Source organism: Bos grunniens, chromosome 24 (assembly GCF_055505025.1).
Source record: "Bos grunniens cultivar Pamir isolate PY7600 chromosome 24, Bosgru_T2T1.0, whole genome shotgun sequence".
Classification (NCBI taxonomy): domain Eukaryota; kingdom Metazoa; phylum Chordata; class Mammalia; order Artiodactyla; family Bovidae; genus Bos; species Bos grunniens.
In genome coordinates this window covers 43,378,186-43,483,931 of record NC_141188.1, presented here as the reverse complement: position 1 = coordinate 43,483,931, position 105,746 = coordinate 43,378,186, and the positions used below count along the sequence as shown (strand labels likewise).

General features: G+C 46.3%; 1 protein-coding gene and 1 long non-coding RNA gene across 2 annotated transcripts; both read right to left on the bottom strand.

Annotated features, from left to right (window-relative positions):
• Nucleotides 1–2,284: 2,284 nt before the first annotated feature.
• On the bottom strand, nucleotides 2,285–83,949 carry RAB31 (RAB31, member RAS oncogene family). The gene is made up of 7 exons (XM_086373197.1): nucleotides 83,807–83,949; nucleotides 53,791–53,870; nucleotides 48,914–48,995; nucleotides 34,887–34,958; nucleotides 33,887–33,993; nucleotides 12,878–12,987; nucleotides 2,285–5,836 (listed from the first exon to the last, which is right to left on the bottom strand). Exons 1-7 carry the CDS (start codon nucleotides 83,843–83,845, stop codon nucleotides 5,739–5,741), a joined length of 588 nt encoding a protein of 195 aa, XP_086229323.1. The 5' UTR covers nucleotides 83,846–83,949; the 3' UTR covers nucleotides 2,285–5,738.
• Nucleotides 83,950–103,893: 19,944 nt separating this feature from the next.
• LOC147346145 (uncharacterized) lies at nucleotides 103,894–105,237 on the bottom strand. The gene is made up of 2 exons (XR_015153968.1): nucleotides 105,085–105,237; nucleotides 103,894–104,854 (listed from the first exon to the last, which is right to left on the bottom strand). It is a non-coding gene; the product is annotated as an uncharacterized LOC147346145 (long non-coding RNA).
• Nucleotides 105,238–105,746: the final 509 nt, after the last annotated feature.

Sequence of the window (105,746 nt, the reverse complement as noted above, 5' to 3'; positions counted from 1 at the left end):
TTGGAAAAGACCCTGATGCTTGGAAAGATTGAAGGAAGGAGGAGAAGGGGGCAACAGAGGATAAGATGGTTGGATGGCATCACTCATTCCATGGACATGACTTTGAGTAAACTCCAGGAGATAGCGAAGGACAGGGAAGCCTGGCGTGCTGCAATTGGGGTCGAAAAGAGTCGGACACAACTGAATGACTAAATAGCAACAACAGGTCTCCTCTCAACTACATCACCCTCTTCTGCAAAGTCCTACCTGCTAATCAGATGTCCAGTTTGGATATTGGGAAGGGAGATTATGACATGGAGGAGTTCTCTAACTGAGAAGAGGCAGTAGTGATGGTTCCCCATCCATGTGACAGAATCCTGGCCTCCCCTCTCCAGGCAGAAGCCTCAGCAAGGACCCAGGTTGGATGTGTTCAGAAGAGAGCTGGAAGCGAAGGAGCACCTGCCTCCCACACCACCTGGAAGCCTAGGAAATGCCACAGCCATGTGGACTCCATGTGCCCATGGCAGTAGGGGTGATGGGCAGATTGCTGGGCCAGGGAGGTCCTCTCATCCCAAGTGGGGCTGTGATGTTCTAAGACTTGAGCTTCTCTTCGAACCAGGAGAAGCTCAAGAAGAACAAAGAAGCCACAGTACAGGGGGATTTGCAGTGAGAGGCAAGGACCAGGGGCACAGGCTTGACCAGTGGGTGACAGCACGGGCCCTAACACCAGACAGCCTCCTCCATCCTTAACAGTTCCCAGTTCCAGGACCAGGCCAGACCAACCGCCTCACCTGGGAACCAGCAGGAGGCAGGGGGCTCAGGAACAGCAAGTCCATACAGCCCTGTGAACCCACAACCAGCCAGAGTTCGCACAGCCCTGTATACCCACATATTACGGAGAAAGGGCAGGAATCGGAAGACAGAGCTGTCACCAGAGTGAAACCATGTTCCTTAGGCTGAAATCCCCCAGGAGCGTGGTGTCCACAATTAATCAATATATTAATATGTAATTAATCATTAATAACACCACACTGCATATTTGAACATTGCTAAGAGAGTAGATCTTAAAAGTTCTCATCACAAGAAAAAGAAATTTTAACTATGTGTGGTGACAGATGTTAATTAGACTTACATGGTGATCATTTCACAAGATACACAAATATAGAATCATTATGTTGTACATTTGAAACTAATATGTGTTAATTATATCTCCATTTTAAAAGTTTTTTAAAAATCTTAATTGAAAAAGGAAAAAATAACAGAAGCTGACATTTGGCTCCTCCTTTCTTCCTAGTCTGGGCTTCCCTGGTGGCTCAGTGGTAAAGAATCCGCCCGCCAATGCAGGAAATGTGGGTTCAATCCCTGGTCCAGGAAGATCCCCAGGAGAGGAAATGACAGCCCACTCCAGTATTCTTGCCCTAGGAAGTCCCAGGGACAGAGGAGCCTGGTGGGCTACATCCAAGGAGTCACAAAAGAGTCAGACACAATTTAGTGACTAAATAACAACAGCTCTTCCTAGTCTATGGTTTTATGTGACTTACTAACTTCTTGGGCCTGTTTCCTCATTTGTAGTATGGATGCAATCATGGTATCTGCCTGATACAGGGATTGTGAAAACAGAAGGTCATGTGATATAAAACACCTGGTGCAGCAGCCAGGGCAAAGCAGGTCACTATACTTGAGTGTCTTGCTTATGAGCATCGGCTCTGTGCCAGGACTGAAAGAGGTGTTCTCTGTCGAGTGAAACCGTGCAGCCCACTCAGGAGACCCCTAGGGTGTCGGAGACTGTGTACACATGGCCCCGCTGGTTGCCCAGAGCCCCCACGGACAGTTCCTCATGAATATGGTGGATATCATACCTTGTGTGACACCTTGGGGGCAGGGGTTTTGGGAACTCAGAATCTTGCTTGGGTTTTCTGACAGCAATCTGGTGCATATATCACAGAGCCTACAGCAGAGCCAAGGATCAACCGATGAGCAAACAGCAGGATTTCTGCAATGGGACATGCAGACATTGTCCCTCTCCTTGGCGGGATGAATAACTACAAAGAACATCACATCCGCTCAGCTCTGATTTCACAGCCAGAGGAGTCTGTATCAAACTTCAGAAAAAGTCTCTTCTGAGGCTTTTGAGATTCCAGAATTGTGGGTAAGGGTGCATTTGAATTACACTCTGCATCTTATATATGAGGAAACTGAAGCTTAGAGACATTGGTCTTCCAACCCCTCCACCCACTGCCAGCAATTGACTTAAAAAATTACAATTATTCAACCCAACGTTATAGTAAGAAAAAGACAAACTTGATAAAACTTAAAATATTTATTAGTATGAATCAGTGTGCGTTAAACCAAAAAATAACAGATACAATTGGACAACGTGGAAGGCAGTGCTTTACTACAGAATACAAGGTGGACAGGTAGGTCCTAAGGTCTGCAGCGGCGTCTTCTATACGTGAGAACTGGGTCCAGCCCAGACAGAGGCCCCTTATGAAAACACGAGGGAGGGGGCAGTTTACACAGTCAAGTGCTGACACTGGATCTCTGGGTCTGGTTTTAGTAACGAAGGTTAAACCAGAACCTAACGGGGCTGAATGGGGCTCAGAGCCCTTTCTTTCGCTCGTTATTCAAGTTGTGATCAGCGTCACAGAGTAGAGAGATGCAGGGCCCTGAGGGGAGCCTATTGGGCCATCACAGGTCACGTTCCTCAACCTCAGGGGACACACCTCTGTCACCTGAGCTCCCCTGGGTCCTCCACGGGGTCCAGCCCTTTGCTTGGCTAAAGGCTGGCTTCAGCTCTCCAGATTTCTCTGGTCTGCAAGCAAGTGCCCTGACACACTGCTCCCCACTATAAAGACGGCAGCTCAATTACGAGCGTGCAGTGTTGGCACAATTCCACTGCCACCTGGGGGAATTCCCATGGGGAGACAATCCCCCTGAGAGCCCATGCCCGATTTCCACGATTGAGTCATGAGCCACACTCAGCCAGGGGAATGGATCACATGTCGCTGTAACAAATCTGAAGTTGTATTTACACACGTGAAGGAAAACAGAAGAGCACATTTGGGGGAACTGGGTGAAGGACGCTGCTGAACAACTTGGAACAACAGTAATGTCCAGGCCTTTACATCACATCACACGGTTATGGTTCAGAGATTAGAACAGTCAGAAAGTAATCTCAAGGCAAAATAAAGGAAGATAAGCAAGGCTCCTTGTGGACAAAGCTCGAGCCCCCATCTTCAGAAAAGACCCCAGGTTCCTGCAAATGTCTATGTGCCCGTCTTCTCTTTCCACAACTGCTCCATGGAGTGACTATAGGCAAGCGGCCGGCCAATGCCTTGAAAAGTTAAGGCTGCACAGAAAGGCAAACGAGCGGCTCCCAACCACGTGGGCTTCTGAAACTAAGCCATAGGCTCACGGGTGGGTAGCCTGCTCTGCGTGGTTAAGACCAGCTCCTTTATACAAGATGGGAGTGCTGAACAGCCAGCCCAAAGCTGCAAACTCCTCAGGGCCATGCACCTCCTTAGCTAGGGAACTTTGTCTAGAGACAAGCTCTGGTCCTTAGGGACTGCCAGGTGATGAAAAATTCCAAAATAAGCCTGCATGCCACCTGGAACGAGGTCACTTGAATGTGCAACCCACATTTTTTTAAACTTTGTTAAGAGGCAAGATAATGGCTCAGCCTTCAAGCAGAATCACGGAGCCCATAATGTTGACAAGGTGCACAAAATCCTTAAAGCCCTGCAAAGTGTACCAAGGTGTCCAAGTTCCAATTTGCCAACAGTTTTAGGGGAACCCATCTGGAGTTTAAGCTCTTGAACCAAAAATAAGTGTTTTCAGCTTCCATGTCCTAAGATTGTCAAATGATTCTGGCAAGCTGAGTAAAGTGGTAAGAGCACCAAATTGACAACATATTCTCAAGTTGAAAAACACCTACATCTGAGATTTCAAACTGTTTTCTTCACTGCAGCCCACGTGAAGAAGTGTGAATGGGGCCCTGATCTCTCAAGGACTCTCACTTTTTTTGACAGCAGACTCAGTATCCCCAACCATCAAGGGCTGGTGGGACCAGCATGGCAGGGCTCAAGAATGGCTCAAACCAAGTTACAGAAAGTTTGAGGTCTTTCATCGGCCCATGATCTCTTTCTTGATTTTTACACTGTAGGTCTTCAATGAGTGTTTGTTGAGCCTTGAAGGTACCAACTGGCCCTGTTACCACACTACCTGGTCAGCCACATCTCACCCCACAAAAGGCACCAATCTGAATCTCCTCCAAGGTTCACTTCCCATCCTGAGCCTTCCTAGAAAAACAACCGCTTCTCAACCCCAGGTTTTTATGAAAATTAGAAAGAAAACAGGATGTGAACTTTCAATAGGGACAGTTTTCTTCCCTTCCCCTCCACTGGATTCAGACATCTTTAATTCACTGGGATTCCCAGGTGGCTCAGTGGTAAAGGATCCACCTGCCAATGCAGGAGACATAAGAGACGCCGGTTCGATCCCTGGGTCAGGAAGATCCCCTGGAGGATGAAATGGCAACCCACTCCAGTATTCTTGCCTGAAGAATCCCAATGAAGGAGGAGCCTGGTGGGCTACCGTCCATGGGGTCACAAAGAGTCAGATACGACTGAGCACAAAACAATTCACTGAGCTGACAGGGAGTCTGAAAAGGGAAGGTTCATCGGAGCCTGTTCCCAGCTAACAGGCATTCCAGGGGTAGGCTTGTGTTCAACCTTAATACCCACCCCACCAAAGCTTGGCCCTTCCCTAAAAACCCTCTGATTTCGTAGTTTTGGGCGGGGCAGGGAGGAGGGGCAAGCAGGGGGGCAGGCGTCTAGAATCTTACTGTGCCAGTACTTCTGGCTGGCTTTCCTGTAATCAATTATTCATTGATATTGTTTAATATGAGAAGTTTGCCCTACAATTTACATTCAAACATCATCCAGGTAATTTGTTCCCGGGATATGGCACTATGTCACACTCTTTTAGTAAAATAACACTCTGTGAGAAACTTCCCTAAGAGAGTCGGGATTTATTACCCTGCAGGTCATGCAAACCAGGTGGTCTCTGGAATAACATTTATATCCTGCATTTGTCACTGCTTACACGGTAATGACTCCAAATGATTTCCAACACCAGGCCTCCAACTCCCAGCGCAACGTGAAATACTGTAGTCGGGTTCGGTTGGTTTATATGACCAAGGCTTAGAAAAATGTTCATGGAATAAAAGTCAGAGATGTAGACAACAGTTCCTAATACATCTTTCTCCACTTTCATAACAAGCTCGAGTTCTACCGTAGATGGTCCAATTACACCTCACTGAAAGGAAAATTAAGGGAACCTTTCGGCAAAGGTTGGTGGAGTAACTAAGGCAACAGCACTGAAGAAGTTCCTGACATTTGATTAGAAACACAGGAAATCAGAGTGGAACATCACTTTAGAACCTCACACACATAAGCCAGTAAGACTTTTGTACAAATTTAAGAATATTTTAAGGCTTTTAACAAAAAAACTCAACTATACTTAATACCTAAAATCCGTTCCCTCTGAGTGAATTCCACACACCAAAGGCCATTCTGTGGCAGGGTGGTGGGTTTTCCCAGAGTTTCCCAGAATCCTTTTCCAGGGACACTTCCTGCCCTGTTCTCTGCGGGGCTCTCCTCCCTCTAAGCCAGGGGCCAGACTACCGAGGAGGGAGGCCCTGAGGAAGTGCCCAGGGAGGGAGCTCCGGCCTCTTCAAGTACAGGGGACCCTGCCCCGGGTCAGCAGCACCGCCGGCCGACCTGCGAGGTTGGCTTCACCAGTTTGATGGATCCACTGTTTCCGTTTTCATGGGGGTCCAGGGGTGGAATCTGGCGACCTGCAAGGAAGGGAGGCCAAGGGTGAGTTCTTGTTCCCAGCTGACCCCCTGTGCAGATGGGGGCCTGCTCCCGCTCCCCGACGTCATGTGTATAACCTGCAGGCTGCAACCAGGTGGAGGGGCTACCTCTTCCAGTGTTCCCCCACCATGCCACCCCCCAGCCTGGGCTGTGTGACATCAAACATAGAAAGGAAAGGAAAGGTAAAACCAGCTTTCTGCATCCGCCTTCTCCACACAGGCATCAGCACACTGCTCGCTCCCAGCCTTCCCCCATCCGCCCACTAGAACGACTGCCTCTCAGTTTCAACAGCAACAGTGAGGCCTCAGCTTCTTAAAATAGACCTGGCTGGGGAACTGCGATGGTCCCAGCAACACTGCGTTTTAACACCAGGTTTCCATCCCTCATCCTGCCAACGCACACAGAGAGTTAACGGGAAAGCCTCTAGAGACATTCTTCACAGGAAACAGTATCTTAATGCCATAAACAAGCAGAGCAAAATGTTAGTCGCTCAGTCATGTCTGACTGCTTGTGACCCCATGGACTGTAGCCTACCAGGCTCCTCTGTCCATGGGATTCTCCAGGCAAGAATACTGGAGTGGGTTGCCATTCCCTTCTCCAGGGTATCTTCCTGACCTAGGGATCGAACTTGAGTCTCCTGCATTGGCAGGCGGATTCTTTACTGCTGAGCCACCAGGGAAGTACTGCAATACTCTTATGATTTCTTAAGTCATAAAACTGTGGTGCTGGAGAAGATTCTTGAAAGTCCCTTGGACAGCAAGGAGACCAAACCAGTCAACTCTAAAGGAAATCAACCCTGAACATTCATTGGAAGGACTGATGCTGAAGTTTCAATACTTTGGTCACTTGAGCTGACTCATTGAAAAAGACCGTAATGCTGGAAAAGATTGAATACTTTGGTCACTTGAGCTGACTCATTGAAAAAGACCATAATGCTGGAAAAGATTGAAAGCAGGAGGAGAAGGGGGTGGCAGCGGATGAGATGGTTGGACGGCATCACCAATTCAACGGACATGAGTCTGAGGAAACTCCAGAAGATAGCGAAGGAAGGGAAGCCTGGTGTGCTGCAGTCTATGGAGTTGGAAAGAGTCAGACTTGACTTAGTGACTGAACAACAACAGTGAGGCAGCCCCTTAAAAAGAGCAGGAAGCCACTAGCGCTGTGGAAACACACTGAGAACTCAGAACCTGTGGTCTGAGTTACCTGGAGCTTACTGAAAGCTTAAACATATTTACACAAAAGAAGAGTTCCAGAAAATGCCATAGCATTCGGTACCAAGGTGATCACCTTGGAACACTGTTGAATCAGTATTAATTACATGGGCACAGAATAGGGCAAACACACACACACACATCTGAAAAGGCTCTGGGCATCCAACCATGTCTGTGCTGTTACAAAATGTCCTCTGAGAGCATAGGCACAGTCTCCAAACAGGTCCTCCGGAGGATAAATCCCACAGCAGGGTGTTTATTTTAATAAGGTTTGTATTATGCAAGATTTTGCTCAGGAAAAGTTAAAAGACTTTTTTTTTTTTGAGTTCTATCTTTCTGAAAGTTGACAGCTCAGAGAAAAAGCAGGTTTTGTAAATGATTCCTTAAGAACAAAGTTATGGGAGAAAACTGATTCCAAGCCTGTAAACTGTATATTGTGGTGGCTCTGGACTGGGGCTGTGACGCTTTTATACACAACAAAAATAAAACAGCACACTCAGCGGCAGCTGTCCTGGGGATGGCCGCTTCCTGCACAGGCCTGGCATCGTCTTCCTGCCAAGCTGCTGTCTGGGTACTTCCCTCTCTCACCCTGGCCCCAGGATCTACCAGGCTCCACTTTGGTTGGATGGGTGGTAGAGGGGCTGGGACCTGCCTGTCACTTCCATTTCTCAATTCTGATTTTCTGAATTATCCAGAGAAGTAGACTGACTATGCTTACCAGCTTCCCTGGTGGCTCAGATGGTAAAGAATCTGCCTGCAAGAAAGAATCAGCAGACCTGGGTTCAATCCCTGGGTCAGGAAGATCCCCTGGAGAAGGGAATGGCAACCCACTCCAGTATATTCTTGCCTGGAGAATCCCATGGACAGAGGAGCCTGGTGGGCTACAGTCCATGGGGTCACAAACAGTCGGACACGATTGAATGACTAACACACTAACAAACTGATTGTGTCTACTAGGACTCGGCAGCATTTGCTGTTAATCACGATCTCCCAGTCTCTCTATTTGGGGCGGAGGGGTCCTCTCTGACCCACTGCAGAGCTCACAATCAGGTGGCCCCACCCCAGGAATACAGAATGGAGCTGGCACCACACTGGTGACACCTGAGGTCACCCTCTAAACTGTCCTTTTGCTGCTGTCAAGAAGACAACATTGGGACTTCGAGATAACCTGGAACATTAGCGTCTAGACCTAGGAAGGCGCTAACGCTCTGTGCAGGATGAGCACAGCGTAGGATTCAGGAAGTGGATTCAGCCAGGATGCTGGCAGGAAATCCTGGTTGGGGATAATGAGAGTGCCATGGAGAGAAGTAGAAAATAGGGAGGGAAGGAGGACTGCAGGAAGTTACCTGGCAGACGTGACAACTGGTCGGAGGCGGGAAGATGAGAGAGAGAGGAAGAAAACTGAAGTTCAAGTCCAGGAGCCGTGGGAACGGTGGTGCCCCAGCAAAGACGGAAGTAAGGGGCGAGATCACCATTGACCTTGAATCCAAAACACCAAATGTCTTCAACATGGAGGGGCTTACGTTCCTTTAAAATCATTAGGCTTCCTTGCTATTCAAAGGCACCATTTCCCTTTTAAAAAAATTAGTAGACTATATTTGGGGGGAGGGGCAGTTTTAGGTTTACAGAAAAAATCAGGCATGAAGTTCAAAGAGTTTACATATACTCCTCCTCCTCATCCCCAATGTCCTCTAACACCTGTCATGCGTGGGGACCATTTATTACAACTGAAGAGCCACTGCTGATCATTAAGTGAAGAAATAAGAAAACAACTCAAGGGACTTCCCTGGTGGTCCAGTGGTTAAGAATCCGCCAGCAAACACAGGGGGACACAGGTTCGAGCCCTGGTCCAGGAAGAGCCCACATGCTGCAGACCAACTAATCTCACAAGCCAAGACTTCAGTAGAAGCCCACATGCTGCAACTGCGGAAGCTAGTGCTCCACAGCAAGAGAAACCACCGCAATGAGAAGCTAGAGCACCGAAACGAAAAGTAGCCCCCGAATGCTGGAGTAGAGAAAAGCCCATATTAAGCAACAAAGACCCAGCACAGTCAAAATAGATAAATACTTAAAAAAAAAAAACAGCAAATCAATACAAAATGGGAAAATGTTGAACAGACACTTTATCAGAGGAGACACAAGGATTGTGAATAAGCACATGAACAGGCACTCAACACTGTCGGTCATTGGAAGATGGATGTCAAAACCACAAGGAGAGACCATCACAGTCCCATCTGAATGGTTGAAATTTAACAACTGATCGTCCCACCTGCTGGCAAGGAGCTGGAGCTACTGGAGCTCTGCGGGATTAGGGGTGGGAATGAAAAATGCTAACACCGCTTTGGGACACAGGCTGGGGGACCCATAGAATATGGACTATTGCCTATGAGAGGAGCCAGCCACACTCCTTCGAGGTGTTTATCTACACAGAAACTTGTGCGTGAAATCTCATCACAGTCTTGCCTGTAATCACTAAAACCTGAAAACCACCCAAATGTGTAGGTGAATGGATTAACAAATTTTTACTCATGCTATGGAATGCCATGGCAGACTCTTAAGTGTGCCTTGGACAGCAAGGAAATCAAACCAGTCCATCCTAAAGGAAATCAGTCCTGAATATTCATTGGAAGGACTGATGCTGAAGCTGAAGCTCCAATACTTTGGCCACCTGATGTGAAGAGCTGACTCATTGGAAAAGACCCTGATGTTGGGAAAGACTGAGGGCAGGAAAAGGGGTCAACAGAGGATGAGGTATTTGGATGGCATCACCAACTCAATGGACATGAGTCTGAGCAAACTCCTGGAGATAGTGGAGGGCAGAGGAGTCTGGTGTGCTGCAATTCATGGGGTCACAGGGAGTCAGACACAACTTAGCAACTGAACAACAAACTTGGATCAGGACAAATGACCTAATTGCTCGAATAAAGAAACTGCATGGAGGGAACCTACTGTGAAGGAGAGGCTTGAAAGGCACACCAGCTAATTTTATCACTATACATGGAGCTTATTTGCATCCTGACCCAAACATACTGTTAAATGCAAACAAATCATTTCTGATAATTATAAGCTACTAAAAATTTGAACATCACATGTTCAATGTCATTAATATGATAATAGCATTATGACGATGAATGCCACCATATAATTGCTTTGTAAAAAAAAAAGTTACATACTGAAAATATTTACAGATGAAATGATGTTCTGGATTGCCTTCAAAATAATACAGGTGTGGGGGGAGGGGCAGGCTGGGGGAAGTGTGGGGTAGGGATGAAGGCAGCTTGGTTTTGAGTATGGTCTGCCCTATATATCTGCAGGTTCTGTATTCTTGCATCCAACTTACCTCAGACTGAAAATATTCAAGAAAAAAATTCCAGAAAGTTCCAGAAAGCAAAACTTGACTTTGCCACACTGGCAACTATTTGAATAGCATTTACATTGTATTTACAACTGCATAGCATTGTTATGGTCTTAGGTATTATTTGCAATCTGGAGATGATTTAAAGTATATGGGAGGATGTGCTTAGCTTATACACAAACACAATGCCCTTTTATACAAAGGATTGAGCATCTTTGGATTTGGTGTCAGTGGTCCCGGAAGCAATCCTCCAAGGGGCACCAAGTGATGACCGTACCTGATGTTCATTACATTCTTCAGTTTACTGGTGTATATGTTTACAGTTTTCCATAACAAAGTCTTTAAGTCCCCTGCAATCTGACCACCATGAAACAACCACTGTTAACATCTTAACATGTGTGTTCCCTTTGACTCTTCGCCCAAAATAATATATTTACAATTACACAGTCTACGTGCTTAGTCTCTCAGTGATGTCTGACTCTTTTCAACCCCATGGACTGCAGCCCTCCAGGGTCCTCTGTCCGTGAAGATTCTCCAGGCAAGAATACTAGAGTGGGTTGCCATGCCCTCCTCCAGGGGATCTTCCCAACTCAGGGATTGCACCCAAGTCTCCCTCACTGCAGGCAGATTATTTACCGTTTGAGCTGCCAGGGAATGCAGTCTATGGTTCACATTTTATAAAATCAGGGTATTATACAAAGTGTTCTGTAATTTCTGTTTCACACACAACAATTTATCTTTTTATGTCAGTAAAGACAGATTTACATCCTTGTTTTTAATCACTAGTTTACACTGGTGTTCCAGGATTACTAAAAAATCGTTTCCCAAGTTTTGGGCAGTTAAGTCATTTCCTGTTTTTCACCAGAAGCTGCCATCTGCAATAAGAAGTGGGCAGACTGGAGGCTCAGAGCATGGGTTCTGGAGTCCTGCTCCCAGGACTGACCCCCTGTGACCGGGAGTAAGTTGCAAACCTCTCCACACCTCAATGTCCTCATGTAAAGCAGGGACGATAACAGAGACGACTTCATAAGATAAATGGGGCATTAATGAGCTAGTAAACATTGAAGCAATTATTTATTTCAGACGTAATTACCCAGTATAAGAAAAACGCCTGAAAAATCCCATGGACAGAGGAGCCTGGCGGGCTACAGTCCAAAGGGTCACAGAGTCAGACACGACTGAGTGACTAAGCACTACATAAGCAAAACATTTGTTTTTCCTAAATGAAGTAGACCACCAGGCTCTCAGGAATTCCTTATGCAAAGTCCCCATCACTTTGAGCCATAAAGACCTTATACAAAAAAAAAAAGAAAGGGACTTTCCTAGTAGCCCAGTGGTTAAGACTCTGTGGGGGGACTGTGGGGAGGTTAAGGGGGGCACTTTCAATTCCTAGTTGAGAAGCTAAAATCCCACATGCCACATGGAGGGGAAAAGAAAAAAGACCTCATATGCATGAAGAGATTTACACTGGTTGAGCCGTGCAAAGGAATACCTTTCGAATTAAGAGACTAATGCTCGGATTTAGGCTTGTCTTCTTCTGTGAAGTCTTTACGTCATTTTTTATTGAAAACATGACTTTGCATAAACCTAGGGAGGTCTCCTAGCTCTTGCAGAAATCCCAGGGTGAATTTCAGATACACAGAGCTGCACTGATGCTGGGAGAGAGCTCTGGAAAATACAGGGAGCTGCATGGGGACAGGGTGACAAATACACACGACTGTATATAACGTAGATAAACAACAAGGACCTACTGTATAGCCCAGGGAACTCTACTCAATATCTTGTAATAGCCTATAGGGAAAACAATCTGAAAAAGAATACATACATATATATAATACATATACAGACACACACACACGTGTATAACTGAATGACTCTGCTGTACACCTGAAACTAACATGACATTGTAAATCAACTATACTCTAATTAAAAAAAAAAAAGATCAGAAATGAGGAAAACCTTTCCACATCGACTCTTTATCCACAGGTCTTGTACGAGGGAGACACTGTTTCTTGTTGATGATCACCAGACACGAAAAATGACTACAAGCTTCTCTTGTCTCCTTTGCCCAGAGTCATTCAGCTTCATGGGTGACTTTGGTTTTCCATATCTTTCTCACTCTTTTTTTTTTCCTCCCCTCAACATACAGACATAAAATGCTGTAGAATATGTAATTGTGTAAGTAAAATAAATTTTATTTGGCAACGGAGTTACTTCATTCTGAGTCGTGAAACACAGACTGGAAGGGTGAAAGCACAGACTCTTGGAGACAGAGAACAGCGAGGGGTCGTGTGGGTCTGCAGGAACCTGGGCAAGGCTGCAGGGTTTAGTGTCTGTGGCACCAGATAAATTAACTCAGAGGAAATGCTCTGCTCCAGAGCTCCGTGGCTTTTATCCTCTGAGCCCCAGAAGCATAAAGATGCAAACTATCCTGAAAACACAAACCAGATACTTACTGATTCCTTGAAAGAGCTCTTCGATATTAATTGCATTCTTTGCACTTGTCTCAACCACGACAGCTCCGATGGACTCCGCATACTCCTTGGCATCCTTCAAAGGCACTTCCCTGGAAAAGAGGGCAGACCAGCAGAGGTGAATGCCCGTCTGTACAGAATAAATAACCCTGCAGAGCAAAGAAACAGCTCACATGCAAATAGCTTCCTCGTGGGCCTGCAGAATAACAACTCGGTCACCCAGTAAGTATTAGAAACGTGGGTGAAGCTTTTTCAAGCTTGAAACCCAGTCTGTGGCATCCATGGAGACAGGACATGCGTGTATAAGCTACTGTCCCTGGTCCCACCAAAGGAGAGAACTCCAGAACAGTAGGAAAGGCATTATAAGTGAGGCCAGCTTTCCGAGTTAGGATTGGTTCCAAATTTTTTTCCCATAATAATGACTCAATGTTTTTTAAAAATTGCACATGTGCACACACTCGCATATGTGCTTTTCTAACACTTTCTGTATATTGCCTTTTACAAATCAGAGAAAATACATGATGTGATCTGGAAGACTGGCAATGAACACATTTACAGTTTCAACGGCGTATTTGAACTTTCTCCTTTAAAAGGCTGTTACTCTAAAGGTTTAGGTCATGAACTCAATCCAGATGAATAATCTAAAAAAACATTTATTGATGTACTTTCTCAGGTGAAGATACTGCAGCGGACTGAAAGATTAAAAAAGACACAGTTCCTATTCTCCAGAAGTCTATTCATTGATTCAACCAATATTTAGAGAGAACAGTTGTATGCCAGCCCTTTCTTGTAGGCAGTCCCTGCCTTATGGAACATACACCGGAGAGCAAAGAAACACACACCTATGGACACACTAAGCCACACTATTATAATGTCTGCAACACGGAGATAACAAAGTAAGTGCTCAGGAGTAGAGGGTAGAGAGCCGAGCGTTTGATCCAAGGAACCAGGGCAGGTGCCATAGAAGCGGCCACTGAAGTGTGGCCACCAGGGGCAGCAAGAACACGGACCAGAGCCTGACAAAGGCCCCCCAGGTTGGGTGCGCCCTCACCCCTCCTGTGGTGTGGGACCCACTGCCATGTGGACACCTGAGCCATGTCGGCTGGACTCTAAACTTGCCTTATCATTCTTACCAAGGACACCCCAGGCAAAATGACCCTTTTGAATCTACCCTCTTCCTCATTTCTAACAGACAAGCCCCCAGGCCTCTCAGTTATTATAAAAAAAAAAAAAGTCTTTGGTCTTTTTGGTAGCGATGAATTTTACAGAGGAAATATCCCAGAAGAGGGCTTTTCTAGGTTCAGTTTGGCAAGTTACTCTACTTTTTTTTTTCTTTTTCTTCCTGGCCGTCTTTATCAAACCAAAGCTCATAGGATGGGGCTCCTCCCTGCCCTAAGGTGGAGCAGAGGAGACTGTTCACAGGTGTGGTTGTTGGGGGAGCCCTCTGGCCACCGTGGAAGCTGTGGAGAACCCTCCCCTCCAGGGAGGGAAGGTCAGTTCAGGCTTCCGTGTGTCCTTCTAGGGGGACCAAGAGGAACAGAATACTGTCTACCAGGATTATGGTGAGAACAAAGTCACTCATGACAAAATCCAAACCACCCACCCTGAGGGAGACGGGAAGCCTTCGAGAAGGGCAGATGCTGTCACAGCTGACAACGCTGGGCCCTGGAAAGTGGAGAGAGGATAAGTATGTCCACCGATTTCCCCCAGGTTTAGAACAGGTCTCGTTAAACAGATGACCTGCCAAGGCGATGCGGTACTCGGGGCGGAGGCAGGGCCAGCCCAGCAGATTCTGCTCACACTGCTCCCATCCAACCACCCAATAGGAACCCACACTCCTGAGGCTGTTCCTTCAGTCTTTACAGACAAAGAAATATCCCCAGAGTGCAGCCTGGTGCAGGCAGGGCTGGGGGCAGGGGCCAAGTGTAGCCTGTCCTGAAGAACAGGTTCCTGCCCTAGGAGCCTGGGGAGCCAGGGGCGTCCGTTTAGCATCAGAAATGAGCTGGACTGCGGGACACCCAATGGGTGTCAGAGAACTGTTGTTGGGACAAACAGTACAGCTACAATCTGAAAGGAGACCCTGGGAAGGTAAGCGTGTGCTGCCCCGGGCCTCTAGCAGACATGTGTGACCAGCGGGTGGCCCTGGGAAGCCCTTTGGCTGAGTCAGAGGTCAGGCACAGCCTGGGGAGGGGGCTGGAGGGCACCTCGGAGACGGGCCTTCTGTGATCACCCTCACAGAAGACCATGGCATCCATAACTTTCCTTCAGTTCTTTCAACAAATATTTACCAAGTGTCTGCCATAGGCTGGGTGCTTTGTTAGGCTTTCAATAGGTAAACTGAAGTGAGTCCACCCAAGCCAAGGCATAAGCACACAGCAGGTCAATTTTGATGGGAAAGAGTACTTTTAGACTTTCAAGATGAAGTTACATCCAGGAAGGCAGGACTTCCAGAAATGCTGTGCCTCAACCAGGTTCCTGTGGGTGCCTCTGACTGGTCCTCCAGCTCTTGCAGTCATCACCCCCAGGCCCACCAAGGGGATCAACACACAAATCCACCAAATGTTCCTGTGAACAGAATTCCTCCATGTCTTCTAACCTGTAAAACCCAGCACCTCAGCAGGAGTTAGAGGCTTCCTGCCTTAGACCTCCCTGTTCATGCCCAGGCGACAGCCATTCTGGGTGCTTCTGGAGCTCACGTCTGTCTCTGGGCCCCTGCTCTCATCCACCCCTCTGCATCCCCCTGACGACTGTCCACACGAGGGCTCCTAGAGAGTGCAGCGTAGCAACCCCTCCATGAGAGCCCAGAGCCCTGGTGAGACTTGTCACCTGAATGGGCTGTGGATTCTTGCGATCAGGACCATGGTTTGTTTTGGGGAGGCTTCCCTGGTGGATCAGATGATAAGAAATGGCCCTGCAATGCAGGAGACCCAGGTTCGATCCCAGGGTCAGGAAGATCCCCTGGAGAAGGGAATGGCAACACACTCCAGTATTCTTGCCTGGAGAATCCCATGGCTAGAGGAGCCTGGCAGACTACAGTCCATGGAGTCGCAAAGAATTGGACATGACTGAGCGACTGAGCACAGGAATCCCAGCAGGGCCAGGCACCTACCAGGCAATCAGTTAGCACCTGCTGAATGGCAGGGTGACTGTCTCCGCAAGTGGCCTTCAGCAGAGAGGAGAACTCAGGTAGAGGGTCCAAGCAGACTTCAGGGGAAGTATGGGGAGTGTGGACAGGGAGGGGGCGAAGATTCACCCAGCCAGGAGGGAGACTTAGGGCTGAAAAACACACGAGAGGGGGCATCTCCCCCAGCCCCAAGCTCCAACAGTCCTCAGAGGTCACATTGCAAGGAGGTCCACGCACCGCCATCCAGGCAGAGGCCACGGGTTCTGGGAGGCTCCCCACCGGGGAGGAGGGCGGGAACCCACATTCCTGTGGCTGCAGATTTCTCCACAGGCCAGGCTGCCCAACGAGGGTCCTTGTTTTGTTGTTGGCGGGTGTAACCCAGCAACGCAGCAGCTGACTCATTCCAGTCTCGGGCTATTTAATTCCCCCCGAGCCTCCTCCACGAATGGCAGGGGGAGAGGGGGGAAGGGACCCCAAGAAGGCACTCCGGGGGCCCCGCCCGTGAGGAGGGGAGTCCAGTCGGCAGGCCGGGGCAGACCAGCACTCTGCCCTCGGGCACCGTTCCTGACAGCAGGGAGCGGTGACCTCCATGGGCCTCCCATGCAGAAGTGCTCTGGCCTTGAACTCTTGTTCACAATGTGTGAACAGCACTCACATCAGAAAGGCAGCCCAGCCTGCTGCTCACGGGAGTGAGATTTTCTCCTTCAGTGGCCAGCCTCTTCACATCTCCCTCACTCAGGTCTCAGCCCCCTTTGCTGCCAGATGGCATGAACGCTTTTCCTCTTTAAATATAAGTTGATATCATAAAGTGCTCAAAACAGTACCTGGCACATAGATAAGATAGACCAAAGTTTCCAGAATAAATCTTTACAAAGACGGTACCACTTTCTTAGCAAACGTCCCAAAGATTGAGGAAATGAATCAAGTGGAGGAAACAGGCAAACGGAAGGCTCAAAGTACCTCCGAGCCCGAGGAGGTTTATCTGACTCATGCCCCTTGTTTAATTACCCAGAAAGGCTCCCAGGCAAGGCGTCACCACTCCACAGAAGAACAGGGAACACAGGCTACAGCATTAAATACATTTGTGGGTGTTGTTCAATCGCTCAGCCGTGTTCAACTCTTTTCGAACCCGTGGACGGCAGCATGCCAGGCCTTGCTGTCTATCACTAACTCCTGGAGCCTGCTCAAACTCATGTCCATTGAATCGGTGAGGCCATCCAACCATCTTACCCTTTTTGGTCCCCCTCTCCTGCTGCCCTCAATCTTTCCCAGCATCAGGGTCTTTTCCAGTGAGTCAGTTTTTCCCATCAGGTGGCCAAAATATTGGATACACTAACTTTCATAAATCACTCCAAGAGTAAAATTACATCATAAAGTTCTTTCCCCATGAGGAAAATCTGACATTAATTTAGAGTAACTTTTATTCAGAGATGGAACACTGAGGTATAAGCCACAGATACCTCTTGTTCTATGAAATTCTCATGCTTGTTCTCTGCAAACTTTGGTTTGGATTGTTTGGGTTTTTCTTATTTGTAAGTGCTCTTTGCATATTAAGGAACTTAGCCTTTTGTAATATATTTTCTGCATTTCTTTCAACTTACCATTTGTATTTAGATGTTATCTGTAGCATTTTTGCCATACAGAAGTTTTTATATAATCAGACTTACTGACCATTTTCTTCTATGTCTTCTGAGTTTTGTATCATTATTAAATAGTTCATTCCAAGGTTATTTTTAAAGATTCAACTGCTTTCTCTAACTTTTATGGTTTTGTTAAATTGCACTTAAATCCTTGATCCATTTTGAATTTATTTTCTCTCATTTTTCCTAATTATCACCAAACCATGTACTTAACTATCCCCTTTTTTGCACTTATTTAAATATCACCTTTATCATATACTAAATATCCCTACATATTTCACCCTATGTCTTAGATTCTGTGGTCTGTTCATTGATTTTCTGTCCATTTCTGTGACATGTTATATTGTTTTATTACTGAATCATTAAAATATATTTTAATATATGCTGAGATCAGTCCTTTCAATACTATTTTTGCCTGTTTATCTTTATAGGTGAATTTTAGGATCATTTTGTAAAACCCTCTCTAAAATGTTACTTTAAATTATTTGATGTAATTTTACCTGGAATCTCAGTGAATTCATGATTTAATTTAGAACAAACTGACATTTCTACAATACTACTCAGTTTTCCTATCCAAGGGAAAAGCACCTTTTTTATCCTACCTAGAACTGTAACATTTATCTATATAGGTCTAGCTCAATTCTTGCTAAATTTATTCCTAGGAATTAACAATATTTCAATTGATTATTTATTGTATATAAGTAAAGGATAGTTCTTCAGTAGATAATCTTAGTTTTCCTAATCCTGCTTGCAATGGAAGAAATGTACATGAAAATGAGGATCACATTATTCACACACCAGACTGGTCAAGATGAAATGATTACTATCTGCAGTGTTAGCGTGTGGAGAGAGAGGAAGGCTCAAACTCCGCAGGCAGGGTCACCATGTGATTCCAAAGAGTTCGTGGGTAAATGCAGAACAACCCAACCACATCTTCTAAGATGTTTTCAGGTGTCTTAGAGAAAGTGCACAAAAGTCTCCATTCTCCCAGAAGAGTAAACACGTATGTTAAAAAACAAAACACTTTGATGCTAAAAACAAAGAAGCGAAATGACAAACATCTGAGGTTCCTGCTCTTCCCTGTCTCATGACAATAGTCATGAAGCTTCTCTAGATGTCTTCAGAGGATGCCGCCAGGCATCTTGAAGGGCGTCAGGGTCAGGTGTGTTCTACAGACCTCCGATCCCATGATAATTCGGGGCTTATTAGAAATGAATACCCCTGTGTCCAGACCTACTGAACCAGAATGTTTAGTGGGCTCATCTCAGAAACAGGCATTGTAGCAACTTCTGAATATCTTCTTACACTTTTGATAGTTTGAGAACAACTCTTGTAGAAGGTAGACTGTAAGATACTGAGTTTGATATTTTTGCAGTCTATGCGATTCATAATCCCAAACTATGAAGTCCAGAGTTTGGATATCTCTATTAAGATGATGACTATATACTCAGGACATATTAAAATATACATTTATCAGACACCATTTTACAAGTGATAAAAGAACAATGGCCTCTTGAGCTATTACCAAAGAGCTAGTGGTTCTGGTGTGTGCTAGTGTGGACATTATATTTCTAAAATACCATACCAGCATTGAGCAAGCATTTGATATTCTGCCAACCACCTGGGATGAGACAGCTACCATTTCACTGAAAAATATCTGCCCTGTAAGTTTACTGTCTCCTCCAACCGTAGCCCCCTTCCAAGGTCAAGCTTATACCACTGACTCAGCTGGCCATGAGGACACAACACGGCACTATGAGTGGGAGAGGCTGTTGACTGTCTGCTGGCATTACTTTTTGCCAAAACCTCCCACGTGTTTAAGGCATTCTAGCCAAAAGCAATGGAAATCAAGCAACATCCCATCAAGACCCAGCAGAGGCAGGTTGCAGGCTGCTTGTAAAGGCTGTCATGTGCCCTGAAGTAGTCTCCGTCTCCCCAGCTCCCTCGAGCAGCCACTGAAATGAATAATCAAGGCTAAGTATGCTCCTGCCAGCTCATACTTTATCTAAATATCCAAGATATTTGTGTCACACCCAGAGAGGCAACCATTTTAGCAATAAGTGAAGCCGCAAAATCTCTTTTCAACATGCCAGTACTTTTAGATCCTCAGATTGGCTTATCTGTAAGGTGGAACTAAAACTTAAATGAACTTTTAAAAAAAAAAACAAGAATTACTACCTTTGCAATAAATATCTGATTGGACAATAACTCTTTTTAATGATACTAGGCACTTACAGTTAAAGCACTTGGCATGTGTACCCTGGGAAGGATTTCTGCTCCCAGGGGGCCAAGTCTGCTTGTTACTATGTGTCTGTAAATGCTATCCACCGGGCCACATTCCTGGTGTCAAGTTCAAACAAGCAGTGTCAGGTTCCTGCCACAGATTTAGATGGCCTGTTTTCTCATGGAAATGCCACAATTTGAATTGAATGAGGACTGAGCAGAAAACACAGGGTCTCAAGGGGGAGGCCTGGCCGTTTCCTCTGCCTCCTAGCCTCCTAACACGCCTTCTCCAGACAGAAACGTAGGTTAGTCCCAAGGGGCCAGAGAAACCACTGGAAAAGGTCGTTAGCTTGAAATTCTCTATCAAATCAGTTACCGTTTATTTTTCTCTCGGTAATTCAGAAATCACTGTTTCTCCTGGATCCTATTCTTACTTCTTAAGAGATGAACAAAACATGAACATCGGCTCTGGGACAGATGCTGTTGTTGTTCAGTTGCAAAGTCATGTCAAACTCTTCGCGACCCCATGGACTGTAGCACGCCAGGCTTCCCTGTCCTTTACTATCTCCCGGAGTTTGCTCAAACTCATGTCCATTACGTTGATGATGCCATCCAACCATCTCATCCTGTCGCCTCCTTCTCCTCCTGCCCTCAATCTTCCAGCATCAGGGTCTTTTTCAGTGAGTTCGTTCTTCCCATCAGGTGGCCAGAGTATTGGAGCTTCAGCTTCAGCATCAGTCCTTCTAATCAGTATTGAGGGTGGATTTCCTTTAGGATTAACTGGTATGATCTCCTTGCAATCCAAGGGACTCTAAAGTCTTCTCTAGCATCAGTTCAAAAGCATCAATTCTTCGGTGCTCAGCCTTCTTCATGGTACAACTCTCACATCCATACACAACTGCTGAAAAAACCATAGCTTTGACTAGACAGACCTTAGTTGGCAAAGTGATGTCTGGGACAGATACCAGGGTTTGAAGCTGGGCCCCACACCTTCTCAGCCACAGGACCCAGGTAAGTTCCTCAATCTGTGTCTCTGTTTCCTTATTGGTACGTTGGGAGAATGATGGTAACTCTTACAGGCAGGGCTGTGAAGATTAAGATAAACTACTCATAACAGTCTCTGGCACACAGTAAGCATTCAGTTCAGGTTGACAGTGATGACTCAGTCCACTATCTAAGTGAACAGTACTTAAGTAAATATTGTGCCATTTGAAAGTAACCACTGACATGGCTATAATTCTTCACAGAAGTTACATTTTGAACTCTGAAAGGTCTGGGCAATGTGCAAAGTGAAAGATGAAAGACTAGTATATTCTAAGAAAATCTCCAGGAGCAAAAGCTTGTCTCTGCTTAATTGTGTGTTAGTCGCTGACTTTTTAAAAAATCTCTCCTTCACCCCCTAAAGAAGGTTAGAAAGAGTACTGTGGTTTTGGATTAGAGTCAGAGGCATCAGTATAAACTTATGTTTATCTTAATATAGATACAAATGAATGATTATAGAAATAATTATAGATACATGTGAGTGTATACTCCAGTTAGCATCCATACACATATTTCCTAGCTCTGTTTACCTAGACTCAACAACATTCCAGTAGCAATGAGCACAGTCATCCCAGATCTTGGTTTCTAAATACCCTTTTCCAGTAGAAGCGACAAGAGCTGCTTGGAGAAATGGCTGAGTCTAGAGCTGTATCCTAAAACATACAAGATGAGTCTGGAACATCTCCTTGTGCCAAAAAGTAAGGAAGTGCTAAAGAACCAAAATGATGGGAATTTGTTAAAGGAACACAGAAGCAACAGAAAGGGCTCCCAGTGGCCAAAGTTGGAGCAATTTGAGCAACAAGTTAAGTAACACAATATTGCACTATAACTTAAACTATATATAAATATCTGTGAGTCCACACTGATACAGATAAATGACGAAATAAAAAAAATCAGGGAGGGGAGACGAATTTCACCTGCAGAAGAATTACAAATAATTTATATCGGGACTCCTCCCTCAAGGAGGTGGGGCACAGCCCCCGCCCTCAAGTGTGGGCTGTGCCCAGGGACCGCCTTCCAAACAGCAGGGGAGGGTAACTTTACAGCCACCACCTCGGCCAGGAGGTCAAGGTCCACCTCACCAGGGATGTTATCGTGCTGGTAACACAAACCCTTGCTTAACTGGTAATAAAGTCACGAAAAGAGCACTTTACTTCTGTGGTCTTCTTCCCCTAAACACATGCCCGCCCCCAGTCCAGTCACAAGAAACACAGCAGACAGATCCCAAAGGAGAGAGGTCCAAACTACCTGACCAGTACTAAAAACTGTCAAGGTCATCAAAAACAAAGTAAGTCTGAGAACCTGTCCCAGCCCAAAGATCCTAAAGAGACCTGGCAACTGGATGTGATACAGTGCTCTGGATGCGATCCCAGAATAAAAAAGGGATATAAGGGGGAAGGAGTGAAATCTCAGTAATGTATGGACTTTAGTTAATAATAAATTATCAATACCATCAATAAAGTTAATAAAAGTATCAGAAATGAAGAATCAATAACTAAGGAATATAGGTGTGAAAAGAAGAGAAGCGAAAAGTAAAGGAGAAAAGGAAAATTATACCCATTTGAATGCGGAGTTCCAAAGAATAGCAAGGAGAGATAAGAAAGCCTTCTTCAGTGATCCGTGCAAAGAAATAGAGGAAAACAATAGATGGGGAACAACAGAATGGGAAAGACTAATTGCTTCAAGAAAATTAGAGATACGAAGGGAACATTTGATGCAAAGATGGGCTCAATAAAGGACAGAAACGGTATGGACCTAACAGAAACAGAAGATATTAAGAAAAGCTGGCAAGAATACAAGGAAGAACTGTACAAAAAAGATCTTCATGACCCAGATAATCACGATGGCATGATCACTCATCTAGAGCCAGACATCCTAGAATGTGAAGTCAAGTGGGTCTTAGGAAGCATTACTACGAACAAAGCAAGTATAGGCGATGGAATTCCAGTTGAGCTATTTCAAATCCTAAAGGATGATGCTCGGCAAGTGCTGCACTCAATATGCCAGCAAATTTGGAAAACTCAGCTGTGGCCACAGGACTGGAAAAGGTCAGTTTTCATTCCAATCCCAAAGAAAGGCAATGCCAAAGAATGCTCAAACTACCGCACAATTGCACTCATCTCACACACTAGTAAAGTAATGCTCAAAATTCTCCAAGCTAGGCTTCAGCAATATGTGAATCGTGAATTTCCTGATGTTCAAGCTGGTTTTAGAAAAGGCAGAGGAACCAAAGATCAAATTGCCAACATCTGCTGGATCATGGAAAAAGCAAGAGAGTTCCAGAAAAACATCTATTTCTGCTTTATTGACTATACCAAAGCCTTTGACTGTGTGGATCACAATAAACTGTGGAAAATTCTGAAAGAGATGGGAATACCAGACCACCTGACCTGCCTCTTGAGAAACCTATATGCAGGTCAGGAAGCAACAGTTAGAACTGGACATGGAACAACAGACTGGTTCCAAATCAGGAAAGAAGTACGTCAAGGCTGTATAATGTCACTCTGCTTATTTAACTTATATGCAGAGTACATCATGAGAAATGCTGGACTGGAAGAAGCACAAGCTGGAATCAAGATTGCCAGGAGAAATATCAATAACCTCAGATATGCAGATGACACAACCTTTATGGCAGAAAGTGAAGAAGTACTAAAGAGCCTCTTGATGAAAGCGAAAGAGGAGAGTGAAAAAGTTGGCTTAAAGCCCAACATTCAGAAAACAAAGATCATGGCATCCAGTCCCATCACTTCATGGCAAATAGATGGGGAAATAGTGGAAACAGTAAAAAATAAACAGACTTTATTTTGGGGGGCTCTAAAATCACACTGCAGATGGTGACTGTAGCCATGAAATTAAAAGACCCTTGCTCCTTGGAAGGAAAGTTATGACCAACCTAGACAGCATATTGAAAAGCAGAGACATTATTTTGCCAACAAAGGTCCGTCTAGTCAAGCCTATGGTTTTTCTGGTAGTCAAGTATGGATGTGAGAATTAGACTATAAAGAAAGCTGAATGCTGAAGAATTGATGCTTTTGAACTGTGGTGTTGGAGAAGACTCTTGAGAGTCCCTTGGACTGCAAGGGGATCCAACCAGTCCATCCTAAAGGAGATCAGTCCTGAGTGTTCATTGGAAGGACTGATGTTGAAGCTGAAACTCCAATACTTTGGCCATCTGATGAGAGGAGCTGACTGATCTGAAAAGACTCTGATGCTGGGAAAGATTGAAGGCAGGAGCAGAAGGGGATGACAGAGGATGAGATGGCTGGATGGCATCACCAACTCAATGGACATGAGTTTGGGTAAACTCCGGGAGTTGGTGATGGACAGGGAGGCCTGGCATGCTGTGGTCCATGGGGTCACAGAGCCGGACATGACTGAGCGACTGAACTGAACTGATAGATTGCTCAGTTTGGACAAATGTACCACAGTAATCATTGTAAGGTGTTAAAAGTAGGGGAAATGGGGCTTCCCTGGTGGCACAGTGGATAAGAATCCACCTGCCAATGCAGGGGACACTGGTTTGAGCCCTGGTCTGGGAAGATCCCACATGCTATGGGGCAACTAAGCCCCTGTGCCACAACTACTGAGTCTGTGATACGCTACAAGAGAAGCCACTGCATTGAGAAGCCCTTGCACCGCGCCTAGAGAGTAACCCCTGCTCTCTACAACTAGAGAAAGTCTGCATGCAGCAAGGAGATCCAGTGCAGTCATAAATAAACAAATTTTTTTTTTTTACATAGGGAAAACTAGATGTGGGATATGTGAGAACTGCATACTAACTTTTCAACTTTTCTATGAATATAAGACTATTCTAAAATAAAGTTTATTTAGGCTTCCCTGCAAAGATGGGCTCGAAAAGGACAGAAATGGTATGGACCTAACAGAAACAGAAGATATTAAGAAAAGCTGGCAAGAATACACAGAAGAACTGTACAAAAAAGATCTTCATGACCCAGATAATCACGATGGTGTGATCACTGACCTAGAGCCAGACATCCTGGAATGTGAAGTCAAGTGGGCCTTAGAAAGCATCACTACGAACAAAGCTAGTGGAGGTGATGGAATTCCAGTTGAACTATTCCAAATCCTGAAAGGTGATGCTGTGAAAGTGCTGCACTCAATATGCCAGAAAATTTGGAAAACTCAGCTGTGGCCACAGGACTGGAAAAGGTCAGTTTTCATTCCAATCCCAAAGAAAGGCAATGCCAAAGAATGCTCAAACTACCGCACAATTGCACTCATCTCACATGCTAGTAAAGTAATGCTCAAAATTCTCCAAACCAGGCTTCAGCAATATGTGAACCGTGAACTTCCAGATGTTCAAGCTGGTTTTAGAAAAGGCAGAGGAACCAGAGATCAAATTGCCAACATCTGCTGGATCATGGAAAAAGCAAAAGAGTTCCAGAAAAACATCTATTTCTGCTTTATTGACTATGCCAAAGCCTTTGACTGTGTGGATCACAATAAACTGTGGAAAATTCTGAAAGAGATGGGAATACCAGACCACCTGATCTGCCTCTTGAGAAATTTGTATGCAGGTCAGGAAGCAACAGTTAGAACTGGACATGGAACAACAGACTGGTTCCAAATAGGAAAAGGAGTACGTCAAGGCTGTATAATGTCACTCTGCTTATTTAACTTATATGCAGAGTACATCATGAGAAACACTGGACTGGAAGAAACACAAGCTGGAATCAAGATTGCCGGGAGAAATAACAATAACCTCAGATATGCAGATGACACCACCCTTATGGCAGAAAGTGAAGAGGAACTCAAAAGCCTCTTGATGAAAGTGAAAGTGGAGAGTGAAAAAGTTGGCTTAAAGCTCAACATTCAGAAAACGAAGATCATGGCATCCGGTCCCATCACTTCATGGGAAATAGATAGGGAAACAGTAGAAACAGTGTCAGACTGTATTTTTCTGGGCTCCAAAATCACTGCAGATGGTGACTGCAACATGAAATTAAAAGACGCTTACTCCTTGGAAGGAAGGTTATGACCAACCTAGATAGCATATTCAAAAGCAGAGACATTACTTTGCCAACAAAGGTTCGTCTAGTCAAGGCTATGGTTTTTCCTGTGGTCATGTATGGATGTGAGAGTTGGACTGTGAAGAAAGCTGAGCACCAAAGAATTGACTCTTTTGAACTGTGGTGTTGGAGAAGACTCTTGAGAATCCCTTGGACTGCAAGGAGATCCAACCAGTCCATTCTGAAGGAGATCAGCCCTGGGATTTCCTTGGAAGGAATGATGCTGAAGCTGAAACTCCAGTACTTTGGCCACCTCATGCGAAGAGTTGACTCATTGGAAAAGACCCTGATGCTGGGAGGGATTGGGAGCAGGAGGAGAAGGGGATGACAGAGGCTGAGATGGCTGGATGGCATCACCAACTCGATGGACATGAGTCTGAGTGAACTCCGGGAGTTGGTGATGGACAGGGAGGCCTGGCGTGCTGCGATTCATGGGGTCGCAAAGAGTTGGACATGACTGAGCGACTGAACTGAACTGAACTGAGCTGGTGACTCAGATGGTAAAGAATCTGCCTGCAACGGGCAGACCAGGGTTTGATCCTTGGATCAGGAAGATCCCCTGAAGACAAGTTAATCGCAACCCACTCCAGTATTCTTGCCTGGAGAATTCCATGGATGGGGGAGCCTGGCGGGATACAGTCCAGAGGGTGGCAAAGAGTCAGACACAACTGAACACACACAGACTACTAAGTTTAAAATTAGCTATAAAAATAAACACTCCCCAATACACACATGGAGATTTGGGCCCCAACTCTCTCCTAATCTCCAATAGACCAGAACATACAAATCCACAGTCACACCATACACTCTCATGAAACCTTCTCTGCGGCCTACAAGTATCAGTTACAGAGATTCTGGGCCATATCAGAGGTCTAAGACCATTTATCAAGACTCATGATAAGGCTGTGATAATTAAATCAGAGGAGTATAGGTGTGACGGTGACTAAGCAGGCTGGTGAAACAGAACTGAGAGCCCTAAAAACAGACCTATGCACCAGGGCACGTGACATAGGACTGAGATGGAGAGACTGCAGATGGGAGAGAACGGACTTTACAACCAGCAGTGCAGAGACACATGGCCATCTACATAGGAGAACCGAGGCAGTGTATACAAAATCGAGGCCAAGTGACTTAAGGACAGACAGGAAAACAAAACTGCAAAGCTTTTCAAAGATAATCAACACAGGGAATATCTTCTTGATCTTAGGGGTGTGGAAAGATTTCTTAAATGACTCATCCTCCCTCTACCCTCCATGCCTAAAAAGGTATAAAGGAAAAAAATTGATTAATTCTCTTAGGCAGGAATTATAGACGTCTGATGATGTAAAAATATAAAGACAGTGAAAATATAAGACATAAATTTGAAGAAGATATTTCAGCATATACTATCAAAGATAGATAACAGATAGATAGATAGACAAATGTTGTTCAGCCACTTACTCGTGTCCAACTCTTTGCGACTCCATGGACTGTAGCCCCCCAGGCTCCTCTGTCCATGGGATTCTCCAGACAAGAAAACTGAAGTGGGTTGCCAGTCCTTTCTCCAGGGGATTTTCCCAACCCAGGAATGGAACCCATGTTTTCTGATTGGTGGGTGGATTCTTTACCACTGAGCCACCACATGCTATGAATAAGTAAGATTAAGGTAAACATCCCAATAGAAAAGAATGAGCAGGCTCTTCACACAAGGAGAAATCTCAATGGCCAATAAATAAAAATGTGCCGACTTGGCTGCTAACTGGGGAAAAGCAAACTGAAATTCTTATCATCTGTCTCTCCTCGCCCTGGCGTCTTACAGCACTAAGGGCAGAAAGCACTGGGTGTCTCCTGCACAGCCTGTGTCCCCTTTGGAGAACCCTGGTGTCACCTTGGTAAAACTGAGCTCATGACTCAGCAATTAGACTCTCACACACTCGAGCCTAGAGGAATGCTTACACTTGGCACGAAGAAATGTGCAAGAATACTCAAGAAGCACTGTTCGTAGTAACAACAAGCCAGAAATCACGCAAATACCCACCACTGCAGGATGGGGAGACAAGCTGTGTTACACTCAGTTCAAATAGAACCGTGTGCTGGAAACAGGCAAAGTACAGTTAACTTTCGTCAGGAATCTCCCAGGGTGAGAGACAAGACATCATCTAAGACACATAGGTTATTTCATTTGTGCAAAGTTCAAAAGCAGGCAAGCCTGAGCCTATTGTTTAGAAAGGCAAACATGGGTGGCAAAGTACGAAGGAAAAAAGCATGGCTATCGCAGAAGTCAGCAGCAGAGACCTGTGCGGGGAGGGAAGGGGATGTGATTGGAGAGGGAGGCGCACTCGCAGGTTCAGAGCTGTTTATTTTGTTCTTTAAAATTCATATGATTCTTTAAGATACACATAAATGTTTTATAGACTCTTCATTAAGTTGTTGCTGTTGTTCAGTCTCTAAGTCGTGTTGGATTCTGCAACCCCAGGGACTGCAGCACACCGGGCTTCCATGTCCTTCACTATCTCCTGGAGTTTATTCAAACTCATGTCCATTGAGTTGGTGATGCCATCCAACCGTCTTTATAGACTACTTTATAACTGAAATGGAAAGCAATCCCAGATCATTGTCTGGGGAGGACAATCATCAATTCCTTCCTCCTGCTTGGATGAGAGATGCAGGCTCAGCCCCCACATAGCACAGAAAATCATGCACCTCAGGGCTCAGAGCACACACTGTAACAGGGCAGACTCTACACCTCCTTATCTCACAGGAGGAAAATGCTGGGTGTGTTGATTTCATTCACTCATTTCAGTTCAGTTCAGTCGCTCAGTCGTGTCCGACTCCTTGTGACCCCGTGAATTGCAGCACACCAGGCCTCCCTGTCCATCACCAACTCCCGGAGTTCACCCAAACCCATGTGCATCGAGTCGGTGATGCCATCCAGCCATCTCATCCTCTGTCATCCCCTTCTCGTCCTGCCTTCAATCTTTCCCAGCAGCAGGGTCTTTTCCAATGAGTCAGCTCTTTGCATCAGGTGACCAAAGTATTGGAGTTTCAGCTTCAACATCAGTCCTTCCAGTGAACACCCAGGACTGATCTCCTTTAGGATGAACTGGTTGGATCTCCTTGCAGTCCAAGGGACTCTCAAGAGTCTTCTCCAGCACCACAGTTCAAAAGCATCAATTCTTCGGCGCTCAGCTTTCTTTATAGTCCAACTCTTACATCCATACATGACCACAGGAAAAACCATAGCCTTGACTAGACAGACCTTTACTTACTTATTTGTTTATACTGCACCTCGAGGCTTGTGGGATCTTAGTTCCTCGACCAGGGATTGAACCTGGGGCAGTGAAAATTCAGTCTTAACTAATGGACTGCCAGGGAATTCCCTGGGTGGGTTTTAAAACTTCCAGCATATTTCCACATCTTGTACAGGAGTGGTTTTTGACATTCACTGGCTTTTGTGCTTTTTGGTATTTGGAATAAATTGGATTTTTATCACCCAACATCTAAAGTTCAATTATTTGGTCTGTATAATTTTAAAGAAACACTTAGACCAATTTTGGCCCACTGTGAAGACTGGAATGAGCTTTAAAGTCAAATGTAAGAAGTGAAAGCAATTTGTGTATTCTTAGTCAAAAATATGTATTTCCAAATATATTTCTCATCTGTTAAAGCCCTTGACTTTCTCCCCAAACTTGAAACCACTGGTGCCTGGTGACTTCTGATGGGGCTGGTGTGTGTTTCGGGCAGTTGCACAGCGGGGCCGAGCCTGCACCATCCGGGCGTCAGCCCAGGCCCTCGGTCTGGCTGTTACACGGGAAGCTGCAGGAACCTTAGTGGCCCCCATGCCTGCCCTGAGGCTGGCAGCTAGGCTCCCCAGCTTTAGTTATTGGTGACTCCACGAAGCTCTACGTTGAGAAGAAGCTGTGGCCACAGAGGCTCAGGAGAAGACAGAGTCATGACTGATGGACAATGGAGCCCCGGGTATGAGACACAAGCAGGCGGCAGGACCCCAGGGGATCACCACCCCGGCCACGCACATCAACCCAGACACTCCACACACTTGTAAGCTGTTTACAGACTGTCCACGTACCACCCATCATCTTCTCCCCATTCCCAAGCGTAGACCTGTCAAAGGCCCTCCCTCATGCATGCCTCTGTCCACTGTCTTCCCTTCCAGGAGTCGCCTCCTACCCAGCTCCTCCTGAACAGCCCAATGTGTGACACGTGGTATCCACAAGCCTTCCCCATCACCTCCGTGACTGTGGGCTTTCCTGTTCCTGAATCAGTTTGTCCTCCCTGCACCCGAACGTGGAACTTTATTAACACAGTTTTTATCGCTCACTAGGCACCTTCTCGCTCTCCCACCCTGTGGCCCCCTTGGCTCCCCAAACAAAGGCAAGCGGTCTAAGAAGGCACTTTCTTTTCTTTCCTTGTACTTCCCATAGTGCCTCCAGTGGGCTGAGTCGAGTCAGGGAGTTAATCCCATTTCAATTCCAGGGCACTTTCAAACTATGCCAGGCATAGCTCGGCACAAGGATTAAGAGGCTTACACAACCAACCAAAGTCTGTTAGGTGAGCCTGGTTCCCCCTACACACACACACATACATCCCAATCTATATACGCTCCTTCTCCAACTCCCAGTGAAAACCAAACTGTAGTCTCTGGCAATTACAGAAGAAGCCAAGTACTTGATTAAAGTAAAAGAAGGTCAAGCTCTAAATAAGGTATTGAGTGTAGATACTTGGCTAATGCCCCAGAAAAGTCGTACCAGCAGGCGGAATCCGGAGCAGCTGGACTGGCTGACCAAGAACTCAACTCTACTGCCATGGACAGGAATCAACAGCAGGTGCCCATGAGGTTCACAGGCCTATCACTTACCAGACTATTTATGTCTAGAGGGAGAAAGTTTATCCTTGGGGCAAGGACCAGTCCAGCAGGCTTCCCCCTCCAGGTTTTCCTAAATGGGAGTTTTTATATAGTTCCCCTGTTGTTCTTTTGTACAGCATGTGTGTGGAGGGGGGGGGCGGCGCAGGGAGGGCACAGGGAGTGGTTAAATTCATTCTTTGGCTCAGTCTGTTTACAAAGCTTTAGTTCATCGTATACAACATATATAATATGCATGCATGTATGTGCACATATATATATCCACACACACACCACTGCCTAAGATTTACTTTTTTTTTTTTTAATCTAAATCCAGTTTTTGTGAACTGAAATTTTTACTGGAGTAGCTGTGGATTCACACAGAGTTACAAGAAATAATACCGAGAGTCCTTGTACACGTTGCCCTGTTTTCCCAAATGGCACCATTTTGCAAAACTATAATATCACCCAGAATCCTGACACCCACACTCCATCTCATTCAGATTCCCCTGGTTTTACTGGTGCTCCTCTGTGTGAATTAAGTTCTACATAGTTTTATCACCTATGTGGGTTTGTGTGCCACCCCCTCCCCCACAGAGAGGTGACAGTTCTAGCATCACAAGGATGTCCCTGCTGCCCTTCCTCCCCCGGCCCCCTACACATCATCCTGACCACAACCACTAATCCCTCTCTGTTTCAAAAATGGCTTCACTCCCCAAACATTATACAAGTAGAATCATACACCATGAAACCCTTGGTACTGGCTTTACTTACTCAGCTGTATTTCCCTGCAGGTTCGTCCAGGTGGCTTGCATCTGTTCTGTTTCTTTACATTGCTGAGTAGTATTCCACAGTGTGACACGCCTGCTGTGTCCACTGAAGGACAGCCGGACTGATTCTGCCACTAACAAGGCTTCTATGAACACTCATGTGCCAGTTTTCTGTGAACCCACATTTTCATTGCTCTGGGATAAATGCCCCAAGAGTGTGATTGCTAAACACACAATAATTTCATGCTTGGTTTTAAAAGAAATTGCCCAACTGTCTTCCAGAGTTTTATATTCATGTAAATCACGTACCAATCACATCCTCTTCCTCGGCCACAAATGCTGTGTCATGATGTGGGGCAATCCTTCTACGGCAATTTAGAAACACAGTGTCAGGCCAGGATCTTTCAAGAGACCAAAAATGGAACAAACCAAATACCAGAGCTAAAGGCACCTCTGTTTTTTCACCATGTGGATACCAGTGAAAACTGAAAGTGTTAGTCACTTAGTCATGTCCAACTGTCTGCGACCCCATGGACTATAACCCACCAAGCTCCTCTCTCCATGGAATTCTACAGACAAGAATACTGGATCCGATTGCCCTGTCCTCCTCCAGGGGATCTTCCCGACCAAGGGATCCAATCCGAGTCTCCTGCATTGCAGGTGGATTCTTTACTTTCTGAGCCATGAGTATCTTGCAACAAATTCCACTCTTTCCTGAAATTAATTTCAATTGGGTTTCAATTCCCTGTAATCAAGAGTCCTAATTCCATTCACGTTTAAATCATTTTCTGCTTAAACTGTCACCCACCAGTGTTCCCACGATCTTCAAGGCTTAGTTCACTGAAAGTCACACCTTTACCACAATCCGTGGTGTCGGCTGACAGCAGAGGCTTTCTCTCAGCAGAGCCCACCTCCATCTGCCCACCCCACCTCCTTCCAACAACAGAAGTGAAGGCCATTCAGCTGGGAATTCTAGATGATCAGGCTGTCTCAGGATTACAGTAAAGAAGGCAGAGCCCTAAACTAAGTCTAGAGAGTTAAAGATTTGTACCCTGAAAAACAAACAATTAAGTGGTGGTTACAGGTGTGATTACAAACCAACCTGATGCAATGTGATATAAAGCTTTTGAAATCCCAAAGAAACAGAGCAACCTGGCAGAGACTACCTTCAGGGTTTCCACAAGGTCTGTTTTCAATATTCATCACGCTTTGGTTTCATCATGTTTGGATTAGCAAAACCTGAAGTGTGGGTTGTGGTCTTTACGGAAATCAAGTACTCGCATTGCTGAGAATTAAATTAACCAGGGAAGGGAGACAATGCAAATTCACCGTTTCCTTTTTTATTTCAGTTTTATTTAGTAAAAAATAGTTTGCTTATCAGACTAGATAAAGCCACCATCACAGCTCTCGTCCACGTAATTTGGGTTCCTACAAACCTTCCTCCAGCAGAAGTTCAATATCCAAATAATGTTAATTTTAAACTACAGCCTTGACTTAACATGAGTAAGATGAAGCTACAGGACTGAAACAATGTTGTTCATGATTTTTCAGAAAAGAAAAAACATGTGTATATACGTACATACATACACACACGCTTTAGGGTCCTATTTTCCTAACTGCTCTTTGCTCACAATGACTGCCCAGAAACAGCCAAGGCAGACACTCCACTCTCTCTGGGGGAAGCCCAAGTGTTCACACATGAGGCACCAAATTCAGATCTTGGAACAAAACAGTGAGCTCATACTGACCCAGCCACATCCTTTAAATTAAAGTCTGGAAAGAAAACGAACAGGACGTTATGGAAAATGTGAAGAATTCTAACACTCCTTCCCATATGAAAATGGTAATGGTGGTAACAATGACAAAAACAACAGGAAAGGTAACAATAAACAACAATAAGGCAATTCCCTGGTGGTCCACAGCTTAGGACCCCGAGCTTCCACTGCCAGGCCCAGGTTCCATCCCTGGTTGGGGAACTAAGATCCTGCAAGCCTCTTGGTGAGGCCAAGTAAAATAAATATATTATTAAAAAAAATAAGGAAACCATTTAGCCCAAAGACATGTAGAGTCAGGAGTGTAACTGTGCTCTGTACAGGAGACTTGATGGTAATATTCATGAGTGAGTGCTCCCTCATATTTGCATTTCCCAATTATTTCCCCTCAACTCGACTCTGCTTGAATAACACCTTGATGACCACAAGTGGATGACATGGGTTAAATGATGACAGAACAGACTTAACCACGTGGGTATGACAGCGTTTCAAGCACAGACATTCAAGGTGGAGAACATGAGCCCCACACACATCTTTTCAATTCCTCTCACCTGATGTCCGAGAGATCGCACTTGTTCCCGGCGATGGCCATCACGATGTTTTCCGGACCGTGTTCCTTCAGCTCTTTCACCCACTTCTTCAAGGTATGAAATGAATCCTAAACCAAAAGTGTAGTCAACCTTGGGAAAGACCCCTCAACCACACAGAAATACAAACCCAATATAATCCACTGAAGAAAAATATTTTCAGGGGGCACACACATACAGATGAACACACTACCTCAATCTTGGCACAAAATTTAGTATTAGCTAAGTTTTACTCACATAGGCTATAAAAGGTTTATGTAAAACATAAACTTGATGAAGATAATCATGTTAGTAATTTCCTTCTACAAATAACATTAATTTTAAATTAAAGCCCTGCCTTAACATGAATAAGATGAAGCTACAGGGCTGAACAATGTTGTTCATGATTTATCAGAAAAGAAAAAACAGATATATATATATATATATCTTTTTTTTTCCACAAAAGAGTTGGACATGACTTAGTGACTAAACAACAACAATAACCAAAGATGCAAAACTGAAAAATACTTTTCCTTTTCTTAAAAAAACTGAACATTCTGGAGAACAGTATTAGCAGGCATGACCTTAGCCCTACGAACAGAGAATCAATTTTAAAAATGAATGATGACTGTTGTTTAATTTAGCAAATAGATTTGAAAGGCTTTGCTACATGTTGTTGTTGTTTAGTCGTTCAGTTGTGTCTGACTCTTTGAGACCCTATAGACTGTGGCCCACCAGGCTCTTCTGTCCATGGGATTCTCCAGGTAAGAATACCTGTGTGGGTTCCCAACTCTTTCTCCACTTGCTACGTATAGACGAGATAAACTCAGCATTTAGTGTTCATTCCCAGCAACCACTGTTGCACCGTACTATGCAACCTCATCCCAGGCTCCAGGCAGGACTCAGGCAGTGAAGTCCCTGCTTTGGTCTTTCCAGAACAGAGAGAGGCCATAAATGGCACCCGCGTTCTAAAGGGGGCTCCTACCTGCTTGGTAATGTCGTACACTATGACAGCCGCCGCAGATCCGCGATAGTACATGGGGGCCAGGGAGTGAAACTGAGGAACAAGGGACAGTTTTAGGCCAAGGTAAGCATGTTTATACAATCCCACATGACCATAACATTATCATTCTACATCAGCCCCACAGGATCCCTGGATTCCCCCGCAGGACTTCCCCAGGACTCAGATAATACATTTTCCTCCACCACAGCTCATACCCTTGTGATTTACAGACCGTGAAACTCACTCTTGGGCCTGGCCAAAAATAAATGTTATTATCAGTGTGGCTATCCTAGGAATTTTCTTTTCTTTACTGCTCTTTGTTTATCTTATATGATGGACCAGGACAATCTCATTAGGATGATACAACAATAAGATGTCTACTAAGGACACAGATCACACAATCTGGGGCCAGCCTCTAGGGAGGAACACCTCAGCTGGGGCACCTCGGCCTCTGCCCTCGGGGCTGGGCAATTCCTACAAATTCTCAACAAACGGTGAGAGAGATGAGCTTTGCTCTAAACGTGAACAGAGCAATCATCGCTGGTCAGAACCACTGACCCCCAAGAACCACTTATCCCCAGGTAGGATGGATACATATCGCGGGGACACACACAGATTTTATGTCTATTTTGAAGAATATACTTTTAAACATATTTGAATATATCTGAAGAATACTTCACAGAGGGGTTTTGAAAGACAATGAGAAAAAGATAACAGCTCAATAGAAAAATGAACAGAGGATATAGATAGATGAATCACAGAGGAAGAGTTATAAATTGCCAATAAATATTTTTAAACATGTCCAATGATAATAGAAGAAATGAAAACAAAAGCAATGATGGACTATTAATTTATTAAGTATTAAAAAGTCATCATAACTGGAGTTGGTGTGGCTTTGGGGAGGGAAGCACTTACTCATCCACAAGAATGTATTTAAAGATGTGACTTCCGAGGGAACTCCCTGGTGGTCCAGTGGCTAAGACTTCACAGTCCCAATTCAGGGGGCCCGGATTCGAGCCCTGGTCAGGGAACTACATCCCGCATGCCGCAACAAGGGGCCCAGCACACCACAACGAAAATCCTGTAACCTACTACTAAGACCCAGCGCAGCCAAGTAAATGAATAAATAAATATTTAAAGGAGAAAAAATAAAAAGAACTGCTTACGGAAAGTCAGACAAAGACAAGTATCTTATGATGTCACTTATATGTGGAATCTAAAAAAAACAACACAAATGAACTTCTTTACAAAACATAAACTGACTCACTGACATAGAAAACAAACTTACGGTTACCAAAGAGGAAAGCTAGGAGGAATAAGTCAGGAGTTTTGGATTAACATATATACACCATGCACACAGGCTAAGTTGCTTCAGTCATGTCTGACTCTTTGTGACCCTATGGACTGTAGCTTATGTGATTAAACTTATGTGTAGCTTATGATGAATCTATGTGATCCTCCAGGCAAGAATACTGGAGTGGGTCACCATTTCCTCCTCCAGGGGTTTTTCCCAACCCACATCTCTTGTGTCTCCTGCATTGGCAGATGGATTCTTTACCACTGGTGCCACCTGGGAAGCCCCATATACACACTACTATATATAAAACAGTAGATTCAGAGGGATATGTGCTTGCTAAGTCGCTTCAGTCATGTCCGACTCTTTGCGACCCTGTGGATCATAGTCTGCCAGGCTCCTCTGTCCAAGGGATTTTCCAGCAAGAACCATCTCCTACTCCAGGGGATCTTCCGAACCCAGGGATCAAACCCATGTCTCTTATATGGATTTATATATATGTATAAAAATCACTTTGCTGTACACCTGAAAGTAACATAACGCTGTAAATCTCCAATATGAAATAAAAATCAAATTTAAAATAATAAAAATAAAAGCAGCCATATTTGCTAGAGAGTCGGGGTTGGGGGGAGCAGGGAGGGGAGGAAGGACAGACATTTTCCCAGCAAACAATAAAACCATCATTTGTTTACTTCCTGAGCAATGCTTTTCACTGAACCAACACTGGCCAAGTTGAAATGATCCTATCTGGAAACTGGACGCCATGTCCACTCCCGAGGTTCCCCTCTACTGCAGGATGTTAGCACGGCCTCACCAGGCCCCTGTCCCAGCCTCTGGCCCTCGGGCGAGTCTCCACTCCATGAGAAGCTGCCCTGCACCCGTGTGGTTTTCAGAAGGGGGCACATGTTACACGGAGCTCAGGATGGACACAGGAGTTCCCAGCAGGAGGGCCCTGGCCACTGACCATGACTCACTGAGGACAGAGCTTTCCATCAGCACTGACTACCCAGCTCTGGGCTGTCCTTGTCAGCCCTCAAACATCTATTTTTAGTCCATTTTTTGGCAACCCACTCCAGATGCAGAAACCAAAATCAGAATCCCTGCCATAACGGAGGAAAAGGCCATGTATTTGCTAGACATTCCTGCTTTGCTAATGGAAAGGAATAAAGTGTCCCTGCAGCCCAATTACATAAAATGCCCATTTTTCCAAAACAGCCTCCATCTAAGAAAAGTCCACTTAAACACTTGAAGTAGGAGAGGCAGTACCAAATGTACATCTCGAAAATCGAGACACTCGCGAACTCAGACACAAACTGTGGATCTTCTAAAATTGTTCTCAGCAGTAATGCCATGGAGTGAATGTGGAACAGTCAGTGGTCTACAGGTCTCATGAATTATTGATTAGAGCTTTCTATATAATGCATTACTTGCTGTTTCCTTCCTCCAAATGGAAGCATTTTGAAATAAATCCGGGGGTGAAGCCACTTCAACTTTATTGCCGGGGACTTGGGGGTTTTAAATGAGCTAAAGTTCGAGTCTCAGTTCTAAAACCCAATAACGCATTGACCAAAGGATGTTTGTGGAGGACAGAAAGATAAATCACATCTCGCCTACAATGTGTATGCTTCCCCCACAAATATAAAACAAAGGCACCACAAACAGCCTCAGTATTCAACATGACATCATTCCATTTCCATGAGGTCGGAATTAAGACTGATGAAACACTTGAGTAAAAGATTCTTCTAGAAACCAAGTGCGCAATCACAGGAGGTTGACAAAACTTATCAAAACAACTCACCTTGAAAGGTTATTTGAAAATCAGCGCAATAGAGGTCAATTCGAAATCCCTTCCTCCCTAACTATATCTAGAATGCCACATTAAAGAGTTCAGATAACTCTCAGGTGACATTTAATCGTTTCGAAGAAGCACAGGGCGCCGAGAACAGACAAATGTGTTCGCTCAAAAGAAATGACTGTTTATGTCCGTTTATGTGTGTGACTGTGTTGTAACTGCCGGATGTCTACAGGGTGAGGGCAAGGGATTGCCCTCCTCTGAGCGTCTTAGACCCTCAGCTTTCACAGGTGCAAAGTGCCACCCACTTCCAGCAACCACCAGAGGGATACATGGGCATGACCTTTCTGGAAAGCATCTGGACAATGTATTTACAAAGGCTTACCTACACTCCACTGGCAGAGGAATGGATCCAGAAGATGTGGTATATATATGGGCTTCCCGAGTGGCACTAGTGGTAAAGAATCCACCAGCCAATGCAGGAGACTAAGGGACGAAGGTTCGATCCCTGGGGCACACAATGGAATATTATTCAGCTATTACAAAAAGAACAAAATAATACCATTTGTAGCAACATGGATGGACCCAGAGATTATCATACTGAGTGAAGTAAGTCAGACACAGAAAGACAAATCCATATGATATCATTTATATGTGGAATCTAATTTTTTAAAAAGATACAAATGAACTTACTTAAAAAACAGACTTATAGATATTGATAACAAACTTACAGTTACCAAAGAGCAAATGTGAGGGAGAGGGATAAATCAGAAGCTTGGGATAAACACATGCACACTACTATATATAAAGTAGATAACCAACAAGGACCTACTGTATAGCACAGGAAACAGTACTCAGCATTCTGTGATAAGTAAGCTACATGAGAAATGAATCTAAAAACGAAAGAATATATGTATAACTGAATCATGTTGCAATACACCTAAAACTAAGACTACATTGTAAATCAACTCCAGTAAAATTAAAATTAAAAAAAAGTCTTGAAACATTCGTACACTGTGACTCAACAGTTTCACTTCTGAAGGGGATGATCAGAGGTGGCCTCAAAGAAACCATAATTGGTTGGTTTAATAGCTGGAATACTGGGCAGCAATTAAACTCAAGTTTCTGAAAAATATTAAATGGCATAGAAATCAAGACGGCTCAGTATTTCCCAAGGGGAGTGTCCTGCAGAACACTGTGCCCTTGAAGTGCTTTTTGGAGAGAAAGGTTTCTTGGCCAAATAAGTTTCAGGAACTGCTACATACTAAAACTTTTGAACCATGTGTTGGAGAAGATTCTTGAGAGTCCCTTGGACAGCAAGGAGATCAAACCAGTCAATCCTAAAGGAAACCAACCATGAATATTCATTGGAAGGACTGATGGTAAAGCTGAAGCTTCAATTCTTTGGCCACCTGATGTGAAGAGCTGATTCATTGGAAAAGACCCTGATGCTGGGAAAGACTGAGGCAGGAGAAGGACAACAGAGGATGAGATAGTTGGATGGCATCACCGACTCAATGGACATGAGTCTGAGCAAATTCCGGGAGACAGTGGAGGACAGGGAAGCCTGGCATGCTGCAGTCCACGAGGTTGCAAAGAGTCGGACACAACTTAGCAACTGAACAACATATTATAATGCTTCCCTGGAGTTCACAAAGTATTATTGGTACATGAAAGGCTCTGAAATTTTCTATAATAAAGAAACTTATTTATTTTGCTTTCACTCAGAATTCTTTATTTTCTACCTTTTTTCAAGCAATATTTCTTAACATCTAGGGACCTAGTGAGTGTCCTGAGAACCCACTTTAGGGGCACAGGGTGAAGAGATCTCGACTCAAGACAGGGTGCTGACCTGCATCTGGCTCAGTACCAGTCTGGGTTGGGGTAGGCAGGGGTGGGTGGTGACAGCTAAGGTTTTCCCAGCTCTGTGAGGACTCATGGTCAAGGTCAGACAGACTCTGGATGGAACTCTCGCCCCGCTCTTGCCTCACCTGCAACACAAAGCTCCCTTCATCCCATTCCACAGTGTTCTGTGTGCACACACGCACAGTCAGCACACAGTGGAAAGAACCATTCCAGGAAACCCAGTCCTTTAGACCACCCAGTCGACTTTAGGCAGAATTCCTTAACATGGGTTTGTGGCATCATAAATTCCGTAGAAGCAATGTTCTGCATGTCAAGAAGGAGCAGTGATGGAAAATACATGAAGTTTCCTAAAAAGGACCAACCCCAGCTGGGCTCTGCCTCCCGGGTGAGAGTCGCCCCAGCCGAGGGCATTGGCATCAGGCCCACGAGCTGCAGGGCTCAGTTGTCTGAGGATCTCAGAGAGCGCTGGTCCCTGTGTGATGCTTTCATAGTCCGGGGGCCCGTGCCACTCTGTCCTGGGGGTGGGGGCAGCACACAAGCAGAAATCCTCAGCCTCCCCCAGAATGCCAGGGCAGTGGGCAGTCTAGGGCAGAAGCCAGAACATGTCCTGAGGTCCCTCAGGATTCAAACAAAGGGGGAAGAGGGGGAAGGGCATTCCTGACATTCCCGACATTCCCAGCTGGCAGAGGCTGAATGGAAAAACCATCACTGAATGTACCTTCTGTGCCATTCAGAAGAAGGTTTCTGAGTTTTACACAGACCCTCTCTCTCCACAGAAAGCAGAAAGGCCTATTTAATATGCCTACTCAGATGTCCTAAAAACCCAGTAATAAATAAAGTTGAATAGAAAAACCTATCAAAATGGCTGTTTCTGAATAATGCCATTACAGGCAAATCCATCACTTGTTTTCACGGTTCCTGAAAGAACTCTTTTAAAATGTTAACTGTATACACTATGTTTGCAATGAAAAGGGATTTTTTTCCCCCTTTACTTTCTTTTTTCTTTCAAAGTGCCAATGCCAAAGGATTTCCTCAGCATTCAGGAATCACATCCACAGAGCTTGCCCCTCCTCCATTCACACCTTTTCTCAGCTACCGAATCCACCCAGAACCTTCTGTAAACCCCTGTTTGGGCAGGAGCAGGAACTCAACAAACTTTCAGCAATGAAAGAGCCAATAACCCTGTGTGGATGGGCAGGCTAGATGGTGGTGGTGGTGGGGGGGGTGTCCCATTGTACAGATGAGAAAACCAAGGCTCAGGATGATTAAGCAAACTGCCCACAGACACACAGCTCTTAAAAGTCCTTAAATGTAGGTCTTCTGACCCCAAATTCCACTCTTTTTCCACGATTCAGTTTCTTCTCTGAAATGAAGCATCACTTTCAGAGGTGTAATGAAGATATGGGCTGGCACTAACTTTACTCATTCATTCAACACCCATCTACTGGACATCTGGTACATGACAGGGCCATTCTAAGCGATGGAGACAGAGGGTCAGCAGGTAGGACAATAGTCCTCCAAGATGTCCACAGCTTCATCCTTGGACCTGTGACCTCTTACAGCACAGGGCGGCCGGAGGTGGGCAGCTGGTCCTGGGAAGGGAGGTTATGCCGGGCTACCAGGTTGGGGCAGTGGCATCACACAGGGTCTTCCACATGCATCCTCTCCGATGGAAGAGGGAGGCGGGGGAATCAGAGAAGCTTGAAGATGCTCTGCTTTGAAGATGGATGTATGGGCCACAAGGCAAAGACTGTGGGCCGACTCTTCTCAGAGCCTCCAAATATGAACCTGCCGGCCCACAGTCCAGACCTGGGAGGCTGTGAACCCAGGTTGTTAGAAGGCACTACATGTGCATTACAACAGCCACGGGAAACAGAGACGGTGAAGACGCCGACAAACCCCTGTCCTTCAGAAGCGCTCACTCTCCTCAGAGTGGACGGAGGAGGTGGCTCCTTCAGGGCCGCTCTGAAGATAAAGTTCCCGCTCAGAGGACACACCTTTGTCCCCATAACAGGACATGCAGGGGCTCACAGACATGCTTTTCCACGCTACACAAAGTCTGTGTGTCTAACTTCCTTGTCAGGAACGACATTTATTGCTTGTATTTTAACCAGGGGTATGAAATCAGCTGTGTAAAAGGAAAAGAGGGAAAGCAGGGGAGGAGAGAGGCCGACCAGGTAAAGGGCATCTCAGGTTCTTAACAAGCACAACCCCAGCCGGGCCCCAAAGTCCTGCCTCCGGCCCCACCACCTGGGCTCTCTGCCCTAGGTCCCCTGAGAGTCACACGAGGAGACTGGCCTTTAGCCAAGAGGTGCAGACCCTGCCTCACAATGAGAAGTCACTTATGGCATCATGTGGATGCATGCTAAGTCGCTTCAGTCGTGTCCAACCCTATGGACTGTAGCCCACTTGGCTCCTCTGTGCATGGGATTCTCCAGGCAAGAATAGTAGAGTGGGTTGCCATGCCCTCCTCCAGGGGATCTTCATGACCCACGGATTGAACCCACATCTCTTAAGTCTCCTGCATAGGCAGGTGGGTTCTTTACCACTAGTGCCACCTGGGAAGACTTAATGGCATCACATCCCAGACTAAAGACAAACAGAAAAAGCCCTAGGAGCCAAGAGTCTTCATCCAGAGGAGCCACATCAGTCCCCAGGAGGGGGAGATGCTCTCTGGGGAGCCGAGGGTCTGTCCTGGTGGGGAGGATGCCGGAGGAAGGGGCTGGGTCCCTTCAGGCCAGCTCAGGGTTGAGACCCCCCACCCCACCACTGCTCCTGAGTCCCCATTCCCCGTCCCCTCCCCCTTCCCAGCATTCCCATCCCACCCACCGAGGGCAGAGACTTTTCAGTGTTTCCTGAAGGACTTACTGGATTTATTTTTTCAGTACACGGACGTGTCTTTCCTCTTTCTCTCCCGTCGGCAACATTCTGACACCCAGCAGGACAATTCTGCACGTAAAATCTTATTTTCCTAAATGATGCTAACACCCCCGCACAGAACAAACCCTGGGAGCCAGGTCAGTGAGCAGCTGGTTCTGCTCCAGCCCAAACACCACTGTCACACTCTTCTCCTCGGTTTCTGTCGCCGGATCTCTGCCCCTCTGGGTGACTTTTCACTAAAAAGTGACTCTTGAGGCTCCCAGGCCCCATCGACAGCCGCTGCTCTCATTTAATAGCACATCTGCAGGCCTCTGAGCCATCAGCTTCACACACAACCTTCACCCACTTTTCCTTTCTGAGAGCCTTCTTGTGGGTGGGGGGATGGAGGGAGGGCATAGTTCCCTAAGTGAGGCCTCAGTCCACACTGTGGAAGCCCTGTTCTCTAAGAAGGGGCGTTGCATGGACCCCACCTCCTCCCACTGAAGGCAGACCCCCCTCCATGGAAGTCTGTGAGGAGGGGCCAAGGGTGAAGCCCCCCGCCCTCCAGCAGCGCTGAGAGTGTAGGCTCGGTGCTGGGAGCTGGGAGCTGGCCTCTCTCTCCAGGGGCTGTAGGGCGAGTTGGGGAGAAAACAAAGATCAGCTCTTTCAGAGACTGTAAGAGGCCTCTTTCTTCAAGGAGGCCTGAAGGTCAAACTTTCCTCTGACTTTAGCCACAGCCTATGAATAGTGAACCATTTTCCTGACCACGAACTCCAGGGCCCTAAGAAAGAAGGAAAGGGAGCAGAAGTTTCTTTTGATGTTTGGAAAGAGCCTGAACTTGACCTTGAACTTGCTGTCTTCGATTCTCTTTTCCTTCCCAAGGACTCATTCTGACCCAATATTGAGGCCACGGCTTTCTCAGCTGCACCCTAGCATCTGTGATTCCGTTATGTAAGCTTCCAAGTTATGGGAGATGGGAGGAGCTGAGCCCAAGAAGGGAAATGAGCGGGCTTGCCAGGTGGCTCAGCAGTAAAGAACCCGCATCTCAGCAATGCAGGAGACTCAGGTTCTGTCCCTGAGTGGGGAAGATCCCTGAGAGAAGAGAATAGCTACCACTCCAGTATTCTTGCCTGGAGAATCCCATGGACAGAGGAGCCTGGCGGGCTATAGTCCATGGGGTCACAAAGAGTAGGACACGACTTAGCAACTAAACAACAAGCCAACTAGGAAAGACGGACAACTACAACGATGACTCTAACCAAATGAAACAAAACAATAAGATGATGTTCATTTTTTTTCCAGGTTACATTCTTAAAATAATGCTGCTCTGATGGATCGCATCAGGAAAAGGAAGTCTGACATTTTTCCTGGATGCTGACATTTTTAATGGAGTTATTCTATGGATTGTCATTGTGTTTTAAAGCAGGCACAGAAAGATTTGGAAGTATACATCTAGAAAGGTAAAGCTTCATTTCACATTGTAATATTCAGTAGCAATGAGGATACATTGGTCCCCAGTTGAAATGAAAGAACAAAAGAGGAAATCAGAGGAAACTCAGAAGGAAGGAATGAGTTGACACCCTGGCACAGAAGTCTCATTTCCCCTCACAAATCCTAACAATGGGAGCTGGGAAGACAAAGCTCGGCAGATAAATTCCCTTCTCTCCCCAGGGCTCTCTCTGAGCTCCAGTCCCTGAGAGCATCCTGCTAGAGGCTCTGCTGACCTACCACTGCCCCTCCTCACCCATCAGCATGAAGCAGAAATCAACAGGACAACCCCTGCGAACAGGACAGGGTGAACACCCCAGGAGCCGCCTCCGAGCTCCGACAGGGCCCTCTTCTCTCGAAACAACCCCCCAGTCAATGCACGAATCTCAAAGACAGTAAGCTTTTAACAAACTGGATTCAGCAATCAACTGGAAATGGTTACACTTTTTTAACCATTTTTTTTTTTACAGAGGCACTTGATGGATTACCATTTGCCACTGAAAGAACTGGAGGATGCCCATCATACAGGGCTGAACTAAAAGCAAAAGACAACATCTCAAGAATGAATGCACTCTTATACACAGAAGAAATGCTAGTTGGAAAAGATACATGCACCCCTATGTTCATAGCATCACTATTCACAACAGCCAAGACGTGGTAACAACCTAAGTGTCCATCAACAGAGGAACAGATAAAGAAAATGCGGTACTTACAAACTGTGGGATATTACTCAGACATAAAAAAGAATGAAACAACAGCTATGTGGATGAACCTAGAGATTATTATACTAAGTGAAGTAAGTCAGACAGAGAAAGACAAATATCACATGATATCACTTATATGTGAAATCTAAAACATGACACCAATAAGCTTATTTATGAAACAGACTCACAGACACAGAGCACAGACTTGTAGTTACCAAGAGGGACAGAGGGCTGAAGACGGACGATGGACTGGGAGTCTGGGATTAGCAGATGCAAGCTATTTCACACAGGATGGATAAACAAGGTCCTACTCTACAGCACAGGGAACTATATTCAATATCCTATGATAAACCATAATGGAAAAGAATATGGAAAGAATACATATGTGTGTGTGTATAACTGAGCCACTTTGCTATACAGCAGAAATTAACACGACATTGTAAACCAACTACACTTCAATAAAATTTACAACAAACAAAAAAGAGTGAATGCACTCTTCTACAAGAACAGGAGACCAGAATCCTTTTACATCTTTAGTGCTCAGAGGGAAAAGTCATCCTTGGAGAGTACAAATCTGTGCCACATCTAGTGTAGACTCAGCACCACAGTAAGTAGGACATTGACAGGAGAGCTATGTGTGCCAGGCAGACTCAGACACGGTCCAGTTTTGAGGAGTCGTCACATGCAAAGCACCGCGCTGAGCAGTTAAATCTGTCTCGATACGGTCAACTCATAAATCCAAAGAGACTGGGTTTAGCATTGTAAAAACTAAGGAGAACAGCAGTAGATTTCTACAACGATAAGGAGGGAAAATAAAATGCACTGGACTCCAGAGATTAATGAGAGAACCAATTGCAATCTGCACCAGCAACAGCAGGGAGTTTATTTTTAGCTCAAACATGAGGCAACGTCATTACAAGCACGATTAAGTCCAGCATGAAGCTGCCAAAACGACTGAAAAATTGCCATCACTGGAGCGAGAGCAGGCTGCATGGGGGGACGAGGCAAGGTCAGCCTGGGGGGAGCACGCCAGAGGGATCCATGACCACGAGGTCAGGCGGACTCTGTCCACTCAAGCTCCACAAACCTGGATTCGCCTGAAATGACCACCCAAACCCAAGCGCCCTTCCCTGGAGTACAAGAAGAAGCCCTAATATGAGGCTTATGCTTTTCAAATTATAGACACAGTGATATAGTCACAGGTATCTACAACCTGAGAGATACATTTTAGAAAAGCAATTAGAATAATTAAAAATACAGGCCTATGAAAGAAATGTTACGGTGCTTTTGCTTTGAGATGCTAAGTGGGCCAGACTCCAAACTCTGATAGTCACGTTAGAGTCAAATTTCACCCAAAGTAATTGATCTCATGACTATTAGACTAGGTAAGTCAATGTCAAGAACCCTGCTTCAATCACACAGAAATCTCCCTTTAGGGACACTTCAACACAAGTGAAAACAGCAGGTTATAAAGAATCAGGATCCTATTGATAAGAAATTATCCCACACACACACAGTCAGCTATCTGGAGAATGGCCACCTAATGTCAACAATAGAAATAATACCTGGGCCGTGGGATTTTGGATCATTTTAATTGTGCGGTTTTGTGTGCTTTTTTCCCATCAATACAGAACTATCAATCCCAGGACCCAGACTGCTCGATTCAGAGTTCTGCTTTATACCTTCTTGGCTGTGTGGTCTTGACCAGGTTACTCAACCTCTCTGAGCCGGGGTGACCTCCCCTGTGGATGGCGATCAAGACAGTCCCAGCTGAGCGCCGTGAGTGGGCTACACGCATTAGTGTAGTAAGCACGCAGTAAGCACTGAGCACAAGACCGGGGCACAGCCTAGAGGACATGCAGTGCCAGAAAGAGCCGCAACGCTGCCTCTCCGTGTAAAACAGACTTACGACACTCTGGAAGAGCTGCTGCAGGGGCTTCCCTGGTGGCTCAGTGGTAAAGAATCTGCCTGCCAATGCAGGAGACACAGCTACGATCCCTGGTCCGGGAAGATCCCACATGCCGCAGAGCAACTAAGCCTGTGGGCCATAACTACAGAGCCTGTGCTCCAGAGCCTAGGAGCTGCAGCAAGAAGCCACTGCAATAAGATGCCACTGCGCCACAACTAGAGAGTGCCCCTGCTCACTGCAACTAGAGAAAAGCCCCTGCGCGCAGCAAGGAACACCGCACAGCCAGAAACAAGTAAATAAAATTAGTTTTTAAAAAGCAGCTGCATAAGCAACTATTTCATGAGCAAAAGTAACATGGGGAAGAAGAAAACCTCTTTGCTTAAGGAACAACCCCCAACTCCAAAAACAGAAATCTAGCTGATCGCTACAGAGAACACACAGGGACATAGAGAAGAGACCCCTACACTATCACTTCCCTTGGACTCCAGCCCCCTAACTTTGGGAGTGGGTATGGCCCATGGTCAGAGAGAAAGAGGGGCCCCAGGTAGCAGCTTCCTGTGTGCTAATCTGAGTTCTCGATTCCACAGCGAAGTAGCAGATGTTCTAACAAGGGTAGCATTTGACGCCAGAAGATTCGTCCTCATTAAAGGAAAGGAAACCTCTGAGACAGCTTCATCTACAAACACTGGAATGTTCATTTTAAGAGGGGATTTATAGAAAATGAAATTCGTATAAACACACACTTGGTGTGTGAGGAGCTGATAATGAAAACGATGGATTATCCTGAGTCCTGGATTCTCCTGTGAGAGGGAGACGGTTGACAGAATCGACGAGCGAACTGAGGGGCATATTAGAGGTTGGTGAAGGCTGTGGGCTTCCCTGGTAGCGCAGTGGTTAAAGAACTCGCCTCCCAATGCAGGAGGCATGGGTTCAGTCCCTGGATTGGGAAGATCCTCTGGAGAAGGAAATGGCAACCCACTTCAGGATGCTTGTCTGGGAAATCCCATGGACAGAGGAGACTGACAGAGGAGTCTATGGGGTCGCAAAGTTGTGTCCAGGGGACACACCTGAGCACCTGAACACACATAGCAAGGGCTGTGGAGCAAAAGGGAGCGAGCTGGGGTGGGGAGTGAGGAAGTGCTAACATTCTAAGTGGGGTGGGAAGAGACGGCAACATCTGAGCTGGGAACAGACCAGGGCAAGTTCAACCTGTCTTACTCTGCGATAACCAGCTCTGGGGCCAGTTTTGATTGGTTAAGAGAAGGTACTGGTGAGCCCTGTGTTCACCCATCAAGGCCACTCCTCTCAACTCTGATAACATATGCCCTAGTTATTACATTCCCTGCTCCCCTGCTCGAGACAGTCTGTGGGTATCTATTGTTTCACCTTTTAAAATCTAGAGATGGAGCTTCTGGAGTTATCTTCTCCATAAACATTTTCAGGAACTAAAAAGAATTAGGAATAAGAGATGCGAGGAGATAGTGAAGGACAGGGAAGCCTGGAATGCTGCAGTGCAGGGGGGATCACAAAGAGCGGGACACAACTTAGGCTCTGAACAACAACAGGAATAAGACAGCCATCATCCATTATTCCTGGTAACCCAGGACCCATTCCCTCGTTTCCCAGGATGGGAACCCAGACTTCAGGAAACAAAGCCTGTCCAGCTCCCAGGCCATGGAGCTCGGGTGGAACTGAGCACAGCCACCTCCTGGGGCAAGTGCACTCCCTGGCCCCGCCAGCAGGGGCGCCACATCCCCTGAGCACACAGCTCAGACCAGGTAGAGGAGGAGCCTCCTGCCTGGGAAGAGCTGCTCTATTTTTGGGGTTGCTGAGCCAGGGGGTCAGCCTAAAAAGAAGTCAATTTCAAGGTCAGCAAGCAAAGAAAATGGAATAGAGTCGTGCAGCTTTGACAGGCACATTGGCAGGGATGGGATTCAGCCCCTTCCCGTTCCTCATGCCTAAAGAGCGTGTTTCCTTTTGTGCTTAACTCATTTGAAGCTGGGTTTCTATCACTAGTCACCAAGTCTTGCCAGATACAAAGAAACCAGTGCTGTTTGGCAGCGTTTCCCCAGGAAGCCAGCAGCAGCGTGTCCTTACCCGTTCCTGACCAGCAGTGTCCCAGATGAGGAACTTGTGAAGTTCATTTCCACAAGGCACAGTTTTGGTCATAAAAGACGCCCTGAAAAAGAGAAGCAACATTGGCACATTACCGATCACCCCCGCGACCTTCACGAAGACTCTGTTTCCAACAGGTGATGGCGGGGCCTTGGCAGGACCCCATAGGCTCTCCTCTAGGGTCCATGGAGAGGAAAGGGGACCTGTCACCCCAAAGAAGAAATCCCGCCTCTTCTGTTAGTCCAACAAGGGACTTGGGCGGGGGGAGGCAAAAAGTGTATTCAGAACACTGTGTTTCAAAACACTTATCTTCAACAGTCCTAAGACATTAGATGCTTGAAATCAGGGGAAAAAAAACTTAAGATTTTAAAAATGTATCATCACCACAATTAAGAGTGAAAACAGCAGCTGTATCCAGGCACATGAGAGTGTGGGCCTTGCAGAGGTGTAAACAGTGGTGCATACTCCCTGCTCTTTGACCCCAGCACTGACAGCAACCTTTAGAATACTGTGTCTCACCCTCATCCTGCTTGTGCAAATGCAGGGATAAAGATGGGTAGATGAACAAATACTTGTTTTCTCCATGAAAAAGGGAGGATTTGAAACTCTCAGTAGATAATGAAACACTTGATACTTTTTTTTTGCATAGTTCCTCTTAAGCTTTTTCTCAGTGCTCAGAAAAGATGTAAAAGTCTAACACAAGGAATGTTGAGTAGCCTTAGTTTTTTTTTTTTCCTGTGTGATAAAGTTTCCCATTCATTAAACAACACAAGCCTCTGACTGTGCGAGAAGCAGGCACAAGGAGCCTCCTGACGTGGTGTGGTCAGTGCACGCATCACCTGTTCACCTGTGCAGAGTTCCTGCCAAAAAATGTTTAGTGTGAATTTAATCGTGAGGATGCAATCCAGTAAATCTGGAATAGGCAACATTCTAACAGATGATGGGCCCAAATGCTTGGAGCAAGTCAATGTCCTGAAAAGTGAACAAAACCAAAGACCGGGGGTGGGGTGGGGGGGGTTGTTTTAGAATCTAGATTAAGAGAGAGGAAAGAGACAAACCCACCAAATGTACTGTATGGAACTTGACTGGACCCTGGATTAGTGGGAAAAGTACTCCAAAGTTTTGAGAACAAATGAAATTGGCAAAATGAAAATTTAGACTATATGTCAGATATGATCACTGAACCAAATTTACTTTCTAGGGACAATAAAGGTGTCCTCCTCTTGTTCTTCTCAGGATGCAGACTGGAGTTTGCAGGGGTAAGCATCAGGATGTCTTCCCTCACTCTCACGGACCCCAAGGGCCCTCACAGTCCAGCAAGAGCCAGCCCTGCCACCACTCAGTGCTCAGCCTGGTAAGATTTCCTCAATTTCTACTCTTCCCTGAGACTAAGGGCAGACCACAGAAGTTCCAGGGAGGAAGATATTCGTCCCTGTAGGTCCCATGACTGTCCCTACAATGTACTGAACACCACAGTGAATAGTCAGATTATTATTAACACGCAATTGCACTAGATGGAAATTCTAAGCATTTTTCTAAGTGATATAACCTAACATGATCAAAATCACATCTGCCGCATGACATTTCATTTCTTTAAGAGTTCTTAAACTGTACGTCCCAGCTTATTCGTCAGAGCAAATATACTCCAAAAATCAAAATCTCTTGATGACTTTTCTCATTATAAAAGCAATATTAGTACTTTATTAAAAATTAGTACTTCATTAAAAAATGTTTTTAATGAATATAAAGGAGGAACATAAAATCAGTTGTAATTTCACTACCCAGTCATAATCACTGCTAATAAGTTGATACTGTCTTCCAAATGGTGTTGACACAACTTTTATCCCCCAAGTCGATGGTACACAGATTTTGTATCTCCTGCACTTGATATATCGTGGACATCTTTCTATTTCTGTGCCTACAGATCAGCATCATTACCTGGTGACTGCATATTACACACCATGTCATGGTCCCCTATTTTTCACTATTATGACAATGGTTAAATGAATATCCTTGAACCTGAATCTTTGTGTCCTTGTACAACTATTCTTTGGACTTCTTAGAAGCATATATTCTCCACATTGCTATGCTCACCAAATGGTAGCTTGTACCTACCTCTACACCCGCTGAAATGTATGAGATGATTTTTTCCGCAAACAAGAGCCTCTCGAATCTGCTCCAGGATGACACACAGGAAATGGTATTTCATTTCTGGTTTTTGTCATGGTTGTCGTAAGTCTGACATCATTTTAGTATTTTCTCTTCAGTTGTTTTCCTTTTGTGAATCTTTAGTTCATGACCTTTGCCTACTTTTTAGCAGGTATGGTCATCCCACTTCTTGTGTCCTTTTTGACTATTTTATACCAACTTTTTGTAACAGTGTATTAAAAAAATTTTTTTTTTCCAGTTTAACCTTCGCCCTTTAACTTGGCTTATGGAACATTTTCCAAAAATGCTTTTTAAAATTGTATGTAGACAGCGATATCAACATTTTGTCTTGATGCTTATTTTTGTTTTTACATTGATGTAAGTCAGATTTTCTCAGGTGGCTCGGTGGTAAAGTAGAAAAGAATCTGCCTGCCAATGCAGCAGATGCAAGTTCAATCCTGGGTCAGGAAGATCTCCTGGAGAAAGAATTGGCAATCCACTCCAATATTCTTGCCTGGGAAATCCCAAGGACAGAGGAGCCTGGCAGGCTACAGTCCATGGGGTCGCAGAAAATCAGACACGACCTAGCGACTAAACAACAAGTCACTTACCAACTAAACAAGTCACTTAGCAACTAAACAACAAATCAGATTTTCATTCATTCTTCAATATATTCTAGGCAATGGGATAAATAACGCAGCAACTCTGCTCACAAAAAGTTCTCAGGTTTAGAAAACTAAGTTCATGCCTTTAAAATCTTAAGACTTTTATGAGCTAGGGGAAAAAAATATACCCAGACTACGCTTTTCACTTTACAGATAAGACGGAGGTAAGCCTGAGACCTGAAACGGCCTTGACCCTGGTCAAGAAAGAATCTGATGGCACAGTCAGGAGAGAAGACAGAGCCTCATGGCCACCCTGGGGGATGATGGTCACAGTCCCTCAGTTTGCTCATCTGTGAAATAGGCCCCAAATCCACCCTGCGTGATCTATGGGCAGCTTCAGGGTCAAATGAGGAAATGACAGCTGTGAAGTCCCCGTTGGTATACAGTGAGCCCTCGAGGAACAGCTCTAGTGAAAGTAGCAATGCATATCATACCACAGATATGCATGTATTCACCTATATGTGGGGCTTCCCTGGTGGCTCAACTGGTAAAGAATCTGCCTGCTAATGCAGGAGATGCTAGAGATGCGGGTTTGATCCCTGAGTCAGGAAGATCCCCTGGAGGAGGGCATGGCAACACACTCCAGGATTCTTGCCTGCAGAATCCCATGGACAGAGGAGCCTGGCGGGCTACAGTCCATGAGGTCGCAAACAGCTGGACACGGCTGAGCATGCACACACACACACATACCTATATGTGCAGACACCTCTCTCTGTTCCTGATTTCCTGCCACTAGGAGAAAGACGATTACTGTTTGAAATGAAGACTGACAACCGTTGCTCTTTTGGTTGGGTTTTTGTTTTTTTTTTTCCAGCCTCCTTGCTAGCTTTCAACTTCAGACTCTCAGGCGTCTTTGCTTCCCGAGCAATGGGGGTGAGCAATGCTGAACTGGCTTCACTACCTGCGGGAAGCAGAATCTGGCAGAGAAGAAACATGATGTCCCTGTAAAGGTCAAACTAGAAAGAGAGGTGCACACGTCTGTTCATGATGCCGACAATCTGCTTGAATAGCAGTCAGGGTTTCTCATGAGTCATCGGGTGACAAGGATGAATTTTTGGTGCAGAAACAATGCCCTTTCAGAGCCTGAGGTCTTTCCCAAGGCAGTGATCACCGTGGGAGGCGGTGGACTCCCAGTGGACTCGATGGCTGTGAGTCAGAAGCTTGCCGTGTGCCCTGCCGTGAATCTTCTCCACTCAAGGCTGATGGAGGCCGTTGCCCTGTCCTCATCCATCCTACCCAGTTCCCCAAATTGATACACTCGTTGTTTCCCTGCTGAGGAAAACCAAACCTTGTTCTCTGCAGAGAGCATGCTGTCTTTGTGGAGAAAAACACACTGGGCCAAGTACTAAGATGGTGAAAAATTAACCACCTGTGAAACAGCACAGCAGAAGCACATCTGGTAAAGGCATCCGTAGCAAGGAGAAAGCGAACAGGAAGTGCTCTCACGTCCCAGGGCTGGGGTCTGGGCAGGGCAGGGGGTAGGAGGGCAGTCCTCCCCTCCCCCTCCCAAGCATCGGAACAGAGACGCCGACACTGGATTAAGCCAGGAAAGGAAAATCAATCTGCCCACGAGCCGTGCAGACGGCTCTGCTGTGAGTGGACGCGTTCCCAGGTTTCCTGGCAGGCAGGTTCAAGCAAGACCTTCGTCCCAGATCGTCCCAGATCTCGACTTCCATCTGGAAATAAAGTCGGCGTGATCTGCAGAATAACGCACTCGGAGATCAAGGAAACAACCCGAGGCAGCAGTGAGAGCGGCTGGCGCAGGGTGGAGGGGACTGCAGGGACAGGAAGACTGGACACACCGCCCAAGTCCCTGAGTTGTGTCCAAGTCTTCACAGTCGGGACTGAGTCTCCCTGGCCGGGATGAACACCCCCGAAGGCTCAGACACTGTGACCTCTCTTAGAAGGTACTTAGAAAGGAAGAAAGGTGGATCGGAAGAACAGATGAGAACTTACCCAATGGTAAGTACCCAAGAGGTAAGTACCTCTCTTAGAAGGTACTTAGAAAGGAAGAAAGGTGGATCGGAAGAACAGATGAGAACTTACCCAATGGTCGGGCTGATGTTGTGGTCAAAGTGATCCTGGACAAATCGACACACGATGCTGGACTTCCCCACGCCAGTGTCCTGGAAGAGGACGAGAATACAGCCATGAAGACCATGGGGGCGGATTCTGACCCAGTATAAACAGAACCCAGCACAGAGGAGCTTACTTCCAGCTGGGGGGAAGTGGGATATTTTCTTCTATTTCATACCAGAAATTCTGACAGTGAAGTTGTATTGCCTTCATAAAAGAAGTATGCTAAAAGTAAATTTCAGAAACATGTGCCATCTATACACAATAATTAACCTAGAACTGACATGTTTCAATACACGTGCTTCCAGAAACTTGGAAATTTGGGGAGGGATCTAAGAAGTATGGCAACATATCACTTTGTTTTGGTAGAAACTGATTTTATTCAAACCTTTAGCACTCTAAAAAGACGTAATCTATTTTTCTAGGTATCATCCTATAAGAATGATAAATTCTAACTATTGCATGTTTATCATTTTCTCTCTAGAATCTGATGGCTGCATAAGAACCTCCAGTTTTGCTCAATTGTACAGCTCTTTCTCTGTTAAATAATTCTATAAAGCTGTTAGGAAAGGGGTCCACTCACTCACTGGAAACAGACACATGCATTTTTCTCTGTGTGTGCATGCTAAGTTGCTCAGTCGTGTCTGACTCTTTGCGACCTGACTGTAGCCAGCCAGGCTACAGTCAGGTCCAGGCAAGAATACTGGAGTGGTTGCTATTTCCTCCTCCAGGGGATCATCCAGACTCAGGAATCGAACCCGCGTTTCTTAGTCTCCTGCGTTGGCAGGCGGGTTCTTTACCACTAGTGCCACCTGGGAAGTCCCACGTGCATTTTCCTCCAGTCCTTTCCAAATCCCTTGTCAGATGGTTTAAGGAATAAAAAAAAAACACATTCACAAGGTCAAAGAGATGGGAGAAGAGACAACCATCAGACAAGTGAGGACAGAGAGGAACAGTTGGGGGAGGGAGGGTGGGGTCACTATGAAAGAAGGAGCCGGAGCCTAAGGGCCTGCAGCAGGGGGAGCAAGTCAGTCCCACCCACATTCCCTGCAGGTACCAAGAGCTGGAGGCAGTGCTAGAATCAGAATATCGGAACCAGAGGCAAGACCGCAGAGAATCACACCTAGGCGCCCCAGACACGGGATCAGGGGAGGGATGTTCTGGGAGGATGCTGGAGGATGCTGGAGGCTGACTCCAGAAAACCTGTGTCAGAAACAGGCTGGCTCACGACCCTGCACACAGCTTGGGTTGGGGCCGGGGGAGCTACTCACCCAACCCTGCCCCACCCTGTTGAAGCCCAGATGGAAGAGGCAAGTGTGTCTCCCCACTTGCAGACCCAGCTATGAACACGTGGAGTCCCCCAACTAGAGGCCACATGTGCCCCCAACCACCAGCCCCTGTGTGCAAACAGAGCTTTGGGGAGGCATTTTATTTTTTTAAACATTCTCCTTTTATTTATTTTTTTCTTTTGGCCAAGCCACGCAGCATGCCGGGGTTTTAGTTCCCTGCCCAGGGATCAAACCCATGCCCCCTGCATTGGAAGCATGCACCCCTAACCACTGGACCACCAGGGAAGTCCCTGGGGATGTATTTCAATCTTTTAAAAAGAAATACTCATCTAGGAAATACCGGAGATCTACACCCACAGAAAAGTAGAGGATGCATTTTTAGAAGATCATTCAGAAAGTAAGACGGACCCTCAGATACTAAAAACATGATGACAAAAATGGAAACTTCAAAGGGAGAGTTGGCAAGGTGAAGTCCAGAGATTGCCCAGGAAGCAGGACAAAGGAGAACAAAGCTCCTGCCCCCGCTGCCCTTTGAGAGTGGCCGCACGGCGAGGAGATCCAGGACGCGAATCTGCTAGGGGAGGACTGCAGACCCTCGAGACAGAGAAGTGAGAGGGGAAAGAGACACACCTAGCCCAAGAAGGAAAAGACAGTGATGAGCTTCTCTTCAAAGCTTCACGTTAAAAGCCCGCAGATCAAGGAGAAAATGCTGAAGCTCAGAGAAAGGTGTTTTTCTCCAGACACTGAAACATGAAATGAGATTTGAAACACCACTGGCATCTGAATTATGGGCGTGCCCTCTCGCTCCCGCACTCAGGACAATCCTAGCAAACCCGGGGCGGGAGGGCCTCGGGCTTGGGATCCTCATCAGAAGGTCATTGTCCAGAAGGTGTCACTTCCCAGAGCATGTGGCCTGCACTGGCTCTAAGCCCCGGGAAAAAGCCGCACTAGACGCTATATCTTTGCAGCCCTGGGTCGATGTGCAGAGTTCAAAGAGGTGACGACAGAAAGGAAACGCCAGCTCCTTGGACTCCAGATCGATGCGACTGCTATTTCCAGCTGCATCCCCAGGAAGGACTCAGCTAACGCTTCTCAGTGTCCCCAAACCACAGCCCCGTCCTTCCCATCTGAGCTGAGCTTAAAGTCCCTGTGAAAGAGCAGACCCCTACCACCCTGCAGTCCTCGCAGCCCCAGCGACTCTGGACAGGAAGAACTGGGCTGCACCCAGGCCTCCCCCGTACCCAGCTGGGACAATGGCCCCTTGATAGCCTCCCCCCAGCAGCAGAGCCCTTGTCCTCTAAGGGAGTGGCTGGCATCCAGGGCTCTGGCCCGAGGGGGCATTCTCATGGGCAGGACTCTGCTCCAGGGGGCACGTTTCGGAGCCCATTTACTTGCTCTGCCCAAGGGTTTCAGCTGCCAAGAGCTGACTCGTTAGAAAAGACCCTGATGCTGGGAAAGACTGAAGGCAGGAGGAGAAGGGGACAACAGAGGGCAAGATGGTTGGATGGCATCACCAACTCAACGGACATGAGTTCGAGCAAACTCCGGGAGATAGTGAAAGACAGGAAAGCCTGGAGTGCTGCAGTCCATGGAATCCCAAAGAGTCGAACACAACTGAGTGACTGAACGACGACAAAATCATCTTGTGGGCTCAGAGGTTTTGTGACAACTTGGGGATTGCCTGCTCCCGGGCCTGCCATTCCCCTGCCGGCCACCAGGGGAAGGCCCTGCCCGCGGATGGCAGATGATGGCAGAGCAGGATGCAGGGCAGTTGTCATGAATCACTGAGCTGGGTGACTTCCTTTTCCTGCAGGACCTCTTTCAGACAGTCACACACACACACAGAGGCAGGAGGAAAACGCCCCGGATCATGCCTGTCCCACAGGAAATTGCAAAGCTCTGAAGCAGCAACTCCTGGGTGGATAAAGGCATCCGAGGAACAAGAGGAGGGCTGGGAGGCACAGGCTGCTCACCCCTTCTCCTCGGCCCCGTGACTTCCGGGGGACTCGACGCCCTTGGAAGGAAGCTGGCTCCGCTTCCTGAAATGACAGGACGTTGTTACAGCCCATCCAGCCCCGAGTCTGCAGGAAAGGAGGCTGCGTGGCTTCCCTGAGGGTCACACAGCAGGCTGGAGGGTCAGAGCACAGTTTTCCGAGTCCCGTGAAAACCCTACAGGCTCTCACCAGGTAAATCAACTCCCCAACAGATGTAAATGTCTTCTTAAGGAAGTCCACTTCTTAGACCCATGAGGAGGGCCTTTACTACTGCTTTCCAGGTTCACCACCCATAAGAGAGTCATTCTTCCTAAAGACACATCTGCTAGGTCTTGCCCCAATGGGAGGGGGACGTACTGTCAGCTACCAAGGAGCCACCAGCATAAAACCAATTCTTTTCTTTTATTAATTGAGCATAGTTGATTTAAAATGTCATTCATCGTTAGTCTCAGGTGTACAGCACAGTGACTCAGTCACACACACACACACGTACATCTGTATCCATATCTATTCTTGGTCAGAGTCTTTTCCCTAATAGGTTGTGCTGCGTTGTGTGCTAACCTGCTTCAGTTGTGTCTGACTCTGTGAGACCCCATGGACTGTAGCCACCCGGGTTCCTCTGTCCGTGGGATACTGCAGGCAAGAATACTGGAGTGGTTGCCATGCCCTCCTCTGGGGGATTTTCCCAACCCGGGGATCGAATCGGGGTCTCTTCCTTCTCCTGTGCTGGCAGGCAGGTTCTTTATAACTAGCACCACCTGGGAAGCCCCTAGGTCACTTACACATCAGACCTAAACTTTCAAAGGAATCAGACAGGGTGTCAGTGCCAGGGCGACCAAGACTGCACAGGCCACCCCAAGACGCCAATAGGACGGCTGATGGCTGGGTTCCAAACTTTTAAAACTCAGGCATGCATCTTTCTGTTGACATAATGCTTTAAATAAATCATGATTCTTTCCCAAGCTTGGGCCTGCACTATAGCTCTCTACAATGAAGGCCCCAACATCCATTTATAATATTATTTCCATAGGAAACTTTATTCTACTTTCAAACTTGGGATTTCAGCCAGTACCAACCAGACTCTCAGGCCTGCAGTCCAAGCAGAACACTCCAGGAGTGAAGAGATCTTTGGGGAACATTTGATGTTCTGTTGCTAAGTCGTGTCCGACTCTTTGCGATCCCACGGACTGCAGCACGTCAGGCTTCCCTGTCCTTCACCATCTCCCGGAGTTTGCTCAAATTCATATCCATTGAGTTGGTGATGTTATTCAACCATCTCATCCTCTGTTGCCCGCCTTGGGGGACTCCTGCATTTGGACTCCAGGCATATTGCTAATAATCCCAACCCTTCTTCGGAGCAGAAGTGGACTAAACATTCACAGCGATGATGACAAAAGCTGAGCCCATAAAAGCTCCCAGCACCCAGCCAGGCATTTTCTATGGAGAAATGTCCACTATCATCTCCTGAAGCTTTGTTTCTGCTGTCGTCTCTCTTCTCTCCTTCTGTGACTCCGCTGTGCTTGTACTATACTTTTTCACCGTACCATGTACGTCTTTATCTTCTTTTCTTTATTTTCCATCTTTTATTTGTCTGAGTTTCAGTTTGGAATTATTCTGACCTATCTTCTAGTTCTTTTTAAAGATGTATTGAACATGATGATAAACCCATTTATTGATTTTCTGATATCAGTTATTGCATTTTTTCCACCATAAAATTTTCACAGTACAGTTTTCGATGGCATGCCAAAGTCTGAAATCATAACTTTTATTTCCTTGAACATAATAAACATGCATATATTATTATTTTAATATTTATTTTATTTATGTATTTGGCTGTGCTGGGACTCAGTTGCAGCACACTGGATTTTCGTGGCATCATCCAGAATCTTCTAGTTTAAAGTACATTGTCTAGATTCTAGTTTGGTTTCTATTGTTTGTGGAAAAGTTTTCAGTCGAATTGCCCTGTCTCCTCCTATCACTGCCTCACTCCTCCGACAAGTTAAAGAAGGAAAAGAACAAGGAAGATGCTTCTTAAAAGGGGAAGAACGGCGAGTCCCATCACCCTCCACTTCCGACATAGCAGCCCCGCTGCTTCTCAGCTTTTTCAGAGAACCCTTCGTCCCGATGCACAGACTCTGTGCAGCCAAGCAGACACTGCCGTGTGTCTGAGTCTTACAAAGTGTGACCTTAACTGTTTAAAAATTTGTCTAATCTTGTGTTTTACTTAATCTCACTTCTTTCCAGAGGAACCACCAGCTCTTCTGTCACCTTTCTTTCCGCTCAAGCAGCGCACGTGTGGGGTGGCGACTGGGCAAGCCAGGTTCTCCAGACAAATGGCCCCCTGTTCCCAGCGGGGAGCCCACCAGCCTGCACGGGCTCCCTGTACCGACACGGGATTTTATTGTTCTATAATGTTCTTACAAAACACCCAATATTCACTCCTCCCAAGTTTCAGGTTTAGCAAATAAGGACACAGAATGATCATAATTGCAGCTTCTAATATGGTTCCCAGTGACTCCTGACACCTGGTATTTGGTCCCCTGTGTGTAGGCTAGGGGGTTTCCCAGGTAGCACAGCAGTAAAGACCCTGCCTGCCATTGGGAGACATAAGAGACGCTGGTTCGATCCCTGGGTCAGGAAGATCCCCTGGAGGAGGGCATGGCAACCCACTTCAGTATTCTTGCCTGGAGAATCCCATGGACAGAGGAGCCTGGTGGGTTACAGTCCATGGGGTTGCAAAGAGTCTGATACAACTGAACCGACTTAGCACAGGCATGTGGCCTAGACCTAACAACTTGCTCTTAAAAAGTAGGAAAATGGTGAAAGTGACAGATGTCAGCCCCCATGTTAGGTTTTAACACTGAGACTTGGTCCCCCTTTCTCACCAGGTTGCCCGCCCCCAGCCTGGGGCTCCTGGAAACAGAAACATCGGAGCCACAGCTCTCGGTGACCATCCAGGGCGCTCTGCTATCCCTAGATCAGCTGGTACCGCCACACCATGAATTTGTCCTTCAAGTGGGAAGCGCAGCCGTGGACCCCAAGGGCTCTTGGACTAGGGTAAGGAGGCATGGCCCTCCTCCCTCCAGCCCCTGGAGCCTGGGCTTCGTCCTGAGGGCAGTGGAATCAAGAAGACCCAGCACGGGGAGAACTTTAAGAGGACTGGAAGGAAACCAAACCAGGAAACAGAGGTGTTTAAGAGACTGCACACACCTGCTGCATTTTTACTGAGCATCTACTATATGCCAGGTGTTTTCACAGATGACAGTGGCCAGTCTATCGTGTCAGAGCTAAGACTCTACACAGAGACTCAGCAGGCGCTCATGCTCAGCGCTGCAGGGCGGGCAGATGGAATCCTTCCTATATCCCGACCCTGACAAGCCTGACAGCTGCTGTTCTCAGACCACTCACTGGCCTGAGTTAACACTCAACACTTTGCTGACCCCAAGCCGAGCTCCTACGTGATGCAGAAAGTTAGCTGCTGTGATCCTTAGTCACGACACTAGATTGCAGCACTTACACACGCTCCCTCGTTGGCCAGAAGCAAACAGTCAACATATCTGGGAAGTACTGATGAGCCGAGACGCCAGCCTCTGCTCACAACTCGCCTACCTTCCTGACTGTCACTGTTCCCCATAAACGGTGATAGTTTTTGACCCATGACAGGTGAGGAATTGTCCTATACGTCTGAGGGTCAACTGGATTCCTCTCAGACTTGATGCCCACGCTAGATTCAGGAGGGGACGTCACAGAAGGGAGGAGATGTATTTGCGGGGAGCTGAGCATCAGAAGGTGGGGGCTGAGTCTGCAGAGTGTAAGGAGAGCCATTCCCATAATCATCACGCTGGCTTGACTTTCTCTCGGCTCGGTCCCTCAGTCATCCAGCACTTCTGCAAGCATTTCACAGACTTTACAAAATACACAGGAAAGGCAGCAGTGAATTTCCAATTGGGAGGGAGATTATTTAATACTGCCCCCCTCACTTTCCATTTATGTTCTTTAGGAATAAATGCTAAACTAGCACATTCAGTTTAAGAAATTTGACCAGGAAACACAAGGCTGCCTGCATCAGGGCTACCAGGAGAACCCCCACCTCTTCACGCTGATAGGAGGGGATCAACGTGTGTGAACTTCACGTACCAACAACGTGAAGTCGTCCTTGTGGATAAATCAAGATTCATGGACATACAACTCTTTAAGAAGTTTATTTTAGGGTCAAGAAAGAAAATACATAGTTTATGCTTCCCAAGATAGGAACTGTCCCTTGTATGAATCACTGAATATTTCCAGAAGAGAATATTCCCAGAGACGCTGGGGGTCAACACCTTCCGTGCACTGTGAACATCCCATAAAGTATGAGTCTCAGGCTGCTTTGCCTGCACATCCCTGACTGCAGACAATGAGGTGTAGATCCTCTGATAGGTGTGTATCTATTTACAAACTGCACACATGCAAAACTATACTAAGTATTAGACAGCCTGTAGGACATAACCAGGAGTAGAAATTTTTAAAAGAATGACCTACTAGGATCTTCTCAATACTATGCCACCAAATACAGAAATCCCTGGATGCCGAGACTGGCATAAGCTGTAACTGCCCCAGCTCCCAGATTTCACATCTTTGTTCAACCAAATAGCCTTGTCGGTGTCACAGACAGATTTACAATCAATACAGTCCAGCACTGGGGGGAAGGACTCAATCTCCGTGTGCCCTCCCACCTCCTTGACACATAGAGACCGGGAAACAGAGACGAAGCCCCCGGAGGCTAGAACCACACCGTGTGGATGGGAGGCTGGAGGCAGCCACCTTTCAACTCCCTGGGCTGGGAAGCAGAAGCCGCTGTGCGGACAGAAGTTAAGCCAAGTGGCCCAAAGACGGTTCTGATACCTTCCTGAGGCCCAGCTACATTCCTGCTCTGGGTTCTGCGGGACACTCTGTATCTTTCTTCTTTTTTAACTGGGTCTCAGGGCACGTGCAAGGCCCCTGACGGCCACAGGAAGCTACAGGTGGCACTGGTGGCAAAGATCCTGCCTGACGATGCAGGAGACCCAAGAGACTCAGGTTCAACCCTGGCTTGGCAAGATCCGCTGGAGAAGGGAATGGCAATCCACTACAGTATTCTTGCCTGGGAAATCCCATGGACAGAGGAGCCTGGCGGCCTATAGTCCATGGGGTCACAAAGAGTCGGATGTGGCTGAAGTGACTTAGCACAGGGCACACTGGAACCTGCCCCGCCGGCCACGGGAAGCACAGCAGAAGGCTGCCCTTCCGAAGCTGGACCCCCAGGAGGAAGCATCTGTAAGGCTTTTACTGCTGACCCCGGTCACTTCCCCCCACCTCCAGGTCCACTCCTCCCGCCCCTGGACTAGGCCATCACATCATCACACCTACTGCTTTTTGCAGGCAGTTACAACCAAACCATAACGTTCTGTGCTGCTCTCCCATCAAACAGGAGGCTGGAAAATGTCACCTGATGTCTGGGCCTGGCCAGCAGTAAAGTCTGGCTGCCGCCAGCCGGGGCACCCCCTCAGCCACTCACGAACCTCGGGCGTATTTCATCTGCATCTCAGGTCACGGTCATGGCTTAAAGGCATTGCTACACATGCACTCAGAAACCAAGTGACAAGACGAGAATGTCCATTTCTACATTCTAGTTTTACAAAAATACAACTGATTGACTTTATTAAAAAAACAAAACAAGGAAGAAAAAGCAATGATCTGGGAAAGACGATGACTTGTTCCAGGGGTGAGCTCACCATTCAGGTTTCAACTTGGACCCTTCTGTCCACTCAGGCTCTGACTCTGGGGACCCATTCACACTGCCCCCGCCTCCCCCACCGGACTCTCTCTCAAGCAGGCAGGAAGATTGCAGTTTGATTGAGGCAACCAGGCCAGAAGTTGCTAGATAATAATTTGGTCAGACGAACCAAAGGAAGTGTTTCTTCACTTGGTGGTTTGGACAGCTTGAGGGGTCAGGGATGGAACTAAAGACTTTCTCTAACCTGAGAGCACAAATTTCTGTTCCACCGTGACCTGACCACATGACCCAAGCAGCTCAATTCAAACTTTGCTTTCCTACCCACGAATCTGGTGCCTTACCCAATCTAGCACAAAAGAGACTTGCCCAAGGTCTGACTGTGTGTATAGATACACACAAGTAAATCTGTGACACGATCCTGTTTGTGTGCCTGCCTCTATCCCAGAAAAGGATTAGAATATTTAACTGAGCTTCCCGAGAGCCGGCGCACGTCAAGCCTGTGTTTTTACAAGACAGAATCCTTTTCTGCTAAATGCATCTAAGCTGCAAACTGTATCTGGCGACCAGGAACACGGAGTCAGCCAGGACAAGTAGATAGCGGCAGCATTCTGCCGTTCTGCTGACTGAAGGAAAACACTTTGGAACTTGAGTTTTCTATGACGTTTGATCTGGACTCTAGATCCAAACCAGCTCTATGTTCATGCGTCTCAAAACAGTAGCCACAAGGCTGGCCAGCATCACTGCACTGTCCATTTGCCTGCACGCTCAGTTGCTCAGTCATGGCCAACTCTTTGTGACCCCATGGACTGTAGCTCGCCAGGCTCCTCTGTCCATGGGATTCTCCAGGCAAGAATACTGGAATGAGTTTCCATGCCCTCCTCCATGGGATGTTCCCAACCCAGGGATCAAACCACATCTCCTGAGTCTTCTGCATTGGCAGGCAGATTCATGACCACTGCGCCACTTGGGAAGTCCCAGGTGTCTATTAGCTTCTCTAAAAAAGGTGAAGCATCAGTGCACATCTGTTCTCTGTAACATCCGAATCTGATAATGCCATGAAGTCACCAAGTACCAGCGTCCTACCCTCTGATCCATGGGCTGGGTTACCAGCTACTGTTCAATCTAGAGCTCAGCATGGGAGATGACCCAGTGCCAAGACAAGGAAGAAATAAACAGCAAGGGCCCTGGCACCCGGGGTGGGGGCTTCCTCAGCCCCACTGTATACCCTGGAGTCCACTCACCACGTGGCAGGGCAGACAGGGCCACCCAGAAAATCTCAGAGTGGTTCTCAACCAGATGGCATCCCAGGGGGACACCCAGGACCTGCCTCCCCTACAGGAGAGGAGTCTCTGAGATTTCTTCCTGTGTGCAAAAGAAATTATGCATGCTCTCTTTTCTGGGCTAGAAGATCCAAATCTGATAACTATTCGGGAATAACTTTGTAAACCTTAATCATAATTGTTTTGCTCTTCTGAGTTGTTCCCTGTCTCTTTTAACTGGAGGAAAACATGAAGAGAACTCCAAGGAAACAAACCCCAAGAGATCACAACCCAGAGTGTGAGACACATGGGGCGTACATCCTAGGAGATGCTGTGACAAAGGAAGAATGGAAAATAACAGTCAGGAGGTGGCCTGTAGGGAAACCGGAACTCATGATAGCCCCCAGCCCACCCACGAACTAACTGTGCAGGGGAGCAGAATTTGGGAGCAGTCAGAGTGTGTGTTTGGGGTCTGACACACGAGATTTAATTTTCTTACTAGTTCTCTGTGCTTCTGTTCCTTCCTCTGAAACAGGAGCAGTAGCAGGGCCCGCCAAGTAGGACTGTGGCAAAGATTAAACAAGATAATACATCCACAGCAATGAGAACTGTGCTGGCTAACTGTCATCGTGGTGATTATGCAGCCATTTAAAACAATGAAGCCTACCTGCATGAGCTGCTATGTATGGAAAGCGTTCCAAGATCTATAGATTGAAAAAATCCGTTTTCAGGTCTGTAATGACTTCTTTATTTTAAAAAAAATATCTGGGTGTGTGAGCACAAGCCTGAAACACATCCTTAAAAAAAAAAAATCACACAGATACATTAACAGTAGCCATCCAAGATTGGAAGCAAATTCCAAGAGTTAGAGAAGGACAGGGAAGCCTGGTGTGCTGTAGTCCATGGGGTCGCAGAGAGTCAGACAAGATCAAGCGACTGAACAACAACAAAGATTGGGAATGACGTACCTTTTTGTAGCCTTTGAACTTTGTAATTCTACACAAAGGATTCCTTGGGTCTATTTTTAAGTAGGAACAGATGTGATCCTACGTAGAGGAATCAGCATGCACATTCTGTTTCCTTCTTTAAGCTTCTCTGTATAAACGTAATTTTTTCCACTAACAAGTTTTCCCCACACTCATTTGTATTATCCAAATTTTAAAGGGCCATCACCCGAGTCACAGATTCTGGCCTCTATGGGATGCGCTTCATTGTGATTGTGCTAATCAGAGTGAGCAAAACAAAGGCGGACTTACAGGAACCCTGCTGGAAGCCAGCTCCATCGCTGACGCCCCATGTGTCGTGTGTCTCTGATGGCAAAATGTTAATATTGGGACCTAAACCCTCTGCCTCCTAACTGCTCACGTTTAAACCATATCACATGTGGAAGTAGTCTACACTTGTAGTTTTTGTTCAGGTGCAATTTTCATAACACAAAATTAATCATTTTAAAGTGAACAATTAATTCAGGGGCTTCCCTGGTGGCTCAGTGGTAAAGAATCCACCTGCCAACATGGGAGACATGGGTTCCATTCTTGATCTGGGAAGATCGCACAAACGGTGGAGCAACTAAGCCCGTGCACCGCAACTCTGAGTCTGTGGTCTAGAGCCCAGGAGTTGCAACTACTGAAGCTCACGCCTAAAGTCCGTGCTCCGCAACACCCCCTCACACAGCCCAGGGAAGCCAGCAAAGCACTAGGGGAGCTGCTTTGGGAGCCCACACGTAGGACCCCGGCTGGGGAGGGGCAGTGATGGGAAAGAACGTGGCTTCCCAAACGGCGGGTCCTCCCACTAAAGCCTCATCAATTCCAACCTCAGGACTTTAGTCCCTGTGATACATCACTTAGCAATGTCCCCCCAAATCTGGAGCTGCCATGTCCCAGGGTGCCACTGGCCATCTCACATTTCCAGCACAAGATTCCCCAGCAGGAATCATACCTGCCCAAAAGCAGCACCTGCCAGGGGCCTGCCCAGGACCAGCAGCTCGCCTGAGAGGAATGGGCTTGAGAGCCAGGGATCCGGGCTACAGGCCAGGTGGAGAAGATCCACTCTGCCTCGGGGACTAGCTCACGGGGCATGCCTCATGCCCCAGACACCTGCTCTATTGTCCCTTCTTTCTAGCACTGGTGCAATGGGGCCAGATGTGTCTGGATGGTATGAGTTGCCTCTGGGTGAACGCTGTTAGCCCATCACAGAATTTTAAAATTTGCATTTGGAGAAGTAAAAACACTTTTACAGTAACATGGTGTAATCCTGGTGCAATAAGGCAAACTAAGGTAACTTCTGAGCAAATCAACTTGTTTTTCCAGAAGCATCAGGGAAGTAGATGACCTTTACCAGTCCTCCTGGAGAGGAAGAACTTCCTTCTATTTAGAAGTTATCACATGACAGGTAGGGGCCCCCATGGTCTCATGTTACCTGTGCTGCGTAACTGTTACTCGCTGGGACAGACACTGTTACCAACATTATACAAGTGAGGGATCTGAGCTGAGGAAGCTCCACAAACCAGCTTAAAGCTTGTTTCTCTCTCCTTAGAATCCAGAGTCTGAGAAATGGCTCATGTCAAAGATCCGGTCAAGTAATAAACCCGCTGTCTTCAAATTTTATATACCGGCAGTGACCTTGTTAGGACATGAAAGGGGCATATGGGAGAGGATCATTGCTGCCGTTCATCCATTAGAAAAAGAGCCCTGAGATTTAGCAGGTCACCCCTGCTGTCGAGGTGGTCAGGAGACTAGGTTCCAGCAAACAGGATAGAAGCAGAGGCAATAAATTGACCCCCAAATCCATCAGAGCAGTCCTCAATCAGCTACCAGAGCTGACCAAGAAGAAAAAGATGATTTCTCTCCTGCCTAAGTCCCTGGACTTTGGGATCTCAGCCTGTATCCTCATCAACACAGTGCATTAAAGAATTTAAAAACCCACACATCCCTCTAAACAAACTGAGAATTATCCTTAGAGCTTGTTGGACCTCATCATCTGCTTATTCCTCACTCATTTATAAGGTAGATTCATTCTGGCCCTGTGTCTGAAATCTCACAATTTCCAAATCTAAATTGATAAGCTTTACTTATTTATCTATATACAAGTATGACAGTACCCCATTTCTTTAAACCCATATTCTTTCTAGACTATGCCCTTCTTTGGAAAATGCCCCTTACCCACATTTAGCTATTGGGCAGATGTTCTGTCTGCCCAGACCCAGTTTTCCACCACCCGGGGCTGGCAGGACATCATCTGATCCGGGTTGCGCTCTCTGCCCCACAGGGCAGCTCTGGCCCTTCTTCAGCAGTTGCATCCACTTCCACGCATAAGGCCCAGCAGGGTGCCATGACAGCCAGCGTCCTTTACACGCTGGCTGCCTGCCAAGACCAAGTCGTTGGTAATCCTGTCTTGTTGGTTACCATTAGGGCAGACAAAACTCTTTTTAAGACCATTCAGTAACAGAGGCCCTTGAAAGAAGCAGAAGGGGGTATCTGCTGGAACCCCCTGACCCTGACTTAGATGCCTTAAGCTATATATTTCAGCTGCAGCACGCATAATCTACCGTCGTTCCCTGAGACTATATGACAGGTATGGGTCAATTTGTCCTAGCCTGCCATTTTCTGCCTTCTCAATGACCTATTACCAATCTAAGATTGATCTGCTGTGACACCTGCTGTCTTCCATGACCAGAATAATAAACACAAGCTATTCGCGTTGGCTACTCCATTTTTGATCAAGAGCTGCAGTCAGGGATGACAGACATCTGCCCATTAGGAAAGGCACGTAATTAACAGCAGTATTTACCCGCTCCCCCTGGGACACCAAGCAGGAGAGAGAAAACAGACTATCACCAAGACAGACCAGCACCGCCCCTGCCCTGCTGAACTACAGCAGCTACACTCCACCTCCCACTCAGCCTCGACTGCAATCGAAATAAATATGCTTTCAGATTTAAATGACCTATAATGTAAATCCATATTATCCATGTATTTTCACTATATTATGTGCATCAGGAAGCTGTGTGTGTGATCATCTGCTACAGAGACATGACTGGGGCTGACCTTCAGCTGGGACAGATGGAATTGCCAGCCCTGCCACAATAAGACTCCTGCAGAATCAGACTGGCATACGGAACTGTGCTTTTTATGGCATTTGATTGGAATTTTTATGTGCTTGACCTCGTCACAGGAGCAAAATCCATCATCTATGGAAATCATAAAGCTGACTGTGTCACCTTGGCACACCATTCAAAACCAATTAACTGATCTTCTGCTAGACACATAAATCCATTGATCCATTTTTACAACTGGCATATAAAACATTCATAAGTGCAAACAGGTGATACATTTTAATAGACACTTGAAAGAGTAAAGTGAAGACCAAACAGATTTAAAAACAAAAATAATGACCTCTGGTTCTTCTCATCCAATATTTCAAAGCACTACCTTTTAGTCTTAGAGGAAAGCTTGGAAATTCACATAAAACAGTACTCTGCTTTTAATATACATTTGTGTATTCTAACACAGATTATACAATATTTCAAGCAAATTTATCACTACTGGAGTCTGAAGGCTTTTTAGAAACTGAAAGCGTGACCCACTGGAGACTTCTTTTGCCTTCGGTAAGTCTAATTAATTATTAACATTTGCCGAATTGCCTTTGGGCACCCAATATCATGCTAACACAATCAGTAAATATTTACCAAGAACTCCCAGGTTGAATGCCACTATTTTCTTATTCTAAGTTGTCAAGAAATTTATAAATGAACAAATTTCAGCTCTGACTATGAATGAACAAGCAGGAACTCCCTCTCTGTCACAGGAAAGGCTCCGCTGCCTCCAGCATCACAGGGCACCGCCTATGGGGAGGCCCCGGGCCAACTCTGTCCCTCTGCGGACACGACAGGGAGACAGATTGGTGACAACAATAGGCAGCCAGCTTCCACAGCTTCAGCTCTGGGTTCAAGATCCAAAGTCCAGACTCAAAATTACACGTCTTAATGGCAAAGAAGATGCTGTTTACTCTCTACTTCAAGATGGCAAAGAGTGAGGAAAAGTGCCCCTTTTCAAAAGAAGAAATAGATTTTGTGAGAATAAGATCACAAGCAAGATGCCCAGCACATGCTGCTGATGTAAGACCACCGTTCCATCACCTGGCACCGTGAGGCGTGAGCTCTGTTAAGACTTCAGGACCAGAAGAGCACCACTGCGGGACGTGGTGAGCCGCATGGGTTACTCATGGGATTCTCAGGAAACTGGAGAGCCGTGGTCACAGCCGAAATCATGCCTCAACCCCAGGCCAACCATGAGTCTGCAGGCACAGCTCCCCACTGTCGCCTTGCTCCCAGGCCAGGTCTGGGGCGCAGACCTCAGGCTGTTCAAACTAGGTCACCTGCCCATAGCTGCGCTGCCCGAGAGGTACTCAGCCTCCTTGAGTTTATTCAGAGGCAGGATCTGCTTCCCTCCAAAATTAAGACTCTAAGGAATTTCCTAAAATAACACACAAACACCGACCACATTCGTTCCGGGTAATTCTGTGGCTTCTACAACTCCGACTGGGAGCCACACCCAACTCCAGATGAAACTCAGTTTAGTTCTCAGGTAGAAGCAGCTCTTTCCTCAGGCACTTTGCAGGGGCTCTGAGAATCCTGCCCACCCTACATGTGACCTGGAAACTAACCCAAGGAAGTCTACCATACCATGATATGTGAGGATTACAGGCAACAGAAGTATTAACATTCCAGTCAAAGGGAGTTCTGTCCATCAGAGGGCAATGAGCCCATTTCACACCCATGAGATTTCACCAGTCATGTGCGTGGATTCACGTATGAGGGCTCATGGCGGGGAAGATGAGTCTAAAGACAGAGGAGGGGCCGGTGGCAGAGAGGCTGGGACACAGCACCCAGGAGATGTGGATCCGCCCCGATAGCAGGAGCAGAGGTTGCCAGCTGGGAGGCAGGTGGCAGCCCATGGTCCCAGGAACTGTGTCCATACCTCTCTTGGGCGACTCCTGGAAATGATGGGAGCCCAGGAGAATGGGATGACACTTCGGGTTCAGGTTGGGACTCCTGGCAGAGAGGAAGAATCAGACTTAGAAAGAAGAAGAACCTGTGCCTCTGGATTCACACTTGATACTGAAGAGTGTCCTTCTGAAAGTAGCCTCTGCCCCTCCTGACCGGCAACAAGCAGTGCTGGACCCGCTGTGATGCGGGGTCATTGTTTCACTGACCAGAGAGTATGCCCTACAGTCCATCACCACAGGTATCAGAAAGCTTCAGCCTGTCACAAGAAGGGCTCCAGCCCTGCTCTATTTGTGGGAGATGAAGGATCCTACACATTAAGCTCAATGTATCACTCACTTTCCCACTGACACAGCACTTTCTGGACTAACTCCAGTAGAATTAATCCCACTCATACTGAAGGGGAAAAAATAAAGAAACACAGCATGGAAAATATCCCAGGGCTGTAGATGGTGGAAACTGTTAACTCATCATTTCGCCTACGTATTTTTCTAAAACTGGTCGAAACACAGAAGCCATCGCACTTCAGAGATGGGTACCACCCAGCTAAGGCTCAGCTTACTACATCACTCTTTCCTTTTAGCTCCTCTCAAATTTTTCACTCATTAAAGCATCTTCCACTAACCACTGAATGAATTCCATATATGCAATGTCCCAGATTATCATTCTCGGTAAGATGAACATTGGCACAGATGAACAAAACTCGCAATACACTCAGCACCTAGGAAAGCTTGTGCTCATTAATATTGATATTCGTTCCGTGAGCAAACAAATCACCTAGATCGTACTTACAGCCCTGGATGTCCAAGACCCATGCACCATTCAGTACCCGAAAGCAGGTTCCTTCACACGATTTCTAAATTTTCCTGTATCTGATAGATTCAGAAATCAGTGCATTTTTTAGTAGAACAATACAGAGTCCATAAACAGACCCAAATACATACAGGGACTTCATTTATGACAAAAAATAACATATCAGACAAGTGACTAATGATGAATTAATCAACAAACAGCATTAAAACAACTACCTAGACATTTGGAGTAAAGAAGAAAAAATGTGAATCCCAACCTGACTCTTTGTACCAAAATAAATTTCACATGATAAAAAAATATTTTTTAATTAAAAAAATGTAAAACACTATGAATGAACAAAAGGAAAATTAAAATATAGGTTAAAATTTTACAATATTAGAATATGGAAGCACTTTCTAAGCAAGACATAAACACCAAAACTATAAAGGAAAATACTGATATATTTGACTAAACAAAGAGTTTAAAATATTAATACGATTTTTAATTCAGTAAAAAAAAAAGTAAACTAGAGAGCAACAAATTGAAGAAAGGCTTGTGTAATACAAATGACAAAGGGTTTGGTTTCTTAATATACAAAGCGTCTCAAAAGTCAGTAAGAAAAATAACCCAATAAAAATTAGGTAAATGATGTGAATGTGTAGGTAACAAGAAATAGAGCTAGTCAATAAACATAAAAAGATGCTCAAAGTCATCCATAATTAAAGAAATCAAATTAGAACAAGTTATCAACTTTTATCGATAATATCAGCAAAGATAAAAAGTTTTGATGATATTCAGTGTTGGTAAAGGTGCAGAAAATCATTCATAAACACTTACTGGGAATATTCTGGTTTTTAATTTTTTTTTTTTGGCTATGCCTCATAGCTTGTGAGGCCTTAGTTCCCTGATCATGGATTGAACCTGGGTTCCTGGCAATGGAAGCACAGAATCCTAGCCATTAGGCCTCCAGGGAATTCCCAGGAATATTCTACTCTTAGATCTGGACATTTACATAGGTCAGTTTAATTTGTCAAAATCCATTGTGCACTATAAGATCTATGAGCTTTTTTGCAAGAACCTTACACTTTAGTACAAAAATGTAAAGAATAAGTTACATCACCATGAGATATCACCTTACACCTGTTAGAATGGCCATTACCAAAAAGATAAGAGACAACAGGTTGTAGTGAAAATGTAGTGAAAAGGGAACCCTTGTGCTCTGTGGTGGGAATGTAAATTGGTCTAACACTATGGGAAATAATATTGAGGTTCCTCAAAAAATTAAAAATAGATTTAACATATGATCTAGTAATTCCATTTCTGGGCTTATATCCGAAGGAAATGAACACAGGATTTCAACGAAATATCTGTACCCCATGTTAACCACAATATTATTCACAAGAGCCCAGATATGGAAACAATCCAAATGCCCATCAAAGAATGAATGGATGAAAAGGATGTAGTACAAACAGAAAAGAGTATTATTCAGCCTTGAGGAAGGAAGACATCCTCTCATCTGTGACCACATGGATGGACCTTGAACACATGATGCTATGTGAGATAAGTCAGAGAAAGACCAGTACTGGGTGCTACCACTTATATGTTAAATCTGAAAAAGTTAAACCTATAAGAAACAGACAGTAAAATGGTGGTAACCAGGGGATGGGGCTTCAGCCAGGGGGAAGGGGTAAGACTGCTATTGTTAAGGGCACAAAGTTGTAACAAGTAGTGAATAAGCCATTGAGATTTAGGGCACAGTATGATGAATATAGACAAAAATTGTACTACAATTATGCAATGTGACAAATATGACTACATCAGCAATCATATTATAACACATAAGTGTACACACACCTAACCTTAAACTCAGTGGTAAAGAATTTCCCTGCTAAGGCAGGAGACGCAGAAGACTCAGGTTCAGTCCCTGGGTCAGGAAGATTCCCTGGAAGAGGAAATGGCAACCCACTCTAGTATTCTTGCCTGGAAAATCCCATGGACAGAGGAGCCTGGTGGACTACAGTCCATGGGGTCACAAAGGGTTGGACTCAACAGAGCGACTGAGCTCTCACCTTAAATTTATTCAGTGTTAATGTCAAATTTATTTTTTTTTAATTAAAGAGTATGTTACAAATTGGGTCAAATTCATGAAAAGAATGAAGTTCTACAATATCACACAGTAAATCAAAAGCTATTACTTATCACCTATGCCTTGCCAGATCCCATGGCTAAGCAGATTAAATAAAACTTAATTGGAGATCCTCTTGTGCAAAGAATCTACTTAGACTCTCTTAAGCCTCAAGATTATCAGGGTGTAAAATGGTTTTTGGAAGCAGAGGTAAGAGAACTTTTCAACATGACACGCCAGGCCGGGTCAGAGGGGTTGTCTGTGCAAACTGCCAGCATTTTACAAAGCGGGAATCTGGACCCCAGTAGCTATGTGGTCTCCCAGGGGAATCGAGCTAGGACGTGACAAAGCGAGAGCAAGCCACGTCTGCCAACCTGAGGGTGACCCAGAGTCCACTGTGTTCAGCTGGCAGGAGGCCCATCTAGCTGTGAAGACAGTTGAACTGTAGCCCTAGAAACTCCTAATGCCTACAGCTCCACCATCCAGCAGGTTGATCACAGTTTGCGAACCAACTCTTTCTGAAACAATTATAGCACTCAACACGTATCCCCTGAGAGAGTAAAGGAAAAAAAGGCCTGGAATCCAGGGCTTCCTGAAAACAAACTGGGAAAAGGGCAACGGATAAAGCTGAGCCCAAGGTCCCTCTGCACACACAGCCCTGTGACGTCCGGGATGCCTGGGACCTACCAAAGCTCATCTCATACCACAAAACACAGGCAGGGGCTGCCACACAGGGCTGACCAAAGACTGAATGGAACAACTCTGCATTCAGTCGTTTGCCGCTGCGAGGCGCTAAGTGAACCCAGGGTGGGCCGGCGTCACTGTCCCAAGCACGGTGTGTCCTGCATGAGTCCCGGCCTCCTTGCAGACACCGCTTCACGTCTTCACAGCTAATTCAGGCCGATCATCTCACCTCCCCAACCCTGGCCAGAACCCTGACACTGAGGCTATTTGCCTTTTCTTTCAGGGAGGATACTCACTCCATGGGGTCGCCCAGAGTCGGACCCAACTGAATAACTAACACTTTCACTTTCTTATCCAGGGAAGTACTTCAAACCTGGTTCAATTTGATGAATTATTTTATTTCTTTCTTTTTGTGACCCCATGCTACTGTGCCACATGCCAATCTGAACTAGTAATTTGTGACTGAGAAAGTCTGCAGCCCAGCAAAGGCTGTGTCGCTGGTTCCAGGGTCATGCGGAGCTGGTTGTAATCCTTGAAAGCTCACTTATTATTATTATTATCAGCTGGGAGTCTTTGTGCTGTTACCTGGCCCCGAGCTTCAGTTTCCTTTAATGCAAGATGTGGGTGAAATGCTCGTGCAGTCCAACAGACTGAAAAAGAGATGGAGTCTAATTCTCACTTTGCTTCTGGGCTGGCCGTCTGACTCGATCAGTGAAATGTGACAGAAATGACATTCTGTGATCTATGAGCAAGGAGCCTGTTAGTATCCACCCAAAGCTCATGGAACAGAGACCGAGCAGGACCCTGTGGGGCCCTCGTGGGCACAAAAGCCTTTCTTTGTCCCCCGTTTCTTGTTTGTAGGAAAAAGGCTTCGGCCTCCTAGACCTTCCCCAAGTTCCAAAGGGCAGACTCAAGCAGTTTCTAATTGTGGAAGGGAGGAGATGCAGAAACAAAGGGAAAGCACCCAGGAAATCGTAGTGCAGCTTGGGCAGGGTCCTGGTTCCTCCTCAAGGGACGCACAGCAAATATCTCTGCGCTCTTCTGCAGGAACTAAGGCCCTTAACCAGGCTGTTGTTGTTTTTCAGTTGCTCAGTTGTGTCCAACTCTTTGCGACCCCATGGACCACAACACGCCAGGCTTCGATGTCCTTCTATCTTTCCCTGCATCAGGGTCTTTTCCAATGAGTTGGCTCTTCGCATCAGGTGGCCAAAGCATTGCCAGAGAATGTTCAAACTACTGCTCACTTCACATGCTAGCAAGGTCATGCTCAAAATCCTGTCACCCAGGTGGAGGATTCTAACTTCAGGCTGAGCACAAGATTCCTGGAACACAACCTGCTTCCTGCCCTTACCCCAGATTTTCCTATAAAACTCTTCCCCCCAGACCACTGAGGAGTTGAGACTTTCTGAGCGTGAGCTGTTCGTTCCCCTTGCTCGTTCTGCAATACCCTTCTCTGCTGCAAACTCTGGCATTTCAGATTGCTTGGACTCACTACGTGTCATGTATGAAAACTTGAGTTCACAAGACAACTCCTGCTCTGGAGACGGCCAGCCACCGTGGAGGCAGTCTGACTGCCCCGAGACTCCACACTGTGAGGAAGCCCACGTGACGGCGTGCAGAAGCCACGTGAAGACAGATGTCTGGTCACCCCGCGGGTGCAGCCAGCCCAGCCCAAGCCACTACAGCTTCAGTTCCAGCCCCGGCCACCATCTGAGCAAGGACTGCCCGTCTGAGCCCAGTCAGCCCCCAGAGCAGTCAGTGAGGAGGAACAATAAATTGTTGTTTTAAGCACTAAGTTTGGGGCGGTCTGTCACAAAGCAACGGAAAGCCAAAACACTCAGCACAGTGTCTGGCATGAGTTACCCTTGGTATATGTCAGCTGTCCTGGTTACAGAAATACTCATAAACTAGAGTAATTTCAAGACATCCCTCTTCATCCAAGGCATTCTGAAGTGCTTTCTTTTTTCTTTTCTTTTTTTTTTTTTAATTTTTAAATTTATTTTGAATTGGAGGACAATTGCTTTACAATGTTGTGTTCATTTCTGCCATACAACATGAGTCAGCCACAGGTTTACACGTGTCCCCTCCCTCTTGAACCTCCCTCCTACCTCCCACCCCATCCCACCCTTCTAGGTTGTCACAGAGCACCAGGCTGAGCTCCCTGTGTTATACAACAACTTCCCGTTAGCTAGCTATTTTACACAGGGTAATGTGTTTATTTCAACGCTACTCTCTCAAAGCACTTTCTTGCCTGAGAAAGAACAGAGTAAGTTTTGGCTTCAATTCCAGGCCTGTGTTCAATCTTCCTCAAATGTTACTGATGTCGCTGTTGTGATCAGGGCCGAGGGCAACTGAAAATTATTATGGTGCTTGTAAGTTTATAATTACTGTTTTTCTTCTATCCATGGATAATTTTAATAAGGAAGAAGTCAAGGACATACAGAGAAGACACCAGCAGAGCATCTGTAACTACACTGCTCACAAGCAAGACTAAGGGTGTACACGTGGTTAGTTGTGACACAATAATTATCATTAACAAACTGGAAGCACAGAGCTGACAGGAGTAAAATGCACAATCATGCAATTCACATCAATAGCAGCAACATGTTCAAATCATAAATTATAACTTTAGCAAGAGTTTCAAAAATCTTTCTACTCTTATTGAAAAAAGATTCTACTAGTTATCTTACCAAGATTAACCTAACCTGAGATGGAGATCTAGAAATAATACACTCCATCTTTTTAAAGCGATGTCTTTCTTTAAAAAAATATTCTCTGGGCTGTGCTTCTGGGGCCCTTTTAAGGCCCTGCAAGCTCCACTCCCTTACCTGGCAATTGAGCGTCATGTGACATGACCTCATGTGACACCCCAGGGGTCACCTGGTGCTGTTACTTCACCTCCCCCTTCCAGTTCTATCAGCCCAAGGACTCTGTTGGGCTGGAAACCCAGGGACAGAGCTTCCCTCAGCACCCCAGCTCTGTGGCAAGTCCTCATACCTGCCTACACGCACACACCCGTAAGGGTCTCTTTTCATCCCCACAGCACTCTTCCCATTAGTGAAATCCCCGTTTACTTTTACAGATCCCTTTTTAAAAACTAAAACAAGAAGCCTCATGAAATGCCTGTGTTACTCCCCACAGGGTGAGCTGGCTGGGTTTCTGGTCTATACTGGCAGCGGAAGGAAAGTTCCCTCGCTGGGACTCAGCACACCACCCTGCTCAGAGGGTTGGAAAGCAGAGTCAGAAACATTTTCCTCTAAGAGCCCAGCCCTGGTGTCTCTTTAAAGGACAGACTGAGATTCACCCAAGAGAAGAGAATAAGGAAACACAACAATGGAAGCCTGTGGGGCTGAAAAGCACAGAGAAAACCAGGGAGCAGGACAGTGGGCTGGATGCTGATCATAAAATGAAGGTGTCATCTGAACATAAAAGACAGGGAGAGAAGAACCACCAGGAGGTGTCCGTGAGATGAAGGAGGGCAGGCAGGATGCTGTCTTCACAGCCCCGGGATTTCCATCGCACCAGAGGCAACAAGACCCGGGCGAGGCAGTACAGTTCCATGTCCTAATAAAGAGACAAGGTTGAAGGCGTCATCCTGGTGAGGACCCCGTCTCTGCCATCTCACCCCTAATCCCTCCCCAACCTCATCATCAGATTCAAAATTCAATGAAGACGAACTCAGACAATAAAAAAAAAAAAGTAGCTTTTCAGAAGTTTGTTATGAAAAAGTTTAGAAAGTATCTTAGCTCCTAAAATGAAAGGGGTCTGTGAAGTATTAAGCTTTGATGCTATGAGATGTTCTTCAAAAACACACAAAGAAAGACTTTCTTAATTAAGCTCGCTATAAATGTAAATGCCCTGGCCAATTATTTGATAAGAAAGGGAGGGAGGAGAACAAGAAAGGCTTTGCTCTCTTCTCTTGCCAGCAGAGGGCAAATGTTATGTGACACTGTGTGTGTGTGTGTGTGTGTGTGTGTGTGTGTGTGTGCGCGCGTGCGTGCGCGCGTGCAAGCCTAGGTCTGCATCCTCTTACTCCCTCACTCATACTTCTTTCCTTTTATCTTCTCCTCCCCATTCCCTCCCCTACCCTTCTTTCTCCTCCCCTTCCAGGGCTGGCTGGTGAAGAGGCACTTTTCAGGACCAGGCATCTCATCTGCATGTCCTCATTAGACTACCGACTCCATGAGAGCAGAAAGGAAGTTATTCTGGAAAACTCAGGTGTCTGTTTCTTCTAGAAAAACACAGACTGTTGATACAAAGGGATCCAGCTCCCCAGATCTTGCTCAAAGGAAAGAAAGTAGGAGGGACGTGACCTCCCCTGGATTCTACCAGCCCGAGTCATCCAGATGCCTCCATGGAGACTGAAAGTGGCCCAGGCTGCATTCTGGGTTAGAGCTGGAGTAAGCAGAAGGCGCAGTAGTGACCTCCAGAGAACGGGAGAAGGCTGGGCCTCAGAAGCAAGGAAACTGATCAGAAAAGACTCCTGGAGGTTCTGCGGGGAAAAGCTCTCCAGGGGCCCCTGATGTTAAATCCCACTTTTCTGTATTTCTGCCAACAAACTCCTCAGGACACCCGCGACTCTCAGCAGCTTTAGCACTCAAGTGGGGAAAATAAATCATCTGGTCTGTTAAGAGGTGGTCATTGCTCATGGAAAAAGACCGGGCCCGGAGCCCCGAGAGGAGAACGGGGTGGGTGGGCGGGTGAGCTCGGCTTCTCACTCACCCCCAGTAGGTTTCAGTCTACACCTTCAGTCCCTGCTAGAGCGCCAGACCCACAAGGGCAAGGCCCTTTGTTCTGTTCAGACACACCACTGCACAGTCAGAGAAACCAGGAGTGTTCACTGAGTGAGAGCCATAGAGCTAAAAGAGAAAGATGTTCCCCACATTATACAGAAAAAAATAAGACCATTCAACACCACCTACACAGTCTTCCCATCTGAACCCAGAAGAAGCAACGAGGAAACAAAACAGAAACATTGAGATCCCAGGGCTTTGTACATGACCATTGGCCTGGATGCTTCAGAGGTGCCAATGTCATGGTGGTAAAAAAAAGAGAGGGACTGTCTCAGATGAAAGAGCTGAGAACCAAATGTAACACGCAATCCCTGACTATACAGTCCATGGGGTCTCAAAGGGTCGGACACAATTGAGCAACTTTCGTGGTTGTGCTGTCCACCTGCCGCCACCCTCAGCTCCCGGCACGAGAGAAGCTGTTGATAATCAGTGGATAACTGAGGGAAGGAAAATGAGTAAAAGTCGCTCAGTTGTGTCTGACTCTCTGAGACCCCATGGACAATATAGTCCATGGAATTCTCCAGGCCAGAATACTGGAGTAGGTAGCTGTTCCTTTCTCCAGGGGATCTTCCCAACCCAGGGATCAAACCCAGGTCTCTGGCACTGTAGACGGATTCTTAACCAGCTGAGCCACCAGGGAAGCCCGAGGGAAGGAAAGCCTATTCCAATTTCTAATACATGTGACAAATTATACAAACTCAGACAAAAGGAAGTAGAGTAAGTTAGACATTAGTCTAACCTGTTGGACACAAGTGAACTTGAAGACCTTTTCTAACGCCTGAGCTCAAATCTCCTCACGTCCTGGTGCCTTAACGTGTAGGTTTCCCTGGCGGCTCAGATGGTAAAGAATCTGCCGGTAATGCCGGAGACCCGGGTTTGATCCCTGGTCTGGAAGATCCCCTGAAGAAGGGAATGGCAACCCACTCCAGTATTCTTGCCTGGAGAATTCCATGGACAGAGGAGCCTGTCAGGCTACAGTCCATGGGGTTCGCAAAGAGTCAGACATGACTGAACAGCTTAGCACCAGCACCACCAACAGAACCTCAGACTTAGACAACGCTGATGGTTGCCTGGGCGGCTCCTCCCCATGCTATGCATGTGTTCTTTCCGAGAGGACCCCACACGTTCACATCACCTTACAGAATACTGTCAGTAAGGGGTGCTCACCCTGACCCAGAGCAGCCAGGCCAGGGTCCACAGGTCAGGCTGATCTGCTTCTTGTGAGCAGCCTCGTAGGTCCTGGTGCCCCCGGGGACCCCTCAGCCCTCTCTGGTGAAGTCCTCACCGCCCAGATGTCACAGCGAATTCCAGGGACTTGCCTGCTCTTTGAACAGAGGCCAGAGGAGAGGCCTAACCAGGCCCCTGATGCCTGTGGAAGAAGTGGCAGAAATCTCTAAACTGTCGTCAAGACAACCAAAATCCAGATATAAATCTCTTTGGGATTCCATTCGGAAGCAGTTTTTTAAGTGCACACACCCAGAGGAAATAATAAAAGAAAAGAAAGCGCCTCTCCCCCTCCCCTGGCCCTACCCCTCCTTCCCCTTCTCTTTCTCTCTCTCTCCCTCCTCCTGCTTTTTGCCACGTGGTGATGTGTGTTAAAAACGCAAACTGGGACGCTTTCCACTTTTGGGGTTGGAACAGCTGCTGCCTCAATATTGTTTTTGTTACTTTTTTTTTTTAAACATACTTTGCTGTTTTTAATGGAGTTGTTTTTTAGCTATGTGTTTCATAATACTAACTGAGATTCACAAAGCGGGAAGATTGGCACTTTAATTGGCAAGAGTGAGATTCATGGGTCCTAAGAGTCCAACTCGGACAGTCTGCTGCCCAGCTCGATCCCAAGGCATCCGGGGTAATCCCAGGGAAGGGCACTCACGAAGGCATGGGAGAAATATGTATGACCAAGTCCTCCCATGGAAACAACAAGAGCCAAGAATTTGTAACAGGTAGCCTAAATAAACCCCACGCTCTCGGTCCTTCATTTTTCCACGAGCACAAAGCATCTGGGGAATGCTCCACAGATGGCTGTGGTTCCACATGGGAGCACGCACTGAGAGAAGTGAGATCAGGGTTCTGAACCCCAGGGCCTAACAGCAGGGCTTTGAAAAGCACAGGTGCATGCCACCTGGCACACCCTGCTGCCACCTGCTGCAAGTTACCCTCGGGTCAGGAATCTTCATCCACATGGGGACCTTTAGCTCAGAGGGGGGTACGCCTGCACCACCCGAGCTGAGCACAACCACGGCCTTAAATGGGAAGCAGGTCTCCCAGTGATCACCGAGTGCCAGGGATGATCACCAGGCACTAAAGGACCAGCCCCTCAGCCTCTCGAGTGAGCCAGCAAGGCTAAACGGTCCCACTCCCATCACCTGCTCAACTGGGCTGACAGACAGTGATGCTGGCAGCGGGCGTGGCTGCAAGGGCCTGAGATTTCAGGAAGGTGTGGAAGTGGCTGAAATAGGAAGCTGAGTGTTGACTATATGCAACACTTCATCCACAAAAGACAGGCCTCCCATACAAAGAACAGAGGAACCAGGGCTCCTGTTAAAATTCTGAGAGGACTGTGAGCTTGGCACCGAATCTCTTTTCCAGGGGCGGATCCACAGGATTCTCTCTCCTGTGGATCTGCCAAGAGAGCAAACCAGCAGTTAGATTGGCTTTGGCCACACCCAGTGCGATCTCAGGGCTTCCCTAGTGGCTCAGTGATAAAAGAATCTGCCTACAATTCAGGAGACTTGGGTTCAATCCCTGGGTAGGGGAAGATCCCCTGGAGGAGGAAATGGCAACCCACTCCAGTATTCTTGCCTACACAATCCCATGGACAGAGAAGCCTGGTGGGCTACAGTCCATGGGGTCACAAAAGAGCCAGACATGACTTAGCGACTAAACTACCATCACCAACAGTGCTATCTCACCCAGAGCATCGCCCTGCTTCAGGAGCAGCTGAGAACCTAGCTATCACACACACAGGATGGGACCAGCCAAACCGGGGGACTTAAGACACATTATTTGGTGTGATAATAAGAGCAATGGCCCTTTCCGAGATTTCAAAGAAATGGCTTCTGATCTGAACAAGAACAAAACCTAGAGCCCCTCAAAAAAAGAAGACCACAGATACAGGGTGATGGGATTGAAACTTCAAAGTCTTCATCTGCTCAGATTTATCTTCCTGAACTGCTGTGGGGCTGTTCTTTTCTTTCAAGCCCAGCCTCCTACCTCTGGGACTCTGCAAAGGACCAGCACACAAGGAGAGGCATTGTCTCCAGGAAGTCACTGAACAAGTGCATTCCATCCTTAGAGATAAGGCAAAAAGAAGTGCAAGGGCTTCCCCCAGCTTTCTCATCTCCCAGCCTCGCTAATTATCATCCTGGAGTCACAGGGTAGCAAGAAATGGCACTGTGTATCTTAGGAGATCGTCTGCTCTAGTCCTCTGCCTTAAACGGGAAGATGTTATTACGTCCATTTCACAGACACCGTGATCAAGATACTTTTCCAGAACTGCACAGCCAGTGAGCAGGACAGCATAAGAACCCAGGCTTGCTGCTTTGGATCAGAGCTCTTCTACCTGATTGTAGAAGGAAACAGACTTATCTATAAGCAGAAAAATTGAACATAATTCATGTGCTGGGACAAGCATATCATTTCTGATTTTATTTATTCACAAGGCCAATCTTGACACACATAACACACGTCAAAGTTGCCTCTTGCTTCCCGGGGACCCGACCTTCTGAGTCTTTGAAGCGCTTTCTGGAGGCTGAAATGACTCCTCAGGAGGAAAACACGCAATTCCTGGAATTTGTATCTGGCTTATGTTAGAGAGCCTGGCGGTGACACCTACCCCTGCAACTGTGACAAAGGTCAACAGAGGGAGGCCAGGACAGCATCCACCAGATCCAGGCCATGGCCCAACATGGGGGCAGGCACAGAGGAGGGAGGGCCTCTGCCTGACCCCCCTGGATGAATCAGGAGACCAAGGCCAACAGGACAACCTAGTGTAAACAGGGCTTTAGCAAAGGACAGTGAGGCCAGACCTCCCCAGGTTCCAGGAGGGCCTCCAGGGAGTCCAGACAGCCCCTTGTTGTTGCTGTTCAGTCACTCAGTCGTGTCCCACTCTTTGTGACCCATGGACTGCGGTACGCCAGGCTTCCCTGTCCTTCACCATCTGGAATTTGCTCAAACTCATATCCATTGAGTCAGTGATGCCATCCAACCATCTCATCCTCTGTTGCCCCCTTCTCCTCCTGCCCTTAATCTTTCCCAGCCTCAGGGTGTGGGGCAATCCGGCCCTAAGCTAGAACCATTCCTTCTTTATCTGCTTCTGCACAACCCTCTTGACAGACCAGTTAGCACTGCTTTGATATAAACAGAACCGGTCCAACCTTTGCTGCTTTTTTCGGAAACTGTTTTCTTGGGAGACCAGAACTGCCAAGGGCTGAACACTAGCCGTCTGTGCCAAAAGCTGCTAAAACCAGGGCTGAAAACCAGCTCTTCCCAAAGAAGCAATTCCGGAATGTGGTGTGGGTACCCAAGAGCGAGCGATCCAAAACGCCAGCTGAATTCCCTAAGCACTCCCAGGGGGCAGGTCCGCACCACTGGGGAGTTTGTGTCTGTCTTTGTTTCCGGCTTCTTCCACGTTTCTTTGGGCTCAGAAGGACCCGCTTCGGGAGGGGAAGTGGGGACAGGGGAGGACTCTGTCGTCCTGCCCTGATCCGCAGCACGAAAAGTTTTCTACGGTGCGTTCTCCCTCTACGTTCCCGCCAGGTCGTCCCCTCGCGCATTTTTTCACCCCGAGTTGAGCTCTGTTTTCTTTTTAAAAAAAGTAAATAAACTAATTGCCCCCAGGAGGCAAAAGGATTCCGCGCCTTGGCTGAGTAACTTAAAGTTTCCGCCGGAAGGAAATTATTAAAGGCGAAGGAGAAAGCCCACGGAGGCGGGGTCCTGGCCTGGTGTCACCGCGCAGGGGTCCCCGGCCCGGCGCGGCCCGAGAGGACGAGGGCTCCGGGAACCCGGCGCGGCGAGGGGACGAGCCAGGAAGCACCCGAGAGAGGCTCGGACCGGACCGGCGGGGCCGGGACAGAGAGCGGGACGGCCAGGGGGGTGCGCGCGCAGGGGACACGGGGGGCGCACAGACGTCGGGGCCGGGGGGCTGGTTAGGGGGCGGGGCGGGGAAGTTGAAGAAAAGGGGGCGCGGGGAAGCGGGGACGAGGAGGGCGCAGGGAGGAGGGTGACTAAGAGAGCGCTGGGAGTGGGGGGGGGGGGGTGGCGCGCGGCCCCAGGGGCGCAGGACTCACCCCGAGAAGACACACTTTGAGCTCTCGGATGGCCATCATGAGCTCGGGGCCGGGCCAGGCAGGGGCTCCGCATCCTCCGGGGCCGCCACGCTCCGCGCCCCGCCAGCCGGCTCCTGCGGTCCCCGCCTCCCCTTGCGCCGCCCGCGGGCGGATCCACGGCAGCTGCTATTTCTGGGCCTCTGGCCGCGCCGAGGGTCACGTGGCCGCCGCCGGCTCCTCCCGGGGGTGCGGGGAACCTCGCCGGCCGGCTCCCAGGACCGCCCCTGACGGCGTCAGCCCCCGGGCCCCCGCCCGCGTGCCACTGGCGTCCTGGCACCGGGCCTCCTCCTTCCGGCCAGCCCGGCCTCGGACCCGGCTCAGCAGAGCTCACCCTACCCCCGGCCTCCCGCTCCCAGGCCACGGGGTGAAGGCAGGACCGGTCCGGCCCGCGGAGGCGGGGGCCCACGACTGGACACTGCATCCCCCTCGGTAAAGGGGATGTTGTCCACCCGGGATCTGCTGGGAGCACTTTGAAGCCTAAGCGCACTGGACAGAGGCAGTCGGACGAAAGGAGGGTCTGATCATGCAGCCCGCCTCTCCCGCTGTTCCTCGTGCGGTGGGGAGGGTGCTTCAGTGCACACCCAGGTCGCTTGCCTGTCTCAGCCCCACGTTCGCTTTTCCATATGTCATCGGAAGTGATTCTAGAGGCAAAGGCCTATTCCTACCCCCAAAGCAGGCTGGTCCGCGTCTGAAAGGGGAAGCGCATTGTAGGCAGGAAGCTGCTATGCAGGGTACAGAAAATGCTGCGGCCTGGGGTCAGACCCCCGGCCTCAGAGCCCCGGCTAGAAACAGGCGGCTCGGTGGACTTTTTGCATCCTTCGGAGGCGGGCTTGGGGGTCTGCGGGCTTGTCTCCACGGTGGAGCGCACACCTCATCCACTACAGAAATGTCAGCCTTTTGGACATTGGTACTTGAGTTAGGTGTGGCATTTCAGATTGGAAACAACTTTCTTTAAACTTTATCCCCTAACCAAACTCTCAGGCCTCTGTCCTGACCTTGCAGTTCTCCAGTGAACCACCGCCCCACCTTGATTATCTGGGTTTTGCTCCTATTGATGCCACGTTGAAGCTACCCACCACCCAGGTGACCCCATGCTGTGGGAACGTCCAATCACGACCTCCAGAGAGAAATTCTAAAAGGCCAGAGTCAAAATAGTGCCCTTCTCTCAAATAAAAGCCCTGACCGTTGGCAGTGAATCCTCCAGGGCAGTAGCTTCCCCTGGCTTGGGCAGGCTTGGAGGATCACCCATTCACATAAATCAGGACTAAATTGTTTAAAAAGTAGCCATGGATGAAATATAGGTCTTATTCAGCATGGAGATTATTGTATCGATACCTGTCCTTGGTTTAGTATCTAAAGCAAGGACAGGATGAAAAGAGGCCTGCCCACGAGTTTCCCAACACTGGGCACTGGGCACTGGGCCTCCTGTCTTCAGATCCCTGAGCAGAGGACAAGTGCCACACAGCCGCAGAGCGACCATGGTCAAGCAGCTCTGGCAAGGCCACCTCACATCCCTGGCAGAACAACTTGAATCTCCATGTCCTACTGCTTCCCTTTGGCCTTGCTTCTCACTTCCCCAAAGTCAACCAACCCAGTTCTCACTTCCTGAAAGTTAGCTAAACCAGGGTGGGAGGTGTTTCCATTAACACTGCAATAGGTCCCTAAGGGCAGGACCACCCCAGACAAGTGGGCTGGCAGAATTTCTCATCCGACGCCCTGTTTTTCTTTCATTCCTCCCATTCCTCTCACTTCTGCGCTGGCCTCCGTGTCTGCCATGCTTGTGTGGTTTCTTAGTTCCCCCCTAGCAGTCTCTGATCCGGGCTTTCCCCCTGAGAATCACCCATCTGTTTTATTCTCCCCACACTCACCCCATTAAAATCTCCTCACTCATGTCTCATTCTGACCAGGCGAGCTCTTCACAAAGTGCCAACACTTTGTGGACCACCATCATGGATTTATACCCTCTCCTGGGCCAAGTCATCCTTGAGGGCTTAAGAACTGGCCTCGAGGAAACCCTGGTCCCAGGGATCACCCCAAAGTGATGCACCAGGCTCTCCCAGGCAGGAGAGACAGTGGCTGCTCCCAGACGCATTTGGGGAGTGTCTGTCCAGGGTAGGTCTCCACTTGTTAAAGGTATAATGTTCCCTAGGAATGTGTTTATCATACTCTAGGATGACAGTCAGAAGGGCCCAGCCTGACTCCTCTGGAATTCTCTGCAAATGCGAAGAGGTTCTGATGTAACTTAAGCAGAGATAAAAATCCAATGGTATGTAACTGAGGGCTTATCAAATTTTTAAAAGATGGAATAGGCAAAAGTTTCCTGTGAAATCTTTGTAAACCAAAAGGTCATTGGGCTAATTTGAATTTATGCTTTTCACTGCTGTGAAGTCCTCGGTGGCACTTACAAGATGCAATTTAACTCTTAAGCGTATCTTGTGATAACGCTGCGCCAAAACCAGCCTCTTCTCTGCCTGCTGGCAGAACCCATTAACCTCCAGAGATGTGCTCAGCAGCCACCTCCCAGAGAGCTCTCTGCCTGGGCTTGCGCGTGCTCTACTCGCGGCTCTCTAGCATTGACTCAGCAGCTCACTTGCCCTCCTGTCCCCCGTGAGGGTCCTGCCCAGTGTCTGTGGAGCCAGTAGAACTGAAGCCAGGTTCAGTTCAGAAGCAAAGGAAAGCTTGACTCTTCAATCAAAACATGGAGAGATGGGAGGTCATGCTCCAGAACACCCGCTCTGCCAACAGCAGGGCTGGGCTGCTTTGGGGGAAGGGGGCGGGGTTCTCTCAGGCATCCCACAGCTGCTGCCCTTGCTCCAGATGGCAGTGCTGGATGCAGCATCTTTGCACAGGGCCCGCCATGGCAACTCAGAGTTGGGGGCGGAGCTTCTGCACAGGTCCCTGAGCTGAGGGGTCGTCACCACCATTTTGTGCCAGGAACCCCAGTCTGAGGTGTCCAGCTCCAGGCTTCTGCACACAGTGCCCTGGGAGCCAGGGAACTAGACTCAGCACAGAAACAAGGTCAGGCTTTATTTCATCACTCAGATTCTATTTTTATTTCCTGGTTATTGTTAATGGACTTTGCTGGTGACAAACATAATTAGCTACTAAATCCCTTTTACAACTGGTCAGGGTCTAAACTTATAATGGAATTATCTATCTGTATGAGAGGTACCTATAGATGAAGCTGGGGTCACCTCTGTGTCACCAGGGTGTGAAAATGACTAGATTGGGGGCAGGGGAAATGGGGCTATGCCACAGAAAAGAAAGGTGATTAGAAATTAATCTTTTCACCTCAGTCTATGTAGGACTTTTCCCTGCAGAGTCTCTGGCCTTTCATGTAATTCAAATGAGACTCCTGTTTGGTGGGTCTGGAGATCTGGGAGACCCCAGGACTGGTGTGTCCACATAACAGGAAGGCTGACCTGAATACTCACCCTGGACCTCACCTCAGAAGGTTCTGGGTGGGGATTTCTTCTAAAAGAAATGAGTAATTCACCAACAAATATTATTTAGTAAAAGTTTACCAAGGGACAGGAAAAATTGCCCCATTCTTTTTTTTAATCTAGTTAGTAACAGTCATAAAACTGACCATGTTGCTTGATCCAGCAAATCCTCTTTCAGACAATAACGTAGAAAAACACGCAGAAAAGTGAGCAAATAGAAGCCTGGCTGTGCACAAGCAGACATGCACACAAAAAAACAGATACATTTGAAAAATAAAAAGACATCTCTGCTGAGATGGAAGAGGACAGCTGCATACATCATGATGTTAAAGGGGTGAAACAACTGAAATCTCTTTACATTTGGGAATGATTAAGCAAACGGATATCTTTACTTGGTTATCTTTAACAGTGTGCAGTGGTATATATCACTTAGGTAATACATAAAATGTATATGTGAGGTAGATTTAGAAAGAGAGCTGCAGTAAATAAGTTTCCATGAGTATAAGATGATGCAAGAATTGGCTCTGCGTGTTAAACAGTTAAGTCATGCCAGGTTGTTGCAACTCACACTAAGGAGCGTGACTGGTGGATTGTGCGGTACTGCTACTGCATGGAGAAGGCAAGGGCACCCCACTCCAGTACTCTTGCCTGGAAAATCCCATGGATGGAAGAGCCTGGTGGGCTGCAGTCCATGGGGTCGCTAGAGTCAGACACGACTGAGCGACTTCACTTTCACTTTTCACTTCCATACACTGAAGAAGGAAATAACAACCCACTCCAGTGTTCTTGCCTGGAGAATCCCAGGGACGGGGAAGCCTGGTGGGCTGCCGTCTATGGGGTCACACAGAGTCAGACACGACTGAAGCGACTTAGCAGCAGCAGCTACTGCATACCTGTCAGCATAGCCAAAATCCCGGACAGTGACAATACCGAATGCTGACAAGGATGTGGAGCAACTAGAATGTCATTGCATCGCTGAATGCAAAATGGTGCAGCCACTTTGGAAGGCAGTTTGACAGCTTCTTATAAAGTTAAACATACTCTTAGCATTCACTCCATTATCATGCTCGTTGATATTTACTCAAAGGAGTTGAAAACATATTCACCCCCAAAAATCTGTACACAGCTATTTACAGCAGCTTTGTTCATAATTGCCAAAACTTGTAAGCAACCAAGATGTTCTTCAGAAGGCAAATGGATAAATAAACTGTGGTCCATCCAGGCAATGGAATAGTATTCAAAACTAAAATGGGATGAGCTATCAAACCATGAAAGACATGGAGCTAATTTCAGTGCATATTACTAAGTGAAAGAAGCCAATCTGAAAAGGCTATGTATTTGGGTGATTATGACATTCTGGAAAAGGTAAAGCTATGGAGACAGTAAAAGATTACTGGAGGTCAGGGGGGCAGGGATGAACAGGCAGAGCACAGAGGAATTTTAGGACAGTGAAAATACTCTGCATGAAACTGTAATGATGGATACATGTCATACATTTATCCAAACCCCTAGAATGAACAGCACAAAGAGTAAAATATAAATGACAGACTTTGAATGATTATCATGTGTCAGTGTAGGCTATCAGTTGTAACAAGTGTACCCTCTGCTGAGGGGTGTCTATAAGGGGGAAGCTGTGCATGTGTCAGTGTAGAGGGCATATGGGAAATCTCTGTATTTTCCTCTCAACTTTGCTATGAACCAAAAACTGCTCTTAAAAAAAAAGTCTTTTAAAAAAATGAACAGGCATGATCAGGCAATTCACAAGTTGGAAACGAATATATGAAGAAAGTATTCAACTTTGGAAGTGAGGAAAAATACAGATTAAAGCATCAAGAAATCATTTTCCACTTATCAAACTAGCAAATCATAAAACCTAAAACTCCATGCTGCGGTGAGTGGGGCAGAAGGAGCAGTGCCCATTCACACTGGCTGGACTCCACTGTTTGACCTTTGGAGTCACACATTCCTTCTTTATGTGTGTGTGCGTGTCTTTACATGGTTTTTCTTTATGTATGTTTATATACCTTCACCAGGCTTCCCTGGTGGCTCAGCGGTAAAGAACCCGCCTGCCATGAAGAAGGTGCAGAGATGGGGGTTCAGTCCCTGGATGGGGAAGATCCCCTGGAGGAGGGCATGGTAACCCACTCCAGTATTCTTGCCTGGAGAATCCCATGGACAGAGGAGCCTGGCAGGCTATAGTCCACAGGGTCGCAAAGAGTCAGACATGACTGAGTGACCTGGGACATACACATGTATGTGTTCTCACAGTCATTCTGTCACAGGGGTGTCACACATTGTTTCTCTGAAGCAATATTTGTTTATTCTCTCTGTTACTCTCCATAAGCAAATTTATACTCTCATCAAGCTTATTTTTGGATTCTGGTGGGGGATAAGGATAAAAAATCTGAAAGCTCTCTGCTAAAAATATGACATTTTTATATAGAGGGATAGGAGGGGTGGAAACGGGACCTGAAAGATTAGGTCAGGGTCACTAGTGAGATTCTCCCCTTTGAACGTGGAAGTCTGGAAGGGAGAATGACCCTTAACAATGAGCACGAACACTTACTGAGTGTCGACTGCCAGCTAGGTACCAGGTGCAACCCTGCCCAGCACCTCACTTCCTCCTGCCTAGAAGGTGCTATTGTCCTTGCGACGGAGGCAGATAGTCTCTGTGAAGCTGTGCCCATGCGGCCAGCCTGGGATTCCAGCCCAGACAGGCTATTCAGTGAGCACTTTAGCTACTGCAGGCTTCTCTGGTGGCTCAGATGGTAAAGCATTTCCCTGTGATACAGGAGACCCAGGTTCAGCCTTTGGCTTGGGAAGATACCTGGAGGAGGGAATGGCAACCCACTCCAGTACTCTTGCCTGGAGAATTCCATGGAGAGAGGAGCCTGGTGGGCTACAGTCCATGGGATTGCAAAGAGTCGGACGTGACTTAGTGACTTAACTACCACATCTTGCATTCAGGTGTACTTGGTTTTTAGTTTGAGGCATTGGCAGGGGTGTGTGGGTAAACATGACGAGCAGAGCAGGAAGGAAAATACCTGGACTGACACAGAGAATCAAGAGTTAGCTGCAGGGACTTCCCTGGCTGTCTGTTGGTTAAGACTCCACCTTAGGTGGGCACTGCAGGTGGGCGCACTTTGACCCTGGTCAGGGAACTAGGATCCCACACACTGTGAAGTGCTGCCAAAATAAGTAAATAAAAAGAATCAGCTGCAAAGATGAGAGAGGGGGTGCTGTCAGCATGCTTACAAACTTGCTGCCATTGAGTGTCGACTGGAAGTGCCGAGGGGACTAGGACCGCACGTGGAATGTCAGAATTCTCTGCAAGACTGGGAAGTCCCTCCCAAGGAGAACAAATGAGATCATGTCTATGAAACACAACATTTTCCACTTCACATGTTATTCTTACTGCCCTAGGGCTCTTACCTAAAGAGCAAACAGTAAACCCAACAATAATATTCAAGATGGTTAATTATCTGTGTCAACTTGGCAAGGCCATGGTCATGGTACCCAGGTGCTTAGTCAAACATCATTCTAGTGGTGAGCATGCTACAGTTGTACACAGAAGTAGAAAATATAATGTTGTACACATTAAACTTATATAATGCTATAAATCAATGTTACCTTAAAAATAAATTAAAAATAAATTTAAATAATATTTAAATAAAAATAATTAAATTTAAATAACATTTAAATAAAAATAAAATTTAAAATGATTCTCAGTGTTTCTGTGAAGGTATTTTTAGATGAGATGACCATTTCAATTAGTAGGCTGTGCATGAAGTAGATAACCCTCCATTATGTGAGCAGAACTCATCTGGTCAGCTGAAGAGCTTAATAGAGAAAGACTGATCTCCTCGAGGAAGAAGAAATTCTGCCAGCAGACAGTCTTCAGACTTGAACTGTAATTCCACCCCAAGTCTCCAGCCTGCTGGCCAACCCTACAGATTCCTTACAGTAAATCTTTCTGTATTTATACATCTTATTGATTCTGTTTCTCCTCAGACAGCAAGGAGATCAAACCAGTCAATCCTAAAGGAAATCAACCCTGAACATTCATTGGAAGGGCTGATGCTGAAGCTCCAATACTTGGCCACCTGATGCAAAGAGCCAACTCATTGGAAAGGACCCTGATGCTGGGAAAGATTGAGGGCAGAAGGAGAAGGCGGGAACAAAGGATGAGATGGTTGGACGGCATCATCAACTCAATGGACGTGAGTCTGAGGAAACTCTGGAAGATAGTGAAGGACAGGGAGGCCTGGTGTGCTGCAGTCCATGGGGTCAGACACAACTGAGTGACTGAACAACAACAATTAATACAACATTTCATTGATTTTTTTCTTTGCCCTGAGTCTGCCACCCATGTACATAGATACTGGTCTTGACTCTGTTTCCCCAGGTGTAAACTAGGCACCCAATGAAGATCATGGCATCCGGTCCCATCACTTCATGGGAAATAGATAGGGAAACAGTGGAAACAGTGTCAGACTATTTTTCTGGGCTCCAAAATCACTGCAGATGGTGATTGCAGCCATGAAATTAAAAGACGCTTACTCCTTGGAAGGAAAGTTATGACCAACCTAGATAGCATATTCAAAAGCAGAGACATTACTTTGCCAACAAAGATTCGTCTAGTCAAGGCTATGGTTTTTCCTGTGGTCATGTATGGATGTGAGAGTTGGACTGTAAAGAAGGCTGAGCGCCGAAGAATTGATGCTTTTGAACTGTGGTGTTGGAGAAGACTCTTGAGAGTCCCTTGGACTGCAAGGAGATCCAACCAGTCCATTCTGAAGGAGATCAGCCCTGGGATTTCTTTGGAAGGAATGATGCTAAAGCTGAAACTCCAGTACTTTGGCCACTTCATGCGAAGAGTTGACTCATTGGAAAAGACTCTGATGCTGGGAGGGATTTGGGGCAAGAGGAGAAGGGGACGACAGAGGATGAGATGGCTGGATGGCATCACTGACTCGATGGACGTGAATCTGAGTGAACTCCAGGAGTTGGTGATGGACAGGGAAGCCTGGCGTGCTGCGATTCATGGGGTTGCAAAGAGTCGGACACGACTGAGCGACTGAACTGAACTGAAACCAGGCACCCATGGTGTGCCAGACACAAGGCCAGGAGCTAGAGATACAGAAAGTCACCAAGGAGGCTCCGGCATCAGGAGGCCACAGTCCAGACTTACCTCTGGCTTTGATCCTTTGAAGAAATAGACTGTTTCCTGAACCTCTAAGGCCATACCAGAGTGTGAGAACCCATGAATATGCATGTCCATTTGGGCCACATCAGTGTTATGAGGAGAGGGCAATAATGACAGAAAAATTAAATGGGAGATAACAGATCCGGGCCCAGAGCAGAAAAGACGTGGCCTATGAGGTTGAAGCCAGAGGCCAGGAAGTGTCATAACTGGAGAGAAAGGGCTGGTGCAGAAGCAGAGGTGGATCAAAGCTGAAGAGTCACTCAGAGTAAACCAGCCAGGCTCCTGTGTGGGGTGTGGACCCAGGAAGAGGAGTCACTGCTTGGGGAGACTTCATAGACAACACCACTTCATAGATGACTGCCACTCTGGAACCTGTCCTGCCTGCAGTGTCCAGCCTGACTCCGGGCATCATCCAGAGAAGTGAAAACAAAAAGAGGCAAAAATACTTCTTCCCCACCCAAGGGAACTGAGAGAGGGGGCTGGAGCACAGACCAGAAGGAGAAAAAAATCTGTTTTTAGAAAATGAAAGAGAGAAACCCTGAAAAACTCTGGTGTGCTGACCCAGCCCTGCTGGTTGGATTGACGCAGCTGCGTGCTTGCACCATGACTCCACGGATGAAGCACCGGGGCACACAGTTGGTGCTCAGTAAATACTGGCTGAGTAATGAATGGATGAATGAATGAAATCCTAGGACATGCTGACACCTCAGTGAGGAAAACACCCAAAGAGAAGTACCAGAGGGAGGCTGGATATCCTGGAGGAGGTCTCTGGGGAAACTGTGGTGTGTACTCTTGGGGGTTGGTGGTGGATGATCATCACTTCTGCTCAAAATGGCCCGTTTCCTCACTCTTGTGCCCTCCAGAGTCTCACATCTGAGACCCAGACCCGCCCCAAAGCACAGGCTCAACCCCTTCCCCCCAGCCTCTGAGTTATTCTTGGTGGAATTACACTGGAGTTGGTACTCTCCTGTTTCTCCTTCTTTAAGTTTCAATTATATAAGAATACTATCCCCAAGAAGAAGAATGGTTGTCTGAGGAGGCCTTCCAAATAGCTGAGAAAAGAAGAGAAGCCAAAGGCAAAGGAGAAAAGGAAAGATATATCCATCTGAATGCAGAGTTTCAAAGAATAGCAAGGAGAGATAAGAAAGCCTTCCTAAGTGACCAGTGCAAAGAAATAGAAGAAAACAATTGAATGGGGAAGACAAGAGATCTCTTCAAGAAAATTAGAGATACCAAGGGAACATTTCATGTAAAAATGGGCACAATAAAGAACAGAACTGATATGGACCTAAAAATAGCAGATGATATTAAAAAGAGGTGGCAAGAATACACAGAAGAACTATACAAAAAGTTCTTCATGACCCAGATAACCAGGATGGTGTGACCACTCACCTAGAGCCAGATATCCTTGAGTGTGAAGTCAAGTGGGCCTTAGAAAGCATCACTATGAACAAAACTAGAGGAGGTGATGGAATTCCAGCTAAGCTATTTCAAATCCTGAAAGATGACACTGTGGAAGTGCTGCACTCAATATCCCAGCAAATTTGGAAAACTCAGCAGTGGCCACAGGACTGGAAAAGGTCAGTTATCATTCCAATCCCAAAGTAAGGCAATGCCAAAGAATATTCAAACTAATGAACAATTGCACTCATCTCACACACTAGCAAAGTAAGGCTCAAAATTCTCCAAGCTAGGTTTCAAGAGTACATGAATGGAGAACTTTCAGATGTTCAAGGTGGATTTAGAAAAGGCAGTGGAACCAGAGATCAAATTGCCAACACCCTTTGGATCATAGGAAAAGCAAGAGAATTCCAGAAGAACATCGACTTCTGCTTCATTGACTATGCTAAAGCCTTTGAGTGTGTGGATCACAATAAACTGTGGAAAATTCTTCAGGAGATAGGAATACCAGCCCATCTTACCTGCCTCCTGAGAAATCTGTATGCAGGTCAAGAAGCAACAGTTAGAACCAGACATGGAACAATGGACTGGTTTCAAATTGGGAAAGGAGCACATCAAGGCTGTATACTGTCACCTTGCTTATTTAACTTATATGCAGAGTACATCACACAGTATGCCAGATTGGATGAAGCACAAGCTGAAATCAAGATTGCCGTGAGAAATATCAGTAACCTTCAATACACAGATGACACCACCCTTATGGCAGAAAGTGAAGAGGAACTAAAGAGCCTCTTGATGAAAGTGAAAGAGGAGAGTAAAAAGCTGACTTAAAACTCAACATTCAGAAAATTAATGTCATGGCATCCAGTCCATCATTTCATGGCAAATAGATGGGGAAACAACAGACAGTAACAGACTTAGTTTTCTTGGGCTCCAAAACCACTGCAGATGATGAACACAGCCATGAAATTAAAAGATGCTTGCTCCTTTTAATTTCAGAAGAAAAGCTATGACCAAACTAGACAGCATATTAAAAAGCAAAGACATTACTTTGCCAACAAAGGTCCATCTAATCAAAGCTATGGTTTTTCCAATAGTCACGTATGGATGTGAAAGTTGGACTATAAAGAAAGCTGAGTGCTGAAGAATTGATGTTTTTGAACTGTGATGTTGGAGAAGACTCTTGAGAGCCCCTTTGATAGCAAAAAGATCAAACCAGTCAATCCTAAAGGAAATCAGTCCTGAATATTCATTGGAACAACTGATGCTGAAGCTGAAGCTCCAATACTTTGGCCACCAGATACAAAGAACTGACTCATTAGGAAAAGATCCTGATGCTGGGAAAGACCAAAGGCAGGAGGAGAAGGGGACGACAGAGGATGAGATGGTTGGATGGCAACACTTACTCAATGGACATGAGTTTGAGCAAGCTCCAGGAGTTGGTGAAGGACAGGGAAGCCTGGCATGCTGCAGTCCATGGGGTTGCAAAGAGTCAGACATGACTGACTGAACTAAACTGATCTGCATATTAGGGCTTCCCAGGTGACTCAGTGCTAAAGAATCTGCCTGTCAATGCAGGAGATGAAAGTGACTTGAGTTTGACCACTGGGTCAGGAAGATCCACTGGAGGAGGAAATGGCAACCCAATCCAGTATTCTTGCCTGGAGAATCCCATGGACAGTGGACCCTGGTGGGCTACAGCCCATGGGGTAGTAAAGAATCAGACAGGACTGAGTGTGTACAAATACACGCATCTGCATATTTATTGAAAAAAATTTTAAACTTTAACACGAGGGGAATCACATTACATTCATCATCCAAAATACACCCACATGCTCACATAATTATTTCTGATCTTTTTTCTATATATAAAACTGCAACCCCACGCCCGAGGCCAGGGGCGGTGGCCAGGAGGACCAACCCCACATCCAAGGAGCTGTGGCTGCGCGGGCGCAGGAGGGCCTAGAGGAGCTATCCCACGTTGAAGGTCAGGAAGAGCAGCGGTGAGGAGATACCCCTCATCCAAGGTAAGGAGCAATGGCTGCACTTTGCTGGAGCAGCCTTGAAGAGATACCCCACACCCAAGGTAAGAGAAACCCAAGTAAGATGGTAGGTGTTGCAAGAGGGCATCAGAGGGCAGACACATTGAAACCATACTCACAGAAAACTAGTCAATCTAATCACACTAGGACCACAGCCTTGTCTAACTCAATGAAACTAAGCCATGCCCGTGGGGCAACCTAAGATGTGTGGGTCATGGTGGAGAGATCAGACAGAATGTGGTCCACTGGAGAAGGGAATGGCAAACCACTTCAGTATTCTTGCCTTGAGAACCCCATGAACAGTATAAAAAGGCAAAATGATAGGATACTGAAAGAGGAACTCCCCAGGTCAGTAGGGACCCAATATGCTATTGGAGATCAGTGGAGAAATAACTCCAGAAAGAATGAAGGGATGGAGCCAAAGCAAAAAGAATACCCAGCTGTGGGTGTGACTGGTGATAAAAGCAAGGTCCGATGCTGTAAAGAGCAATTTGCATAGGAACCTGGAATGTCAGGTCCATGAATCAAGGCAAATTGGAAGTGGTCAAACAAGAGATGGCAAGAGTGAATGTCGACATTCTAGGAATCAGCAAACTGAAATGGACTGGAATGGGTGAACTTAACTCAGATGACCATTATATCTACTACTGCGGGCAGGAATCCCTCAGAAGAAATGGAGTAGCCATCATGGTCAACAAAAGAGTCCAAAATGCAGTACTTGGATGCAATCTCAAAAATGACAGAATGATCTCTGTTTGTTTCCAAGGCAAACCATTCAATATCACAGTAATCCAAGTCTATGCCCCAACCAGTAATGCTGAAGAAGCTGAAGTGGAATGGTTCTATGAAGACCTACAAGATCTTTTAGAACTAACATCCAAAAAAGATGTCCTTTTCATTATAGGGGACTGGAATGCAAAAGTAGGAAGTCAAGAAACACCTAGAGTAACAGGCAAATTTGGCCTTGGAATACGGAATGAAGCAGGGCAAAGACTAATAGAGTTTTGCCAAGAAAATGCACTGGTCATAACAAACACCCTCTTCCAACAACACAAGAGAAGACTCTATACATGGACATCACCAGATGGTCAACACCGAAATCAGACTGATTATATTCTTCACAGCCAAAGATGGAGAAGCTCTATACAGTCAGCAACAGCAAGACCAGGAGCTGACTGTGGCTCAGACCATGAACTTCTTATTGCCAAATTCAGACTTAAATTGAAGAAAGTAGGGAAAACCACTAGACCATTCAGGTATGACCTAAATCAAATCCCTTATGATTATACAGTGGAAGTGAGAAATAGATTTAAGGGCCTAGATCTGATAGATAGAGTGCCTGATGAACTATGGACTGAGGTTCGTGACATTGTACAGGAGACAGGGATCAAGATCATCCCCATGGAAAAGAAATGCAAAAAAGCAAAATGGCTGTCTGGGGAGGCCTTACAAATAGCTGTGAAAAGAAGAGAAGTGAAAAGCAAAGGAGAAAAGGAAAGATATAAGCATCTGAATGCAGAGTTCCAAAGAATAGCAAGAAGAAATAAGAAAGCCTTCTTCAGCGATCAATGCAAAGAAATAGAGGAAAACAACAGAATGGGAAAGACTAGAGATCTCTTCAAGAAAATCAGAGATACCAAAGGAACATTTCATGCAAAGACAGGCTCAATAAAGGACAGAAATGGTATGGACCTAACGGAAGCAGAAGATATTAAGAAGAGATGGCAAGAATACACAGAAGAACTGTACAAAAAAGATCTTCATGACCCAGATAATCACGATGGTGTGATCACTGACCTAGAGCCACACGTCCTGGAATGTGAAGTCAAGTGGGCCTTAGAAAGCATCACTACGAACAAAGCTAGTGGTGGTGATAGAATTCCAGTTGAGCTATTCCAAATCCTGAAAGATGCTGCTGCGAAAGTGCTGCACTTAATATGCCAGCAAATTTGGAAAACTCAGCAGTGGCCACAGGACTGGAAAAGGTCAGTTTTCATTCCAATCCCAAAGAAAGGCAATGCCAAAGAATGCTCCAACTACTGCACAATTGCACTCATCTCACATGCTAGTAAAGTCATGCTCAAAATTCTCCAAGCCAGGCTTCAGCAATGCGTGAACCGTGAACTTCCTGATGTTCAAGCTGGTTTTAGAAAAGGAAGAGGAACCAGAGATCAAATTGCTAACATCTGCTGGATCATGGAAAAAGCAAGAGAGTTCCAGAAAAACATCTATTTCTGCTTTCTTGACTATGCCAAAGCCTTTGACTGTGTGGATCACAATAAACTGTGGAAAATTCTGAAAGAGATGGAAATACCAGACCACCTGATCTGCCTCTTGAGAAATCTGTATGCAGGTCAGGAAGCAACAGTTAGAACTGGACATGGAACAACAGACTGGTTTCAAATAGGAAAAGGAGTACGTCAAGGCTGTATATTGTCACCCTGTTTATTTAACTTATATGCAGAGTACATCATAAGAAACGCTGGGCTGAAAGAAACACAAGCTGGAATCAAGATTGCCGGGAGAAATAACAATAACCTCAGATATGCAGATGACACCACCCTTATGGCAGAAAGTAAAGAGGAACTAAAAAGCCTTTTGATGAAAGTGAAAGTGGAGAGTGAAAAGTTGGCTTAAAGCTCAACATTCAGAAAACGAAGATCATGACATCTGGTCCCATCACTTCATGGGAAATAGATGGGGAAACAGTGGAAACAGTGTCAGACTTTATTTTTCTGGGCTCCAAAATCACTACAGATGGTGACTGAAGCCATGAAATTAAAAGACACTTACTCCTTGGAAGGAAAGTTATGTCCAACCTAGACAGCATATTCAAAAGCAGAGACATTACTTTGCCAACAAAGGTTCATGTAGTTAAGGCTATGGTTTTTCCAGTACTCATGTATGGATGTGAGAGTTGGACCATAAAGAAAGCTGAGCACTGAAGAACTGATGCTTTTGAACTGTGGAGTTGGAGAAGACTCTTGAGAGTCCCTTGGACTGCAAGGAGATCCAACCAGTCCATTCTAAAGGAGATCAGCCCTGGGATTTCTTTGGAAGGAATGATGCTAAAGCTGAAAGTCCAGTACTTTGGCCACCTCATGTGAAGAGTTGACTCATTGGAAAAGACCCTGATGCTGGGAGGGATTGGGAGCAGGAGGAGAAGGGGACGACAGAGGATGAAATGGCTGGATGGCATCACTGACTCGATGGACATGAGTCTGAGTGAACTCCGGGAGTTGGTGATGGACAGGGAGGCCTGGCGTGCTGCGATTCATGGGGTTGCAAAGAGTCGGACACGACTGAGCGACTGATCTGATCTGATCTGAATCCTGAAATGCTTATCAGTTCAGTTCAGTTCAGTTGCTCAGTAATGTCCAACTCTTTGTGACCCCATGGAGTGCAGCATGCCAGCCTTCCCTCTCCATCACCAACTCCTGGAGCTTGCTCAAACTCCTGTCCATCTAGTTGGTGATGCCATCCAACCATCTCATCCGCTGTCATCCCCTTCTCCTCCTGCCTTCGATCTTTCCCAGCATCAGGGTCTTTTCCAATGAGTCAGTTCTTCGCATCAGGTGGCCAAAGTATTGGAGTTTCAGCTTCGGGATCAGTTCTTTCAGTGAATATTCAGGACTGATTTCCTTGAAGATTAACTGACTGGATCTCCTTGCAGTCCAAGGGACTCTCAAGAGTCTTCTCCAACACCACAGTTCAAAAGCATCAGTTCTTCAGTGCTCAGCTTTCTTTATGGTCCAACTCTCACTTCCATACATGAGTAGTGGAAAAACCATAGCTTTGACTAGACAGACCTTTGTTGGCCAAGTAATGTCTCTGTTTTTTAATATGCTATCTAGGTTGGTCACAGCTTTTCTTCCAAGGAGCAAGGGTCTTTTAATTTCATGACTGTAGTCACTATCTGCAGTAATTTTGGAGACCCCCAAAATAAAGTCTCTCATTGTTTCCATTGTTTCCCCATCTATTTGCCATGAAGTGATGGAACCAGATGCCATGATGTTAGTTTTCTGAATGTTGAGTTTTAAGCCAACTTTTTTGCTCTCCTCCTTCACTTTCATCAAGAGGCTCTTTAGTTTTCCTTTTGAAGAAGGTCACCATTATCTTCATTACCTCCACCATAGTTTGATCTCAGGTCAAACGACAGGGAGGGAACACAGCCCCACACTTCAACAGAAAATTGGATTAAGGATTTACTGAGCATGACCCTGCCCATCAGAACAAGGCCCAGTTTCCCACCCACCCCCCACCCCCGCCCCAGTCAGTCTCTTCAATCAGGAAGCTTCCGTAAGCTTCTTATCCTCATCAGTCAGAAGGCAGACAGAATGAAAACCACAGTCACAGAAAACTAATCAAACTGATCACATGGACCACAGCCTTGTCTAACTCAATGAAACTATGAGCCACGCCATGTAGGACCACCCAAGATGGACAGGTCATGGTGGAGAGTTCTACACAAAATGTGGTCCACTGGATAAGGGAATGGCAAACCACTTCTGTATTCTTGCCTCGAGAACCCCATGAACAGTATGAAAAGACAAAAAGATATGACACTGAAAGATGAACTCCCCAGGTCGGTAGGTACCTGATACGCTACTGGAGAAGAGTGGAGAAATAACTCCAGAGTGAATGAAGAGACGGAGCCAAAGCGAAAACACTCCCCGTTGTGGATGTGACTGGTGATGGAAGTAAAGCTTGATGCCGTAAAGAACAATATTTCATAGGAACCTGGAGTATTAGACCCATGAATCAAGGTAAATTGGAAGTGGTCAAACAGGAGATGGCAAGAGTGAACATCGACATTTTAGGAATCAGTGAATTAAAATGGACTAGAATGGGTGAGTTTAACTCAGATGACCATTATATCTACTACTGTGGGCAAGAATCCCCTAGAAGAAATAGAGTAGCCCTCATAGTCAACAAAAGAGTCCAAAATGCAGTACTTGGGTGCAGCCTCAAAAATGACAGAATGATCTCTGTTCATTTCTATGGCAAACCATTCAATATCATGGTAATCCAAGTCTATGCCCCGACCAGTAATGCTGAAGAAGCTGAAGTTGAACGGTTTTATGAAGACCTACAAGACTGTCTAGAACTAACACCCAAAAAAAGGATGTCCTTTTCATTATAGGGGACTGGAATGCAAAAGATGGAAGTCAAGAGATACCTGGAGTAACAGGCAAGTTTGGCCTTCGAGTAATGAAGCAGGGCAAAAGCTAACAGAGTTTCACCAAGAGAACACACTGGTCATAGCAAACACCCTCTTCCAACAACACAAAAGAAGACTCTACACATGGACATCACCAGATGGTCAACACCAAAATCAGATTGATTATATTCTTTGCAGTCAAAGATGGAGAAACTCTATACAGTCAGCAAAAACAAGACCGGGAGCTGACTGTGGCTCAGATCATGAACTCCTTATTGCCAAATTCAGACTTAAATTGAAGAAAGTAGGGGAAAACCACTAGACCATTCAGGTATGACCTAAGTCAAATCCTTTATGATTGATTATACAATGGAAGTAACAAATAGATTCAAAGTAAATAAATTCTAAAGGGATTAGATCTGATAGACAGAGTGTCTGAAGATCTAAGGACAGAGGTTCGTGACATTGTACAGGAGACAGTGATCAAGACCATCCCCAAGAAAAAGAAATGCAAAAAGGGACAATGGTTGTCTGAGGAGGCCTTACAAATAGCTGAGAAAAGAAATGCTTATAACTATTCTATATATACAAATATACATATTTTAACTGTTAGAATTATATCCAGAGTCATTGTGATATAATCTAATTTTGTAAGAAACATGACACTGGGTGTTTTTTTTAAATCATGATAAATGTGCACATAACATAAAACTTACCATTGGTGACATTTAGCGCATTCAGAGTGTTATGACTGTCACCAGGATCTAATGCCAGAACACTTTCATCACCTCAAAAGGGAAACCTCATTCCCATTAAGCAGTCATTCCTCACTCCCTCCTCTCCCCAGCCCCTAGTACCCACTAATCTGCTTTCTGTCTCCATGGACTTGCTGACTGGGGATATTTCACATAAACGGAATCATAGGATATGTGGTCTTTGGTGACCGGCTTCTCTCACTGAGCGTACATAATGTTTTCAAAGTCTGTCCCTGTCGTAGCCTGTGTCAGCATTTCATTCCTGTTCATGCATTTCTGTTTTAAATTGTACTCTTTGGCTCAGAAATCTTGCATGGCTCTGCATTGCCTGTCCAGGAGAAGTCCAAGCTCTTCCACATGGCATTTGCTCTTCTGCAGAATCCCGCTGCCCATCTTACCTGCACCAACCCACTCTGCTTTCTTAGTTCTACACCTCTGCCTAAGCCCCAATCTCTGCATCTCTAATGCTCTGCTCTCAGACCAGCAGCAGAATCACCTGGAAAATCGTCCTAAATGCAAGTTCTCAAGCCTCTCCCCAAATCACTGAATCAGAGCCCAGATTCTGTGTTTCAACAAGCCCTGTGAGTGATGCTGATGTACACTGAAATTTGAGAAACTTTGGTCTCAACTGCATTACTTCTTAAAGTCTCTTTCTTAGGCTGCACCCTGAGCCTTTCTACTTTCTCTGTCCTCTCATCTCCCGTTGGACATCATTCTTCCTTTTTGAGAGGATTTCCCACTTTTTACACTGTGTCATAGCTGTGCCTCCATTACTAGACGTCACCTGAGTCATGTATTTCATCTAAACCCCAAGAAGTACGTTGTCCAGGGAGATACTGAAGGTTGCCTCTGGCTGAGGTTCTGGACATGAGCTTCCAAATGCAGGTGTGGCACTTTCTCGTAGCCTCAATCAATGTCACAGCTGAAATCATGGCTCCCGAGTTATTCCAAGACTATGACTTTTGTACTCTGTGGATATCAAAATACCCTTTATTTTATGAATGAGAGTAGTAATACTGGTGATGTTTGGATTTTTTAGTTTTTATTTTCCTTGTTGTTTGCAAGTCTATTATCAGATATAAGATATCCTCATTTAACTGCTCTGTCTGAGGACCTTTGCCTGTAAAGACACTAGGATCAGGAGAAGCTCCATCAGAGGGGCGTCTGGTAGCATCATGCTGGGACAGCCAGGAGCACCTGACTTCTGCAGAGTTCAGGAGCCAGAGATTAGAGAGCTCAGCTAGGAAAGAGAAAGCTGGAAAATACAGAAACCCCACTGCTGAGCAGATGATGGTCTCCAACATGCATGATGTGAAACATTTTCAAGGAAAGCAAACCTACATTTCAGCCTCATGATTTTAACATACATGTGCGCTTCACAGGTGGCACTAGTGGTAAAGAGCCCCCCTGCCAATGCAGGAGACGTAAGAGATGTGGGTTCAATCGCTGGTTTGGGAAGACCCCCTGGAGGAGGGCATGACAACCCACTCCAGTATTCTTGCCTGGAGAATCCCCATGGACAGAGAAGCACAGCGGGCTACAGTCCATGGGGTCATAAAGAGTCGAACACAACTGAAGTGACTTAGCACGAATGTGCACTACCGCACAAACACTCACACAACACACACAAACAAGCACTAACTAGAGCTGTAGAAACAGTTCGAGTTGCCGGGGTCCAGCCCCGGCTGATCCAGGGAATTCGAAGGGGAGACGGCTTTGGCAAACTGGATACAATAGCTTTAATTAAATATTAATCAAAGATATAAAGAGTAATAGAATGAGGATAGCTCAGTAGGAAAATTCAGCAGAGAAAAGAGGCTGAATAACTTGGTTTACGTGGAAAATCAATATAACCCATGACATCAGGTTAGCTCTGACCACCGCAGGCACCCTCTCAAATAGCGGAAGGTGCCCCACCTTAGGCACCTTCTCGAGTGGGTCTTAGAAGCCCAGGCAAATAAGTGGTCACAGAGGACCTCCGCGCTCCAGATGGGTATTCAGCCAGAATGTGAAAGAAAGAATGACATGGGGAGACCAAGCTTCGGTGAGCAAGGCCCATAGCTTTATTTTCAACAGGGGCTTTTATACCCTAAGTTGCACATAGAGGATAATAGGGGATGTGAAATCATGCAAAGTCAGCAGTCTTTGATCTTTATGGAAACCAGGGTTTCTTTTTTGCAAATTTATCATATACAAATGGTTTAGGTGATTTACATCATCTTCTGGCCAGAAGGCCTATTAACATTTTATGACTCTGACAAAGGTTTGTCAACCATAAGACTTGTTTTCTCTAAGAGTAATTATTTTAAAGTTTGGCGCCATCCTCCGAAGGTGTTAGATAAAGTTGCATTCCTATAGGGCAGAGGTGCAGTGGGTTTACAACAAAGGAAAGAATTTATTACCTTAAGGGTCTAAAGTTGCTAACACCAAGGCCACTACATATCTTTTCTACATATCAACTATATTAATTAATACATATTCAAGGATATAATACAGGGGATGTGGAAACTTGGCAGCAAGCACTCATCAATGAAATCTTACTAGTTTTATTCTGACAGCTTCTAACTCTCCAAGAGGCTCTAAGCTATTTGAATATCTTAAGCTTCACCTGTCTCTCGTGGTTAGGAAACTGTAAACAATCGTATGCATAGCTGTAAGAGTCCAGGTAAACTTGTCAGGCAAGTTAGACAGCCATCTGAGGGGTTTGAATTTAAATACTCCTATTATGCCCAAGAACTTTATTAACTGGAGCTGTAAGTTAACTCCTTTTCAGAGAGAGCAAGATGGTGGTGGAGGACAGCCCCCATAAAGTCAGAGGTGAAAACACAAAGCAGTAAAGTAGGCAGACTCTGGTTTTGGGGGTAGATGCTCGAGAATATCCAGGGGGACTCCTGAGGCTCAATCCTGACTTTGCGTATGCCGAGCCTCCTTCCTCATGACCTTTGCCACGGGCGGAGTTCCTCACGCTGGCTCGCGGCATCGGGTGATCTCAAAGTCTAGACTTAGAGAAATTACAGATGGGGTGAATACCTTCTCAGTGCTGTATAAAGAAAACTTAAAAGTGAAAAACATCAAGTAACCAACCCACAGCGTAAGAAGGATGTTTGAAAGATGGGCGTGTTAGATCTAGACATGACTGAGGAAAACACGACAGCCTTCAGATGTCACAAGTGGAGGAAAGTGGAGGAAAGGTAGGTTCCCAGCTTATTTCTTTCTGGATTCATATCTTACCTCATCCAAGGGGAAAAACTGAACTGGCTAAATTCTGATGTGCTGCATTCAGAAGCGCGGAAGCAGAGTGGGAGCCCTGAGCGCCACTTTCAGCTCCTCTAATAAGACTCATACTCTGCGAGTTGTCCAGTGGGGTAGGTTCCAGAGGAAGGGTGTCACTTCCTCCTCTCTCTCCTGGAGCCTGGAAGCAGAGCTGCCCAGCCAGAATGTTGCTGATGCAATTCCTCATCAGGAGGCCCCCATCACCTGTCCAGGGGCCACACCAGCTGCCACCATTTTCATTTGTCCGCAGTGCACGAGAGCAACGTGTGTGTTCACACAGACGAAGGTAGCCAGCTTAAAAATTTTCACCCTGCGATAATAGACTGCCTTTTCCTTTGAGGTCACTATTTCAGTGTAACTGTATTTGGAAATGCAGCTTTTCTGGAGGTGAAAAGTGAAAGTGTTAGTCCCTCAGTCATGTCCAACTCTTTGTGACCCCATGGACTGTAGCCTGCCAGTCTCCTCTGTCCATGGGATTCTCCAGGCAAGAATACTGGAGTAGGTTGCCATTCTCTTCTCTAGGGGATCTTCCCAATCCAGAGATCAAACCCTGGTTTCCTACAGTGGAGGAAGATTTTTTACCACTGAGCCAGCTGCTGCTGCTGCTGCTAAGTTGCTTC

What these genes read in the sequence shown, in the direction of transcription:
- RAB31 (XM_086373197.1), bottom strand. Translation starts at nt 83,845, where the DNA reads ATGATGGCCATCCGAGAGCTCAAAGTGTGTCTTCTCGGG. An exon ending in ACACTGCTGGTCAGGAACGG is followed by an intron (nt 34,959 to 48,913) that starts GTAAGGACACGC and finishes CTTGTTCCTCAG; the next exon opens with TTTCACTCCCTGGCCCCCAT. An exon ending in TGTACGACATTACCAAGCAG is followed by an intron (nt 33,994 to 34,886) that starts GTAGGAGCCCCC and finishes CTTTTGGTTTAG; the next exon opens with GATTCATTTCATACCTTGAA.